At 39.4% G+C, this 139,425-nt stretch overlaps 2 protein-coding genes across 7 annotated transcripts; one reads left to right on the top strand and one right to left on the bottom strand.

Annotated features, from left to right (window-relative positions):
* Positions 1-22,435: 22,435 nt before the first annotated feature.
* INTS6 (integrator complex subunit 6) lies at positions 22,436-101,316 on the top strand. Of its 4 annotated transcripts, XM_043891588.1 has the most exons (18): positions 22,436-23,078; positions 23,500-23,577; positions 24,401-24,550; positions 43,138-43,227; positions 75,776-75,959; positions 81,191-81,316; positions 82,703-82,857; positions 86,809-86,961; positions 87,799-87,931; positions 88,822-88,916; positions 90,622-90,732; positions 91,706-91,921; positions 93,928-94,054; positions 94,854-94,996; positions 95,203-95,434; positions 97,445-97,816; positions 98,942-99,035; positions 100,693-101,316. In XM_043891588.1, the coding sequence occupies exons 1-18, from the start codon at positions 22,968-22,970 to the stop codon at positions 100,784-100,786; spliced, it is 2,664 nt and encodes an 887-aa protein (XP_043747523.1). In that variant the 5' UTR covers positions 22,436-22,967; the 3' UTR covers positions 100,787-101,316. The 4 variants fall into 4 exon arrangements, with proteins under 4 accessions (XP_043747523.1, XP_043747524.1, XP_043747522.1 ...); XM_043891587.1 differs by lacking the exons at positions 22,436-23,078; positions 23,500-23,577 and adding an exon at positions 23,906-23,928; XM_043891590.1 differs by lacking the exons at positions 22,436-23,078; positions 23,500-23,577; positions 24,401-24,550 and adding an exon at positions 51,695-51,917 and having other exon boundaries at positions 43,151-43,227.
* Positions 101,317-102,055: 739 nt separating this feature from the next.
* On the bottom strand, positions 102,056-133,555 carry SERPINE3 (serpin family E member 3). 3 transcript variants are annotated; one of them, XM_043891591.1, is made up of 9 exons: positions 133,223-133,551; positions 131,548-131,808; positions 125,011-125,244; positions 122,880-123,080; positions 119,873-120,071; positions 115,181-115,281; positions 105,370-105,456; positions 104,789-104,872; positions 102,056-102,330 (listed from the first exon to the last, which is right to left on the bottom strand). In XM_043891591.1, exons 2-9 carry the CDS (start codon positions 131,801-131,803, stop codon positions 102,287-102,289), a joined length of 1,206 nt encoding a protein of 401 aa, XP_043747526.1. In that variant the 5' UTR covers positions 131,804-131,808; positions 133,223-133,551; the 3' UTR covers positions 102,056-102,286. The 3 variants fall into 3 exon arrangements, with proteins under 3 accessions (XP_043747526.1, XP_043747527.1, XP_043747528.1); XM_043891592.1 differs by lacking the exon at positions 104,789-104,872 and having other exon boundaries at positions 102,208-102,330; positions 133,223-133,554; XM_043891593.1 differs by lacking the exons at positions 102,056-102,330; positions 104,789-104,872; positions 105,370-105,456 and adding an exon at positions 112,176-112,445 and having other exon boundaries at positions 133,223-133,555.
* Positions 133,556-139,425: the final 5,870 nt, after the last annotated feature.

Below are 139,425 nucleotides of genomic sequence, written 5' to 3'. Positions count from 1 at the left end.
CTGGCTGGGGCAGTGTTCAGCCATTGTTGGCCATAAGGTGCAGGAGTAGTGTTGAGGTCACAGTTTGGAGCCAGGGCTGGCACCTCCCAGAGACAGCATAGATTGGGTCCATAGGTTACAACTTGTCCTTTGTACCTAAGCTATTTCTGAAAAAATCTTGCTGCTAGATAATTAACAGGCAATCTTGTCATCTGCTATATATTCATTTGGCTGTTCTAACACAAAACAATATTATAATATAAATTTAGACCGTTCAAGACCAATATGGCAGCTTTAAAAGAGTCAGACATGAGCTTTGGTGATCTTATTTTCTCTACTATCTTAGAGTGTGGTCCTTATCAGGACCCAAGATGGCTAATCATATTTAGCAGCAAAATTAAGAAAAAGGGTTGGAAGACATGCTTTTTTAGTTCAGTTCAGTTCAGTTCAATCCAGTCTCTCAGTCATGCCTGACTCTTTGCGACCCCCTGGCCTTTTCACGCCAGGCCTCCCTGTCCATCACCAACTCTCATGTCCATTGAGTCAGTGATGCCATCCAGCCATCTCATCCTCTGTCGTCCCCTTCTCCTCCTGCCCCCAATCCCCTCCCAGCATCAGGGTCTTCTCCAATGAGTCAACTCTTTGCATGAGGTGGCCAAAGTGTTGGATTTTCAGCTTCAGCATCAGTCCTTCCAATGAACACCCAGGACTGATCTCCTTTAGGATGGACTGGTTGGATCTCCTTGCAGTCCAAGGGACTCTCAAGCATCTTCTCCAATACCACAGTTCAAAAGCATCAATTCTTCGGTGCTCAGCTTTCTTCACAGTCCAACTCTCACATCCATACACGACTACTGGAAAAACCATAGCCTTGACTAGATGGACCTTTGTTGGCAAAGTAATGTCTCTGCTTTTTAATATGCTGTCTAGGTTGGTCATAACTTTCCTTCCAAGGAGTAAGCGTCTTTTAATTTCATGGCTGCCGTCACCATCTGCAGTGATTTTGGAGCCCAGAAAAAAAAGTCTGACACTGTTTCCACTGTTTCCCCATCTATTTGCCATGAAGTGATGGGACCAGATGCCATGATCTTAGTTTTCTGAATGTTGAGCTTTAAGTCAACTTTTTCACTCTCCTCTTTCACTTTCATCAAGAGGCTTTTTAGTTCCTCTTCACTTTCTGCCATAAGGGTGGTGTCATCTGCATCATCTGAGGTTATTGATATTTCTCCCAGCAATCTTGATTACACTTTGTGCTTCATCCAGCCCAGCGTTTGACTTTTTTAGTTACAACCCTCAAAATTACATGCATTCCTCCTGCTCCCATCCCAAGACCAGGGAACACTCAAAGGCAAGGAAAACTAGGGGATGGGATCAATTCTGAGTGTCCATGTATTCAACTAAAATTGAAGGGAAGAAGTTGGAACTCCCAGACCTGAGCATTCTCTCTTCTTAAAATACTGGTGATCACTTGCATCTGACCATCCAAGTAGATGACCTGGATCTAGAGTATTGGGTCCTGTCAGCAGTCTTTGTCCTGGACTAATCTTCTGGTTGTGAGTTTACCTTACACTTAATTCCTCGAGGGCTCATTCTTAAGAGTCACGGAATGGTTATGCTCTGAGGTTCTCAGTTACCACCTGACCCTGTACATCCATCTTCATTCCTGAGTTTGACAAAACATCCTATGGCTCATTTCATTGCCACACAGGCTTCCCTAGAGATCAGTAGAATTAAGTACAGTTTTCACACTCTACTATGTCTGTCACAATGAACATGTATATTCCCTATACACCAATAAGAAAATCATTGTCCTCATTTTACCAGCAGGTAATAGAGTCTCAGAGATGTTAAGTAGCTTTCCTCAGGTAACCCAGGGACAGAAGTGGGATTGCATACTTTCTTGCAGGGAAATTATGTCACTGGAGGGTTTTGTGCAGAGTTGTGTTGGGATGTGACTTCTGTTTTAAAAGCGCCACTTGCCTCCTATGTTCAGGAGAGTGAAGGGCAGCAAGGGTGGAAGCATGGATGGCAGTGGTGAGGCCACTGGGAAGCGGAGGGAGGCTTGAGGTTGGTGTAGGCTGGAAGGGAGGCCAAGAGAGAGGGTCAGAGTTTGGATGTAGTTGGAAAATGAACCTGATGTGTTGATGGTTTAGGTGTGCGATGTAAGGGGAAAATATGTGAATTTTGTGGTAGAATTTTTAACATTTATTTGGCTGTGCCAGGTCTTCATTGTGGCACATGGGATCTTTTAGAGCGTATGAACTCTTAGTTACGGCAAGTGGGATCTAGTTTCCAGACCAGGGAGCGAACCCAGGCCCCCTGCATTGGGAGCTCAGAGTCTTAGCCACTGGACCACCAGGGAAGTCTCTACAGTTGAACTTTTGTGTTTCAGTGGTGATATCTCATAGCTTTCAGAAACAGTATGACTAGAGTGCAATGAAAGGATGATCAGACAGAGGTTTGAGAAACATTCACAGTAATGCCAGTAAGATGACTTTAAGGAGCCTCCAAAAAGTGTGTGTGTGTGTGTGTGTGTGTGTGATGCAAGTGTGCAGCTAGAGAACATAAAGGAGAACTATTGGACCTTCAGCAGTGTGAAGACTTACAGGGTGGGAAGAGGAATGAAGAATGATACAGCGAAAATGGGATAGTTTGTCATCAGTTCCAAATTACTAGATTTTATACTTTGTGACTCAGTCTCTGAAAGAGAATGAATCAACATAGTACTACTATCGCTATTTTGGGAAGTTTTCTATTAATGGTGCTAATACTCAATTCTATTTTTGATTAAAGCATTTGATCATTTGAATCATCACTTTAAACATCTGACAGTTGACAGAACTTCAATTTAGGAAATTAGAAGGGTGGTTGGTTTACTTTTATCTTTTTGTTTCAGGCTGCTTAATTTGTGCTTACGAAAAATGTGTTACATCCACCTGTGATGCACTATTCTGTTCTTCCCACAGGCACTAACCTCATTCTTGTTTGGATTCAGTTTTTTTTTTTTTTTTGTATGTATGTATGTATAAAACACTAAGATTAATGCTCACTTTTAGAATTATAAATAATAGAGGTAAAACTAGCTTTCAATGGCTTTTCCTTTACATGCTCGAAAGACTGAATATTGGTGCAAATGAGTATTACACAGGAAAGGCCCTTGTGTGCAAACAACAGATCCAAGATTTAGCTGCAGAGTGAGAAGTCTCCTCTTTTACTGAAAGAAGCATTTAACTATTCAGGATGTTCTCAGTCTGCATTGATAGGCTCTAGGCTTGCAGACCCCACGGGAGGGGAGTGTAATGTGTTCCACAGATACCCTCCAAGTTGACTGTGATCTGGATTTGATTTTTCCTCATGGTCCTAGGTCAGTAATAACCTCTTCTTGGTTGCCTCTCATTAGCTCTGATCACCATTGTGCAAACTCACAGTGATAATTTGATCAGGACTCCCCTGCATCTCTTCACCCTGTAAAGTGTCTGCTTACACTGTTTTACAGCCCACACAAATTTTCTTTGACCTGAGAATGCTTCCTACTCCTACTCTTAACCTTCTCCTACTGCTTCATCTGAACACATTTAGTGATTGAAAGTGTGCTTCCGTTATGACTGTCATCATCAGGAAATATCTCCTACTACATCATGGATTCCATACTGAGAATTTGTAAATTTAGGAGGTGCAGGTTTCAAAAACTGTATTTGTACATTCTCTTACCAGTTCTAATTAACATAAAGTGAAGGACCTGAGTGAACTTGTAGTAGCCGTAGCCAGCAACGAGAGCTTACCGTATGTCAAGCACTTTATATATTTTAACTTGCTTAATCCTTACAACAGAATTCTGTGAGGCAGATATTGCCACCATGTTCATCTTACAGATGAGGCAGCTGAGCCTGAGACCACTTAGTTAACATGGTCAAGATTCTATAGGCAGAAACTGGGTTCGAACTCAAGCTGTGTGGCTCCACAGCCCACACAGAGTGCCTACACTCCTGTCTGTACTTCCTCACAGTGAACGCTCCATTCCTGCAGGGTGTTTCATGTCCCTAGCTTCTGGCCCCGAACGGCAGTAGCTCACTGTCTGACACATCCTCCATCACTGAGAAAGCAGAAGTACCCTTGTCCATCTCCAAATGCTTCCCAGTTCAACATCTCCAGTTGAGAATGACCAGGGGAAAAATGTTTATAAAAATATATATATACATACTCTCTCCATCGATCATCTATCTATCTCACAGCTTGTCTAAAAGTTTCATGCATTTTTAGAAATTTATAACTTTAAAAACACACAGCAGCACAACTGATAGGTAAAGAAAAGGATCAGATGATGAATGTGAGATAATTTTGTAGGTGTGTTTGTAATGCTCCTCTTCATTATTTGTGAATAAACAATTTTGAGCTTAAAATATCTTGGATTGTTTGATAGTCATTATTAAGTAAGATAAACTCTGCTGTTTACCCATCTAACAATTTTTTTTTTTTTTTTTACAGTGCAAAGGTAAATGACTTCAGCCTGGACCAAATCTCAGAGTCATGCATCTGAAAGTCAGGATATTTTCCATGTTTATTTTTGGCTGTCAAATTCAGACCATCAGGCTCGTTGCCCTTTTACCAGCACCAAACCCTTCCTCAGGGAAACCATAACAAGTACAGATATTTAGTAGAATAAAAAGAAGCTTAGGGGTTTTGTATTTGCTATGCTAGATCCACTTCACTAGACTTTGTTCAATTGGAGCTATCTCCAAGGTCATCACACAACTTGAACACCTTAACAAGGTTGCAATGTGAACTCTGAACTCTGTTTTTCTTTTTTTTTAAATGGGAAAGCTAGTATAGTATTGCGTAATTTTTATTTATTTATTTTTAACCTTTTTATTTTGTATTGGGGGTATAGCCAATTAAAAGTGTTGAGATAGTTTCAGGTGGACAGTGAATGGACTCAGTTATACACATACATGTATCCATTCTCCCCCAAACTCCCCTCCTCCCATCCAGGCTGCCACATAACATTGAGCAGAGTTCCTTGTGCTACACACAGTAGGTCTTTGTTCGTTATCCATTTTTAAATATAGCAGTGTGTGCATGTCCATCCCTAACTCCCTAACTATCCCTTCCCTCTAACTCCCAACCACCCCCACCCCCCACCATAAGTTCCTTATCTTAAGTCTGCGTGAACTCCATTTTTAAATGACTGCTTTCACAAGAATGTTACGACAATGCTCTGAGATATGTAGGAGGAAGAATACACTTACTTAAGGAGGAAAAGGGGTCAATGATAAGATGTATTCTGAAACAGATATATCTGGAATTCCCCACCCCCACCTCAGTTTGGTTCACTTATTAAAATAGCCTACTTGTCTTAAACAAAATATATTGTATAATCTTATTCAACATCTCCGGTGCTATCAACACCAGGTAACAATGTTAGGTTTTGTTCTTACCCTCTACTGCCTATTATGTATCTGTTTTACAATATGCTGCCAGAACTTGAACAACACAGTAGATGAGATACCTTGATATCCCTGAGGACCTAAAATTTAGGCCTTTTATTATTAGAACTATTCAATGATGATATAGAGATTTAAAATAAGAATTTCCCTTTGACAGCTGTGAAGTGACAGACAAACCTACATACTCTGGTAGAGCAAAGTGTTGAAATACATATCATAATTCAGACAAAATGAAAGCAACTCACAAAAGATGTTCAAGTAGTTTCTTGAAATCTGATTCATTGAAATTGCCTTAAAATATTTTTATACCTCAGAAAATAAGGCAGAACATACTTTAAAAAGTTTATCCATAGTGTATGTATTTTTATTATTTTTAAGAAATCGACTATGCCAAACATTTTTACTTAACCTTTGCCCTTTTCTTGAGTAAGGGTTAGAGATGGTTAGAGATGGTTAAGAGGAATAGGGCATTGCTAGCACTTTCCAGGCCCCTTTTTGTGAGGGAAGATTACAGTCTTCTGCGACTGGAATTTCTGGTGGCTTCCTGCCAGGGCAGTTTGCTCAGCCCAATCTGTGGGAAGGAAAAAACTATTGGGTCTGAGTAGCTAATAGTTTTCAGAATTGTTCATGCAAGTGACAATGATACTCCTTAAAGTATAAAAGGATCTTCTTGGATGCATTAGTGAGAAAAATGAAGTGCACTTTAACTTAAATTTTTTAATGTCTGCAAAAAGATCCAGTGGCTTAAAGGGAGACTTGCGTTTTATTTCAGTTCTTTACAAAAGACATTGAAAATATCTTTTCAACATTGCTGTTGTTATGCTGTTTATTTAGATAAATTCTCTTTCACAACTGAGACTGACTTCAAGTGGTAACAGTGTTGCCAATGAAATAATACTGTTGACACAGGTACTACAGGTAAGTGCAGGATATATGCTGAATTGAAGTTGGGAAGAGGTGGAATTTAGATTAAAGAAATAATTTAAAGAAGGACAAAGACTTCCTAGAAAACAGGCTTAACTATAGATGATGGGGTAAAAGGCAAAGGGAAAAATAGCAAGAAAAATTTCAAAAGGAAAAAGCATGTACATGCTTCCTAGTGGAATATGGCAATTTAAAAAATGCAATTGGAGATATACATACATATATAAAATTAACTGGATAACTGAATCAAGTATTTTGGTAATTATAGAGGAAAAAAATCTTGCAAGCCAGGGCAAGCATGGGCTCAAATGTTACAAATTGGTTAAATTCACCATCTAATTACTCATTTCTTCATATTACATTGCTTGTATTGTCTTGGGTTGTATTTTGAAAAGCAAACTAGAACCAAAATTACATTTCACAGATCGGAAAATTAAAACCACAATACATGTATTAATATCAAAGGTTACAAAGTGAAAGTGAAAGTGGCTCAGTCATGCCTGACTCTGTGAATCCTCCAGGCCAGAGTACTGGAGTGGGAAGCCTTTCTCTTCTTCAGGGGATCTCCCAACCCAGGGATTGAACCCAGGTTTCCCACACTGCAGGCAGGATTCTTTACCAGCGGAGCCACAAGGGAAGCCCAAGAATACTGGAGTGGGCAGCCTATCCCTTCTCCAGCAGATCTTCCTGACCCAGGGATCAAACCCCGGTCTCCTGCATTGCAGGCAGATTCTTTACCAACTGAAATGTGAGGGAAGCCCAAAAGTCACAAAATTGCTATGAAAAACTGAGAGGCGAAGTCACATTCATGAGACAGTCTCGTGTTTAGGGCACGGACTAGAGGAGTCAATGTAGGCTGCAGAGGTTGCTCAGTGTTTGAAGCCCAGCTCTCAGTCCCTGTTCAGGACGCTCGGATACCTCCAGGTGATCCCCTTACTGGGGAAATAACTACTCAGGGTTGTTGTACAGATGGGGAGATAAAAGTATTTGTAAAACATGAAGCATAATGATTCCTAGATAGACTTTTAAATGGCTACATTCCCTTCTTTTTATCTCACACACACACACCCCTTTCATATTTAATTCTTGTTTTGTTTTTGACCTCACCATGCCCACTGCAGTGGAAGAACTGAATCTTAACCACTGGACTACCAAGGTAGTCCCCATATTTAACTCATTTTAGAGAAAATGTTTATACAAAGGTTTTATGTGAAGTTTGTTTTTTGCCTACTATTTCAAAGCAATGTATATCATCGAAGTTCAATATAATGCAATATTGGATTGTACTTCAGCTTTTATCATGGGATTGACTGGTACATGGAAACCATATGTATGAGGCAGATGTTAGCCCTAGATGTTTTTATATCTATGAAATTCTGCTAATATTTTTAGTTTTTGTATGTGAAAACGGTTAATTTTCATATGAAGTACGTATTTCTCTTTTTTCTTTTTGCTCCACAAAAATCAAGTACCTTATATAAAACTTCTGGTATTGCCATTCTACTGGCAATGCCTATGGCAAACTAGAAATTCTTGCAACTGAAACCAGAAACCTGATGATCTCTACAGAGACATCTTTTTAAAGTGATGATCTCTATTTAGCAATGTATGAATAATACAAATAAATAATTGTGGTAAAATTTTAATGGCCCAACAGATGTTATTCTCTCACATATCACCAATTTGAACATGCTTTACTTATGATAAAATACCTTTTTTTCTTTTGGCCATACCAGACGGCATGCTGGATCTTAGTTAACTGACCAGGGATCAAACCGATGCCCTCTGCATTGGGAGCTCGGAGTCTTAACCACTAGACTGCCAAGGAAGTCCCAAAATACATTTTTAGCAATAAAGTACAATAAACAAATACTTCCCAACTCATGAAACATAAGAGAGAAAAAGGTCATTTGTATTTAAAACTTTTGAGACTACAGTGCATATTCACAAACTATTGACAGGTGTCCAGAATGATAATCTGGTTAATCAAATGAGTTTTTAAAAGTTGCCATACCAATATTTTAGTGCCAAATGGAAATTCAGTATAAATGAGTTTTACTACTAAAAATTATGTTATTACCACATTGGATTCTTTACATGTATGAAAACATTTCTACATTTCTTCATAATTACTGTGGAAGAAATTTGGCAATGTCACCACTCATTTCATTTTTTTCTAACAAAATAAGAGCTGCCGGTTTTTCAGTATCTACTGTGAACCAAGAGGAGACAGCAATGGCACCCTACTCCAGTTCTCTTGCCTGGCAAATCCCATGGGCGGAGGAGCCTGGTAGGCTGTAGTCCCTGGGGTCGCTAAGAGTCGGACACGTGCTGGTTTGAGTCTTTGGGTTGGCACGCCCTCACGCCTGGAGGATGGATTCTCCTGCTATTTTCTAAATAAAGTAGAGCTGTAACACTGATTTGTCTAAGAGCTATATCACAGTCTGTCCAAGACCCAAGAGCTGTGACGTGCCGAGGGCTTTAATGTCTGTCACTCCAAATCTTTGTCGTGATGAGACAGAACCGAGGAGCATAAACTCGCCTGACATCTATGGGACTGAGCAACTTCACTTTCACTTTCCCTTTCATGCATTGGAGAAGGAAATGGCAACCCACTCCAGTGTTCTTGCCTGGAGAATCCCAGGGACAGAGGAGGCTGGTGGGCTGCCGTCTATGGGGTCGCACAGAATCAGACACAACTGAAGCACCTTAGCAGCAGCAGCAACTGTGAACCAAGAACATGATATAGACACCACACACACTTCCTAATCCTGGCAACAGTCCTACAAAGGTTATGGGGTGCCCTCCCATCTCTTGGTACAGTCACAGTGCAGGTGACAGTGGCCGTGTAACATAGTTGGCCATCAGATCTAAGAGGAAATTATTAGGATGGTTCCAGAAAATCTCTTTTCTAAGGGAAAGCCAGTTCAGCTGACATGCTTTCTTTTCTTCTTTCCATCACTTCTACCAAAGCAAACCTACAATGCATGAGGTGAAATAGCTCATTACCAGTTGACAAGCACACATTAAGGTTGGCTGAACAAAAACCCGAGAAAGCCTCATGTTCTTAATGACATTATAAAACTTAAGAGTGGACAAATGAGACCTGCCTGGACAGCCTACCACTGACACAGGTGATAAAAATAACCCTTGTTTTTCAGGTTTCTTATTCACGGATGAATGCAACTCTCAACTGATTCACCTGCAAAGAAAATGTTGACCTTTCAGTCAGTGGTTGAGAGGAGGCAACCCAGCTGATAGAAAATAGGACAATAATTTGATACATAGGTATCAGAATTGTTAATGACTTGATTTAAAAGTGCTTTGAGAATCCTGGGTTTTAAATGCTATGTGTTTATGGGAAGGTCCAATTGTTTGGGGTTATTGAAACGTTTCCCTTACTTTTATTACAATATATTTTTACTTGGGCAGGTATCTCTAACCCTGGACATCAGCTTACTTATCTTTGTTACAAAAGAATCACACTAGATTATCTCTAGGATTCCTTGCACTGAAAACTATTAGAATGCTCTACATGTTGGCCTATAGTGAAACAACAACATGGCCCCCAAATGCATAATTCCTTGCAATCTTATGAATACTAGTGAGCCATATATTTGTTTGCAATATTGAATTTAATGCATAGGAATCACATTATACCTGAGACTTGGAGGAATAGTCCAAACAGACATGTAGTAGTATTATGCTCTCTATTGAGATTTAACAGAAAAGTTCTGACTAGAATCACTTAGAGAACCTGGACTCAACCTTGAATTTTGCTTTTCTAGACAGATTGTGCTTTTTTAGAAAAAAGCAAACAAACGTGCTATACAAGTACAGTGCAGAGCTTAGTAAAAGCCCTCTTAGCCAACACTGGTGATTGGTGGATTGAAAAAGTAAATTAAAGCAAAGAGATTTCTTAAATGTTGCTGCATACCTTAACGTTAAAATAGCTTGAACTGCAAATGTACAGTTGACCCTCACATGGGGTTTGAACTGTGCAGGTCCACTTATATGCTAGTGTTTTCAACAGTAAGTACTACTGTATTATTTGATCCTTGGTTGATTGAATTCGTGGATTTGATGTGGACAGTGGATACCCAGGAGCTGCATAAACAGAGGACCAATTATAAATTATACTCAAATTTTCCACTGTGTGGTGGGAACGCTAACCCCTCTTTTGTGCAAGAGTTGACTGTATTTCATTTGTCAATCTTTTGAAATGCAAAATAATTGTGGATTTTTACTTTTTCCAGGTTTTTATAGTTGTCTTGCTTACACCTAATTTGGCAGCAGTTTTATTTAGTGACATTTTTTCAAATTGCATGGGTTTATATAATAATTAACATAATTACAATAACAAGTTCAGTGGGTATAAAGAGGCTTGGGCAGAAAGGCATCTGACTACACAGGCATGGAACTTGTAGTGGGTGAAGTTCACAAGGATAGTAGAGGAAATTTTACAAGTTTGGGGCATATACTGTGCTGTGGAGGGACTCCCAAGTGGCTCAGGGGTAAAGAACCTGCCTGCCAATGCAGGAGACATAAGAGATGTGGGTTCGATCTTTGGATCAGGAAGATCCCTTGGAGTAGGAAATGGCAACTCACTCCAGTATTCTTGCCTGAAAAATCCCATGGACAGAGGGCCTGGTGGGTTATAGTCCATGGGGTAGCAAAGAGCTGGACACAACTGAGCACACAGGCATTTATGTGTATATATATACATGTATTCTGTGCCATGGGCATGTTTTAATGAAGGAATGAGGAGCATCAGTTAATCTGGCAAATTAAATAGATGTCATGAGAGCTCCTATGTACCCATCATCTGTGACAGATATTGCTTAAAAAGATGTAAAGCTATTTTGCTCACTGTTTTAGAGCACCAGTCTTTGGAGACTGGTGAATTGAACATTAAAGTGTTACAGATATCTTAGAAGCTCTCACCCCATTATCCTTCCAGTTAAGTTCTGATGAGCAGATTCCTTCCTTACACTATATTTTGTTGATTGGCTCCCTTATGTTTTCCTCTGTGTCCAAGTCTCTGACTTGTTTTTGATCCAGGTATCTCAGTTCCTGGGCTTCACAGGTGGCTTAGTGGTAAAGAAAACACTTGCAATGTAGGAGATGTGGGTTGCATCTCTGGGTTGGGAAGATGCCCTGGAGAAGGAAATAGCAACCTACTCCAGTATTCTTGCCTGGAGAATCCCAGGGACAGAGGAGCCTGGTGGGCTGCCATCTATGGGGTCGCACAGAGTCGGACAGGACTGAAGTGACTTAGCAGCAGCTGCAGCCAGTATTCTTGCCTGGGAAATCCCATGGACAGAGGAGTCTGGCGGGCTACAGTCTATGGGGTCGCAAAGAGTCGGATGTGACTTAGGTAAACAACAATCCCAGTTCCTACAGTCTGCACAGGGATTGGAAGCTGGTCCCTAAGCCCCAAGTCCCATAGACCGGTCAATGACAACTGTCAGGCTTGCCCTGGATAACGCCTCCAGAATCAGATCCAGGTTCTGAGTCTATTGTATTGTGACCTTGGATTATCTTAATTAATATTACTTGGTCTTTGCTTCCTTCTCTGAAAAAGAAAGAACACTCATCTTGCAGGCATGGGAAGTGCTAGCAGAGGGCCTGCACAAGTAGGTGATGAAATGCTTGTTTTCTTCCCATTCCCTTGATTTCATATTCCTGAAATGTAGTCAGAGCTCTGACTACTTACAGGAATGCTTGTTGAATGTCCTAGAGGCTGTCCACCTGCCCGCTAGATCCTTGCCCATGAAGAGCTCCGAACATCTGCTTGCTTGTCCATATTATCCAATGAAGGGGCTTCCCTGGTAGCTCATTGGTAAAGAATCTGACTGCAATGCAGGAGACCTGGGTTCGATCCCTGGGTCGAAAGATCTCCTGGAGGAGAGCATGGCAACCCTCTCCAGGATTCTTGCCTGGAGAATCCCATGGACAGAGGTGCCTGGCAGGCTGCAGTCCATGGGGTCGCACAGAGTTGGACACGACTGAAGTGACTAAGCGGTGGCAGCAGCCAATGAAGGGATTTCCCTGGAGTGCTTACTTGGCCGTCAGTATCACTGGTTGGCTTGGGCAACCATCCATTTCCCATGGCTCCCTCAGCATTTATTCTTTCCACCTTTGAATTTCTCTATAATTGATTTTATCATTCAACACAGATGAAACATTTGCCACATACTGGCACACTGTCGTTGAGTTGCTAAGTCCTGAACTACTTTTGTGACCCCACGAACTGCAGCACGCCAGACTTCCTTGTCCTTCACTATTGCCCAGAGTTGAAGGCTGAACTGGCACATTAGGGTTCTGCAGAGGAATAACCAATGGACACAGAACACAAAATATACATATACATATATATATACACATACAGAGAGAGAGAGAGACAGAGATTGAGATTGACTGATTTTAAAGAATTGGCTCAGAGGATCATGGAGCCTGAGAAGTCCCAACATCCACAGTCAGCAAAGTGGAGACCTAGGAGAGCTGATAGTGCAGTTCCAGTCCAAAAACTGGCGGGCTTGAGACCCAAAAAGAGCGTGTTTCAGTTTGAGCCTGAAGACTGAAAGACTGAAGTCCACCTCAAGGCAGCCTGGCTCGAGGTCCTTCCTCCTCAGGGGAGAGTGTCCCTTTTGGTTCCATTCAGGTCTTTGCTTGGATGAGGTCCACCCACTTGGGAGAGGGCAATCTACTGAACTCAGGCTACCCATTCAAATATTCTCATCCAAAAACACCCTCACATACACTGGGAATATTTGACCAAATATCTGGGCAGCCTGTGGTCAGCTAACATCACACTGAGCACTGGGCTGGGCATGGTTCACAGTCTTGTCATCATTTCTGGTCTCAGAGATGCCAGTGCACCTTTTTCCGCGTCCTGTTCTTCCCACCTTTGCTCCCGGGCCTGTCCTTTCCTGTTGCTAAGACCTACCCCACCCTCAGACCTCTCTCATACTTTCGGTTTACCCCTGCTTTTTCTCTACCTAAAAACATGTTCAGGTTTTTCCTTCACTTTAAAATAAAGGTTCTCTTCTGTCCTTTAAGCTTAACATCCCATCCTCTTTTTTTAGTTCAAAAAGAGAAGTTTATATTCTCTGCCTTCAGTCATTCACTAAAATCCCTGGTGATCTAATTCATCTTATTTCTTCTGTCTTTATATTCCTTATAAAAGTCAACAGTGGCTTCCTCAAATCTAACAGCTTTTGTTCAGTCTTCACTTTAATATGTCATTAACTTTTGTAAAAAGAAATTCTCTTTGCTTTGGCTTTGGGTGTCTACCTTGTTCTCTGCTGATTTGGGGGGTTTCTCTTTCCTATCCTGTCCAATTAGGTAATGTCCTTCTTTGCATTTTGTATCTGTTTTGGCATTTATCAAATTCTACTCCATGTTTTAGTTATTTCTCTTGCACAGGTTTAAAAGGCAAGCACCTAGCCCCACTACTTACTCCTCTTCCCTGCTTGATCTTTCTCCAGAGTACTTATCAGCATCTCACAAAGCACAGAGTTTACATATTTATTGTCTCTCCTCCTTTTCCCCATGGCAGGAAGGAATTTGGCACTGTTTTTTCACTAACGTATCTCCAACATCCAGAGCAGCAACTAGTGTTCAGATAATAGCTGTTGAATTATTACAAAGATTAGGGCTGTTCAGTGCATAATTATCTGTAAAACTAAAACATCTGGAAATAAAATATCTAGTAATAAGAAAATAAATCATGATACATCCATGAGATGGAATATTGTGCATTTATTGAAAGTCATACTTTAAAACTTTAGTGGAAAATGCCCACATTAGGTGGAGAAAAAGCAGGCTAGAAAAATATATGTAAAGGATCCTAATTTTATTTAAAATATAAAGGAGGGGATATACACTAAAACGTTATCAGTGGCTGTATCTGTGTAGTGAGATTAAAAGTGACTTTTGGTTTTCTCTGTTATTTTTGCATTTTGTAAATTTTCGACCAATTCCTTTCAACAACAGCAAAAAAATTAAAGATAGAAAACTGTAAAGCTTTGAAAAAAATGCTTCCTCTTCTCTAGTCTCAATGAATTTCTCACTTCAATTAAAGATACTATTTGCACTTTTGGCACTGATTATATTCTGCTTAGTATTATGTGTCTTTATTTCTGCTAGGCCCTACACTTTCTGAAATCAGAAATCATGTCGTATTTTTCGTAACTTTCAGGGCCTACCATACCTGTCTTTACATTCTATAACTGTTTGAAAGAAAAAAAATTGTATAATATTTTAATAGCTGAAAATAATGTACAGTGTTAGTTGCTTAGGGAAACCATCAAATCATGTAATTTTCTTATGTCTCTCATGACTGCCTTGAAAATACTCAGATTTAGAACCATGTTAGGATGATAACTGTGGGCATCCTGTATTTTTATTTGCTGGTTCAAGATGGTGACATAGGAAGATCTTGATTTCACTGCCTCCTATGGACACAACCTATCTACAGCTGTTTTTAGAATAATTTCCTCTGAAAAAACCTAAAAACTGGCAAAGCAAACCCTTCACATGAGGCAAACCAGAGCGAAACCACATTGAAGCAGGTAGAAAAGGCTGAGATACAATCTCACTGTAAACCCCGCCCCTGGCACAGCGACCTCTAATCAGGAGGGAATGTTGCAGTGAAAAGGAAAAAAGAGGAATGAGTGAGCTTATTCCTGAGGAGTGAAGGGTTCGTACCCCACATGGGGCACCCCAGTTTTTAAAACCAGCACCTGAGAGAATGAGGACTACAGTACAAGCATTTTTATCTCTGTTTATTTACATTTACAAAATGTAAAAGTTTGCTTACATTTTTTATTAATTGTTGGTACATTACATGACAACTTCTGATTCTGGAGTCAATCTGACCACGATAGTCAATTTCAGGAATGGCCACTAAGGTAATTAGGGTAGGCAGTTGTTACAAAGTGACCATGGGACAAATGGATCCAAAACACATGGCTCAAGTACAGAGAAGTTTATTTCTTGCTCTCAGGGATAAATGTTTTTGGTTGGCAGGCAGGTTTCCTCCATACCTTTAGAGTCCCAGTGTCTTCCATTTTATGGCTTCCCAGGTTATACAGGATATGCACTGTATACTAATTTTATTTACTCATCTCTGCTTCCAGAAGGTCAGATTGTAGGTTCAGTGAGGTCAGATTTAGCAAATAAAAATACAGGATGCCTACTTAAATATGAATTTCAGATGAGAACACATACTTTTTTTTTTAGCATAAGTATACTCCACATAATATCAGGTCCATAATTATACTAGAAAATGATGTGTTATCTGAAATTCCAATTTAACCTTGGGTCCTGTATTTTATCTGGCAACTCTTGTGTGGGTTGGGAGTAGGTCTATCTCATTTAACACAGAATCCCTAGAATCTGAAACAGAACCTGTCAACTTTAAGATAAATCTCTCAATAATATTCAATAATATTTAATGAATAATTGATATTCTGCCTGTCAAGGAGGACCTATATGAGCAAAGAATTTTTATTATAATTAATTAGAGCAATACTACTATTAGTAAGAATATGTATTAAGTATCAGCCAAGAATAGTTATTATTAATATTATTTGTTATCAGAATACTTATTAAGTATCAGCAAAGCATACTTACCAACAGATGAGACCTTAAAATGTATCAGCATTTCAAACCATAAATGTTTTCAGTAAGGTAAATCATTAAAATCTGTCTTGGCCTAGATGTCTGCGCAGCTCTGCCTCTCGCTTCTTTCAGGTCTCTACTCAAATGTCATTTCTCAACATGTCTTCCCTGTCCTCCATATCTAACGCTGCAGCCCTACCCCTCTGTTACACTGTTAGGCTTCCTGCTGTATTTTTTCTCCTTTGCAATTAGAGTGAAGGTACTATATACTTATCTTGTTTACTGCCTCCCTCTCCCACTAGAATGTAAACTTCATAAGGGCAGGCATTTTCCTTCCTGTTTTAGCCACTGCTAAATTTCTGGCTCCTGGACATACTCAATATTGGTTGAACGAATGACTGAATAAACACCGTTGGTTCTTGTTAGAATTTATATTTACCATTCATTTGACATTCACTTTACATGACGAGAGGTGGAATAAATCTCACAGTATCATGATTCTGCCTGCATCTACTCAGTTCACCAAGTCCTGTCAATTCATGGAGTCTATCACCTCCACGTCTTTAATTCACACTCCTTACTTCACTGTCCCTGTTGTCACATCCACAGTGATTCCTATTTGTTCCCTGAATTAAGTCAGAAATTGCCTCATTGGTCTCCTTGCATACTGTATTCCCATTCCACTGCATCTTTCCAGTTGTGACTGAAGTTATTTTCCTAAAACGAGATTCTGATTATATTATTGCCTAACCTCAAAACTCTTTCTATCACTCAAAGATAAAATTCAGAATTTCTAACTTGTACACATGAAACCCTCTATGAGGTGGTCCAGGCTCAACTCCTGCCACTCTTCCACACGTGTTCCAGCCCCATGGATTTCTGTCTGCTCAAATGTCAATACTTTGTGAGATTAGCTGCTCTATTCTCAGTACCACAGAGCTCTTTGTATATTCTCATGATACTTATTTTAAGAGCTATAAGCACTAAGTAGTATTTCATCAATTTTATTTTTTAAAATATTTATTTGGCTTAGCCAGATCTTAGTTGCAGCATGCAGGATCTTTAGCTGGAAGCATTCAAACTCTTAATTGGGGCATGCGGGATCTAGTTCCCTGACCAGGGATTGAACCTGGGCCCCCTGCTTGGGGAGCTCCAAGTCTTAGACACCGGACCATCAGGGAAGTCCCTCACTGATTTAAAAATGTACATTGCTTTCTCTTGTAACATCTTGAAAGTTGGAATTCAACTTTCAATAATTGCATCTTACAGTGCTGTCACCAGAAGACAGTTGTGATGTAGCTGTCATAGCCTGCACATCCGAAAACTATGTGATTATTCTTGGTGGCAGTTGCAAACCTTAGACATTTTAGACAACTAAGCATTTAAAGATAGGATATAAATCCTATTTGTGTTCTGAAAACCTTTCACGAACACCTTCTAGTTGGATCAAGAAAGCACCAGCATCAGAACTTGTAGAATGGAAGAATTACTGAAGACAACAGTGGAGTATGCTTTTAAAGCATGTTGTATCACTAATACTTCTGGTTGGTAGAATTCAATACAGTGTGGAAAAATTCATACTGATAAGACAGCAATATATCACAGTTTATTATTAAAAACTTTTTTTTTGGTTGCACCACAAGACATGTGGGATCTTAGTTCCCCAACCAGGATGGAACCTGGCATCCTGGCAGTGGAAGCACTGAGTCCTAACCACTGGACTGCCAGGGAATTCCCATGTTGTAATTTAATTACCAGCATTTTTTTCTCTCAGTAGTCCAAAAATAATGGCATGTCTTAGAACCCATGGTGTCTCAGAATTGATAAAATATGGTGTGTTATCTTGCATTTCTAAAACAATCTTCTAAGACAGGTCTTGCTGTATCCTATCTGGGGTCTGCTGACTTATGAGTATATTTGCATTATCTATCTGTGTTTCCATAATTACTGCCATGTTTTAGGTTCCTTTGATAGAGAAACTGTTCCACTGTGATTCTAATTCTCATTCTGGATATGTTCATTTTCAATACTCATCTTGAGTTGCCTAAGACTTCAACTATTACTGTGAAATACTGCTCGTTGGAAAAGTCTAATTTCCGTTTTTAAAAAATTAATTTATTACTCATTTTGCTGTGCCAGGTCTTAGTTGTGGCATGTGGGATCTAGTTCCCTGACCAGGGACTGAACCTGGGCCCCCTCCATTGGGAGTGCGGATTCCTGGCCAGTGGACCACCCGGGACGTCCCTCTTGTTAACAGTAGTCTCTAGTAGCATTTTCCACCCCCCTGAGGATTGATATTATATAATTATATAATTGGTATTATATAACATCATAAATTAGGATGACCAAAATTAAATTTCCTTATATATGTATTATTCAAATACTTTCTGCTGCATAATTTCACATCTGATGTTTTTTGCTTATTACTTCACCGTTTGTCTGATGTTCTCAAACTCAACATCACCGACTGCTGTGGTCTCAAAGAGTAAAGCAGACAGCTGAGGAAATAAATGGTAAGAGTCAAAAGAAACTTTGTTAGGTTACATATGAGGAACACTAAGTTCATCTGATTATTCTGCTCAGATGGCACATCCAGATACCATAAGCCATGTCACTGGCACATCATTATTTTTAAACTGTGTTACCCTGCTTAATTAGTTTTAAAATAATTTAAAAGGCTCTGGTTGGCTCCTACAAATGAATATAATTCGTCAGTTCTTAATTCTGTTAGAATAGCTCCATTTCAACAATTTAGGCTATTGTTTAAGCCAGAGTCACTAATCTTTTGAGAGTTTTGTATAATTTATTCATTCCCTTTTAAATCAGGAGCCATAGTATTTGGGCAGCATTCCTTTAAAAACAGCAGCAAAGAGCATGTTTTCTCCCACATACTTCTTCCAACCAATGTCCTCCCAGAAAATTTTTTCCTAATCCTCCAGCTTGCCCCAGGACAGGGTTTAGCACATACTACTCCAACTAGTTTCCTCTCTAGCATTGCAAGAGCTCACTGTTTCTTCAGTGACTCTGATGAAATAGTTGGCTTGCATTTGATGGGTTGTTTTAGGGATATAAGCCTACATATAACCAGAATCTTTCTGGAATCACATTGTAGAATCGCAGAGATTGGGTGAAGAAGAGATTCATGTTTCCCATCTTGTGCTTCCTGCAAGGCCTAAGCTCACAGAGTGGAACAGTGGGAGTCTCTGGCATTATTTTGTTTTCTCATTTTACATTTTTGTCAAACATAGTTGAATTCAAACAATTTAAATAAACATATGATGAAATTTTCTGTTGTCTATATTGGTGCCACATTTATAGTTTTTTTTTTTCCCCTTTAGTTTGCAGATTTATTTTAGGAGTTTTAGGTAATGTAATAACTCCAAGGTTATGTGAATTTTTAGTTACTGATTACTACTAGAGGCTAGACACATGCATTATTCTTATACTTTAGGCATATAGTTCATAATCAGCAATATTTAAGATTCATCTGAACAGCTTTTTAAAAAATGAGGTGTTGAAGGCTCATCGCAGTTTTCCTGTATCACTGTCCTCTGGGCTTGGGGGTTTGGTACCTTCATTATTAAGCTCTATTGATAAAGCTGATGCACATCTTCTGGCCCAGAACCACAGGTTTAAGACATCATCAACTGACAGTTTAATTGTCAACCAGAGTCACTAAGAATAAACTTGGCCTACTTCACAGTTTTGTCTAGGGACTACTCGTCAATGCTTCCTGGTTTCAGATGGCCTTTTGATTTGCTGTCTATGTATGTCCTGATTTCTTTCCTGTTTTGCCTCGGGGCTTTGCCGCCCAATACTTCTGGGCATCTCAACCGGAATCCTGGTCTTTGATCTCAGGTGCCACTCTAAGGGTAGTTTCTGGCTATATGCCACAGGTTGGCTCCTTGGACTTGGCTCTCCTGATCTTTGTGTTTAATCCCAGGTCTATCTTATACCTCCACTTATGACCCCAGTGCAACCATCTACCAACTCCATGGAGTTGGGGAAGAAAGACCATGCTGGCTCCATTGGAAATGATTTCAAGTTACAGTAATAGCTAAGGTCAGTGTTAACGCATGCTCATCTACTTCACTGTAGTTTGATTCCTTTCAAACTACTTTGTACTAACTAAAAACTCCAATTTATGTGGAAAAAAAAATTCCTAGCCTGGCATAAAGACCCTCTGGACCTGACCCACCTTTCTGGATCTTATACTGTTCTTCCTGTATCTGGTGCTCCAGCCTAAGCTGAACTTGATTGCTCCCCAAGAAGCCACTGCCAGTGCTGTGCTAACTTCTTTTCTTTACTACATTTTTAATGTCTAGAACGGATTTTCACCAGAAGCTTCTTTTCTTTTACCCACATATTCAAATCCTATCAATCTTTTAAAGCAGTGTAAGCAGTGTTTCTCAAATCTGAGAAATGTAAAAGAAATTCTTATGATTCTAGAGAATACATTTTCTGACAGGCAGGAGTCCATAGACCACAGTTTGAAAAGCATTGACAGAGAAAACTGGGGACAAATTCTATGAAGAGTTCTTTCAGTTGCAAATTATCACTTTGAAAAAAAATTTTTGTCTTTGTAACTTATAAAACAATTTGAATATTGTCATTAAAATAAAAACAAAAATTTTAAAGTATCAAGGAACTCTTAATTCTTATGTCCAGGTCTAGGATTCCATTTTGAGAAACACTGCTTTAAGGGACCACTTAAACTTACTGACCCTAGAAAATGTTATTTCCCCAGGGAAATAACATTTTCTCTTTTCTGAATTATTTAGTATCTAATCACTTTTTGTTCTGTAGTAGCTAATAATATATGGGCAATATTTTTCTAGAAAAACCTTAAGTTCTTTGAAGGCAGGGACAATAATCATTTTTAACTCCACTTAGTAATCTCTCTACTCCACCTTATTTTGTAGTCTAAATCTCTTAAAAATACTTTACTCTTCTATGGAACCTACTCACAGAACAGCTTATTGCTGAACTAGCCCTACTATAACAAAAGTTAAGAGACTATCTTAAATGTTAGTAAAAGTCCAAGTTAAAAAATTCAAAATTTAAAAAAAATGCCACAAAACATGTTTTATGTTAACAGTAATAGGAACAATTTCTTTCAATGACCAGTAGGCAAATAATTAAGAATTTCAGAATAAACCACAGAAATGTAAGGCTAGTAGGGGAGTCTTGTCTTATATGGGTTGTATGTCCCTAAGTCAAACTGTCGATTAGTATATTTGAGGAAACTTTTCCTCGAACATTTAAGATTCATTATGTCATCCGGCTTGATGACAGGGGCTGGTTTTTAACCGATACTGTCTTCCCTCATGCAGTATTTGGATCGAGCCTGATACAGTGTATGTGAAAGAGCACTGGAAGGGTTATGGAGAACCAATCTTATGTGTCACCTGGGCAGCCAGGTCAGTTTGTTTAAATAAAGAGTAATGGATTATGATTTGCCAGGGTCCCTTTTAGCTCTGAAAATTAACATTCGATGGTTCTAAGTAAATATGGCTTGACAGAGGTTACTTCTTTGGGTAAGAAGGGTTATTTCCCTCCCAGTATAAAAAGGGCAGTAAACAGTTTATCGATATTTGAATCTTTCCCCACTGTCCTTTTAGGGCTGAATTGGGGGGGTGGGGGTGGGGGTAAGGGTTTGTATGCTTTTCAGTGGTTTCCTGCAACGAGATGGGTACTGGCCAGGTCCAGCCCTCGCCCTCGGTCGCTGCCCAGGGCCAAGCGCGGCTGCGGGCTAGGGTTGCCCCTGGTCCCCACTCCCCAGCGGGAGCGGTGTGACTCGCGGAGGAGATTAGTCCCTGGTCATAAACAACCTCTCACTTCCCATCCCCCGCCCCGGGCCCGCCCGCGCCGGGGCCGGCCCTCTTAGGGCCAAGGAACCTCCTCCGACGACCGCCGGTGCGGAGCCCTCCTCTGGGGGGCGACCGCGGGCCTGCCGCTGACTCCTACCCGGGCTTTTGATCACGCTACTCATCCCTCCTCACTGGCCCACAGGGAAGGGGTTCGCTACTGAAACCTCGGAAGAGGAGCTGAGGCCAACCTCCATTTCCCTTCCCCCGACCCCTACCACCTCCGACAGCCAAGGAAAGGCCGCCGTGCCTGACGCGCAGACTCACAGCCGCGCCGGCCCTGGGCGCGCCGACGCGGCCCCCGCCCCACGGACCTTCCGTGGCCAGTCCCCGCCCCTTCCCGGAGCCCGCCTCCGCGTCGGCCGGCCCGCCTGCTCGCCCCTCGCGCGCACCCGACGCCCCGCCTCTGCGCGTGCTCCCTAACTGTTCCCGGAGCCGGCCTCCAAGCTTCCCCCGCCCCTGAGCTGTTTGAATATGCTAATAAGAGGCCAGGGGCCAGCCAATAGACTAGCGGGGCGGTGCGTCACGTGGCCCGAGGACGTGTCAGAGGGCGGAGCCTCTGCGGCCCCTGCCCGAGTTAAAACCGGAGTGTGAGAGAGAAAAGCGCTTCAGTAGCGAGAGGGGCTGAGAAAGTGGTGACACCGCCGGGGTGCGGAGGGAGTCCCTGAAACTTCTCCCAACAGCCCCAGGGCCAATCTCCCCTCAGCCCACTCCCCTCTTCGCCAGCTCCCAGGTCCCCACTCCCTGCGCCGGGGGTGGGGTAGGGAGCCAGGCCCGTCTCCCGCTGGGACACACACAGGGGCCGGGAGCGGGGACGGGACCCCCGAGGCGGGGGGGGAACGGACCGACAGACAGACGGCCGGGCGCCCGCCCTAGCGGGCAGGCAGGCAGGAGGAGGCGGAGGAGGCGGGGGTACGACGGGGAGGACTGGGTCCGGGGAGTTTCCTCTCAACTATCGGGGGAGAAACTCCCCGCAGCCGGAGGAAAGACCCAGACGGTGTTTTCCTCCCGGGGGCCGCGCTCCCCCGCCCCGCGTTAGCGGCGGTTGCCGCCGCCGCCACCGGCGCCTCCACCTCTTCCATCTCTTTCTCCACCACCTCGGGCCCCGGTGTCCCCGGCCAGCACTATGCCCATCTTACTGTTCCTGATAGACACGTCTGCCTCTATGAACCAGCGCAGCCATCTGGGCACCACCTACCTGGACACGGCCAAAGGCGCGGTAGAGACCTTCATGAAGGTACCGACCGACCGAGCCCGGGGGGCGACCTCAGCCCGGCGGCCCGAGGGCGGCAGGGGTTGGGGGGAGGGCGGCCGGGGGCGGCGAGGCGGAGGTGTCGGGGACCTGACTGCGGGAGCTGCCGGGCTCGGGGACCCCCTCCCCCACCGCGCGGGCGGCCGGGCGCTGCGAGCCGGGCTCGGCAAGGGCCCGGGCTCCGGCCCCGGGCGGTGTGTATGTGTTTGTGGGGCCGGTGTGTATGTGTGTGTGTGTGTGTGTGTGTTTGAGTGTGTCGGGGGGGGGCGGCCGCGGCGTGTGCGGTAACTGTGGTGGGGGGGGCGGCGGGGCCGCTGGGCGCCCCTTCTCCGCCTGCTAACCTCGCCTGTGTGCTTCCCTCTCGCCCGCCCTGTTCTGCTCCCGTTTTCCACCCGTTCTCCCGCAGCTCCGTGCCCGGGACCCTGCCAGCCGAGGAGACAGGTATATGCTGGTCACTTTCGAAGAGCCGCCCTATGCTATCAAGGTAACAGCCCTCGCCCTCCCCCTCCCCGTCCCCGTCCCTTCCTCTCGCCCTCCCCGCCCCCCCCATTCACCCTTCCTTATGCTCCCCTCCCCCACCCGCTGTGCTCCAGGCGCTGAGGTCTTTTCCCCTGCGGGCTCCCACCCCCTCCCCCCGCTCCGGAGCGTCCCGGCGCGGCGCGGAGTCGCCGGGCCACCGCCGTCCCCTCCCCAGCCTGGCCCGGCGGCGGCGGCGGCGCGGCGATCAACATGGCCGACATTTCCCCTCCGCGGCGTGAGCGGCAGCAATGAACTGTGGGGGATATTTATTCAAGTTAGCCCGAGTGACAGCCGGGCCCGGCCGCGCAGAGCCCGGGTTTGCATTAAAGGGGAATCGGCCCGAGGCCCGGGCGGGCCGGCGGGCGGGGGGCTTACGGTGGGGGGTGGGGTGGGGTGGGGTGTAGCGGGGCCGGGTCTCCGGATTCTCCCCGATAGGGCCGCGGGGCCGGTGGGACAGCTCCGGGTGAACTTCGGAAGTGCTGCTCACTTCTGCTTTCCACCACTACCTCTGCATCCCCGGATTTTTGGGCATGAGGTTGGGGAGTGCATCTCCCCGGGAAGTTATGAAGTATTAAGGCTGGTAGCTACGGAAAGCTGTAGAGCCAGCAGGTTTATTCTCGGCCACCTCTGGAAGAGAGTTTCCTTAGCAGAGAGACGGCATTGACACTACCCCAAACCGTACAGTAAAGTCGAGCAGCCGCTTGGTGAACGGCAGATTGTTAACAGCCGTCCCTGTGTACCTGGCTTTAAAAGATGAAAAAAAGAAATTCTCACATTTTTCTTTTCAGGCCGGATGGAAAGAAAACCATGCAACGTTTATGAATGAACTGAAAAACCTTCAAGCTGAAGGACTTACGACTCTTGGCCAATCCCTAAGGACAGCTTTTGATTTATTAAATTTAAATAGATTAGTAACTGGCATAGACAACTATGGGCAGGTAGGTTGAATATTAAGGTGGAAACACAGTTGATTTTTCTTTCTGTGGACAAGCAGCCCAGTCCAAAAGCTATATACCGTGAAATACAAATATGAAACATTGCAGATTAAAATACAGTATGCACATAATACAAAAGTGGAATTCTGACCACACTGTATATGGTTTTATAGCCCTCAAGGTTTTTTTTGTTTCTTAAAATGTATTTGGGTTCAGAATTTGAATCTGAATGCTGTAAAGTTGACATAAATTTAGTTTTAATCCCTTAAAGTTCACTCAGGAAATAAAAGGAAAACATGCTGTTTCACCACACTGTTTCTCTGATGGCCTACCCACTGGCAACTGCAACCCTTGCAATGACTGACGGACACTAGTTAATTAAAGTGATCTTAAAATGTTAGAGGAAATTATTCTATTTGTTGTAAAAGGGCTTAGTTTAACCGTGTTGTATAACAACTCTGAAAGGTAAAAAGAATTTCAGTGTACTGGCTGAGTACATTAAGATTTCTCAGCTTGTGATGTGTGTCCAGTAAGCCACTGCAGGAAGAATTCTGAAACCATTCTTGAATTAAATGGCAGGTCCAGAATTTTTTAAACTCCCAACCCTTGGAAAAGAGGCTGTTGGAAAATTTGAAAGAACCCATTCTTTCTCCCTGAATTCCCCCAGTTCCTCTAATGCTCTTGCTCTTAGCTGTCTGAAGATGAGACAAGGTATTTAAATCACATGATGAGTCAGTATGGGATAATGCAAGGTGGTCCATTATGACACTTTTGAGGTAACTGGCCCAGGAAGTAAAGGATGACAGTTTCTATGTTGTGCAGAGCACCATTAACCACAGTGACACGTTTTGGTATACATTTTATTCTTTTCACAAATTCCATGAGCCACACTTTTCATTAGTTTCACAAGTTTCAGGGAAATTCTTCCCACAACTACAGCCTTTGGTTTCTTTTCTATACAGGAGCAGAATTGTTTTCTTGTTTTAGAAATGTTTATACTTCAGTTCTTAGGGATAACTATTCACTGCCTGAACATTTTTGGAAATGGTTGAATGTAGTCCTATTGTTTTTAAAGTATACATTTCAACTTGGAGTCAGTTTGTTTCTGTTTTTATGGAATTGTACTTCCATTGTTTAATTAGTAAATGTGTATTTTCTTTACAATAATCTTTATGTTTTCTCTTTCTATGCTGCTTTATGTTTGAGCTATTAGTAATTTAGGCAGATTTGCCATGAACTTTTCAGTTTCTTTCTTTAAAATAATGGTTTTATTTCCCTTTCAGATTCCTTTGTTATCTATAGTACTATGCAGTCTTAGTGCTTAAGGTCTTGATCTAAACTTTGAGTTCAAAGTCAGATAAGAAACTTGCCCTTACTCAGTTATCCTTATTTCCTTATTATTAGGTATATTTATTTGGTTGTTAGATTGTCAGCATATAGCGGAAGTATTAATTTTCTGTTTTTCTGCATCACATTTTGTAAGTGGGAAAGACTTTTAGACATATTTACTTCCTACCTCCTATTAAAAATATTTCTTAGATGTTTCCTTAGAAAAAACTGTCATGGAGAGACTGAGGACATTTGTAACTTAAACCTCTATTTTCTTTTTCACAATTGCCGTCTTCCACCAGGGAACACTTAAGTTCTTGTCTCTAAAGTTCACGAAAGTTTGAGGTTGAATGTGGTCCCGCTGTGCTCTTAACCACTCGCACCAAGAGAAGAGCCTGGAGATGAGGATGTTTTTGAATGTCAGGATTTATTGATTCAACAAGGTGTAGAGATTATGCCTTTTAGTTATTTTGATGAATGAGTGAAGAGGCAAGGAGTAATATCCTGAGTTGGCACATAAAAATGATACTAGCATTAAAGTAACTTTGGAAGCCATAATTTTCCAAATGAAAATGACGATTGAGTAGTCTTTTAATTAGAAGAAAATGTCTTTTCAGAAGCCATTTTTCATCATGAGGTTTTTTTTCTTGCTGATTTAAATACATATTTTCTTGTTAAAAAAGACAAATGATCAAGAATTTTGAATGTTTCATTTATTAGTGAATAGTTCATATGTTTTCTTTGTGAGATTGTCTGCCTATTTTTTGTGGAATAACTATTTTCTGTAACCTCAGTGTTTCTACATTAGTACTTCCCCTCTCATGCTCTGTTCTAGGATCTGTGGAGCCCATAGTACTAAATACTTCTGTATAATCTCAGTAGTTGAAGGAAATGAGAAAAGGTGAGCTAGATGAAAGGGCATATTGAGTTTACAAAGCGTCTAAAAACCTTTATATAAGCTTCTGAAGAAGTTTTCCTAAAACACTTAAATGGAGTTTATATATATCTGCATATTTATGCAGATACCTCCACACGTTCCTCCCACTCACATACGTGCACATACGGGTTTCCAGAATCAATTCCAAGAGTTTTTAATATCTATTTATTGCATAAGTTTCATTAACATACTTAAAACATGTTTGAGCTATTAGCTAGTATCCTAAGAACTTGCAGGGCATCAGCAAGGTTAAAGTGGCTGAGAAAAAAATGGTTCTTCGTGAATGTTTTCTCAAGCACGTTGGATATCTCACTAATAAATTCCTTGCATGTTGAAGTCCTTATAAATAATCTTGACAATTAGTATCATTTGCTGATATTTCTACACTCATGATGTGTAGTCAGTCTTACAAATTTTAGTAACTTAGTCAATTGCTTATCATTGCAGCTAAATCGGATAAATTTTTTTTTACATGTGTTCACCGGGGTTTCAAATAATGCTGAGTTTTTAAGAGCCACTAAAAATTTGATCCTGCCTTAATATCTGTTGGACATGTCTATCTGATTAAAATTTCATATGTAGATTGGTTGATTTTTCATACTTTAGCAAGTTGTTCTGTCAATATTTTCAACATTGTTAAAAGTTAGGTTCCAGTTAGGTTTAGCTGCTAAATATTACTCTGACCTCCAGTTCATCATTTTTGTCACTGGACTGAATTCCACACTCCTGCTACTCAATACACTAGTACTGATTCAATTGTTGTAGGGCTTAGAATGGTACCTTCTACTCTATATCTTTGGTGAAGACAATCTTGAGTAATAACATAAAAGGAGATATAATATGTTTAATTTTTTGAGGGATTTCTATTCCAAGTGTTTACCTCATTGAAAAATGGTGGCTTTTAGACAAGATCAAATTGAGTGAATCTTGGAGAATAATGGCAGTGAATTTTATTCTTCAGCATAAAGAGCTATTTGTGAACGAAGCAGATAATTCAGGAAGATTTCTAGTAATACTGCTTTTTTCTCTTCACCAAAGCATATGCATTTAGTTCTCGGGTAGTATGTAATAAAGGCTTCTCTTTTAACGCTGGTAGGTGAAGTAATGAAAACTTGATTCCCATTTGGGTTTTTGGTTTCCTTTAGGCTACCAAGAAATGTATAAACAGTAGTTTGGTATTGACCTATAGATAATCTTTTCAAAAGAAGGTGGATTATTACCTTTGAACATCCTGTGCTGAAGTCCCTGAACCTTTTTTTTTTCCTACTTTTTAAATTTAAACATGTAATAGCACATATACCATCCTAATTATTTTTAAATGAACAGTTCAGTAGTGTTCAGGTTATTGTGCAGCCAGTCTCCAGAACATTTCCATCTTTCAAAACTGAAACTCGTTTCAAAACAATAACTCCTTATTTCCCCCTAACCCCAGCCACTGGCAATGAAAGAATAGCACCATTTACTTTCTGTTTCTTTAAATTTGACTGCTCTAGAGATACCTCCTGTAAATGGAATCATAGAGTATTCCACATTGTAGCATGTATCAGGGTATCATTTTTTTTATTACTAAATAATATTCCATTGTATGTATATACCACATTTAAAAAGTTTTTTTCTGTGTATGCCACATTTTGCCTGTCCATTAGTGATGAACACTTTGGCTGCTTCCACCTTTTGACCATTGTGAGTAATGCTGCTGTGAACATGGTGTGCAAGTTCTCTTGAGATCCTGCTTTCAGTTCTTTACACCCTGAAGTAGAATTGCTAGATTGTTTGATAATTCTCTTTTTTTAAAAATTTAAGAAAAAGCCATATTGTTCTACATGAAGGTTGCACTGTTTACTGTTCCCACCAGTAGTGCACAAGGATTTCAGTTTCTCCACATCCTTGATAACACTATTTTCCTTTTTTCTAATATTAGCCCTTTTAATGGATTTGAGATCTTATCTCATTGGTTTATTTGCATTTACCTAATTATTTAATATTATTTATATTGTACATCTCTTTATATGCTGGGTGGACATTTGTATATTGGTTTTGGAGAAATGTCTGTTCAAGTCCTTTGCTTATTTTTTAATTGTTGCTTTTTCCTGTTTTGTGGGAGTTCTTTAAATATTCTGGATATTACCCTCTTATCAGATGTGCAATTTGCAGATATTTTCTCCCCTCCCATGAGTTGCCTTTTTACTCTGTTGATTGTCCTGTTGATGTTTATTTTTGATGTATTCCTATTTATGTTTTGCTGCCTTTGCTTTTGGTGTCATTTCCAAGAAATCATTGCCAAATCCTATGTATACATGCTTTTCCCCTGTATTATCTTTCAGGAGGTTTACTTTTACATCTTAACATTTGTGTTTTTAATCCATTTGGAATTAGTTTTTGTATACGGAATATAGGGAGTAAGGGTCCAGCTTCATTCTTTTGCATGTGGACATCCAGTATTTCCAACACCATTTATTGAAGAGACTGTCCTCCCTTTTGAAGGGTCTTGAAAAGTCCCTGAGATTATTTTCAATAATTACTGATGGATAGGGCCCTCTCTAATCAAACTGGCTTAAGTGTTTTTTTCTCCATCTTTAATTGTGTAAAGGAAGAGCAGTGGCTAGGAATGTGAAAAGGGAATTTAAAATCTGACCCTGACATTGAGTCACTCTGTCACACTGGACAGTCACTGCTACCCTGTGCCTCTGCTGCTCGTTTCCCAGACTGCCAGTCATGAAGCCGTTTTCACCCTTAGAGAGCCAGTGAGGGGCTGAAAGGGGATGATGTGGTAAAATGTACTGCAAAAGTTACAAAGTGCTCAGTAGATAGAAGACATACTTTTCTCCCCTGAATAAATTATTTACCTCTATTTTCTATTATTTTTCCCTGTTGAATTGGAAAGTACAGTGATAAAAATCTAGTGATATTTAAAGCTGATATTATATGCTTTGAAATCTGTAACGTATTAAATATATTTGTTTTTTGGGAGAGTGAGCTTTGTATTGCTTCCTAGGGGAAGCAGTGTGGAAAGTAAATATAACTTGATCAAAGTTGTCTTAATGATAGTTGATAAGCATGGGATAAAGGATAGGATTTTTTAAGTGTTAAATGAAAACTGGATGAATATAGTTCAGTAGATAAGTCAGAAAGTCATTCTTTTATAGGAATGTAAATTAGAAAAGGAACCCTCAGAAGACAAAAGCACATATTTTAGGATTATTCTTTCAAATAGGGAGCTCCCCCTAGTGCGTTTAAGATGATACTTACACACATTTGATTTGCAAGGAACTTTTGAGGAGCACATCTATTGGGTAAATCAAGGGATATTTTAATAAGGTTTCACTGAGCTCAAAGTAGTATAATATGGCTATGATTTGTTTCCTGTTGAGCAATAATTTTGAAGGTGGTAATTTACGACAGATTTCAAGACCCAGGTTTTATTTTCTTTGAAAACACTCGCTGTAATTTGTCTTCATAATTTTACACGCTAAATCTATTTTCTAAAAGATAAAAAAACCACCTTGGTGTGATGATTTTAAAAGAAAATAAAAAAGAACATCCTAAAGACATTGCATTCTTAATTAGAAATTATTGAAAATAAAAGTACAAAAGGTGAAAGTAATATGATCCATTTCTTCAAAGAGAATATTTTCCCTTTATGCAAAAGAATGTCAATAATGTAGTATTAAGCTGTGTATGAAAAATTATGTACATTAAATTATGTTTGAAAACTAAAAGACCAGGAACAAATATTTGAATGAAAGACTATCACTCAGTTATTTTCAATTGATTTAAGGTCATTTATGGTCTGAATTAACTAAAAGTATTGTTTAGCCATGTTCGTGTTACAGATTTCTGCAAGGAGACTATAATATTTTATAAGTTAATTTTCTTAAATATTTAAAGTTATTTTTAGTCATCATACTCCACTCAAATTTATATTTTTATAAATTGTTTTGGTGGGTTTTTTCCTTTGGTTGATCAACACTAACATATTATCAGCACTGTTTTTTTTTTTTTTTCATTTTATTTTTTAATTTTCTTTTTTTAGCCGTGTGGCTTGCAGGATCTTAGTTCCCTGACCAGTAATTGAACCCTAGCCCACAGCTGTTAAAGTATCAGGTTTTAACCTCTGGACTGGCATGGAATTCCCTGTTTTCTTTCATTTTAAAGAAGTAATTTCTTTATACAAACTTCATTTTTGTTTAGCCTTATTATTAATTTGCTTAATTTAAGCATGGTCACAGACCATAGAATACTGGGTTTTTTGGATTTTGTCTTTATTCCCTGATCCCTCTTCTTTCCTCCATCCTTTTTTGTTGAGATACACCTTAAATATATATAGTATGTGTGAAGCTTCGTGAATTTTTATATACACTGTTAGAAAAACAAATTGAACTTTTTGCATCTATCAACAGAACTTTTCATTAGACTTCCTGTAAATATTACTATAGTTATTGCTTTTCAGGGTTTTAGAATTGAAAGTGATGTTAGACTTCATCATCCTTATTTTATAAGTGTAGAAGACCCAGTAAAGTTAAATGCTTAATTTTGTCACATTATGAAATATTTCACATTATGAAAAAGAGAGCAATTGGTTATGAAACAGTCATGCAGATTTTATTAGTAATTTATATTTTATTTAAGAGCAAATTTTGTTTAAAGGTATAACCTATAGATGGGAATCCCTTTGGGTGGTGCGGGTTATATCTGGAGCTCTCTAGAGGACTCTCCCTTCTTTCAGGTCCTTTGAAAAGCAGGCATTTCATTTTGTCATTGTGTTGCATTAAGCTTTTCTTGTAACACCCTGTTAAAATACTGTTTGTTATATTCAGTTGGATTTCCTTCAGAGTCCCTTGTCCCTCAGCACTCCCTGGAAAATAATGTGAATGTGGGGGATAGTTGACAGGATTTTGTGTATGGGTGTATGTGTATATGTATATTTGATGGCACTTTTTGATTTTGTACTCCTAGTTTACTGAGTTTCTGGTATAGTTAATACAGGACTGTTAACCTTGTCAGTCAGTTAGTTGGTTTCTCCAGTGTCATGTGCTGGCCAGTATTACTATTGTAATTATAAGTTTTTACCAGGACAGTTTGTAATTTGTTAACTACCAGTTAGTTTCCTTTGATATAATATACTTTTGAAAATCTCTAGGCATTGTTTTTAACATTCAGAAAAATCTGTTTGGCTCTTCACCCAAGTCATGTAATCTCTGAACCTCAGTTTCCCCATTAGGAAAATAGAATGGAGGAATCTTGTAGGATTGTGGTGAAGATTGATAAACACTGTAGTTTGTTAGTATAATAACACCTATTACCATTTCTGTAAATTTTCCTTTTATTTGAATTAAAAAAAAAAACAGGGATTGTAGGTACATGGAGTATTTCATCCAGATTTTTAAGAACAAGAAATGTGATAGGGAAAGAATGAACTGCTTTATTAGAACTGGCCGTGCCAGGCCCTGCTGCTATCAGCTGGTGGTGTATTGACTGACAAGTCCCTTAACTTTGCCTCACTTTTGTCATGCGCAAAATGGTGATAATACCAATTGAAAACGTTTTTAAGGATTGAGAAGAACATTTGTTAATCATCTAGCAAAGTGCCTGCTTAGAAAAAACTTTGCTAATCTGCAGCCTTTGAGAAAAAACAGTAAATGTTTTTTTATAACCCAACATGCATACAGCACAAGAAGCTCAAATTAGCTGTCCAGCAGTTGCAGCTCAAGTGAAATTCCTTGCCTCTGGGGACATAGTGGGGTTTTGGCATTGAATTGAAGCTTTCTAGATTTCTCCAAAATACTTTTCCCTGAGTGTTATGAAAGTCTTCCCCCCCAGACCTCTAATTCTTGTTCAGAAATGTTTGGATAACTACTTCAAACAAATGTTTTTGATTTTCAAAGCAAGAAAGGTTTAAGCTTCTCTGAGGAATTTTCGATCTTAGACCATTTTTAGGGCTTTGTTAGTAGTGTATTTTAAAATTCAGGTGAGTAGTGGTTAGGATGAGATGAAGGATGTTCTTGTGCAGAAGAAAAGTCGAATGGAAAATGATCTCTTTTATTGTTTGTAATGTAGGTTTATTCGGGATGAGCCTGGGAAGGATTATTTTATGTGGTGATGTTTCTGTTAGGGCCTTGTGTGGTTTGAAATTTGATGTATTGAGAGAGAATTGCACCTAAAAAGTATTTTTTAATTTTTTTTAATTGAAGGATAATTGCTTTACAGAATTTTGTTTTCTGTCAAACCTCAACATGAATCAACCATAGGTATACATATATCCCCTCCCTTTTGAACCTCCCTCCCATCTCTCCCCATCCCACCCCTCTGGTTGCTGTATATGTCAGGAAACTCAAACAGGCTCTGTATCAACCTAAAAAGTATTTTAACTTAAAAATCTTATAATAGAATTAGTTGTAATCGGAGGACAAATTTACATTAGCTTGAGTGAGTGAAAGTTGCTCAGTCGTGTCTGACTTTTTGCGACCCCATGGACTGTCAGTTCTCTAGGACAGAATACTGGAGTGGGTAGCCTTTCCCAGCCTAGTGGTGATTTATCAAAACTTATTCTAGGTCCTACATACTTTTTAAAATCTTTTCTTAAAAGGAAATGACATTTTAATATTTTCCATTTATTAGTTTTGCTCAGATAAGCTGGGGAACATGTGAAGGTCCTTGGAGGGATTATATCTTCTAAAAAACTTTGTTCTAGAAAGGAAAACAGTTCTGAATATGTGAGAAAAAGTAATGTAGCCTTAGCTATTAGGTAATGTAATTTGAATAGTCATTGACAGGTTTTGTGCTGGCATCAGTGTTGAAGGAAAACTCTCCCTGTGTCTTAAAGCTGGTGAAGCTAGTTAGGAATCAGGAAACATCAAGAAAGTCTTCTGGTTATTCTGGAGTTTATAAACACGAGAAGCATCCAAACAACTCTTCTGAGAGGATTAAAGGCAATTATTTTTAATCGTAGAAATTGAAGATGGTTAAGTAAACTTTGTGGAAGGTTAGACTGAACCACAGTGGTGATTGTTAAAAAGTCTGGGTCCATAAGATAATGACAGATTATAGTACTTTTGGATTATAAGGAATGAGCAAAGTGATGTTTTTGTGACTCCTGATGTAATGCCTGAGTCTTGATGGTTTCTGATCATTTATGTACTGTGGAAGACATTAATGTAAAATTTTGGATTTTTATTTTACATTTTTGTCAATCTCATTTTTCAAAATAGTAAGTTAGAAGGAAAACCCAAGTAATTGCATCCAGGACATTGGGCCTAAGTCAGGTAGTAGAAAGAGAAAAGGATCTTTACATCTAAATTTTGTTAATCCACAATGGATAATGTCTAATCCCAAACAAGATTATATTGAATGTAAATCCTTGTATAGAAAAGTTATATTATGTTTTTAGAGCTTCGATTTCAGTGTGCTATAGTATCAAGCAAAAACAGGTAGCAGTCTCTGTAGGCACCCACCCGTCCATATGTGACATCTGCTTTTTCATGAGGTTAATTTCCAATGTAAAACCTTGGTGGATTCGTATGTATAGTTAGGAAGTCTTGTAAAAATTTGTTTTTAACAATAGATCCATATATTATGTGGTTGTTTTTTTTGTTTCCCAAGTATGTCATCTATTTTGAAAATTTAAATCTATAAACACTTGGGAAGGTGTTTAGTACAAGCATCTATAAATGTTTGGATCCGAATCTAGCCAGGGTGCATTTCTAGAAACTCTTACTCAAGTTCATATACCTAAATGATGAATTCAGAGAAATTTAAATATTTCCTCCTAAAAATATCTTACTGAAATTGGGTTACCACAAATTCTTTCCCAGAAAACAAAAATTCCATACTTTCTTTTTTTTAACAGAGTAGGGCCTCTTAAAACTAATCTCGCATTTTGGTTTATCCAGTTAAATTATTTTGAGGTTGACCTTAAGCCATAGCAAACGAAAAACAACAGAGTATTAGTTTTTCCAAGTGCTTATCATGAATTATTTTCCTTCATTAAGTTTGATACTTTAATGGCTAACTTTACTGATATGTACTGTTTATTAGGCGGTTCTTCATTTTCAGTTGTGGTCTTGAAGATACTTGTATAGTAGAATGCTGAGGTTGAAGTCCATCTTCTTTGTAGGACAGCTGTTATATTTGATACTTTTGACAGTATATTCATAATGTGGATATTTAGAAGGAAGTAATGATAATGGTTAAAGATATGGTTTAACCAGACTTTTGCAAATGTGATATCTGTAGGTTTGGTGGTAATCAACACCCAAGGAGATGATTATTTTTGATAGAATAGGCAGATGTGTATTTTTTTTGGAGGTCAGATTTCCAGCATTATTGCTGTATAACTTTCCCCATCTTTGAAAATGTGTTTTCATTTCATCTTGCTGTTTATTTTTTTACTTTTTCTGTTATGTTTCTGACATTTTTTTAATTTTAAATTTTATTTGTATTTTGGCTGCACCACCACATCGGCTTGTGGGATCTTGGTTCCCCAACCAGGGATCAAACTAGGCCATCAGTAGTGAGGGTGTGGAGCCCTACCCACTGGACCACCAGGGAATTCCCTAACCTGTTATTATTACATATTTTGCTGAAACTAAATTAATGCTATGCGATCCCTTTAATATTTCAGATATATTGAATTTATATTACTTTCCTTTGATACACTAGACTTAGTCTTACCATTTATTGAGTTTCTAACACTTCTTTCCACAAAGTCAAGCTTGTAATTTTTCAGTTCTGATAATGAATATTTTTTACATTACTAGTATGGTTGACCCTTAAATGACACAAGTTTGAACTGTGCAGGTTCACTTATCATGTGGAATGTCTTACATACTACAACCATTGGGGGTTGGTTGAATCTGAGCTTGTGAAATTACAGATATAAAGGGCTGACTATAAAGTTATATGTAGATTTTTGACTCTGCAGGGGTTAGCGCCCCTAAACCTTGCATTCAAGGGTCACCTGTATTTAGTTTATTATTTCAATCAAATCCTAGGGTATTGCCCCTCAGTCATTATGCTAAAATTAATATGTAAGATTCCCTCCTACTTTTGCTAAAGTCTTATTATTCCATCTCTTTCTAATTCTATTTTTTAAAAATACGGAATTAGATAGAGGAACTGTTTTAGTATACAGTTGTATAATGGAGTTACTTGAAACTAAAAGTGTACTTCTTTTTTTTTTTTAATTATTTTTTCAGTGAAAAGTGTACTTCTTTTAATGGGGAATTTTAACATGTTTTTAAAGTTTATGCTTTAGTGTATTCTAAGTACTAGATTTTTATGCATTAGCAGATTTTTTTAAGTTTTATTTTTGAATATTAAGCATATTTTAATTTTGGAGAGTACTTATTTTGAATATGTAATAAATGTGCATAGTTAAAAAGTTTAAGCATTAGAGAAAGTTATATAGTTGCTCAACTCAGTTCTTCAGAGGTTGCCATGGTAAATCAGTTTATAGTGTGTATCCTTCCGAAATCTCTTCTACGTAATCAAAAGTATTAATTTAAAAGCACTAATTTGCACTAATTTCTTAAGATGAATATCTGAATTTTTACATCAAAGACTTATTTATGCCACACCACTTGGGATCTTGACTGTAAAAGTAATAATCTTGCTGAATTCAAAAACAAACATAAAACTTGTATTTCTGGCCTTGGAGTATTGATTTTAATGTAAGCCTGTTGGGCTGTTAGTGGCTTAAATAATTATTATATTTTCTTTGGAATGTGTAATTAAGCAGTTGTGTATTCATCCCTGTAATATAATGAACCTTCTCATCCTTTAATAAACAAAAGCTAAACAGTATTACTGACAGTGAGTATTGAATAGAAAATATAATTTGCACATCAAAACTATGATTTCATAGGTCTTATTGCTAGAGTTTGAAGCTAAAAAAATGATAGTTAAAAATATTAAGTATGTAAGTATTGTAAATAGATATTGAAAAAATTCTGGTTGTGATTTTCAAATGTCTGAAGTTTGAGCAATATTGAACTAAAGAATGTTATTGATTCTGGTTGACTTGTTTTGCACAGTATGTATTAAAACCTTTTCTCAATTCTGTATAGTTGTAAAAGTGTTTATTAGTATTATGATTAATAAGACTTTGGATGTGAATTGCATTAGATGCCTTTCTTTTAGAAATATGTTTAAAGTAGAATATTTTTAATATTGTTTCTATATTTTTTATAGAATTTGATTTTTGACAGTATAAAGGGAAGTGTTAGAAAGTTTCTAAATGAACATGAAGTGGTTGGTTTATCATTTTAGGAGACCATATATTGTTACTTCTTTATTATCTGTGGTATTAGAGGAAAATAGGGTAGATAATGAATGCAGGCTTCATTTCATATTTTTATGAAAGATTTATTTATGCAGATTCCACAGAGATGTAAATAAAGGGAACTTAAAGCTTCTAGTCTTGAACTGAACTTACAAAAGTTTTAGCCGCTGTCCTGCTAGGTACTTGTCCAGTATATGCATGAGAACCTTTAGTGATGTAGTAGTTATTTCTAAAAGCTGCCCTTTCCATTACTTTACATTTTTACTTGTTGTCACTGTAATTTGCTTGAAAAGGAAGTTTTAAATAGGAAGAAAGCACAGGTTATTTCTGAAAGTTTTTTATTTTCTGCTAGGTAATATACTTTTAGCCTAGACATATAATGTTATACATCTGAACATCTTTTTTGTTGATATTGGCCATAGCTGTCTTGATATATAACAAAATAGCTCACTGGTGATAGATGTTGGTAAGCTGAAGATACTGTCACAGGATAGAGTCAGAGAGTAGATCTCTGGTGCCCACTTTCCCTGTCCTGGGAAAAGTGTAACATAGACAAGCACTTGCTGTCCTTCTGGGATTTGTTTAAAGCACCGATATCGTGGAGCATGGTGGCATGGAGGGAAAACTTGAGCCCTCTGGTCCTGCAGCAGACGTAGCCACTAAAAGGTCTGCTGAATATTAGAGCTGCCTTCCTTTCACTGTCAATTCAAAACATAATATCTAAGAGAAGCTTAAGGGTACAGTAAAACTCCTGTGCCCCGCTGCGGTCCCCACCACCCCCTCCCCCCCATTTTAAATTTCTTGGGTAAAACTAAAAATTTTGAATCTGAGAACCAGATTAGTTTTTATTTGAAGGAAAATTAGGCTTATTTTTACATTTTAAAAACTCTTTGCTGAATGCTAATAACTTGTTTTAATATTTCCAAAGCAATTTTCTGCAAAATTGCAATAGGTTTTAGTTGGATAAATCTACTTTAATTTTATTTTTTAAAATTTTCATATTAAGCTTTTACGCCTTACTTTAACATCACAATAATGTTAAATTATTGAGAGATATATGTGAAGTGAAAGTTTTTGTATTTATCTTTAGCAGAACTCTTACCTGAGACTTTTGGCTGATATTAAATTTAAATTTTCTGAATGACAAGATTTCCATCAGTAAATATCTCTAGAGGTAGAGTTATACTTTGCACCGTATTTTTTTTTTTTTTTTAGTTACATGTCTAGATTCTTTATGCCAAGAACCAGGGTTCTGAGAGGAAAACATCTGAGTTTAATTCTGCTAATGGCATAAGTAAACTTTTAGTCCCTCTACTGGCTGCCTTGGTTGTAGCAGACCTTTAATTTTTTTTTTTTCTTTTCAACTCTTAAGATAAAGACTAGCTTTATGACTGAGGTGAATTTTGAGGTAAATTCTAATATGAACTGTCTCCAAATTGAGTGACTTCATAGATATCCTTATTAAGAATAAAAATGTAAAATAGTGACTCAAGTTTTGATAATTATTAAACTTTGCTGCTGCTGCTGCTAAGTCGCTTCAGTCGTGTCCAACTCTGTGCGACCCCACAGATAGCAGCCCACCAGGCTCCCCCGTCCCTGGGATTCTCCAGGCAAGAACACTGGAGTGGGTTGCCATTTCCTTCTCCAATGTGTGAAAGTGAAAAGTGAAAGTGAAGACGCTCAGTTGTGTCCGACTTGTAGCGACCCCATGGACCGCAGCCTACCAGGCTCCTCCGTCCATGGGATTTTCCAGGCAAGAGTACTGGAGTTGGTTGCCGTTGCCTTCTCCGATTAAACTTTGCAGATTTTTGTAAAACATGAAAAAAATAATCTTGTGATACTGGCAGACAACCAAAAATGTGTTTTAGTTTGCTGGCTAAAAGATAATATCAGAGAAAGATTCCAATTGTTTACGTGCTTTTGCCAAACTAGAAAAGGCAGAGGAGGAACAGCCTAAAACTATCTTTATTGGCACAACATGGTCTGGTCATTTTCTGCAGGTTATTTAGAAATTTGTGCTTAGATAAATGTTAATACAATACTTTTTATATGGAAGTTGGGATAATTTTCCCTGGGGAAATAAACCTCTCTTTGTGTGTAAATTACATTCATTAAGTCATTATTCTGATTTTTATCATAACTAATACTGTTCCTTTTCTTAGTGTGATTCTTGACTAAACTGTCTCACCTGAGACAGGAAGGGGTCTTAGGCACAGCAGAGTTAAATGAGTAAAGAGCTGAATGAGGATGGCCAGATTTTTCTTTACTTTTTTCTGCCTTTGATCTTTACTTGTATTTTCCAAAATTTAAAAGTCATTAAAAGCTTTTAATATTATTTTATTTTTTCATTTGTATATATCGTGTCTGAAAGTTGATTGAAGTTATAGAGTTTTCAAAAGTAATATGTACAACATTTTGTTTTACTGTGTTTTTCTTGGGGGAGTGGTATATTGATTTATATATAGAAAAATTGATAAGGCATCACAGAACTGCAGGAAAGAAGACATCACAGAGCAACAGGAAACCAAATAATGGAATAGTCCTGCCGTACATAGTTAATTTTACTGCAGGTAGAGTATATTAAATGAAACCAAATTGATAGTAATTCTGTAATACTGGGGGATTCCCTGGTGACTAATTCTAATACTATAATACTGGGAGCTTCCCTGGAAAAGAACTCGCCTGTTATTGCAGGAGATGCAGGTTCCGTCCGTGGGTTGGAAAGATCTCCTGGAGAGGGAAATGACGGTCTGCTCCCGTGTTCTTGCCTGGGAAAGCCCATGGACAGAGGAGCCTGGTGAGGTCTATGGGGTTGCAAAAGAATCAGATAGGACTTGGTGACTAAACGGCAACAACTGCAATTATAATACCATTCTTTGTTGCATGAAAATGGCACAATCCAGGTTGGTGTAGAATTGTATTCAAGAGAATTTAGCTGCTGCTATTAGGACATTCAGATGCTTCAGAAAGACCACGTAATTTAGAGTTGGAATCACTTTCTGGCTTTTTCCAAAACCAGATGTGTGACTTAGGGTCATATCATTTAATCTATCTCCGTGATTAAACATTTTTATTTCACCAAGTTTTTAGGATCAGATGAGATAAATATAAGTGCTTATTGCTATTATCAAGTGCCTGGTTATTACAGTAATTTTAGGCATAGAATCTGAAGAGTATTATGTGTACAAGTCTCCAGTAAAGTATCAATTAAGAGCTTTGTTGTCAAGAAAAAGTAACTTTGATTTTAATGTTTAAATTTGGCTTAAATTTTTATAACTTAAAGACTTTTTGCTAAGTTTTAATACATTTGAACTTGATTTTTAGACATTATGGTACTTAAGTATGTGTTTGAGTCTTTGGGTAGACAACATCATCCGTGAAGTTTTTAATAACTGTACATAGTTGTTTAATTGTAAATACGTCAAATCCTTTGGCTTTTGGAGGATAATTATGAGTGTGCTTACACAGAAATAAGAGTGGATGGTTTTCAAACTTCTGAACAGAAAATCTGACTTTGATTTAGGTTAAAATATAAAGGTGAAGCAGAGATACCTGTGCAAGTATTTAGCCCATGCCCTAGCAGTATTAATAGATTTGCTGATCTGTTTCTTAAAGGAAGCAAGTCAGTCAAAGTAGTTTTAGCTTAAGGATGAAAATGAGATACAGACGAGGATGTCTTGATTTTATCTCCTTTTGCCAAATTATATTTGTAGCCAAATATATTTGTAGAGACGAGGAGAGTTATTGTATGTCCATTGGTACATACTTTTATTATGTATGAGAATAGAGATTAGGTATCATGCATCAACAGTTCTTGACATAGAGTAGTCACTCAATGAGTAGCAAACATGAACGAATAGAAGGTGGATGACTGGATGGACATAAGGAGGAAGGAGGTGGAATCCTCTTACTGCCTAATAAGTTTGGGACGCATTCATTTATATTGCAGTAAAGGTGACATCTATATTTTTTGAAGCTTGTTGAAGTTTGAGTAATTCTGATTGGCTCTGTAAACTCGTGTTAAGTTCAGTGGTGTTAAGTATATTCACATTATTGTGTGAGATGTAATATATTTATATTTAAAGTGAACGTAAGGAACAGATGCATGCTGTAGGGAAGTATATTCAAAATGTACTCCATGAAAGCACTCCAGGTCTAGTTTTATTTGGGAAAATGTTATGTTTATATTTTTATTTAAGTTTGAAAACTACTGCTATTAAAATTTGGAGAGGGAAAGAGGGGGTGAATTAGTCAAGGCCAGAGTAATCAGGGAAAGTTTTAAGGCAGGAGAGGAAGGCTTAAACTGGGCCTTAAAAAATGATGAGGAATTAGATGGGTTGTGGGCAGGATAAAGGAAAAGCATTCTTGATGAGGGAACCAGTCAAAGCTCAGAGATTGGGAATGAACATTGCCTGTTTCTAGATCGAAGAAGGAGTTGGTGTTATGAGAATTTATTGTGTATGTTGGGGGTGAATGGTGTGAGAGGCAGCATAGTAATGTTTTCCAAAATGTGTTCCATCTCCCATGACTGTTATAGAGGAAGAAGGGAGGAAAATCACATCCTTCTGCAAGGTTCTAGGAACATGTGAATGGAACTGCATTTGAAAGCCTTTAGAGGTTATTCCAACATATTTTAATTTGATCTGACCAGAGGACGTTTTCTCTACTTGGAACCATTGTTTCTTGGACACTAGTTTGAAAAATGTTTATGTCACTTACATACATTTACACTTCTTGACTTGATCAAGAAATTTAATATACCAAATACCCCCTGCTCCCTCTTTATGATTAGGTTATAATCACAATGACTGTATGTGGAGAGTGTTTGTAAACCCAGTCAACAAATGAGTATGTGCTGTAATCTGCTAATAATTGAGTTATATAAATGTAAGGGAAATGTTACAGAACTATAAAATATTACATGCTACATCCTTGCTATTCTGTGTGTGGTCAGTGGACTTTAATGTCCTCTATCTCCTAGCCTGCTATCTTGTTGGAAATGTGAAATCTTAGTCTTTGTCCCAGATCTACTGAACCAGAGCCTGCATTTTGTTAAGATCTCCTAGTGATTCATATGCATGTTAAAATGTGCATGTGTCACATGCTGTTTTATATCATGTCCAACAAAACTTCTTTCTGACCTTTCTTGAACACTGTTAGTAGCAGAGAATTTGATACTTTTGATTTCAAACATAGTGTTTACCCTCTGTAACTTCTATGTTTGGTCATGGTTTTGTCTTAAAGAGTTATACAAAATGTGCTTCAGTATTGCAAATGAGAGTCATTTATGTGTAAAAGATAAGCTTATGTTTATCTGAGTCCCTAACAAAATCTGTCACTTAGAATTAATCATAGCATTAGTGACTTGGCCAGAGATTTGAATGGAAGTTAGTGAAGTTGATTGACCTTAACTGTAGAGCATTTAAGAGCTCTGTACCATTGTTTCATTGCCTATGCTGCTGCTGTTTTTTTTTACTTCTCTGGCCAAGCAATTTCTTTAAATTGCCATCCTTCTTAATTTTGACTTTTCATGTTGGACTGTTTTGCTAAGCTCAGGGCAGGCCTAGTGTTTCTTTGGAGCCAGCTCATGGAGCCCTTCCATCTCTGTACTGGATCACTTGGCTAGATACTTTGATTATAGGCATAGATTACTTGGTAAATGTTGAGGAAGTTAAAAATTATTTTAATTTGTAATATCTAAATATGTCAAATCATTAGAATTGAACTGTAGGGTCCCTTTTAAGAAGTTAAATACTTTTAGTTACTTAAGTATAGATGCTCACTGTAAAAATTAATACAATACAAAAATGTAGAAAGAAGTGAAAAATCCATTTTTTCCTCTAATTCCAGCCCTTGAAGGTTAACCTGTTTAGTTTATGTTTCCTTCTAAACCTTTTTTGAAAGTGTACAAAAGGTATAGTTGTAAATAAAATTTAAAAACAAGAAAAGAAGATTTATATATTGTTCTGAAAATTGACTTTTTACTCAGAAAAATTAAGCTCATTTTTAGATCTTAATATGATCAATATGTTTTTTTGACTTTAGGGAAGAAACCCCTTTTTTTTGGAGCCAGCAATAATTATTACAATTACTGATGGGAGCAAGTTGACTACTACCAGTGGAGTCCAGGATGAGGTAAGTTATGTTTATATCAGCATGGATTATGCAAAAGCATTTGAAAAAAATCTTCATTTGTATATGCATTGTAGGATAGTGAAACCTTAAATAGGTTCTCTATTTGATGCAGTCTAGACTCATCTGGCTTATAGAACTCATTTACCTTCTCTGTTGTTGGTAGCACTGGCCTCTAATTTTTCTTGAATAGGAATCCCTTCTGTGAAAAATTTTGGATCTACCACCCATCTCAATTGTATGTGTATTTTTGAGTTTATGTGAGGGTCACAGTGTCAGTTACAGCATATTTAGTAAAATGAGTTCTTATTTTGAGGCTCAAAAATGGATGCAGCATTTTAATAATTGCTTCTTATTTCAGTGGATTGTCGTGTGTACTCCACTATGGAGACTCCTAGACTAGAGTACAGCAAAGCCAAGAGGTGGTTAAGTCTAGGAAAAGTGAAGGTTTTTGGACATTTTAATTCTTAGTCAAATACTATATAAATAAGTTAGAGCTAGCCTCACGTATTCTCTGCTAGCATGCATTGTGCAGAGTTGGGTGTGTGTTGTGTGATAGGTTCAGTGCAAGGGATTCATCTTGACTTCAAGATGTTTTTACTGTAATATTTGAACCACTATTGAATATTATGTTTGTTTATTAAAATTGATATAGAAAGGAGGTGATTTAGGCTATTCTCTTTACTGCTTACAGTTGATTTAGATCTTAATTTTAATTCTCACTGTATTTACAAAGGGTTTAAGTAGGAAAAGTGTAGTTTTTCAGTAATTTTTAGAAATACTTTGATTTGTGTGACATTGTGAAATGCAAATTGGATATACAGTCCAGACCCGTGGTTATCTAGTCTTTGTTCAACTACTTTCTAGCAATGAAGTTTGTACCTAGCACCCCTAAATCTCTGTACTCGTCCGTAAATAAATTCTTGCCTTACCTCATAGAGTTGTTGAAAGACTGAAATGAAATAATGTGAATGAAAGTACTTGGTGTGCTCTTCATAACACTGTAGAATTCTACCATGAAGCTTTGGAACTAGTAAAGAATCGTTATTTCCTGATCTTGACTTGGGGGGAAGAGAGCCAGATTTATTTTGTTTGAACAGTTGATGTTGAAGGGGAATTTAGGATATAATTCACAGAAAAACAGTTGAAAAATTAGGTGGATTAAAATTTGTAATTAAATAATTTATAGACATAGCTATGGGATGCTCCATAGCTGACATTAATGGATTTTGGGGCTTTCTTAAACTTAGTTGATCTGTGTAGCCAATTATATTCTGCCATTTTTCAGAAACAGATAGACATTGATTGTATACATTAAGAGTGAATAGGTTGTTTAACTTCAAATTTGAAAATTTCAAATTTTTTCCCACTTTGCCTTCCTTTTGAAAAATTTGAGAGAAAGATTGAGGTATGAGTAATGAGGTCAGAAGCACTATGATTTTGTTTTGTAGTTATGATGGCTGCAAAGGTATTTTTCTTTTTTATTTATGTTTTACATTTATATGAAGTATTTCTCCATGTGAGGTTATCTATTCAGGGTACTCTATCTTAACCACCTTTGTAGAAATTCCCTTTGGGGTTCAGTATATTTTGTTCCTGTATATCTGGATCTGCTTTGTTGGTGATAATTTGTTTTAGCTTTACAAAATATCTTGAAAAATATATATGGATATTGGAATTGCTCACCTTTTGTCCTAGGTCCTTGGGAGAGATACTGGAAAAGTAGAACTATGTGTTTATAGTAACCTAAAACTCATTCCTAGTAAGGTTGGGAAGATTTTCCTGTGGGACCAGGATATTACCTTTTAGTGCTGTTGTATCTTCTACAATATTTAGCATAGTACTGAGAACAAGGCTTACATTAAAAAAGTATTGATTATAGATACTGCTATATTGAGTCTGATAGTCACAATCAAAATTGATCACAACTTTTTATCTGAGATAGATGACTCGTTATGAGGCAAAGATTTATTTTGGATATGCTGTTGGAACATTGGTCTGTGAGTTATTTTGGGTTTCAAGTTTAGGAGTTTCTTTGGTCACCTCCATATTGAGTTCTTCATATTCCAACAAGACTCACTTTGAGGGCCAGAAAATGTATCCTGTATGTGTTTATTGTGGAAGGTTTATTTTTCGCTGAGAGGTGAAATACTTGTCTCTTCTAGTCTTAATAATTAAATAATGTGATTCATTTTGAGGACAATTATCAATTTATAAAAGGCATAAAGATGCTTTTCGATTTGCTTGTTTTTTTGTGAGTGTGTGTGTGTTATATGATCTGTATTGTAATTTTTACTAGGAAATAACAAGCAGAATATTGCTTTTGCCTCTTTTTCTTCAGTTCTGTTAACCTTTACCTTTGGCAAAACTTGATTCTTTTTAAAGATTTATTGAATGAGTGAGTGTTGATAATTTCCACATTAGATATGTGTGTATAATTCTTGAGTAGCTGTGACTGCTGTTGATGTGACCTGTTAACTATTTATAGAGTTGTGCATCCCACCCATACAGTGCCCTTTGCTCAAAGTTCTGTTATCTCACATAGTGTATATGGTCTGTTCTGCTAGTGCTATTTTCCAGTGATAAGTGTTCCTGTTGCTTTGAAATCATCCCTATGGCATATTACTTTTTATTTTACAAATGAGGAAATTGACATCTGGGGAGGCAAAGTAATTTGCTCAAGGTTATAACATTTATTATTGACAAACTCTGGATTAGAATTGATCTAAATTCCAAAGACATCCTAGCCCCTCCAGACCCAGTGCTTTTTCCCTGATGCTATCCGCTAATCTTTCTGTTTAAATCTATTACTGTATGTTCTTGAAATTTGCATTCTACTTACCTGATTTACTGTTGTTTGCTTCCCCTCTCTGTGCGTTTGTGACATGGGTATTATGTTCCTGTTCTGTAAGTGTCCCTTGAATGACCATTATGACCAGGGCATTTCTAGGTAGTGAAGATAACAAAGATGAATAGGGTGGGTTTCTGGTTCTTAAGTTCACAGTCTTATGGGGGAGGATTGTCTGTTAAATGGTTTTATGAGTGATAGAATAGAGATACATACTAGGTGTATGGAAGCACTAAAGGAGGAGAGGAGGGTTAATATTACCTATCCTGTGCATGTATCAAATCCTGTGTGATGTAAATTTTTATAGTCATTTAAATTTTGATTAAATTCAAGGATCTTGTGATTTCATATAGGATGTGGCTCATAGATTATGTCTGTGAAAGTTATAGAGAAACTTGGTACAAAGTTGTTTTGAGCCTAGAAAATAGTTTATGGAAAAACTTGGTGCCATATTGCCTCCTGACCTGGCTAAATTTGTACAGGCCAGAATGATCTAATTACTTACAACTTGTTTATCAAAATAATAACAGGGATACTATTTCCCCTATGACAGGTCATCATTTAGCAGTGTGTTAGGAGTTAGAAGAGAAACAGCATGTATTATGGACGAAACTCCTGAGCTGTGTAACGTCATTTTACCTTAATTTATGATTTTAATTATTTTTTTTGGCCTTATTTAATGAAAATCCAGGCCATTGTCTGAGTTGTTCATGAGTGTGTTTCTAGTGTAGTGTTTTTGGATAACTCTGGAAATTTTGATGATGGCCTATGGTAGAAGAATATGTGTGTTATCTTTTGACTTTTTTTCTTTTTAAATATAGCTGTTTGATAAAAAAAAATTTTTTTTTGCAGTGTTTTCATTTATGAGGTAGGAGTTAGATGGGACCTTGAATTCTGATACATGAGAAATCTGTGTATTTCTTATTGCCATAGTCATCTTTGGTGTTGATAAGCATACTTGTGGTCAAATACTTCTAGTATCATTCATCATGTCATGTTACTAATGTATCAGATGTTTTGGTAGATTCACCAAATTATAATTAGAGTTACTGAAAAAAATTTTCTGGTTTTTATTGCTTGAGAAGATCTTCTTTAATACTCTTTTGCAATGGAAAACTTCTGTGCTATGATTCCAGGAACACGTGGCTAACTATATTGCTCAATAAAGTAGCCAGAAGAAATCTTGCCAGTCCCTTCTTGGTGATGAATGACATTCCAGGATCATGTAGCAGTTATTTTTCTCTTCCTTGAAAGTGCTAATAGTAGTGTTACCTTTCAGATATTGAGATTTGCTGAAGACTCTTTGCATGTCTTTATCAATGTTGTGATTGCCCTAGAGGCTAATGTTTTAGAGAAGATATTTGCAGTCAAAAAAACCTGTTGGCTTTTGACATGAAAAGTTTTGCCTCCTTACGAGTTTTCCAGCTTTTTAAGACAAACTAGGACTGCTACTTTGATAACTTCTTGAAAGAGTACTTGTTTGTAGAAAGAGAAATGTCTGAGTAAGCTCAACTGTGTATTAAAGTGGCTGTCCTTTGTGATCTTACCTTTCAGTTTTTCAGTTCTCAAAAGCTGATGCAGAAGTCCCATCAGTCTTTGAGATGTGGACTGGTATTAGTGATTTTTTTGGATCATTCTGGGCAATATAGAATGAATTTACCTTTTACAAGGATAATCTATAGTTAGGATCTATAATTACAGTTTGCATTTAACTATTCATGTTGTGTAATGTTTAAAAGACAATCCAGAATTTTAAAATGTTTCTACTATCTGAAATCAGAAACTGCATCTCCATCCCCCCATAAAGTATTTTGTTTCACTAAAGTTACCAAAATATGTGCCAGAAGCTGTTGAAACTATTTTAATCATGCAAAGATTTTTAGACACATATTTTAAATTGTTGTTTCCCAGTACACTTAGAATTTGGGAGACTTTTGTTTTTATTTTTTCTTTTTCAAAAAGACTTCTAAGGAATCTTGAAGGATGTTATTGTAATTTGGTAGAATGTATTAAACAGATCTGTGTATAAATGCGTTTCTGAGTTTTCATTATCAAGATTAGCTTCTGTCTTACTGATTCAGATGTTCTGAACATATGTATAACATGACCATGTATGTTAGTCTCTATTAATTCAACTTTCCGGAACATTTAATAAGAATTTGTTAGAAGTAGATCATTCACATTTTCTTATGTACCCATATTTTTGGCCCTGTTCTCTCAACCCCTTACTTCTGGTATGCTATAGAAATGTATATATATAATGTATATATATATCAATAATTATTAATATTTTAAAATATGTAATTATAAAAATGCACAATTAAAAGGGTTGGTGATATATTTTAATACTGTAATGAATTTTCAGTAATTCATATTTGCAATACTCTTAAAATATATCTTTTTTCAAAGTCAGACTCTTAAGGATTTGAGTTTGAAATCAGCAAAAAAAAAAAACTCTTTAAGGATTGCCTCTAGACAAACACTATGATAGAATAATTAAAAAGAAATGCTGGCTGATCACTCTTTAGTGAAGTTGTATGGCTGCAGTTACTAATGTGTTATCTAGAATTCTGCATTAAGCTATATCAAAATAGTTTTTATTCAGCGTGTGAGACAACTTCAGCCTGCATTTATTAGCCTGTCAGAACCAATAAGCAAAAGCGATCCCACACATGTAAGGAAAATTTCATTTGCAGATGTTTCTGTTCTTCTGATTCTGACTCTTCCATATATAAATGACTGTTACTTAGAAAAGTAGTTCTCAACTGGCTGCATCAAAGCCACCTGAGTGTTTTATAAAACGTGCATGCTTCAGCTCTAGTTCTGGAACTTTTGGTTCCATTGGTCTGGGCGGTGACCTGGGAATCGGCACTTCTTTCAGTGTGGCCAAGTTGGTTCTGATGCAGTCTGGTTTGGAAACCATGGTTTCAAAACATAACTGAAACTACAAATACATACATTTTTAAACTATAAAAAAAAAAAAACTGAAAATAAACCGCTTTAACAAAGCAAGATAAAACTGTTTTTCATGTACATGTCTCGAAATACATGTGACTTCCCTTGTGACTCAGCTGATAAAGACCCACCTGCTATGCGGTAGACCTGGGTTTGATCCCTGGGTTGGGAAGGTCCCCTGGAGAAGGGAGGGGCTACCCACTCCAGTATTCTGGCCTGGAGAATTCCATGGACTGTATAGTTCATGGGGGTCGCAAAGAGTTGGACACGACTGAGCAACTTTGACTAGCAGTGTTTTGTTTAAAAATTGACTCTTGACCTTTAGAATTGTTAAACTTGGGAATTGGGTGTCTGAAGGGTATGAAATAGGTCTTCTGTGAATACATTCTTTATTGTGTTTGGTATAACTTAGAATCATTATTGGATAGCTGTGAAGTAACCTCTGTACTGACTGTAGTCAGTCTTTATAGTTGCTGCATATGGTGTGCTCTATTGAAGAGGACGCCCAGACCCTGAGACTGAGATGGGGAGGACAGTGGAAACGAGGGGAGTATTAGTTCATATTTCATACTATTGGTTATTTGGCTTAGGAGCTTTTATCTGAAGGACTATATAGTTTTCTGTTATCTTTGTTATTCCTTAATTCCTGATTTGGATGTTTGTAACTAGCATTATTTTAAAAAGTGATATGTATATAGAACTAGTGATAGTTAGACTTAATTTTTACTTACTAGAGAGTTGCTGCTAAAATACCCTTCTATAATGAATTGTTCCAATTTTGAATGCTTAAAGTATATTTTAGATTAATTAAGCAATGATTTTTCTTGCGCTGCATAGTGACTTTGGTTTGTGTACAAGAATAGTGGCATACCATACATTTATATTTAGTCTGGGTACTGAGGACACAAAGATGGAATTAAGCAAGACTTTTGCCCCTAGACAACATTATCTTTGAAGATAGGAAAGTAAATAAGCATTTTTAGTACTCTGAGATAAGTCTCATGACAGAAATAAAGAAAGAAGCTAAGTTTTGAGAAATGAGTAAGGAATTGAGCCATGACACTGCAGGAAGAGGGAACAGTGTATATAAAAGTATGAAAACAGTGTATTGGGAGGCGGTAAATTATATAATGGGAGTGTGGTCAGTGTAGGGAGGAGGAGTGTGTGCTTGAAATGCAGGTAGAGGCCAGATAACCACCTTAAGGAGGTGATTTTCTTAACATATGCTGAGGAGGTACTGAAGATATTAAGCAGGTAAGTCACATGAGCAGATGTGCATTTTAGTAAGTGTACTTTGCTGGAATGTGAAAGAAGATAGAGTTGAAAGATGGTAAACTGGGAAGAATTAGCAAACTATCAATACACACAATAACCCAGGAAAAACATGGGATGTGCTGAAACGAAGCCAGTGTCTGCGTAGGAAGGCAGAAATCTGAGTCAGGTATGCTAGGCAGGACCTAGAACAAAGCAAAGTATTTGACAGGGTTTTGAACCAAGGGTCCTTGCTTGGATTTCAGAGGGTTCTGTGTATTACCTGAAATCTTTATCCAGGTATTATTTAGATGTATATGCATATTTTTGTGGGGGACACAGGTCAAGCTTTAACCATATTTTCAGACAAGTGAAAACAAAATATAATAGTTTAGTAATATTTTGAGGTTTCCAACATGGGAATCTGTGTGGATTTGGTAGTGGTAACTGAAATGGGTATATGGGATAAGTAGTAGAAAAGAATATAAAATAATTGTTTGATAAAGTATCATTATTTTTAGGGTACAGATGTATTAAAGGAGTTATGAGCAACTTCTAACACAGTAAACATAAAGACTTTTTCTTGCCTTTCAATGTTATGTCTTAGGAAAAGTAATTTGTATTTAAAACCAGAAATAAGCAGAATTTTATCTTTGGATTCTGATAGAATTTTTGTTTTGAAGCAGATTAAATAAACATTAAGTCATTTTATTATTTATCAGATCTTTGAGTTGTTTTGTTTAAAGCCATAATGTAAGCATCTTTTAAGTGCTTATTTTAAACAAGTGTGAAGATTGATATTCTTAATGCTAGGACAAGAGCATTGTATGTGTGTGAGGGGTATTCCTTGTAGTAGTGTCAAGTCATTTATAAAGAGGATGGAAACTTAATTCCTTTTCTGTTCAACAGTATGTAATTTAAGAGTACTAGTAGATTGGCTTTGATGGCACTGACAGTTTTCTGCCAATTAAACTCAATTCAGGTCTGCCTGTTAGGTGTATTTCATGCCTCTCTAAATCAGATTACAATTTAAGAGTGTGAAAAAGCTGAAAACTTGGACTCCTGTTGGGACACATTTGCCTAAGCCTGAGGCTGTTAGTTTTTTTGTAAATACCTTCATTTCATTATTTAGGTGTGTTCCATAAATAGTTATTATTCATAACTTCCACTTTGAAGCTTTGTTTTCAGGTGTAATAGAACAGATTTACAGTTTTTTAGGCTTGTATATTAGGAATAAATGTTGTGCAGTGATTGGAACGATACTGAAACTGATCTACTTCAAGGGAAGGCTACATTTTGTCCTAGACAAGGCTGTTTTGGTATATTTTTCCCCACGTTCTGTCTTTTCAGGTTGAATTACTGATTTTTCCCCCTTTGTTTTGTTTGTTGTGGTTTTGATGTTTTTTTTCCTTTCAGCTAAAGGAGCAGTCCAGTGGTTTTCAAGAAGTGCCAAAGTGCACTGACTGTCTCACGATGACTGGTGCCTCAGGGAGGGTCGTGATTCCTGGATACAGGATCGACCTGGTCCTGGATGTCACTTCAAGCAGTCAGATCGTGGGGAAAAGCCTTGTCTAATGGCTAGCCTTCCTCAAAAGTCTGATGCTAGTCATCTCGGAAGGCCTCAGAAAGAGCCTTAAAGGTGAGCAGAGTAGAGTGTAGTTCTCTCTGGGGGCTGTGACTATTTGTCGGAGAACGTGATTCAACACAGAATGACAACCCTAACCTGACAAATTCAGGTTCAGTTGGTAAATTCAGTTTATAAATTTGTTGAGCATGGCAATCAGACCTCAACTTTTGAGTTATAAGAAACCACCTTCCTAACCTTAAGGACCTATAAAAGGAGGAATGTGGTATTTCCTGGGTCCTTCAGAATCTTAGGTTAGTATCTGTTGTCTTAAATGGAAACAGCCTACAATCACAGCTGAGGAACACTTTTTACAAAAGCACTTTATGTTAAGTACCCGTGGATTTAAAAAAGAATGTAGTGAAGTATTCTATTAGCTTATATGTTTATCATCTTTCAATTATATATCAGGCAATTTGGCTTCAGGACTTAGAAGGGCAAATTGGAATTTGATTTGTCTGTTACACTGATTTTTTAAAAACCATAGGCACTTTTGAAGCAGTTCAGATATATGTAACACATATTTTATTGCATTCAACTTGAAGAATCAGTACTATCTGCAACGTTTGAATTACATTTTTAACCTCATAGAAGGTTCCTTAGAGATGTTTTGAGCATTTGGGTTTGAAAAATATTTCATGCCTGGCCTCTTTCCCTGTGCTTTGAAGCACATACAGAACCCAATTGTTCATATAATAATTGTGATTGCTAAATTTTCAAGTAAACTCTAAAACTTGTCTGTCCTAGTGAGACTTATTAGGTTTTTTGTTTAAAAACATTTTTTTTAATTGAGTCATCTGAAATAGTTAATAATACTATGGACATGCACCATCTCTAATGTATGTGCATTTTTATATTTAGTAATTATATATCACCGATGTATTAATATTAGAAAGCATAAACAAAAATAGAAGTTTTGAAAGATGAGATGAAAAAACTTACATAAAGGCAGTTGTGATATTTTCTTTCCCTTCACCATGCATCGTGATGTAATTCTGGTTGACAAATTGTTTTTAAGGCCAGATAGTAAATATTTTAGACTTTTCAGCCCATATGGTCTCTGTTGGAACTGCTCAACTCTGCTGTTGTAGGGTAAAAGCAGCCACAGACAATACGTTAAATGAATGAATGTGGCTGTTTTCAATTAAATTTTTATTCCTGAAACAAGCTGTGGGCTGGGTTTGGCTGGAGGACCATGGTCTGCTGACCCCTGGAGTATACCCTGTTTTGTAGACCGCTGCCCTAGACCTTGCAGTTGTGTTACATTATGTCTGCTGGGTCCTTTGACCTTCAGTTTTAGAGTACAGTGGGTCTTCATTATTGCAGTGAGCAGAAGTATAGTAGCAATCAGAACATATTGTTTAGTTGAACAGATACTTACTGAATACCAGTGATGTTCAGACACGAGGTTAGGTGCTGGGATGAGTTTGGTAAGAGAGAAAGGTAAACAGTTGAAGGCATGGTGTCAGAAGAAATTTGATTATAGCACAATTTGATTATTGTGATTAGAAATAGTTTGATTATTGCTGAGAAAGTGAGGCTGGAACTGGGAAATTATGTGTTAAGTTGGACTTTGAAAACTTAATGAAAGTTTGTAAAGTAGATGAGTACAAGAAAATAAAAGGTGATAGAAGAGAGCCTTGGAGAACCACGTATACCTTAGTAACTGATTGTTGGCAGAGTGTTCAAGAAAGAAGCAGCAGGGAATGAGACTGGACAGGTCAGCATGGCCCATAGTGTGTGAGGAAGAAATGGTCAGATTTGGATTTTAGAAAGACAGTGGCAGTGGTGTGGAGTATACGAGGAGTAACTATTTTGGATAGCCTTTTTTTTAAACCTCCTTGTAAAAGAGAACACATTGTTTGTGGGTTGTTTTATAATCAGGCACAAAAATAAACTTGGAATACTATTTAGCAATGAAAATAAATGAACTGTTGACATGCTACAGGGTGGATGAACCTCCAAAACATTATCCTAGGTGTGAAAGACCACATGTGGTATGATTCTGTTTTTTATGGAATGTCCATAAAATAGGTTAGTGGTTGCCTGGGAATGGACTGGGGGTTGACTACAGATGGAAATGAGGGATCTTTTCATGGTGTTGGAAATGGTCTAAAACTGGATGGTCTAAAAATGATCTAAAAATTTACACCACTTTGTAAATTTACTAAAAATAATTGGATTGGATGCCACTTTTCCTTTCTTTAACTTGAAGTATAGTTGATTTACAGTGTTGTGCCAATCTTTGCTGTATAGCAAAGTGACTCAGTTTTATGTGTATATACATTATTTTTAAAATACTCTTCTTCATTATGATTTATCTCAAGAGATTGGATATAGTTTGGATTGGACACTTTTAAAACTGGTTGCATTTTATGGTAGGTAATTATAGCAATAATACTAAAAAATTAGACCTCACTTTTGAAATTGTTGGAGTAAAACATATTGTTGATTCCCAAGTAATTGCTCTTTCCTCTGAACAAATTATTGATCTTATACTGCTGGAACAAAAAAATAAAACGGTGTTTTTTCCTCTTTAAGAGTATACACTGCAACTGTAGAGTGTAACTGTAGAAACTACCAACTAAATAAATCAGGTTGTTACTAAATCTTATCTAATACACTTTGACTTTTATATTTAAATTTTTCCTTTCCTTATTAAATGTCATATGAGGAGAACCATCTTAAATGCAGTATTGGATAATTCTCAAAAGCTAGAAGTAGCCTAAGGGAAATTTACTTCCTTTTTTCCCCCAAGGAAATAATTGCTAAAGAAAGAACCTGATGATTTAAAATTTTAAGTTTTTTCTTCAGTCTTAACATAGGAAATAAATAGAAAGAATACAGAGCAATTGGAAAATAGTTAATTTCACTCAATAAATATTTATTGAGGGGTCGGGAAGATTCCCTGGAGAAGGAAATGGCAACCCACTCCAGTATTCTTGCCTGGAGAATCCCATGGACAGAGGAGCTTGGTGGGCTATAGTCCATGGGGTCGCAAAGAGTCGGACACAACTGAGCGACTTCACTCACTCACGCAATATGTGCTAGGTACTGTTTCTTAAGAAATAAACAGTGAAAGGTTCTTATTAAGTGCTTTTATTCTTGGCTGCCAAAATTTATGAGATTGATTGTAGTAATTAAGAAAACATGTACAAAATTAGTTATATTACCTTTTATTGTTTACAAGATAATTTCACATCTTACTAGTTCTGTAAGAGTGAAGAAAATGAGTCTTATTATAGCCGATCCCCAAGTAAGAGGCAGAGGTGGGACTTGACTGTTGGGTCTTATTTTTACTTGAAGTCCATTACTCTTCATACTGTAGTGTGGGATTGAAAGAACAAAACCACCAACAACAGTGCAGTAGTATTTAAGGATAGGCATATAGATCAACAAACAAACCCATACATTTTCGGTCAGTTGATTTTCGAAAAGGGAGATAAGACATTTTAATGGGCCAAGAGTAGTCTTTTCAAGCAGTGGTAGTGGACAGCTGAATATCCGCATGCAAGAGAGTGAAGTTGGACTCTTAAACCTGACACCATATTACAAAAATGAAGTCAAAACGAGTGGGCAGCCTAAATGTGAGAGCTAAAACCCTTGAAAAAAAAAACCTAGGCATAAATTTTCATGACCTTGGATTAATTAGACAGTGGTTTCTTAGACATAACACCAGAAACACAACCAAAAAAAAATTAGATAAATTTGACTTCATCAAAATTAAAAGCATTTGTGCTTCAAAGGATACTGTGAGGAAAAGACAGTAACAGAATAGAAGGAAATATTTGCAAATCATATATCTGATAAGGGCCTAGTATCCAGAATATAAAAGGAAGTCTTAAGACACAGAAATAAAAAGATACCCAATTTAAAAAAATGGGCCACAGATTTGAAACATTTTTCCAAAGAAGACACACAAATGGCCAATAGCATGTGAAAAGATGTTCACCATCATTATTAGCCGTTAAGGAAATGCAAACCAAAACCATAATGAGATACTACTTTATACCTACTGCAGTGGCTAAAACTTTAAAAAATGGATGAAGGAAATGTTGATGAAAATGTAGAGAAACTGGAACCCCCATTGCTAGTAGGAATATAAAGTGATATAGCTGCTGTGGAAGGTAGTTTGACTGTTCCTTAAGAAGTTTGCCACAGTACCCTGTGATCCCAGAGCACTGCTGCTTGGTGTGTACCCAAGAGAAGTGAGAAGATTTCCACATAAAATGTCTCATCAGTGTTATTTATAATAGCCAAAAAGTAGAAACAGTACAACGTTCATCAACTGTTGAATGGATAAAGAAGTGTGGTATATCCATACAATGGATATTATGTAGCCGTAAGAAGGAATGAAATTCTAACATACACTACAATGTGGATGAACCTTGAAAATATGCTAAGTGAAAGGAGTCAGACATAAAAGATTCCATTTAAATGAAATGGCTGAATAATCAGTACCATACAAACAGAAATAATGGTTGCTAGGATTTAGGGATAAGAGGAGATGCTAGTGGGTATGCGGTTTCTTTTTTGCGTGATGAATATGTTCTGAAATATATATACACTCACATGTATTTTTTGAAAAACTGAGAATTGACATAACATTGTATTAGCTTCGGGTATATAACACAGTGATTCTATATTTATGTCTTGTGAAACAATCACTAAAATAACTTAAGTGAACACTGACCACTATACATAGAACAAAATTTTTTTGGTGATAGGAACTTTTAAGATCTATTCTCTTAACAACTTTCAAGTATACAATACAGTATTGTTAACTGTAGTCACTATGCTGTATAACATCCCCGTGACTCATCTATTTTATAACTGGAAGTTTGTACTTTTTGATCACCTTTACCCATTTGCCCACCCCCACCTGCTTCCCTTGTGGCTCAGTTGGTGAAGAATTCGCCTGCAATGCAGAAGACCTGGATTTGATCCTTGGGTTGGGAAGATCCCTTGGAGAAGGGAAAGGCTACCAACTCTGGTATTCTGGCCTGGAGAATTCTATGGACTGTATACAACTGAGCGACTTTCACTTTAAAATAAGGAGCTTCCCTCATAGCTTAGTTGGTTAAGAATCTGCCTGCAATGCAGCAGACCCCAGTTCAATTCCTGTGTCAGGAAGATCCCCTGGAGAAGGGATAGGCTACCCACTCCAGTATTCTTGGACTTACCTTGTGGCTCAGCTGGTAAAGAATCTGCCTGCAGTGTGGGAGACCTGGGTTCAGTCCCTGAGTTGGAAAGATCCCTTGGAGAAGGAATGGCTACTCACTGCAGTATTCTGGCCTAGAGAATTTCATGAACTGGATAGTCCATGGGGTCTCCCAGAGTTGGACACAACTAAGCGACTTTCACTTGCCTTTATTTTTCTGATTGAGTTTTGGTGCCACTTAGGTGTTCTTCCTTTTCCCCTTATTTCCTACCTTGGAATATTTGTATTCCCTAATTGGGCATGAAAGTCCTTGATAAATTTATTCTAACTTTTTCCTTGATTTATTTGGTTTTTACTACCTGTAAGTGCTTCAACACTGAATTGACCCCATTGTTCCTTGAGTACATGACACTCTTTATTTGTCAGAGCCTGTTCCATAATTTTGAAATGTTTCCTGTTTCTTTCCACCTTTCTTTGTCCAAAACCTACTCAGTATTTGTTGAGGCACGGGTCAAATGCTCCCTCCTGTAACGCTTTCAGGCCTTTAGTTGTGCTTTCTTCTCTGCACTTTTAGGGCTTTCTTGTCGCTGTTCTCCCAGTTTATGTTCATCATTTCACTTGGTTACTTATCTTACTGCTACTAGACTTTGTGTTTAGCTCCTGGCAGGCCCCTTTAATTTAGAAACTCTTATCTTTTAAGTTTCAGAAATGTTCTTATTTCTTTAATGATTTTTTCCTTCCTTTGTCTCTGTTCTTTCTTTTTGGATGTCAGATTTGTACAGTCATCATCATCATTTATTTTTTTCTCATCATCATCGTTTATTTTTTTCTCTCCCACTTTCATCTTTGTCTTTATTCATTTTAACGAAGTTGGTAAAGGGCTTGGCTTTTTGCTAAGTTTTATATCTTTTTTTGTTGGACTGAAATACGTATAACATAATCATTCTCAAGTGAAAAATTCAGTGACATTTAGTACATCCTTTTTAATAACACTCTCATACTAGGCACACATATAAAGGTGCTGTAACAGTGTGTTGTTCTCTCTAATCCTAAGAAGCAGGTTCTAGGATAGGCAGATTTCTTTCACATACCTTTTCTCCATCAGATAATTTCATCTTGGGTATCCTTGGATTTTAAGCTGTCCTTGCATATAAACAGAAAAATAACTGAGGATTATGATTGTAGAAGGGTAAAATCTAAGGGAAAGAATGGTGAAGGACTAAATCTTCTACACATATTGGGAAGGAGGAAATGTAAATGAATCTCTAAGGGCCTGATAACTAGTTATATGGATTTTTGTTGTTGTTCGTTATGGGTAAGTGCTAAGGCTGTATTATATTTGAGGAAGTAGATTTAAGAAGTACTCATTTTATTTGAGGCTTTTTTCCTCATCTACATCGTCCAAGCAGATCTGAGTAATGGGACTAGAATCGTACTTGATCCTGGAGGAGCCAGCTTCCTGTTTATTACATCACAAAGAGACATTTAGCATTGGTTTGATTAGAATGGGTGTTTCCCTGCCTTTAATGCAGTGTCTCTTTGAATGCATATTTTCTGCCACAAAGCAAAAGAATTGACAAACATCCACTTCAACTTTCAAGGATTCAGAAAAGCTTCTGGAAAGATACTGATTTTTTTAGGATATTGCTTTAGCTGCTCTAATTGGGACAGAAGTATTAGTGGCTTAAAATAGGAAGTTTCTTTTTCTCTGGTTAGTGGCCTGGAGGTACTGTGGTTCTGCTCCAGCCTATTGTTTAGGCCCTGGGTTCCATCTCCTTTGTTGCTTTTATCTGAATGGTTGATACTGGTTTTAACACACATCCTAGTTCAATACTTAAGCAGACTTTCAGCTTGTGGGAAGGAGTGAAGGATATGGAGGGCAGGCAGCTTCCTAGTACGGAGATGACCTAAGCCTTGTATATGGCAGTTCCTGTCAGAGTCCATCAACTAGAAGCTGGCAGAGTAGAAAATGGGATCTTTACTTGGGCGGCCATGTGTCCAGCAGAACTTGAGAGGTTTTGGTAAGAAGGAAGAAAGATTAGGCTTTTGAGGGCCAGTTTTTAGTTTCTGAAATAAAAGGGGTGGTAAAGAATTAATTATGCTTTAAAAACTTTGGGAATATCCTTATCTTGTAGTTCGACAGCTTGTTCTAAGTTCATCTTGTACATTTTGCCCCAGACCTGGAATCATACCAGATTCTGTGTACTTGGAAATGATATAAGAAACCATAACCTGGGTGTTGTTTTGTTTAGTTGCTAAGTCATGTCCAGCTCATTGCGACCCCGTGGACTGTAGCCCACCAGGCTCCTCAGTCCATGGGATTTTCCAGGCAGGAATACTGGAGTGGGCTGCCACTTCCTTCTCCAGGGGGTCTCCCCGACCCAGGGATGGAACCCAAGCCTAAGTGTCACCTGCATTGGCAGGTGAATTCATTACCACTGAGCCACAACCACCTTTACTTATACATTCATTTACTGTGTACAGCTTCAGGATCTCTTATAAAAGATGTCTTAATTTCCTTCCTCCACCCTCACCTAACTTTTTAGAAATACAGGCATTCCAGTTGTCTTTCAGTTTCTCCTTCTCCTCCTTACTAAATACCAAAAAGAAAACTAACCTCTGACTCCATAAAAGGGGGGTGTTAGAGGTGATATTGGGCTTCCCTTGTGACTCAGCTGATCAATAGTCTGCCTGCAATGTGGGAGACCTGGGTTCGATCCCTGGGTTGGGAAGATCCCCTGGAGAAGGGAAAGGCTACCCACTCGAGTATTCTGGCCTGGAGAATTCCATGGACTATAGTCCCTGGGGTCGCAAAGAGTTGGATACAACTGAGTGGCTTTCACTTTCACTTCACTTTCAGAGATGATATTTACTGTTGAGTTGGTGATTGTCCTCATGCCTTTGCAGAAGACAGAGTTAGGAGATAGATACTTTTTTTTTCCCTGAAAGAAAATATGTCATCCATTCATACCAATCTTTCCAATTTAAGTAGGTTTAATCTAAAGAATACTATTAAAGAATATGTTTGTGTTATAAAGATCCAGGTTTGAGTCCTCGCTCTGCAGCTAATTAGAAATGTAATCTTAACTCTTTTTTAAGCTTCAGTTTCCTCATCTTTAAAATGGGGATAATAACTATTTCATGGTTATTGTAATGATGAAATGAGAAAATGAGTGCTCAAGAAATTCTAGCTTTACTATTCTCTGTCAACCTACAAAAAGGAGAGACTTCTAATTTTTGTAGGGGTTAGAGAAGGCTTGCCCATGAAGGTAACACTGGTGCAATCAGGAAAGATCTGGTGTTAATGGGATGTAGAGATTTTTAGAAAAATATCAGGGCAAGAGACTCGCCTGGGGAGAGTGATCTGCATTAGTTAAGACTGGAGCATAGGATTCTGTTTTGATGTTTAAAAAGAGAAAGTAAAAAGCTTTTTTCCCTTATAGCATTTAGTGTAATGTGTAATTACATAGTAATCTGTGTGCTTATTTGATTAGTGTCAGCCTGCCTCCATGCCCCACAAGGGCAAGGACTCGCCTATCTTCCTTTTATTTACGAGTAGTCACTGCACAGAGTAGTCTCTCAGTTGGTATTCATACCCTAAATGAACTTTTCCAGCATTTATAACTACCGCAAAATTTAACATTTGATTATTTACCTATATTATCATTCTGTAGTTATTTCATTAATGCTGCCTTGTCCCTAGCACAGCTATAGCTATTGACCTAATTTCTTTAAGTTCAATGATATATAATGCGTTAATACTCTGCAGATTTTTGCCATTTATTTAGCCATTATCTGACAGCATTAGTTCTTTGTAGATTTTTATTCAGAGTGAATTAATGAATGAAATTGTTGGTGACTCCCATCTGGATCTCAGCATGTTGTGGAATGTGTGCCAAGTAATTTACTGTTAAAGAGTTTAAAGTACTCCAGCTATCCCTTATAATGAAGCCACTGGGTTGCTTTCATTTTGTTATGTTGCCTTATGTGGGAGAGAGCAAGGTGTATATAGTTAAATTAGCCTCCTAAGAATTGAGTCTGCTGCTCCCATGGAGGGGAAGAGAGAGAGTGTGTATGTACACGTGTGCATGTGTACGTGTGTGCTTGCATGCACATCTTCTGTGTCCCATGGGAAAAATTGAGAATGAATATTCTGCCCTGGATATTTAGAGAGGTGTTCTTAGAGAGGAGGCAGTGTGGTAATAGTGAAAGGCACCAGACTTCAAATTAAATGGCATATGTATTCCAGGGACTTTTCTTTCTTTGCCTTTTTTGCCACTAAATATATGGTACTCAAAATTTGTATTCGCTTATATTTCTTTTGTTGTTATTGTCCCCTTTGTGTCTAACTTCAATCTATATGTAATAAAATACAGCAATTTCAAGTATAAAACTTGATGAGTTTTGACAAATATAAACACTTATTAATAGCACTGTAATGCTATAAATCCCTGGAGAAGGAGATGGCAACCTACTCCAGTACTCTTGCCTGAAAAATCCCATGGACTGAGGAGCCTGGTAGGCTACAGTCCATGGGGTCGCAAAGAGTCAGACACGACTGAGCGACTTCACTTCATTTTAATGCTATAAAATACTATAGCTATCATTCTGAAAAAGTTGTCTTAATGCCTTTGCAGTTAATTTCTATCACTGTCCCCTGGAAAACACTGATATGCTTTGTGTCACTGTGTGTGTGTGTATGTAGTTTTGCCTTTTCTAGAATTTCATATAAGTGGAATCATTTAGTATGTAGTCTGTGTCTGGCTTTCAGTTAGCATAATGCTTTTGAGGCTCATCCACATCATTTTTTGTTGTTGTTTACTTGTTTGTTTGTTTTTGCCACATAGCTTGGCATTTGGTCCCCAGCCAGGGATCGAACCCACGCCCACTGCAGTGGAAGCATGGAGTCTTAACCACTGGACTACCAGAGAAGTCCTCATTCACGTTGTTGCATCTACCACTGTTCACTCCTTCTTATTGAGTAGTGTTTCACTGTATTGCAGTATTATAATTTGTTTAGCCACTCACCAAGGTAGAATAGTTGGGTTTTTTCATCCCCCCCCCCACCCGTACTATTATAATAAAGTCATTGTGTACATTGGCATGAGAATCGTTTTGTGGGCGTATATTTTCATTTCTCTTGGGTATATACTTAGGAGTGCAATTGGTAGGTAATATTACAAAGTGTATATCTACCTTCATAAGAAACTGCCAAACAGCTAAAGTGGCTATACTGTTTTTGCATTCCTACCAGGAAGTGTATGAGAGTTCTAGATGCTCAACATCGTTATAAACTTGATTTTTTTCAGTCTTAAATTTTAGGCAGTATAGTGGGTTTGTAGTGGTATCTCATTTTGGTTAGTTTGCATTCCTTAATGACTGATGATGTTGCACATCTTTTCATGTCTTATATGTCACCTGTATATCTTTAGTGGAGTGAGTGTTCTGATTCTCTTGCCATTTTTAAAAAACTGGATTGTTTGTCTTGTTATTGAGCTATAAGAATTTTTCACATATTCTGGATACAAGTCTTTTATTGGATACATGTCTCAAATATTTTCTCCCAGTCTTGTCTGTTTAAAGAGCAAATATTTTTGTTTTTTTATTTTATGGTTTGTGCTTTCTGTGAACTATTTCAGAAATCTTTGCCAAACTCAATGTTACTAACTTTCTGCTGTCTTTTCTTTAAGGAGTTTTATAGTATGAGCTTTTACTTTTAGGGTCGTGATTCATTTAGAAATTTTATTGTATGATAGGAAGAAAGTGTTGAGGTTCACTTTTTTGACCCTGTTAACTAATTGTATCAGTGTCACTTTTTGAAAAGATTATCCTTTATGCATTGAATTGCTGTGGCATCTTTGTCAACTGGACACTTATTTTAGTGTCTGTTTTTGGATTTTCTATTCTGTTTTGTTGATCTCTGTTTCTGTCTTTTGCCAGTACAACTCTGTCTACTGCTGTAGCTTTGTAAACCTTGAAGTCAGTTTGTCTCCAGCTTTTTCTTTTTTAGACTTGTTTTGTCTGTTCTAGGTCTTTGAATTTCCATGTAAATTTAGAATCAGCTTGTTAAGTTTTACAGGAAACACTACTGCAATTTTGATTGTAATTACATTGAATATCTAAGTTAATTTGGGGAAAATGCACATTTTGCATTATTGATTATTCTGATAAATGAGCAAAGTATGTATCTCAGATTAAAATTTTTTTTATTATTATAAAAAAAATTTTATTTGGCTGTGCTGGTTCTTAGTTGTGTCACTCAAGATCTTTAGTTGTAAAATGTGAGATCTAATTCCCTCACCAGAGATGGAACCTAGGCCCACTGCATTGTGAGTGTGCAGTCAGCCACTGGGAAGTCCCTTGCTCAGATTTTTTAAGTCTTGATTTTTCTCAGGAATGTTTGTGGGTTTTCCTTTTGTAAGTTTTGCACATATATTTTGATACTTTTGTAAATTCCTAGTTTTACCTTAAAATTTTGATTATTTGTTGCTATTACATAGAAATATATTTTACTTTTATATTTTGACTGTGAATTCTGTGACCTTCCTAAAATCACTTATTATCTAGTAGTTTTATCCACATTTCTTGATTTTTTTTTTTTTTTTAATGTGAACTGTGAACATAGACTGTTTTACTTCTTCCCAGTATTTGTCCATTTTTTGTTTCTTTTTCTTGACTAAATGTACGGGTAGAAGTGGTGAGAGTAGACATATTTGCCTGTTCCCAGTCTTGGGGAATGGGGTGGGAGTGAAACCTTTCACCATGTAAGTGTGATTTTAACTGTAGTTTTTTTTTTATTCCTTGTATCAGATTGTGGAAGTTCTCCTTTGTTCCCAGTTTGCTGTTTTTTTTTTTTTTTAATTATGAGTATGCAGTTTTGTCAGTTTTTATGCACATGTTGAGGTTATATGATTTTTCTTTTTTAGTTTTGTTAATATAGTGAATTACATTGATTAGTTTTTAATGTTAAGTCAACCTTGTTTATAAGGATTTCTCTGTAGCTCATACGGTAAAGAATCTGCCTGCAATGCGGGAGACCAGGGTTTGATCCTGGGTCGGGAAGATCCTCTGGAGAAGGGAACGGCAACCCACTCCAGTATTCTCGCCTGGAAAATCCCATGGACAGAGAAGAGAACCTTGGCAGGCTGCCGTCCGTGGGATTGCAAAGAGTTGGATATGACTAGTGACTAACACTACTAGCCTTGTTTATAAATATATATAAACAGACATAGGAACTAAGAAAGCAGCAATCTGAAATTACTTCAAGTCAAAGAGGAAAACACATTTTTAGTAGTGTAACACTATTAAACACAGTATAAACGTCAGGTAAAAATCCAGATATGTAACAAGGATGTAGCAAAGTGGGAGAATGTGGGTGTAAATCTTGCTTTTTTCCAGAACCTGCAGTTACTTAGACAAGTTTTTCAATCTTTTTGTGTCAAGGTTTCCTTACCCTCCTCCTACCCCTAAAGGATAATTCTGTATTTGTTTTGTTTTAAGAAATGTTATCCACCCTTTCCCTACCTTCTCTGCATTTTGAAATCAGGAGATGTTTGTTAGCTTTCAGCTGGACTCTACAGACTTGTATCTGCGCATATTGACACCCATGTGTGGATCATTCTGCTCTCACTTGGGCTGAACTGTTTGCCTTCTTAGCATTTCATGTCGGGGTACATTTTTATATTCTATTTAAAAGAGTTAAAATGTTTCGGTTTAAGTAACATGAATATTTGACTAATGATGACATTTATACAAGAGCTAGTAGTAAAAGCAAGACTTCTCATTCCCTTTCCACAGAGGCTTTTAATTGCTTGCATTTTTAATTGTTGTGTTATTCACATATGTCCAAATTAAAAAAAAATTATTTTTGAACTTTTAAACATACACAGAAGTAGAGATTAACCTCAGGAACCCTTCCCTAGCTTCAGTCATTAGCCACATTTTGCTGGTCTTGTTTCATCTGCTCTGCCCCTGCCCCATACACATTTATACAGTTAAATACACAATATGCATTTTTTTTTTTTTTACAATATGCATTTTTTAGGGGGATTATTTTAAAGCAAATTCCAAACATTTCATTTTACCCTAAGTACTTCTTTATGCATCTTTAACATGTAAGCGCATGTGCGTATAAACACACACACACACTCTTACCTGCAGTGTTCTGTGGCTCAGCAAAAAGTTATTTTAATAGATTTTATTAAGTTTAATTTACAGTGTACTTACTTTTAATTGAATTAGTTTAAATTTAATTTCTCTTTAGATCTTAGCAAAAAATTTAAGGGGTTCAATGAATAATACAATATCCAATTTATATCCCGGTTTCGCTACTTGTCTCACAAATGTTGACAGTTGTTTTGTTTGAATCACAATCCAAACTTGCTTCCCCTGACATCTGGTTATTATGTTTTATCCAGAAGTCTCATAGTTGTTTTTTTTTTTTAATATTTATTTATTTGGTTGCGCTGGGTCTTAGTTGCAGCACATGGGATTTTTGATCTTCATTCCAGCATCAAGGATCTTTTAGTTGCAGCATGTGGGATCGTATTCCCTGCCCAGGGATCAAACCCTGGACCCTTGCATTGGGAATGTGGAGTCTTAGCCACTGGACCAGGGAGTCCCTCTCATAGAAGTTCCAAGAACATAAATTTGTGTCCCTAATTGTTCTGTAAAAAAAACTTTAAGGAAATTATTTCTTTACAGTGAATTAGCATTGAAACAAAAAATATGATACACACATATGTACCTATGGTAAAACAGGCAGTGCAATATATAGGCAGTTCAAATTGTGAAATTTCTGAGAAGAGAGGTAAAACTTTCAAAACTATGAGATGGTATTATGACTCTTACCAATTATGAATAACTATTACTGATGAATCCAACACCTGTTTAAAGCAGCTTTTTAAAAAGGAGAAGCGTTTTTGTCATCTAGTAATTTATCTTTGAAATGAAGAGAATATATTCTAAGGTTAATCAAATAGGAACTGCAAATGAAATTCTAGTAGTCTTTGATGTAGACTTGAAATGACACTCTTCAAACTAAAGGTGCCATAAAGAGGTCAAGATCATAAGCACAGGCTATAAACTATAAACTCTGGTGTTCTGCTTAACTTCTGATGGCCAGAAGGGATTCACAAGAACCTTCAGATCCAGTATGGAGAAGACTTAGATGCAAACTCTGTGATACTCAAGATGGTACGAACTTCTGTGGTATGGAAGAAGAAGAAGGGGGTTTATGCAGCTTGAGGGGCAATTATGTGCTGCTGATGGAAGAAGTTTCATTTGTTTCATGTTAAAGTTTGGGGAAGCAAGGAGATACATTAAACTGCTGATATACCTTAGACTCTATAAGTTATAGGTGACAAGTATGTTGGAGGATTGAATGTGATGATTTAAGCAGTGTGTCAAATTAAAACCCTGGCATACCCTTCAGTAAATGACAGATTGTCAGCCTGTTAACTTGCTGTGTGATTTGGGGCGATATTTGGTGTGAACAAAAGAGATCTTTAACTTTTTATCTCTCACTCCATCTTTGATTTATGAAGAAAAGGTTATTGTTATTCTTAGGGGGCACAGTGTATTTCCAGATGATAGGGATGTATATAGCATACTGAAGAAAGTTTGGTTGATAAGTGTTTATGCTTGAAGCATTAAATGCTCTCAGTTACCTAGGAAATAATGATTCTCAAACTGACTTGCCAGGCTTTTACTGTATCTTTGTGTTTTAAGTTTCTTTACCAATGTACTTTAAGTTAGCCTTCTGATCTAATACTTTATAATTTATTTCATTTTAAATGTTAGATTCCGAAGGACTTAGGATACTATTTAACAGTTATATGTGGTTATATGGTAGAGTTGGTAACATTATTGTGCATCTTTTAAGAAAAGTGCTCTTTTTCAGAGTGTGTATGTCCTTTTGGAACTTTAGTTTCTCATATTTTGAAAAGTCATGTTTTGTATGTTATAGTAATTTGTTCTCATTTGAACATGTTAAATCATTACTGTATTAGTGGAGGTGGAGAATTGTCAGAGCCTTGGGGGTCATATCATAATCTGTATTTTTTCCTCTAATTGTCTTTGGTCTTGGTCCCTTGCTTTTTGTTTTCATTAATTTGTTTCTTGCTTTCTTTCTTATTCCTTTTGCCTTGGTGTTATTCTTAAACTATTATTCAACTCCTTAACTTGTCTTGGTTTCCTTCAGTCTGTCTTTCTCTGGCTATAATTACTCTAAAGCACACAATTTAGGTGTATTATTCCACTTGTTCAAAATATTTCTTTTTATTGTCCACTAGATTTCTCAGTACCCGTCACAGTTAAGCCAGTTACCTTATTTATCTATCCATCTATCCATTTTATTCATGCAGCCATATTTATTGAGTTTCTTCTGTGAACTGGACACTGCTAGGCTCTAAGGATCAAGTGGTAAAACAAGCAGGAGCTCTGCCCCCTTGGGTTTAGTTGAGAAGACAAACATTTAATAAAAGTATCATGTGGTAACAGTAAAAGTGCAGTGATCATGTATCCTACAAAAGGGAGGAGTATGTACTGTGAGAACTTATAATAAGGGCATACTAGATCTAGTCAAGAAGGTCACTGAAAGCTGAGATTTGAAGAGGTGAGGGGCATTTACTACACATAAAGTGGGAAGGCTCATACCAGGTAGAGGCACTGTACAAAGGCTCTTTCCCAAGGGGAGTGTTTTGAGCCTGAGGGACTAGAAGAAGGCTAATGCCATTTGCAGCATAAAAGAAGAAGGATCATTGTACAAAATGGGAAAGAAGGTTGGGCTTGACCACACAAGGAGTTTTGAGACCATGCCAAGTAATGTTATTAGTATGACTGTAATAGAATGTCTTCCAAGGGTTTTATCTGGAGAGAAGGGGGTGGAGGAGTGGAAGACAAACGGACAGTTGGGAGACCAAGTTAGGCATTGTTACATTAGTTCTGACAGCAACTTGATCATGGAGGTTAGTGATAATAAAGCAGAAAGAAGCAACAGTTGCAAGAAATATTTAGAGAGTTAAATCAACCAAATTTGCTGATGTATAGTGCTTTTGGGGGTATACGGAAGAGGGAGATTCTTGCAAAACTGGATAGATTGTGGTGCCTTTCACTGAGCTAAGAGATCTTGAGAGAGTAGTTCCATTTTGGTTGGAGGAAAATCATGAGTTCAGTTTTGAGCAAACTGGGTTTGAAGTACCTTTGAGCCATTTGGAAGGGAATGGCAAGTAGATAGAAGAATATTTGGTACTCAAAAGAAAGATCTAGGCTGGACATGTACAATTTTAAAATACTGAGTGTAGGTAGTATTTGAAGCTGTGAGTAAGTGGATTGTGTGTTTAGACTATAAACTGACCAAAGCTTAATGCTGAGCCTTGAGAGACTGCAGTGTGGAATGGCTAGGTATTAGAGGTGGAGGGGAGTCGTGGGGTGGAAGACAGAGGAGCAGCAGGAGCAACAGAAGCAGCAGAGAAAACCATGAGAATATTTCACGGTGAAAGCCAATGGAGAGTGTCTTTCTAAAGAGTGGTAAATAGTTTTGAATGCTGCTGGGAAGCATAACAAATCATGCTAAATCTTAGTGACTTGAAACAGTAACAGTTTGTTTCTCAAAATATTTTGAGTTGGCTTTATTGAGCTGGGGGCTTAGCTGGGGCTGGCGGCCTTGTTTACATGTCTGGAGCTTTGGTGCTCACCGTGGCCGGGGCACTAGCTTCTTGTTTCTGTCATGTCTGTCTCTCCATAAGGTATGTCATCGTGCAAGGGTCTAATTCATGCTGCTTTTCCCAGTAGCTGGATCTCAGTGCCTTGACAGGGAAGCTTTGAGGCCTGTTAAGATGTAGACCTGGAATACTCTCATCTACCACCATGGCCAGAACATGATCACCGATGACTTAGTGTGGGAGTTGTTTTAGTAGAACGGAAAGACTAGGAAATGATTAGCAGATGAAGAAAAATTCCTTATTGTGCCCCTGTATTTTCTCTAAAGTGTGTGTTAGTCACTCAGTTGTGTCCGACTGTCCTCTCTGTCCTCTGTCCATGGAGTTCTCTAGGCAAGAATACTGGAGTGGGTTGCTTTTTCCTTCTCCAGTATTTTCTCTAAACTTGACCTGAAATAGGCTACTAATTTCCTGAATGCTTCCTGTTTCTCTCCTCATATGCTCATTTCCTCTGAATATTTTTCCTCTCTCCTCCCATTATTAAAATCCTACTATTCTTATTTTTCCCAATTTTATTTGGAGTATTGATTTATAATGTGTTTTTCCTATGCAGCAAGGTGAATCAGTTTTACATATACATGTATTCACTCCCTTTTTAGATTGTTCTCCCATGTAGTTCGTCACAGAGCTTTGAAACAAATTCCCTGAGCTATGCAGCAGGTCTTTATTAGTTATCTATTTTTAATATAGGAAAATCTTACCCATCCTTACAGTCTTCAGTTTTTCTTTGAATGTTGCTCTCCAGCAGTTCTGAATTTTAGTTTAGTTTTTTATCCAAGTATTTGTTATTTCTTGCCTTTTACGTCTTTTATTTTAACCTTCACTCTGCATATGCCCTGTAATCTGCAAAAGGTTCTAGAGTTTCAGTAAAATTTTTATTCTTCAAAATAACTCAAATGCTGTTTCCTTGGAGCGCCTTTGTTGGTTCATCCCCCAAATAGTCAATTATCTATAATCAGTTATTCCTCTGTACCTCATGCATGCTTTTACTGTTGTACATATCATAACATACTACTATTATTTATTGTTTTTGAAGGTAGGAAATTACAGTGTCTGCTGTGTTGCCTTTCATTAAATAATTTCTGAGTTACAGTTTGATTTGTGATCCCCATTCTTAATTTTTAAGGAAATGCCCTGCATGGTAACAATTAAAAATTTTTTGTTAGTAATGACCTAATTACTTCTTTGTTACTGTGCCAAGTTCATTGGTATTAGGCCAGTGCATTAAACTATAAAGATGGGTAATTGTTTGGTGTGTGAGGTAAAAAATGTTTATGAGAGAAAAATATTTGGCCACACTGTTTGTATCTCTAAATTCTAAGACTAGGATTTATGAGGTTGTATTGTGTGGCCTCAGTAGAAGTACGTCATGTGTAAATCCTCATTACGAGTACTGTACGCGGAGCTTGATGGAGGAGTTGTGATGGCTTCCCTGCACAGCGTGGTTCTCCTTGCTCTAGGTGTCAGGTCAGTGCTGCAGCTCATGTCTCCATGTGTGTGTGGGTACATACAGGGGACATAGAGATCAGCTGGTTTCATACAGTGGGGCAGAACAGTACTTTAGCTCTGGGAGACGGGCCTAGCTGGTTCTGAGACCCACCACAGGCCAGCAGTGGGCCCTGCGTGTGAGGGCAGGGGCACGGCTCTCGCTGGCGGGGCCCTGTGGTTGTGCTCGGCGGCGCTCGGCCCGCTCGGCCCGAGTGCGGGCCTCGGGCAGTGGGGGTGGGAGGGGCGCCATGTGTCTGCAGTGGGCACATGCTGGGGGGACGCACAGAACCAGACCCCTCTGCCTGCCTTCTCTTAAACTGGACAGGGGTAGGCAGCCAGGGAAATGGGTCACTAAAACTTAAGATGGGAAGTATGATTATTATTAAAGGGTTTATAGTTTGAATTACTTCAGTAGTAGAACCAGCTGGCAGAACATCCAAAAGCAAGGGGAAACTTGCTAAGAGTTAGTACAGATGACATCAGTCACCTGACTCTCACGATGGGCTCAGGTGTGATCATCATCCAGGAGTCAGTCAGGTTGTGTACCAGGAAAAAATCTCTTTGGGTCCTGAATTTAAAATGTTTTTAAAAGAAATTTATCTTCTTTTACTGTTTGCTGCCTTCAATTTATTTGTTTTTTACATTCTGCAAGTTTAAAAAATAAGTATTAGCATATGAGAATCCTGATATTGAAGTTTTTAAATTTTTTAATTGGCTATCATCAAGTGAGCTAGCTAAAACTTTCTCTAAATCTTATTTATTTGGCTTGGTATTGTCCTTATTAAATCCTAAAATAATGCCCTGCTTGTGGTAGGCAGTCAGTGAATAACTAAATAAAATTTAAGTTGTTCCATAGTCCAGCCTTAGCAAAATTATAAATAATTACCGACTGAACCATAAACAGATACAAAACAAGTTAAGAGAAAGTTGCACATTTTTAAGTACCTAAAGTTTTGAGTATGCTCAGTGATAGACTCTCTCACCATCCTAATCTGCCCTTTTGTTTTTTATACCTATGGAGAAATAAATGGTATATATATTTTTAAGAAATTCAGGAAAGACTAAAAGGTGAAAGGACAGTAAGAGATAGTTCTCCAAAGGAAAGGAGGAAATGTAGGACAGTCTTCCTTAGTTTAAATTGAAGTTACATTTCCTTTTCTGTCGGCTACTAAGGTAATGTAAGAAACCTGGAATGGTGAGATCAGTAAAATTAATCAGTTAAAATAGTAATACAGAAAACCTCAATTGTATTCAAGTAAAAATAAAACTTGAAAAAAAAAATAAAACTTGGTTAGTATAAATAGTTTTCTTTGCTTATTAGTCCATTAGACTGAAACTTTGCAAAGTACAATTTTATGAAGACCCTAGTAAAGACCAGTGATGTCATGGTTATGGGTAAGCTATTATATTATTGAATTTCACATGATTTATCCAGTTTTTAAAATCTGCAGTCCTTCTTTGATGCTCTGAACTTGATTATATAGCAGGGTTTATTTAATCCTGTGTTTTCCAAACAGGTATCTTCTGACACACAATCTTACATTGTAGCTTGTCTATAAACTGGGCATAGTAATAGTACCTACCCCACTGGTTTGTTATAAACAGGTTATAAATACGAAAAGCTCCTAGAATGATGCTTGACACATACATAGTGAGTGCTCATTATGCAAGCAGTTGTTATTATTATTTACTTTTGTTGTTCTTATTACCTGTGTACGAGTACTGGAAGTGAATAGCAAAAGGGGAAAAAAGTGCCTCTTTCCATCAAAGAGTCATGGGGGACTGTGGTTTATAAAAGAAAATCATTCTAAAATGTTTATAAGATTTATGATTTAGTGGTTCAAAATCACTAGATTGATTCAGAAATGGATGATTGAGTGTGTGTGTGTGTGTTTAGAACAATGTCTGCCATATAATAGTTACTATAGTATAATTGTTGTTAATTAATTTTTTTGCATTATCAGGTATTTGAATTTGATTACTCTCTTACTAAAGTTTCCTGCAATTAAGTCTGAGAAAACAGCTTTTATAAAACTGTTTTTCTGTCCAGTGTTCAGAAATAAAAATCCTAATAAATATTTTGGTAGCCAGTACTATGACTTTCTGTCTTCTTTTTGTCAGCTTCTCCTTAAACACATTTATAAAACTGATTTATTTAGGAGCATGATCCCTGTCCTCAGAAATCTTGGAGTAGAGGAACCATGTTTTTTATGTATCTTTAAGTTCCCCGATCCCACATGCCGAATATTTGGTAGGGGCATAAAAACCGGAGAACAAATATAATTTTCAAGAAATATTCTGTCTTATAGTATATTTTAATAGCCAGTTAAGTAGAACTCTGTGTAGAGTCCTTATGAATGACTGCGCTTTGGGGCTAGTGATTATATCTGTATGTAATAGAGGTGTATATGAAGTTTTCTTGTGTTTGATTTTGTTGTAAAATAATACTGCTATAAGAGAGGTATAGATAACTACTTGAATGGATAATTTACTGGGTTTACATATTAATTTATTCTAATACTCTGGATAAGACTATGATATAAACGTTTCTTGCCATATTTGGCTAGTTTAGATTTTTTTTTTTTTGAGGATTTTTAAAAATTTTGTGAATAAAACAGAACGTTGCAGATAACTGAGTGCTGTTTCTTTTCTTCCCCGACTCAGTTGTTATTTCCCTCCCTGTTCCCCATCTGAGAAGCAGAAATTACCATGAATTTGGTGTGTAGCCTTCCATTTCATGTTTTCTTACTTTTACTCTATGTGTATGTTATATATATGTAAAACTACTCTTTTAGTAATTGTTTAGTAGTGCATATAAATGCCATCTTGGTGTCTCATTTTGCATCTCGCCTTTAAGTTGTGTTACCTACCTGATGATCAGTGTATTTGAGTTTCTTTTATATATTTATAGGCCATATGGGTTTCCTCGGGTATTTTGGGTTTTTTTTTCTTTCTTTTTAGCCCTTTTTTAACTTTGGGAATTATTTATTCATATTTATTGCACATTTTTCTAATGGTTGATTTTATATTTTTCTACTTGATTTATGTGCTCTTTGCCTTGATTTTCCATATATTCAGAAAGACCTCCCTTTGTGATTATGAGACATTGCTAGAATTTGAACTGTAGACTTTGGGTTTGAAGTAATTCAGCCCTCTTGAGTATTCACTTTTTAAGCTAAAGCATTTTATCTTTTTCCTGTACCTGTTTGCTTGCCATCACTCCTTACTATTTTACTAGTACATTTCAGTTACGGGGAATTTTTTTCCCTCCTCTTTGGTGATGAGGGTGGTAGTGATATGAGAAGGCAGAAGTAATAAGAAATAGAAAAATGAATAAAAATTTGACACGTTTATAAAATTAATACAGCTATGTGTAAAATATACTCATGACCCTTCTTGGTTTTTTGTTTTACTTGAAATACATTCTTGATCTAGCATTATGTAGCCAATAAACAGATAATGCTCATTATTATCTGATGAGGGGTGGGAGTGTATGTACATGGTAGGGGTCTACTGTCCTATCCACCATTATACATGAGGTCTCTACAGTGCTGTTAGCCACTGGATTCTTGAGCCAGGGCCAGATACTGTTACTTTCCAGAGCTCCTGCACTAACAGTTGAAACCTTCTTCCTCCAGCGCCACTGGTGCTTTGATATTTATCTTCTGGCAGGGTGTGGCAGCTGATGGCAGCAAGGGCTTGGAGTTCCCAAGCTGTTTTGCAAGTGTCACAGAACCTTTAAGGTTAGAAAACCTTCCTCAGGGAACATCCTGGCCCAGATTTCTTTGAGCGTCTCTAACTTCTGTCTTAAGAGTAGGATCAGTGCCAGATGCAAAGCTCATAACTCTTGGCCATGGGCTTGAAGTCTTGGCTGACTTGATAGAGGAATCTTGCAGGAGGTTCTCTTGGCATGAGTCTTGTGGAGAGAGGTGCCATTTTAGTAGAGCTTCACTAGGAACTCTTCTCTTAGAACTGAATCTGATTTTTTATTTTTAATGGTTTAATATAAGTCAGTGAAGAGACTTGAGTTCTTAAGTCAGTGTAGACTGACTTCAGCCCCTAATTTATCAAGTTCAGAAATCTTTGAGGTCAGAATTAGAAAGGCTATAAGCGATACAGTCATCTTGCTTTTGACAAAAACAGTATAAACTCTGGCAATTAATTTGGAAGTGATATTTTAAAATGTATTCTGTATTTAAAGAAAACTCCAGTATTTGAATAAATCAGTCCCTGCGTACACTGATCTGGGATTTCATATCATTTAAAAAAAATTTTTTTTATAAGTGATAAGGATTTTTGTTTTCCTTAGCACTGTATCATTATCACACTTAAATGTTATTAATAATCCCAGTAATATATATTTTGAATTTTCCCAGTTGTCTCAAAAATCTTTGCTCTTGTTTTGTCTCTTATTCTCTAATGGTTCTGGCAACCCTCTCCACCCCCATTCTTTGCTCTTTCCTGCCCAATGGCAGGTTTCATTGAAGAAACCAGGTCATGTGTCCTGTAGAGTGCCCCACATTCTGAATTTGACTGACTGCTCTCTGTGGTGCTGGATAAGTCGATCCTGTATCCTCAGTAGTCCCTGAGGGACTACCAGTAAACTGGTGGTTGGAACTGAAGGCTTGGTTAAATTCAGATCCAACTTTTCCTTCCTTTATTCTTTCCTTTCAATGTTGTGTCCTTCCATCATGAGGCACATACTGTCTGGTTGTCCCCACTTACTTATGCATGAGACTAAGGTCTGGATCTCCTGGTACCTTGTGACTCTGTTAGTACAGAGGTACACATTAGAATCACGTTGAAGCTTTTTAGATTTCTTAAGAATCTTAGATTGTGATTGAGCAGGTCTTAGAGGGGTGGGGAGAGAACACATGCAAGAAACCCCAAACCCTCTACCATTACTTAGATGGATTACATTACCTTTGGTACATTTACAGTATAACTGGAGTGACACAATTTAGTTTTAGCAGATGCTTTGGGAAGATCTATGTTTCATATGAAATGAAGCCTATTTAAATCATTTAACTGTGGAAACATTTGAGGTGTGGTGTGATAGAAAAAACACTGATTTGGATTCAGGAGGCCAAATCATTTATTCTCTCTGAGACCTGTTTTTTAATTTACATCTAGAAAATAGGAATCCTAAGATATTTATCATAGGCTTGTTTTAATGATTAAATGAAACAATTAATTTGGAAGCAGTCCCAGCACCTAGTGGTGAGTTATACTGAAATCTGAAAAGCATTACAGAAATAGATTTATTTTTTTCAATTAAGGTCTTCAAAGTAAAGCTTAAGAAAATTGAAGTAATAATATCTTACATGCTATTTCATATGTATATACACACACACACACACACACATATATATGTAAAAGCTTTTGTTTTTGAGCTTATTTGAATGATAGGAGACTCATGATGTAGTTACAGTAAGTGTAATAAATGTAGCCTTTTTGGGAGACATAGTGTGTGGAAATCTTTTTTTTTTTTTTTCCCCTTTCAGCTCCATTTACCTCTTAATTCTCCTTTGCCTGGAAGTGAATTGACCAAGGAACCTTTTCGTTGGGATCAGAGACTCTTTGCATTAGTGTTGCGGTTGCCGGGGACGATGTCCGTAGAATCAGAACAGTTGACAGGTGTGCCTTTAGATGACTCTGCAATCACACCAATGTGTGAAGTGACAGGCGGTAAGTTTTTTACTGGCAATAATTCAGTGACTTAAGCAGGTTTTATCTGAATGTTTTTAAATGTGCATTTCAAAAACTCCGTGTTTGTTTTGTTTAACAAATTACTATTAGAAGTTACTAGACATAACATGGTTTTAAAACTACATTGATGAAGGTCTTTGATCTGTTGAATAAGATGCAAATACTGTTGGGTCTGATAATGCATGATAATTTTTTTCTAACCATAGCAAATACAAATATTTGAAGTTGTTAAACTTATTATCTACAAAGATTGCCAATGATTTACAAATGCCATAGAATTATTTTCTCTGACAAAACGTTTTAAGAATCACCTCATTATCCATGTAATGATTAATGCCTGGTTAAGTACAGTTTTACCCAGAGGCAAAGAGGAAGTGAGATAGGTTAGAGGAAAACAGGTAGTGAACTCTTAACCGGCTGTGCTAAGTGAACATTCGTGAAACTCTTGAAACAGAAGATGTAATAGACTCAGAACTTCTCTATGGTGGAGTTGGTTAACAGGTGGGTTAAATTCATATCGATGAGCATCGAGTGCCTACTGTGTACCAAGCACTGTCCATGCTTTAGGACTTCATAGTATGTATGACAAGCATGGTAGTCTTGCTTTCATGGTGCATTGTAGTTCTCTCTTAAGGAATTGATTAATGGTAAAATGTCTAGGTCTGGCGTACCACTATTTTCATTGGTGTCCTGGGTTGTGGCATAGTCTACATGCACTGTCAATGCTCTGTTGAGATTCCATCATAGCCAGCTATGTAAGTCAAAGGAAAATAAGGTCTAATTAATATTTTAGGTGCCTTTCTTCTAGTATTTTGTGGATTTTGGAAGCCTGCAGATTTAACAGATGAAAAAGAATACCCTACATAGATAGGTATGTGAAGTAGATAAGTTAAAAGATTCAGAAATCACCATTGAGGATATCTTTCAGTGACCCAGAAACCTTAGTTGTTGGTCAAAGAATTAGGGAGCTTTCCACAAATATATATCGTGAACCTCTTCTAACTTTGCTTCTCTTCATGCTCCTGCTAGCAGTAATGGGAAACTGCTCAAATGCCACTCGTTTTCTTATAGTATGCTCTCTCCTTTATTTTCAATGAATGCTGACTAAAAAGTGTTTTGAGGATAAAACCACCAAAAAAGTAAAAATAACCAAAAAGCTAATATCCACTGGTGGTGTACTGTCCAAATATGCAATCATTGTTAACAATTCTGTGCGTTTTTAAACAATGATAAGAGTAGTGTGTGTGCATTTTATTTTTTCCTTTATAGAGTAATTTATGTTCATTAAGGAAAAATTGGAATGAAATTTGCATGTGTTGCCAAAGTGATTGATTAATATTTTATTCTATTTTTAATGTATACCTTAAAAATTATATAATTGTCATTGTAAGCATTTTTCTTTTATTATCAGGTAATTAATGAATACTCACTCGATGCCAATTAGCTGTTTTTGATCATGGGAATACAGCAGGAGCAATAGACAGAAGGCTTACATTTTTGGGCTGTATGACAGATAAAATGATGTAAAATGAATAAATCATATTTCAGAGAGTTCTGCTTACTATCAAATAAAGAAACAGGGTGAGGAGGGTGCAGAGGGTAGTGAGGCAGAGAATGAGTATTCCTGGAAAGTCTTCTGAGGAGGTGACTTATTTTAACCATAAACCTAAAGGATATGCATACCCCAGTTTGAATCAGTTTAAAATACTGTATGTCCTTGGAAATTATTATACTCTTTGTCTAAAGAATTAAAGAAAGCAACAATTATTCTTTTATAAATTATATTTGCATATCTCTAACCTTGATGTAAAGTCACTTGTTTGAATGGGAATTAAATCAGTCCTAGTTGTGTCTTAAAAATATTAATCCCTCTAAAATGATTGTTGTAGCATCTTCATCAACCCTCTCTCCTTTGTAAAATTGAGGTATAATTGATACAACATTTTAATTCCAGGGGCACAACACAATGATTTGATATTTGTATAAATTATGAAATAATCACTGCAGTAAGACCAGTTGGCATTTGAACAGAACTCTGAATAATGGAGTAAACCATACGAAGATCTCTGTAAAAGAAATAGTAAGAGAAGGATCCCGCCCTGTATTTTGGGGAGCAACAGGAAGGCTGATATGGCTAGAAGCTTATGTAGGGAAAAGTAGAGAATAACAGGTTAGTTTCAAGAGGTGGGCAAAGGCCAAATAGTGAATAGCCTTTTAGACTGTAGTAAATATTATTTATTTTCCCAGTGTGATGAGAAGTCATTGGAGGGCTTTTTATAGGAGATGACATCTGATTTCTGTCTCTGAAAGACCACTTCAACTGCTAGATGAGAATATACTGTAAAGTGGTGGGAATGAAAGCAGGGAGACCAGGAAAGATGATAGTACTTTGATCTCAAGTGTTTATGTTCGGAGATGGTGAGAGGTGGTCTGATGGAAAGGAAAGACTGAGGTTAATGAAGGAAGAAGGAATCAAGGATGATTTCTGGGTAATTCAGTTGGTTTGAACAATTGGAGGTGAATGGCTATGCAATGTACTGAGATGGATACGCAGGAGGAGCAGCAGATTGGGGGAAGGCACAAGGATGATATCAAATTTTAAAAATACCTAATAGACATGTTGGTGGAAGTACTGAGGATAAAAAGAGCATTATATAAAAATTGTAAGACTTTTCTAGATTAAATAAATTTAACTTTCTTAACTTCTGTAAATAGGACTGTTGCCCAACTTAGAATTACTACTTTTGTGTCTTAATCCATTTTATTAGCTAAAATCCTAATGCTAATCTAGGAAGAAAGTTTTGTTTTCTTTTTTTTTTTTTTCACTTTATCGCTGTGTTTAGATTTTTTTCTTTTTTTATGGACCCTACATAAACATAAGTGAACCAGCTTCTTGGCTTGAAAGTGTGTGTTTTTCTCACAAATATGAGTGATCTTAGACACTTTATCCTTTAGTACAAACTATCAAGCATTCCAAGAGGTAAGTTTTGACATAAAGAATAAGAGAAACATGACATAGGTTGTGGGCTCACTTTGTAAAGATGTCTAAATTTGCTTTAACTTTGAAAAGAGTTAATGAATTTTTATTATTTTTCTAAGTGATTCAAGTTTATTTACTTTTTCTCTAATTTTCATGAAATATCTTTGTTAGTAATTTTATGTCATACTAAGATCATAACTTACTTACGTATATTTTCCTAATCAGTTAGTTGATGACACAGGTTAGAGAAGTGTAGAGGATTGCCACAATTTTATATTTAGGAACTTTTGTTTTTATTGACATCGTCAAAATGTGTTTAGATACTGAGATACTCCTAAATACCTTATTTATTAAGAAGATCAGCCTTTTTATGTGTGTGTTTAAATTGACTCGAAGAATTTTTAATTGGCCAATTCTTTCAGTTCCATATAAACTTTCTTATTTTAAATATTGATTTCAAATTAACATCATGGTTTTCAGGGAAGAAGGTGGTAAATCCAGATGAATGTTTCTGATGCCTTGTAAGTGTTTGAATCTTGGCTTCTCTACTGTACTAACTTAACTAATACAGATAAATTAATCCCTCTGTGCCTTAGTTTTCTCATTTGTAAAATGGAGAAAGTAACCCATATGATTGTTGCTAGGATTAGAGAAATTAATATAACAGAGTGATTAGGATAGTGCCAGGTGCACAGACACTCGGTAATTGGTGGGTATTTTTATAATTACGGCTTTCATTGTTGCATCCAGGTAAACCATTTGTTACATGATACTTGTTTTCCTAAGTAGAGCTGACTCTGAGGAGTTGAATCACACTATTGCCTAATGTTAATATCCTCTTTTCTGAGTAGCCTTTAGCAAATCACGTGTTAAGTTTAAATTGATATGAGTAATTTGATATATCAAGTATAATAATATGTTTGGTAGTAATTGGTTGAATTTGTTAAGGAATAGGATTTTTCCATGTTAAGCTTATTACAAATAACACTGTAGAATGTTTGATTAAAGATTTTTAGTTGTCATGGTTTTAAGCACTGGTCCAGATCAGAACATATAAATATGTAAGTTACATATATAATGATAAATTTTATAGTAGTCACATTGAAAAGAAACAGGTAGGGAACTCCCTGGTGATCCAGTTCTTAGGACTCTGCATTTTCACTGCCTGGGTTCAATCCCTGGTTGGGGAAACTTAAGAGACCTCAAGCCATGTAGTGTGACCAAAAAAAAAAAAGCAAGAAAAACAACAAAACCCCTAAAAACAGGTAAAATTAATTTGTATAGAATCATTTATTTAAATTAACATATATAAAATATTTCAATGTGAAATTGATGTTTTAAAATTACTGAGATATTTCATATTATCATATTATGTCTACAAAATGAAGTGTATGTTTTTTATAGTTACTGTACATCTCAATTTGGACTAGCTCTGTTTCAGGTTCTCAATAGCCATATACAGCCAGTGGCTGCAGTATGGGACAGCACAGATCTGGCTATATTTATTGAAAATCCCTGTTAAGTCTTTCCACTGGTGTTTTTTCTTAATCACTATCATTTTAATGCTTCTGAACTAAAAGTTTTATAGTAAAATATTCAAGAGGAAAATTCATTTAAGATAGGTAATTTCTAAGTATGTTAGCCAAATGAAATTCAGAAAAGCACATGCTACTGTGTATTATATTAAAATGCAAATATTTAATATATGCAGTATCTGCCAGCAGAGATCACTTAAATAATTATTGAAATCTTCTATGTCCTTAGCATTAATTTTTAGTGATATATTTTTTTTCAGCAGGAGTAAGATTTTGGGGGGTTAGTTACCAGATACTTTACCACAATATGTGTAGTAAAGATAAATTATATTGGAACTCAGTTGGAAAATAGTTCTTTATATTTAAATATATACTTTTTAAAAAATTTCATTTCATATGATAGACATTGTATATATGTAATGATTTTTTTCATTGTGGTTTGTTCAGACCATTAATATTTTTATTTTCTGTGTACCTTTAATTAGAAGAAAAAACTTACATATTCTCATAAAATGGAATTGTTGATTGGAAATAACTTTTTTTGTTTTGTTATTCTTCCATTAGATAATGAAAAGTCCAAACTTTATCATTGAATTTTTGTGAATCAGTATTGTCAAAAACCCCACTATGGTTCTTTTTTGCTTAAAGTAGGAATTTTTGCAACTAACTAGTTCACTTTATTTTTTTTGTTTCAGGCCGCTCATACTCTGTATGTTCTCCAAGAATGCTTAATCAATGTCTAGAATCCTTGGTGCAGAAAGTACAAAGTGGGGTAGTAATAAACTTTGAGAAAGCAGGACCAGATCCTTCCCCTGTAGAAGGTATTATTGTCATTTTCTTACAGACATTTTGAACTTGCTTTATCAAGTATTCAGCTAGAACCGAAAAATAACTATGATTTGGCTTTAACATTGACAAGGCCAGATTATTAAGATGACAAAAGAGCTATTGGTAAAGTGGCACAATTAAATAGGAAAGTCAAGGTTGTGTGATAGTGGTTTGGTCGTATTGCCTTTTTATGTTGGTTGTTCATAGGCTGATAATTTGTAAGAGCTAAAACCCTTTTTAAACATTAACAGAATAGTGGATTTCCTTTTTTAGTATTGTAACATTGACTCTCTCCAGTGTATGTGCCTCTCCCATGTCCCTTGATTCACAAGAGTGTTCAGCCCTAGGTGTTTATTTAATTCTTTAGCTATAGTTTTTACTAAAGATCAGACTGATCAGAACCAAATGGTTGGTGTGGTTCCAAAAATGAGAAACCAGCCTTTGCTATTCAACTTGATTCTTTTAACTCTAGCTGAGTCCTGCCTGGCTTTATTCTAATATTCTGTGATCATGAACTATTTATATTAGCCAGAGGGTATAAGAAGTTTTGCCAGAACCAATGGACGGCTTACATCTGGACCCTCTGCCTTGTACGACATAGCTTAAAACCAGAATTAGAAAGTCGTTAATGACACTTTGGCAGAGGTAAGGCAGTGGAGTGGGTAACTGGGAGAAGAGAAAGGTCATAGAGATGAGAGCCGAAGATGGAAAGATTATATAAATTGTATTGCTGTGTCTGATTTAAAAAAACAAACCTTAAAGAATTGTTAGACATGGAATATATTTATTTTTAAATTATTTTAGGACTTTGCTTAGATTAGGCACTCAGTAAATGTTTACTTTACTGTTGAAGAGAGTTAACCATTTTCTAGGATTGTTTTAGATTAAAGGTAGGTGCCTCAAATCTGGATTTATATATTAAACTTTTGTTCTAGTTTTTAGGCTTTAGGTAAAATGATTTTTAAAAAATACTTACTTAGCCATAGTTACCTAGTATTTACTAAGCTGAGCATGATGATGAAAAAATTGATTATTTGCCCTTATCATCTGGTGGGGGAAAACATGTCATTCGTTAAACGAGTATTTACCATGAGGTATGTTTTATGTATTCTCATTGGGCAAGCAAAGGATGCTGTGGGATCTCCTTTCAAATGTGGAACTCAGAGTTGAAATTTGCTGATGTTACCCTCTCGTGAATTCTGATCAAATCTAAATGTTAAAGCCTTAGTCATGATAGTATTCTACCATTTAAGAAAAACAGGAAAATCCAGAACTGAACAAATATTAAGATATTTTTACTAAGTAATATTAGACATAGTTTAACTTCTTATATTTTTTTCTTTTAATGATATTTACTTTTTAAAATTTCTTTGCTATAGATGGGCAGCCAGATATATCAAGACCTTTTGGATCTCAGCCTTGGCATAGTTGTCACAAACTCATTTATGTCAGACCAAATCCTAAAACTGGGGTTCCTATAGGTCATTGGCCTGTTCCAGAATCTTTTTGGCCAGATCAAAATTCTCCAACACTAGTAAGTACCAGAGACTGTGACTTCATAATAGTAACTGCTTTTCATACTAGCTTTAAGTACTACTGTCAGTTAAAGGTGTGGCTGTTGTATAGGAATTAGACAGATGTTCAAGTGCTATGATAAGCTGTTACTTGCTTTAGTATATTGTGTTGTTCATTATAAAATAATAGAAAAAAGGCATCGGTTTCCTTTAGAATCTAAAGTTATGCTTATGTTTTTATTATTGGCATCTTGTTACAGAATCAGAGATATATATTCTAAATATATAAATAACATAAGGATTTGTTCTCAGGGACATAATACAGAATTTAAATGAAGGGTTACAAAATAATTTTGATGGTTTCCATGCAGCCTTTTAGGACTTAGTCTTAGAAATTCATGTTGATTTGCATAGTTTCAGTTCTATTCAGTGTTCTCAGTCTGGAGGTTTAAGATAGAAAAGATTTTCTGGTCTTATTTATAGGAATTATTTTTAGTAACAGTGGCTTGTTGAGTGATCATGGTGAATTATCAGTATTCACTATATGGTTTTTATAATAATAGGGTAAATTTAGACAAATATCTATTCAGTCTTGTTAATACACATTTTCCAGATTCGTTTTTTTTGTAGTAACTCGGAGGACACTGGAATATTTTGTGGGAGAGCTTGACAGTGGTTCTTTTGATGTTATCCTTGGAAGATAAGAATTGTTATGTCAAAGATCGTTAAGTAGTCTTTAATAACGTTTGATGTGGCTATCATTTATGAATTAAGTTAAACTCCTTGAAATCTTTTATACTTTAAATCTGTATCAACTCTTCAGGATAATTTTTTGCTTTTATTCTATATAAGAGCTATGATATTGCCTTTGTTCATTAAGGATTTAATGAAGTAGTACATGAAATAAAGGTTTTATACATTTCAGTGAGAGATCGTCTTCCTTTTTTTTTTTTGATTGAACCATCATAGGTTTTTAGTCTGGCCTTAGAGAAGCTCTCGATTTCTTTGGTCATTTTAATTTCTCTTCTGGAGCCTTTCAGAATTCTTAAAGAACATTTTTGTATGAAATATTCTATTGTTTATTCAATTATATTTAATACCTACAGTAGTACATATGGTACATGTTGAGTCCGCATAGGAAGAAATCCAAAACCAGTATCACAAGCATTATCTATTAATATTACTCTAGTGGTCTATTGCAAATTATTACAAGCCATAGAGGATTTTGGAACGTGGGTAGGATTTTAGTTGGAACAGGAAACAATGTTGAAAGTATGGAAGTAGGAAAGAACAAGGTGAGTTTAGAGGAATGGAAAGTATCTGAGGATAGTTGGTTCATAATATGTCTGTAGGACATTGAGAATGTTATTAAAGAAACTAGATTGCTCATGACTTTACATGCAAGGTTAAAGAATTTGAGCTTTTCTCAGTGGGGTTCATAGAACTGAAGACATTTTTAACAGAATGTTCCTTTGGGAAAATTAATCTGGTGATTATTATATGCAGCAGAATCAGGAGATGAATTGGCAGGTAAGCTGTTCACCTAGAGGACTATTGCTATAGTTCACTTAACACAGAGCTGTTGTGCTTAGTCACTCAGTCATGTCCGACTCTTTGTGACCCCGTGGACTGTAGCCCACCAGGCTCCTCTGTCCATGGAATTCTCCAGGCAAAAATACTGGAGTGGGTTGCTATTTCCTTCTCCAGGGGATCTTCCCAACTCAGGGATTGAACCCATGTCTTTGGCATTGCAAGCAGATTCTTTACCATCTGAGCCACCAGGGAAGCCCAATACAGAGCTAGTAAGAGTTTGAATTAAGATGATGGAAGAGAGAATGTTAAAAAAGAGATACTGGAAAGAACTGGCAAATTTTAGTAACTGAAGGATATTAGAGGGGAAATGAAATTTCTATAAACAATAGGATTTCATATAAGAGGTACTGAAAAAAAAAAAAAGAGGTACTGATACCGAAATTAAATGTGATTTGTTAGAGACTGGTTCTGAATTTGAATTATGGCTCTACCAGTTATTAGCCATGTGTCTTTGGTTAATTATCTTCTTTAAGCCTCGATTTACCATCTGTTAAATAAAGATAATAACTCCTATCTCATAGGATTATTTTGGATATTAAATGGATCTTAATATTTTCATCCAAAAAAACCCCATAAATTTCATAGACTGATTCAATAAGCTGTTACATCAGTTACGTGACAGGCACAGGAGTAGAAGATGAGTTAAAACATGGTGCTTCCCGTCTGGAACTTTCCGTAGGAAGGTCAGCCGTATAAACGTCATAGAGTCCAGTGTGCCGCCTGTCAGAGTGGCGGAGCAGAGGCCAGATGAGGTGGTACCTAGCTGCCTGGTGTGGGTTTGGGGTACGTGGTAAGAGTGTGTCAGGAAAGAGGCCTCTTAGAGGTTGGTACTTGGCAGTTCAGACTTCAGAACTTTGTTTGCGTTATGCAAGGGAGAACACAGTAAAGCACCAGGGATAACCTGAAACGCAGGGGCATGAAAGACAGTGATCTGCTTGGGCCACTGCAAGTTGTTCTAAGGCTGCAGCATGGGGTGTGTATGGGGTGGTGGCTAAAAGGCAGATAGGGACCAAACGGTCAACGCTCTTTGTTTAAAAAAAAACCAAAAGAGTCTGGCCCTATTTTTAGGTGATTGGATGCTACTTTTACTCAACAATTTGAGGCAGGAAAATTATCTGATTATATTTCATGGCCATGGGATTGATTGGAGGGGGCTGACTAATTAGGGATACTAATTAAAAATATACAGTTGTACTAATCTAGTCTACGAAATGAAGGCATGAATTAGAGTGGTAAGAAATAGAAGATAAATTTTCAGAGAGATGAGGATTTAACATTGACAGAGGGTAGTATCTAAAGTAGTGAGCATCTGCACCATATTTATGTGTTTGCTAAGTGACTTAGAATTTGTGGTATCACTGAATCTAGGTCTTTGTGACAGTTAAGTATGGAGGGTAAGGGGGAGATAATTAAGGGTAACATCCAGGTTTTTAGAACGGGTTATGTGGTTTGGGGGTGAAATAATGAATTGGGTAATACTGTGTTTGAGGGACCTATAGAAAATTCAGGTTATGTCCAGTAGGTGGTTGGATACATGAAGAGAAGTGAGAGATGATCCCAAGACAGTCGTTTGGGAGCCACCAGTGTATGTATTGATAGATAGTAACTGAAGCTAAAAGGAGTCCTTTATATTTATGAAATTTCACAGTATTTCCTCATAGCTCGTATTTTCTTCACCAGTCTTCTTTTGGTGAGATTTTTAGGAAGGAGACTGTTAAGAGGGGGAATAGAGTAACATGCTTTTTTTTTTTTTTTCTTCTTTAAAAGTATTGCAGTTTTTGCAGCTCTAGAACCAGGGTCTCCAGAGTGGGGCATATTTACCATAGGGGTAACCAGTAGTTTACTGGAATATGGAAGGAAACCAGTAGAACTTCTATTTGTTTTCTTTTTTCTATTTTTTAATAGTATTTTGGTATATATTATAAACCTATAAATTAATAATTTACAAGTATATATATAAAACCTTGTACTGATCAGTGTGCATCATCAGTTTGGAAATCAGGTAGTTAAACTGCCACAACTGTGGCCTTAGGAAGGTTTCTAATTACAGTAACTGCTTGTCAGATGTAAAAATTAATGAGCACTTACTTAATTCTAAAATACTGCATTTAAGTTTTCTGATGAATTTGATTTTAAGACTTAAAAAATTTTAAACCTGTACAGATTTTGTAGTGTTTTATTTATGTTTTTTCTTGTAAATATTGATAGTTTAAGCATTACATTTTTAAGTATTATCTTTCAGCTTAGTGGTGCTTTTGATAGTAAATTAAACTCTCACTAGTGAAACTGAGAAACTGAGTAAACTTTGACAGTGAGGGATACGAAAAGTTTGTTTCTGGTACTTTGTGAAAGAGTAACAATAAGACTTTGCCTTCTAGCCACCTCGTACATCTCATCCTGTAGTGAAGTTTTCTTGTACAGACTGTGAACCGATGGTTATTGACAAATTGCCTTTTGACAAATACGAGTTGGAACCTTCACCGCTGACTCAGTTTATCCTGGAAAGAAAATCTCCTCAGACATGTTGGCAGGTAAGCTGAAAGACTGTAGTGATTTTAAAAATTTATTTATTTAATTTTTATTGAGGTATAATTGATTTACATTGTTGCATTAGTTTCAGGTGTACAGCAAAAGTTTATCTGTTACACACATATATATATAGCCTCTCTTTTCAGATTGTTTTTCCATATAGGTAGACCGTTACAGAGTAATGTTCCCTGTGCTATATAGTATACTGTAGGTCCTTATTAGTTCCATCTTTTTTTTTTTTTTTTCAGTAAGTTCCATCTATTTTATATACAGTAGTATGTATATGTTAGTTGCAATCTCCCAGTTTATCCCTCCCTGCCTCCTTAGCCCCCAGTAACCATAAATTTATTTTTCACATCTATAACTCTTTCTGTTTTGTAGATAAGTTCATTAGTAGCCTTTTTGTTTAGATTTCACATGTAAGCAATATCATGGTATTTGTCTTTCTCAGTCTGACTTAATTTCACTCAGTATTAGTTCAGTTCAGTTCAGTCGCTCAGTCGTGTCCAACTCTTTGCGACCCTGTGAACCGCAGCACGCCAGGCTTCCCTGTCCATCACCAACTCCCAGAGTCCACCCAAACCCATGTCCATTGAGTCAGTGATGCCATCCAGCCATCTCATCCTCTGTCATCCCCTTCTCCTCCTGCCCTCAATCTTTCCCAGCATCAGGGTCTTTTCAAATGAGTCAGCTCTTCACTCAGTATTAGAACCTCTAAAAATTTAATTTGATGTTTTTTTTTTTTTAATGTTTTAAAAAAAGTCAAATTGGATCCATGGTTTATATAACATTCTGCAAAGGTTATTAAATGTGAACTTTTAACTACTCCTTTTTAACAGGTATATGTGAGCAATAGTGCAAAATACAGTGAACTTGGCCATCCCTTTGGTTACTTGAAAGCCAGTACAGCACTCAACTGTGTCAACTTATTCGTGATGCCTTACAATTACCCAGTCCTCCTTCCCCTTTTAGGTGAGTCCTTCTTGTCATGTTCTCTGTGGCCTAGCGTACGTGTGAATTTTCCTAAAAGCAATCTTTGCGAACATCCCTCCCTTTCTGAGTTTTCTTGTCTTCTGGAAATTAATGAAGATTTTTATTAATATTCTAAAATATTGAAGCTGTTAAGGGTTTATAGCAACCTCTGCATGTTTCTGATATATGAAATCAGTGTCAAACACCTTTGATTCTACAAACTATTGAAGATACTACATTTTGTTTCTAAATTAAATTATTCTAAGTTTTTTGCAAATTAGATATCTTACATAGTTAGAATTAGTAATGCAGATTTTGTATGTGGTAAATAATTAAGATATTTTGTAGAAGCATATTTCTTAGAGCTGACTATTTTCTTTTTAAGAATTTTCTTTTGGCAAACTTTTTAGTGAATGAATTTGTTCTAAAATAATATTCTAAATAATAATGATAAGCCTAAAGTTGATTGGAGACCCTTTGGCTGTAATTTTTTGAGGGGTGCTATTGGAGAAGCCATCTTTTCCTTCATGGAATTGCACCAGACTTAAAGGTTAATAGACAAAATATTAGTAGGTATGTGTTCATGTATACTTTCTGTATTCCTGTCTGTTTCATATCTCGATTTTCTTTGTGTATTTTCTCATTCTACCTTTATTATTACATTTAATTTGAAACCTTAATTGGCACCCTTTCATTTTTAAAGTGGTATTACTACTCAAAAATGTCATAACCAAACATTTATCACCTTTAATTTTGTTAAAAATAGAATGGATGTTTCCTCTCTCTCTTGTAAATAAGAAAGCAAACTTTAAAAATGAAACTTACTTGACTTGGTTTTCATGTGTGAAAACACTGATGACAGTTTGTTCTCATCGTGCATTCATTTATAGATGATCTGTTTAAGGTCCATAAGGCAAAACCAACACTGAAGTGGAGACAGTCATTTGAGAGTTATTTGAAGACGATGCCTCCCTACTATCTTGGGGTAAGAATATTATTGTTAAAAATAGAACTTATTATAAGATTTTGTATTATGCTTATAGTTTACTGTAGGTATTAAAGGTTTTATTTATTGCTGTTACAGAATAAATATCATGAAAAATTTATAAATGACCCATATAAATATAATGAGAAAGAAATGTTTCAGTGATTTGCAGAATAATGATGATGGTGAGAATATATATAATGCTTATCCAGGCCTGCCTGATACTATCCTCAGCACTTTACATGTGTTAACCTCATTTAATTTATATAAACTGTACGAGGCAGAAATAACTGTTTCTATTTCGCAAATGTGGAAACTAAGGCACTAAAAAATTAAACAATTCATCTAAGGCTACACAGCTAATAAGAACAGGGTCAGGAATTCAATCCCAGGCAGCTGGCTTTAGAATTTAAACTTTTACAATTAACCTTTTTAAATTGCAGTTTTATAATTATTTCTCCTTATAGGTACAAAAAAAGGTTTGTTTGCATTGTTCTCTGAATCTCAAGAAACATTCCCTGAAACCTAGTGTATCACAATAGGACCAGTAATACATATATTATTAAATACATTATTGTTTAGTCGCTAAGTCATGTCTGACTCTTTGCAACCCCATGGATGGTAGCCTCCCAGGCTTCTCTGTCCATGGGATTCTCCAGGCAAGTAATTACTTTATTGACTTTGTGAAAAATAACTTCTAGAACATTTTATTAAAACATTACTTCTGCTTTTACTGCAGGAATATCGTAGTATTCGACTGTAATCTTTCTAAATGGTCTCTAATAACATTAATTTCTTAAGCTTTGAAATCATATATTATAGTTGTAAGAGAAAAACTGTGTGTGTCTAGCAGATAGTACCAGCTGTGTAAGAGAGGGGAAAGGAGGAAACACTGGAATATGAACTACTGCGTATGTTTGGCTCATGTTTCATAGCATCTGAGGGGATTTAGCCAACGCCACATGGATATTAAATATCAGGTCTGGGATTTGATTCCAGTTTGACACCAGTGCTTTTATACACTTTGTAATATGTCAGTGGGTGGCTGTCATCTTTTTTTTGACTCTCTCCCATTCACATATGCTAGACTGTTGTGCAGTGACATTTTTCATTGCACAAAGTATTTCTTATTCTTAGTTAGTCTATCCTTATTCAAGGTAAGAATCTTCTATTATCCTTGACTCCTCTTTTCACTTACCACCCAAGTTCTATCAAATCTACATCTGCAGTGTGTCTCCTGCCCTCTTCCAGATGATACTAAGAAGTCCAAGACTCCACCCTTTCTTACTCTGGGGGTTGTTATTATAGCCTCTAATCCTTGTTTAGTATTTCAAACTGCCTTTTATACCACTGACAAACATTTTAATGAAGTACAGATATGATTATGTGACCCTTATTGAAGAAAAGGAGAGGTTTCGCAGGGGTGAATTTTTCAAAATTGACAATACATACATGGCTCTACTGGTAAAGAATCGGCCTGCAATGCAGGAGACCTGGGTTTGATCCCTGGGTTGGGAAGATCGCCTGGAGAAGTGAATGGCTACCCACTCCAGTATTCTGGCCTGGAGAGTCCATGGACTGTATGTATAGTCCATGGGGCCACAAAGAGTCAGACATGACTGAGCGACTTTCACTTTCACTTTTCATGGCTATAAATTTATGACAAGCTTAGGATTGAGTGTGATATTTTCTTTTTTTCCTGCAGCCTTTGAAGAAAGCTGTTAGAATGATGGGAGCACCTAACCTAATAGCAGACAGTATGGAATATGGACTTAGTTACAGTGTCATTTCATACCTCAAAAAACTGAGTCAGCAGGTAATGTTAAGAAATAGAGCCATTAAGTATTTTGAATGGTATTGGCTAAGGTGGTCAATAGGCCAGATACTAGTTCTTGATGGTTCTAGTAGAATTATATTAATAGGTTACGTTTTAAAACCACATATATATTAACATAATTCTCAAGTGCATGGTATGCTATGTTTTGAAATGATAATTTCAAATAATAATTTCTAGTTTGTGAAAATTGCTGTATTAATGTGATCCTAGCTGCCTTGTATGTGAACATTCCTTATGTTTTCTTTTGGGAAATTTGTTAGAAATTTGTTTTTCTTAGTTAAATCAATTTCTTTTGCTTTATGTTATAAAACCTATAGCATTTTCTTTAAAAATGAGGGTTTCTTTTGAAATATGTATAAAAATAGTGAATTTTGTCATTTTGGTCATAAGTCACGTTAGTAGATACCAGATTAGTCCAGCAGTATACCCTTTGACTGCCAAGTTATTAAAATTGTATAAAGCATAATTTTTCCAGTACTTTTGCCATCTCTACTTCAACTGCTAATTGAAATGTAGGTTAGAAGAGTCAAAATATTGCTGTTTGCTTTATCTGTGAGCATTTAGTTATGTGCTAGTAATAATGGCTTTAAGTAGATATTGATAAGATTGTTTTCTAATTTTATATCACCTCTGAATTGGGAATTTTTATTTAGGGTGTATTAACTAACATATCATGGTTTCAGTGTAGTGGGTGTTAATAAATCAAAGTTGTGTTTGTGTGATTTTTCTCCAAAAGGTAAGAATTGCGATGATTTAAAATCATAAGACGTTATTGTTTAAGCTGTGTTCAGTTTACCAAGCAACTGACATAGACTACATAACTTAAGTAGTTTTTAATTTCTTATGTTCTTTTAAAATGTGATAAATACTTAATTTATAAAAGACTGAAACTATTTTTAGCCTTTACCAGTTCAGATCATGTCAAGACAGCTTTTATTTATTTTTGCTTTAGGCCAAAATAGAATCTGATCGAGTCATCGGTTCTGTAGGCAAAAAAGTAGTACAGGAAACTGGAATTAAAGTCCGAAGCAGATCACATGGTTTATCAATGGCTTATAGGAAAGATTTTCAACAGCTGCTCCAGGGAATTTCAGAGGATGTTCCTCACAGACTGCTGGACCTTAATATGAAAGAATACACTGGGTTCCAAGTTGCTTTGCTCAATAAGGTAATAGTTATGTGAATTTTGTACTGCTCTAGTAATAGTCTATATTGTCGAATATTTCAAGTTTTTCTCTTAACTAATACCCAGTTTGTCCAAATTTCTATACCTCTGCAGAATAATCAATTATGCTATTCATATTATTGAATCATTGAATTTTAAAACACTTCATGGTGAGTGGATGAGCAGATGGACTGATGAAGAGCAAACCATCATGTTCATCTTATAGATGGAAAACAGGCTTAGAGATTGCCTGAAGTTACATAGCTAATAGTAGAGTTCACTGTAGTTTGGCACTTATACTACTGACCTTGGGTACACAGTGCTTTGTGAATACTCATTATTAAAAAGATCCTCATCCCAGTTGCCTGTTTGTTGAAACTGACAGACTGGTTCTAAAATTTATATGGAGGTATAAAGGTCCTAGAGTAGCTGAAACAGTTTTGGGAAAGAATAAAGCTTGCACTAATTTTAAAAGTGACTGTAAAGCTGCAGTGATCAACATATGTGTTGCTGGCATGAGGAGAAATATTTTGGTCAGTGGAACAGAAGTACACCTTCATATAGAGTTAATTTTTAATGAAGATGCCAGAATAATTCAGTGGGTCAGAAGACAGTCTTTTCAACACATAGGGTAGGAACAGTTGGCTATCTATCTGCAAAATAATGAACTTGATCCTTATATTAGTTAACATGATCATAGTCATAAATGTAAGAACTGAAACTACAAACTTTTACAGGAAAAAAATCTGTAAGATGTTGGATCTTGGGTCAATGAAGATTTCTAAAATACAACACAAAACACATACATATAACAACTTCATAAACTGAACTTTAGTAAAATTATAATTTTTGTCTTCAGAAGAAACTTTGAAGTCTCTCCCAGACAAGCTACAACCTGGGAGAAAAGCATATGTTGAATAAAGCACTTGTATCAAAATACATAAAGAAATCCTAAGACTCAATAATAAAAAGATAAGCATCCAATAAAAAAATGCACAAAATATTTGAATAGACACCTTACCAGGTAGGATATACAAACCTGAAAAAGCAGATGAAAAGATGTTCAACATTATTAGTCAAGTGGGGAAATGCAAATTAAAACCACAGTGAGATCCCACTTTATGCCCACTAGAATGGCTAAAGTTTAAGACTGAAAAATATGAAGTATTGGTGAGGTTATAGAACAGCTGGAGCTCTTACACATTGTTGATGAAAATTATCAACAGTTAATTTGCAGTTTCTTAGGAAAGGTAAATGTTGCTATATACCAGCAGTTCTACTTGTAGGTATCTACTGAGATAAATGAAAATATGTGTGTATAAAGGGTTTGTATGCAAATATTCATAGCAGTGTTAGTAATTGCCCCAAACTGAAAACAGTCCAAGTGTTCATCAACTGGTGAATGGATAAAGATACAGTATATCCATGTAAAAAGGAAAAGACTACCAGTACAGGAACAACATGGGTGAATCTCAAAACATGCTTGTGGAAAGAAGCCAGATAGAAAACAGTACATATTGCAAGATTCCATTTATGAAATGGGACGTAGACAGAAAGCAGATTGGTGGTTGCGGGGATAGGAATTGAGAGTGACTGCAAGTGGGCACATGGAACCTTGTGGAGTGATGGGGATGTTCTAAAACTGATACTAGTGATGGTTTCACAACTGTACATTTATTAACACTCAAATTGTTTATGTAAAATGGGTTGTTGTATGGTGTGTAAATTACACATCAAAGCTTTTATTTACTTCTCTTAGCCAGAATACGTAATAAAATCTTGGACAGATGTGAATTTGAGATAATTCGGTTGAGCTTCACTACTGAGTTTTTATCTTTTGGTTATTAAAACAGTACATTACGATGGTATCATATCTCTTTATTCTATTTTTTTAAGCTAATTAGTTGACTTGTATATCTTATTTTCAAAGTTGTGCTGCAGGCTAGAGATTTTAGTCTCTTTTAATTCTGTTTCAAAATACATTTTGTCTTTGAATCTTTTTAAAACAGGATTTGAAGCCACAGACATTTAGAAATGCATATGACATACCAAGACGGAATCTTTTGGATCACTTAACAAGAATGAGATCTAATCTTTTGAAGAGCACCCGCAGATTTCTTAAAGGACAGGATGAAGGTTAGATCATGGTTTTAGTATTGGTATTTCTTCAGTAAACTTTTCTTTATATTGAAAATACAGAGTGTTATTGTAACTTTTAAAGAGTTGAGACTGTAATATTACATTCTCATTAAATGAAGTAGAAAGTTGAGTCATCTCTAATTCTCTACACTTCTTCCTACCATCACTGTTGCCCCAAATTCTGTTCTCCAGAGGAAACAACCTTTGGTAATAGCTTAGTTTCCTTATGGCTTTCTTCATACATTCACATACACAGGCACACACAAAATCATTTTCTTGTGATCTACTAGTATGTGATCGTTTAACTCGGAATGGCCAATATATGTCATATTCTAGTATTTCCTTAACTATACCTTTGGCACCTACAAATTATGTCAGATGAGAACTTAACCCTTTGCTAACTCTGATGTAAACATTTCAACTATAGTTTTATATGAAAAGGATCATCTATGTGATACCTCTTTTCTGTAAATTATGCTTTAACTAAATTCTGCTTTGGAGTAGAATAGAAGAGAGAGACATTTTCGTAGAAGGGTTACACATACTGTTTAGAATACTGAAACTAACTGCAATATTTTTGCTTTGTTTAGAAGATAAAATTGATTATTTAAAATTTTATTAAAACACTCAAGATTTTATGTCACAATAAACAAACTAATTTAGAATATATGGTAAGGAAAAGTTGCCTAGAATAGACCAGGTAGCATTCATACATAAGAACACATTATTTGTTAACTAAATGAAATGTAGTTTTAGCGAAGTTAACTTTTATTATTGCTTTGTTCTGTTTGAAAAGATCAAGTGCACAGTGTTCCTATAGCACAAATGGGGAATTACCAGGAATACCTCAAGCAAGTACCTTCTCCATTAAGAGAACTTGATCCTGATCAGCCTCGGAGGTTGCATACATTTGGCAACCCCTTTAAGCTGGATAAAAAGGTAAATTTGAAGTGTTCCATTACATAATTTTTTTTTGTGGGAGGCACAGTAGATTTAACAGTTCTTAATTTAACTAAAGTAAGCTGAAACCATTTTCTTGGTAGAATACTATGTCAACATCGTTAAAATGTAGTTTAATGGGAATTGGAGTTTGTCATACAACTGAAAACATTATGTAAAGTCAGGGAAATTCTTCTTTGTTACAGGGTATGATGATAGATGAGGCAGATGAATTTGTGGCTGGACCTCAAAATAAACATAAACGACCTGGAGAACCAAATATGCAAGGCATCCCTAAAAGACGACGCTGCATGTCTCCGCTGCTGAGAGGCCGACAGCAGAACCCAGTTGTGAACAATCACATTGGAGGGAAAGGACCACCGGTACCTATGACGCAAGCACAGCCAGATCTCATTAAACCCCTTCCTCTTCATAAAAGTAAGGTTTTTTTAAACATTATTTGCTGCTTTTAGTTTGGTTCTTCATGGGAGAGAGTTTTCTGATATAGAAAAAGTGGATAAAGTTCCAAGAGTGTCTAGAGAAGATATTTGTTTATTCCAAATTAGCATGTAATCATTTTTTATGTCTTTTTAATGAACATTTCATATATTCATTCATTATGTTTAATAGCTATCATGATTTGAAATATCATTTGCAAATCTTTAGCATTTAGAAATGACAGTTTTTAAAGGGGCATTATTAATACCCATAGAAAGATGGCTTTCAATTTGTTTAATTCAGCAACTAATTATTAAATGATATGCTTAATTTAGACAGGGCTAGGCATTGAGATGTAGCTGTAAACAGACAATAGTGATCTCTGCCTTCATTTATAATGAGGAGGAAAGAAAGTCATCACATATTTCCTTAGAAGTGTGATGAATATTACAAAAAGGGAAGTCAAGTATACTTGTGGAAGTATTTGGCAAGAGGATTTAACTTAGTCTGTGGGGTCAAGGCACTTTACTGAGAAGGTTCTGTTTAAGCCAACACTTGAAGGATGAATGGAAATTAGTAAACTGAAGCTGTGCATTTGCGTATGTTACAGTAATAGTCCTCTTACAGGAAGAGTACACACAGAGGCATACTGTGAGGAGCAGGGCGTTAAGGGAACTGAAGCATTCTAGTATAGCAAGGGCTGCTGGGAATGAGGTAAGGTGAGAGCCAAAAGATAGACATGCAGAGTCTAGATCATAGAGAGTCTTGGAAGCCATTGTAAAAGATTCTAGACTTTATTCTAAGGACAGTGAAAATCCACTGAAAGAGGTAGTGTGATCTGATCGGATTAGCATTTCATAAAGACCAGGCTGACATTACTATGTGGAGTCATTTTTGTTGTTCAGTCACTAAGTCGTGTGGAATATTATTGGAGAAGAATGAGAATTGGTGAAGGGAATGTTTAATGGAGTAATTAATTAGAGGTGGTGCTCATTCATGGCTAAGAGCATCTTAACTGGAGAGAAACCAAATATGATCCCTCCTGATGGGATTACACAGTACTACATTTGAAGTATATGCCACCCAAAATACTGAATGAACATCAATATGATCAAGCCTCTGTATCTACAGGGATATAATTAGCAAAATCCAGATTGTGGTAAATTACAGGACAAAGAACAAGAGTGCGTGGAAAAATGCTCTTGAAGTGGCATTAGAAAAAAAAGGGACTTGTGACTCCACCTCCTTATTTTAAGTCCATGGAGAGAGTTTGAGAGAGAGGGCTTTCTTTGCAGAAGAGTTGGATTTCAATTCAAACAGGAGTTGCTATCGAGAATATCATTGAAGTTTGCAAATCATGTAGTAAGATTTAGGATGGAGGAAGGGAGTCAGAAGTCCAGAGAATTTTTGTGGGGGGGGAGTTTAAATTTTGAATAGTAAGGTGATGAATTCAGCTGGGTCCTGGTGGTTTGGTGAGCAATCAGGAAACTGAGAATTCAGCTGCTTTCTCTGGGGAGCAAATACAGTAATCTGATATTAAGTGGCAAGCTTGCAAGCCTTTTAAGTCTTGTCTAGTGAGCTGAAGTGGGCACCAGCTACTCTTCATTGCTCAAGTAGTGAAGACCATGTGGATGGTTATAAGGAAAGGCGCTCTGGAGGTTTGGGGCCATGTTGCTGCAGAATACTGATTAGCTTAAACTTCCTGTGTTCACTTTTGCCTCTAAATAGTAACTGTATAAGGCAGAGGTTAGAAAAAAGCAGAAAACTAAAAGTTTTTTTAAACTTTAATTCCCCCGCCCCAGGCAAAAATTGTACAGATTTTGTAAATACTGTGAATGTTTCACATTGAAATACACCATATATATGGCAAAGCTTAAGAACCACATCACATTGTTAATTTCTAAGAGTCAAGGAGATCAGTTGTGATTTGCTACAGTCTTGTTTCTTTGACATTTTCTTTACTGTGTGCTTTGAAATTGGCTCTCATCTTTCTTTTTTCCTTATTTTTAGTTTCTGAAGCCACTAATGATTCGACAATGGATGATGTGGTTGAAAATCATGTTGCAGACCAACTTTCATCAGATATTACACCAAATGCTATGGAAGCTGAATTTTCAGGATCTTCTCCAGCCAACTTACTGGAACGACCAACCAATCATACAGAGGCTCTCGGTCACGACCACTTAGGAACTAATGATCTCACTGTTGGTGGATTTTTAGAAAATCACGAGGAGCCCAGAGATAAAGAACAATGTCCTGAAGAGAATACACCAGCATCTTCACTCAACAAAGGAAAGAAATTGATGCATTGCAGAAGCCATGAAGAGGTCAACACTGAACTAAAAGCACAAATAATGAAAGAGATCCGAAAGCCAGGAAGAAGTATGTATAATTAGAGACAGACATCAGATTCGATTTTTGTATGTGCTCTAAGAAAAAAGTCAAATTAACTAAAGCATAGATCCGATTTTAGATCAGTCTTGAGAACAACATATCAGCTATATAAGATCCCATTCTTTATTCAGTCAACACTTACCGAGTATCTGCTATATCCAAAGTACTGTGTCAGGTGTGGTAAGTAAGGAGGGGTAAGAGTGGAGGAGGGAAACACACAGATAAAAGTTACGCATGGAAAAAAAAAAAAAAGTTACGCATGGTTCCTCTGTGACAGGAACTGACAGTCTTGAACATTCTGCCAACCAGCAACTGGAATTTTAAGGCAACAGAAAAAACCCCCAAAAATGACTTCATATCTGTAAAGTTCTTGGCCACAGTACCTACCCACCATCTTAACTTTTAAGATTTTTAAACTATAATAGTGACAGGGAGGCGTTTAGGCCAAAAAACTAAAATTATGAAGCTGCCTGTTATATGAGTAGAGAAGAACTTTGTGAGATAAAGTTTAAATATTCTTATTGATATTCATTCATTCAGAAGATTGGACAGATCACCTGCTATGATGGTGCCCATGGGTGGTCCAGAAGTGGGTAAGACTCAGTACTGGTCATTTTAGGAGCTTATAGTCCTTGACAGAGGACTATTAAGTTTTTATGTGAAAACTTGAAATAGAGAACTGTAAGTTTTATGAAAACTTGAAGTTGAGACGGCACGCTTGTTTATTTTTTTCCTCTATTTTATTCACCCCCTATGTTAGCTGTAATTTAGAGTTTGTTATAAGGTTGGATTTTCGTAAAGGCCACTTCTTATTTTTCAGTGGCACTACCAAAAAGCTGTTTACTCGTTCTCCTAAGCTGTATGTTTGACACATACATGAGTTCCCTAATGAGAACTTTTAGCAAGAAAAGGCAGTGTCTGACAAGTTATTTTATCTTTGTTGATGTCTGATGAAATACATGTATTATAAAATCTCTAATGAACGGTGAAATTTTTAGGTAAACTATTTTTGGTTTTGTTTTAGTATATCTTGATGTGTAGTAAACTAATAGAAAACTATTGAATAAGTGTGCAAAGTAACACCACTTTTCTTTTTGCTTCTCTTATTTTAAGAATATGAAAGAATCTTCACTTTACTGAAGCATGTGCAAGGCAGTTTACAAACAAGACTAATATTTTTACAAAATGTCATTAAAGAAGCATCAAGGTAAGTAATCTGTTATACATTATCGTATGATGAAATGAGTCCCCAGTTTCTATAGTTGGTATTTTAACAGTATCTACTTTATACTTGTGTTGTTATGCATGTATATGACAGACCAATGTGTAAATAAGTAATTCTCTCTTGTTTTTGGTTTATTTAAAGTTAAGGTAACTTAAAAAATAGCCACACACAAATTGTTTAGAAATCATGAACCCTTTCTCTACACATGACAGGTACTGGCATAATTCTCATTTATCCTCCTCTGTGGCTTCTTGATGTCTTTGTATTTTACAGTCTTTCATTTTTCTCTGTATATTTGAACTACAGTTAATATTAGTGATTAAAAGTAACTGTGAAAGGCAGTATTTGAATGCAGGAGTTCACTTGTACGTGGGAAAACATGTAATTAAGGGACGAGAGCTGGACAAATGAGCCTTATTCTGATTGCTTCAGTAGCCCAAGATTATGTACTTTAGTACAAGGAATGTGGATCAAGATTATAAACGGTGACCACAAAGTGCAATTAACTGGAAAGCATAGTTGTATGAGTTTAGTGAGTAAAAAAGCGTTTTTTAAATTTCTCCTTTAAGACTTTTTAGAATTCTAGTATTATAAGAAAACTTAAGGTTTATCTCATCTGACCTTCCAAGATACCGACCCTTTAATTATGCACCCCACCAGTTTCTTCCATGCTTCGTGTAAAGGTTTTTATTTTTTTAAGTAAAGCCTTAATCCTTTTTTTTTTCCCCCCTCTATGAGTGGCTAGAACATGGGCCACTTTGAAGTTTCAAGATAAGGCCATAACTTTTCATATTACTGATTTTGAATATTTAACCTGTTCTGCTCTTTATATAACATTCTGTCAACTCAAACTTCATCATAGATTTAGCTGTATTCCTGGTGCCTGAATTCTATTTCTGTTACCTTTTAGAGAGTTGTATAATATTATGGTGGTTAGTTGTTATTAGTTTACAAGTAGAGAGGAAGTAGGCGTCGACTGGGCCATGTTTTTGGAGAGCCTAAAAAGCATCTGCATACTCCTGTACACACTTCTGTACAAAAGCAATTTTAGTCTACTACATTTGTTACTGAAAAAGTTTAAAATTTCACTTGAACTTTTAACTGTTTGCTGTATCCTATAGTGCTGATGTCTGATTGTCCTTAGCTTGTTGCTGGTTTTCAAATTGTAATAGTAGAACATCACAGTTTAAATGTGACTGCCCAAATTTCATTTCTTCCATTTTATGGGGATTATATTTGTATTTTATTAATATTCCTTTCAACAGTGAACTTTCATAGAGCATAAGAACCTACTGGAGTCATTGCTTTGGGAACCCAGATTCCTGGAATGTTTATAAATAAGCCTTGTATTTATTAGGTTCCCCCCCCCCCCCCAGTTTTCTTTTTTATTGTGGAAGAGATAACCTCTTATCCATTGTACCTAGGCCTGGATTGTTTGTTTTAGAAACACACTATAATACTGTCCTGATAAAATAATTTGCTAAGAGATTTTATATATCATAAAGTTGTTGATTTTTCATTTTCATTTCACTTTGAAAAATCTTCTCAAGGCAGTTTTTCTCTTTAAAAAAAATTATACTGATATGTAACTTTGTTAAAAAGAAATTGAGAGTGCTATTATACTTATTTCTTCATACAGGTTTAAAAAAAGAATGCTAATAGAACAACTGGAGAACTTCTTGGATGAAATTCATCGAAGAGCCAATCAGATCAACCATATTAATAGCAATTAAAAGAAAAGAGAATGTGGCCACTTATTTCACTACCTTCTCCAAATACAAAGTAAATACAAGACTGTTGTGATCTTGCATTCATTTTTTGACATGCATTGTTGGCTTTTTGAAATACTAAGAGCAAGTCTACAGATCCTTTTTCCATCATTTTACAGTGACCTTTTCTTCATTTTGGTTTATTTTTGTAATGTGAAAAGTATCACTCTAAAAAAACATTTTTATTTAACAAACTAAAAATATTCCTCCAAATCTCTTGCTTGTCATTGACTCTTGCGTGTCAATTTCCCTCAGGTTCTATTTTCTTAAACCAACCTTCAAAATTGTCACCTCTGTTAAGGTTGAACTTTGCCAAAAAAATAAAAAAGAAGTTACTTTGTAATTTTTGGGGAAAAAAAGCACATACATTAAAACTAGGCAATGTTTTGTATATACAGTTATTTTGGATATATTATTGTAAGTTGTACAAATGTATTTTGAAGAATATTTAAGAAAAGCACTTTTGTTATTCCATCAATAAATGCTCTATTTTACTCCTGTGTGGTTTAGGAAATAATCACATTTAAAGTAATCATTTAAAACCATCTTAAGATAATGGAATTTTAAAGGCATTGCTTTTTAGCATTGGAAAAATACACCACTTGAAGTTCACATTTGTTAAACCTAACTGTAATGACATGTTACATAATCTGCATTGTCTTTTTACTCTGTTCTTAGATTTTGTTGGCCACTCCGACACACTCCGTTTCTGCCTAGACAATGGAAACGTATCTGTAGATAGGCAGACTCTTTAAAGCTGTTTCAAAAGCAGACACCTTTGAACTCAATTGGTTTCCTTACTTCCTTTCCTTCAACCCCTCTCTTTTCCTTTCTCACCAGGACTGTGGCTGGCACTAAGGTGAAGCTGTCAGGGAGTTGTAACTTTGGGGGGACACCACATACTCTGAAATGTGTAGCATTTAGCAGCTTGATGCCATGCTTGCAGAAGTCCCACAACAGCCTGGGGGCTCCAGGGGATCTCTTTGTTCTGCTCTGCTGTTACACTTAAACTGTCCATTTCCTTTAGAAGGTAAATGGAAAGGAAACACATTTTAAATGACTTTGTCCATTCTGCATTCTTCCTGAGTTGTCCAGGATAAAGAAAAGTCAACGCTATTCACTGTCCACCCTCAGTCCACCGTGGCCTCACGTGTCCTTATTGAGGACTGTGAGCCTGTGGCCTGACTCGCTCACCATTCATAGGTCACTGCTGTGCCTTGTAGTGCTTTGGGGATAATGAGTAGAAAAGAAGGCTAAAATACATTTAGGTTAAGAGAGGGCAAAATAAACTTATAAAGTTATGGTAAAATGGAAGTATTTTTAGGTTCATAATATTTGAAAAACACATACCCTTATCTTTGTACACTTTAGCAGAACATTTTTAAAATTTCAGGGGTATAGGAAATTGTAATTTTTGAAGAAAAGCATAGATAAAAGTGGAGAACATGCTTGAGCTCTGTTAATTCAGTGTAGGGGGTTCAAAACTCTCCCAATACTGAAGACAAATGCTGTCAAGAAAAAAACATAATGTAGTTACATAGTATTTTCATATGCAGTTCTTTAAACATTTTTTTAACCTCTTAAAAAATACCTCTAAGCAGGATATCACTTAGTAAATGGAATTGTTAAGGTATTAATAGCTAGCTGCAGTAACATGGCTAAATTCAACATGAGATACACAAAATCCAGAATATATTGTCTGCTTTTAAATTATATATGTTTAGATTCTGAGATTAACAGAAGAGATTACAAGTCATTCAGATAAAAGTTAATATTTAACAAGAATATTTAGTAAAGCAACTCAGTCTGTTCCAATATTTGGCCACTTTTCCTTATCAGAATGTTCTTACTTGCATTTCACAGGTTGATCATGAGGTGATCCTTTAGACCCTTGATCTTTAGTATATTTCAGGGTATGAACCCTAGAGGGAGTTGGGAAGAAGCATTTGTTCTGTCTCGTCTTGTCCTTAATTTCTCTGCCACCACACGCTACACTCTTACCCCAAAATCTAGTCACAAGCTTTGAAACCCATCAAAATTGAAGCTTAATATTCCATTTCTTGCAGGGCTTTTTTATTTTTTTGTTTTTACAGATTAAGAAACTGGGGATGTTAGTTAAATTACTGAACTACTACAGCGAAGGGGAAGGGGGAGTACATTGAGGGGAATATCATGTCTTTTAGGTCCTTTAGATCACTGGATGGCTGGCTGGACAAGTGATGTTCTCCAACAGTTTAATCTTGAGGTTAAGATTATTTTCGGTAATGTTCTTACATGTGTCCCATTTGTCAACCGACTGAGTCATGTTTTGCCCTTGTCAGTAAGCTTCGTCAGTTTGGTGCACTGAAGGCTGAGGCTCATTTCTGTCCTTTGAATCACCCCGTCACTAGGAGAGCAGCCACTCTGCCTTGTGTGATGCGAGCGGGTACCTCCCAGGGGGAGAGGCAGAGAAACTCATAGGGACTGTTGCGGATCATGGAACTGGCGTTGGACTATATTTTCATTCTGTTTACTAAGGCAGTTCTGAAAACTCTTTTATCACAGAAACAGGGATGTGTCCTTTACTAGTTAGTTCAAAGATTTTACATCATTTTATGCAGTTGAATTCCAGAAGAGAAACTGTTCTCTCTTAACTGTTGTCAACCTTTATTGGCTGTGAGCTTTTGACAATGACCCTTCTGTTCAGGTTTAGTCCAATCTCTTGTTTCTTGAGGGAGTAGAACCTGTCGTTCTTCATCTTAACTGTTTTTGACCTGTATCCTTTCTAAGAGAGGACTCTCTGTTACCTATTCCAAGTGATAAGTGACATTTTCACCTAATCAGTCTGAGGTTGGGATGATCATGGTGAAATACTATGAGGGTGTATTCTGTCGATGGACTTTTCTCTCCCCTAAATACTGCGAGGATATATTCTGTTGATGGACTTTCTCTCCCCCAATAATCCCTTAATAGATAATTCCCTAGTGAATGATTATCTTCATCCTTTTTGTCACAAGTGTCTTTGCTTTCTAGCACAAATTACAGCAGTATGCAAATGATTCTCAGATAAAATGATGTTGACAGTATTTCCTTAACGATTTGTGTAAAACCTATGCATAATTTTCATTATTCTAACTTGACTTTTTTTCTCTCCATAAATAAAAATAATGCCTGATGTTTAGTTAAAGTAGATCCACTTTTGCTTGATTTTGTTAGTCCTGGTCCACCCTATTTATTTTTAACACATTGTTTAGACTTGCCAACAACTCTTTACTGAGAATCTCTCTTTTTTCCCCAGGCTGATAAGTAATTGCCAGAGAGGGTGGGGCAACATTAAGAGGAATCATTTGATTACTTTATTCACTGTTGTCGAGACTTCAAGGACTTCTGCTTGTCCATCTGAGGTGCTAAAGGCTCTGCCTGTACCATACCATCTTTGGATTAAGATGAGGTTGTATGGTAGGCCAAGGCCTAGGGCAAATATTTGATTTCTGTGTAATTTCAACAAGCTTGAGAAAGATCAACAGAAAAGCTAGAAACGCAGGTGCATTCCCTAGGATACTGGGGGTGCTGAGAGTACCAGGGGATGACTTGGACACTCGTGGCCTGAATGAACTCTTTCATCCTACAAGGCCAAGAAAGGTCAGCAACAATGGGGAAAAAAGATATATCATTTATTTTACTTTCATGATTTTTTTTAAGTCCTCCCCAGAAGTAGAAACTTAAATTTTTAAAGACCTACATCAGTCATAAATAAGCTGAGAGTAACAGAAGGCAGAAAAGCCACAGAGGATATTAGTCTCCGCAGTAGTTATGAAATATTCCCCTTTCTCAGGATATATGACATAGCAACTGGGGCGCTTTGGGAGCACTACAGAAACCAGCTAAAAGGAGTGCTTGTTTTAGGCTGGGGTGGGCAAATGAGCCCTTGTTGCTGGCGAGGTGCTGATAAATATTTACATGAATCCTATCAAAAAATAGTAATACCTGTGTTCGGTTCTCTCAGGAAAAAGATGAACGGCCGATCTGCTTTAAAAATAGGAATCCGAGACCTTTTCAGTAACAACAGAGCTGCAGAAAAGATCAACAGTAGAATCCCATTGTATTTTCTCTTCATTTGAGGAAAGTCACTATTATAATTGGATACAAAGTCACTTGATTTTTGAAGAAATAAAAGCATCCTAATGATACAGCATTGTTTTAGTGTTATGATGGGGTGCAAATGGGAAAATTAAAGAGAAAAGATAGCACTTGGCCAACACTGTGTCCTATTCTCAGAATATTTCATGGAATAAATTCCTTCCTGAAGGTAATTTTCAGAATGACTATTCCTTATTTATGGGGTCATGGTGCAGATCCTTTTCAAAATGGCTCTTTTTCTCTCATCATTTTCAAGAACTTGATTCTGTTAACTTTTTTTTTTAAATGCTCTTATCACACCTGGACATGGGGTTTTAGTGGGAAGGCTTAGAAGTGTGAAGGCTGAACTGGATGAGTCTAACAAAGGGGGAGATATAGGCCCCAGCATTCCTGAGTGTTGCTGATACCCAGTCCTCTTAGGCACATACCTGTGGCTGCAGATGCCTTAGTTCCTTCCTCTGAAACCTCGATCTTGGCTTTGTGGATCGCTTCAGAAACATAAAAGCCATCTTGGCCTAAGCAGAGGAAACAGAAAGGGGATTATTTGCATTTTGTGAGTGCACTTTTATGTGAGTACATTTTTAAAGAACAGGCTTAGTTATAGTCTTGCATGCTGCTTACTGTGGAAATAGAGATTTGGGAAATTTTAAGGTGCAATATTTTATGCAACTTTCAAAGCCTCAAATTTGGTTAAGTGTCTAATAAAGTGCTAGTTGCTCAGTCATGTCCAACTCAACTGCGGTCCCATGGACTGTAGCCTGCCAGAATTCTCTGTCCATAGAATTCTCCAGGCAAGAATACTGGAGTGGGTTGCCATTCCCCTCTCCAGGGGATCTCCCCAACCCAGGGACTGAACCTGGGTCTCCTACATTGCAGGCAGATACATTACTGTCTGAGCCCCATCTAATAAATAATCCCACTCAATATCCAGGGCTGTATCCCCATTTTTTCAAGTTAATTTTCAACCTAATTTCTAGTTACTGTTGAAATCTTTAGTATTTCTAAAATTTTGGTGTATAAGAATTGCCAGAATATGTGTTAAAATGCAAGCTCCAGAGCCCAGGAATCTGCATATTCAGCGAGCTTCTGAGATGACTTCCTTTGAATGCCTTCTTGGGCTGCATTTTAAGAGCCACTTTTAAATGACAGACAGAGGTTTGTACTATGGGCTTTAAAAGGCAATGTATTAAAAATATCTCATGCCATGTGACTGCATTCTGTATACTGAGCATATCAGTTATGCAATTACCTTGCCTCATGGGCTACAATCTGCAAAGAAAACGAGGTGAGAACTATAATAGTTGTATGCCAACAATTTCAAAGGCATTATAAGCTTAGCAAACAGGAATTTGAGTGGTAACGTTAGAGGAATGGACAGGTTTTTTATAATTTAGCCATCCATCATGTTGAAACAGTTCGCTTGGTACTTGATGATACAAAGAATGAAAGTAAGAATCTTGAGAATGCGAAGAAACTAGAAATCCTCTGAGGCCACACGCTTGACCAGAGGTCCTGTTGGGCAGATGCAGGTGTTCTGACAGCAGATACTGTGCCCATTCCCACCCCACCCTTCCACACGGATGCCACCACCTTGCAAAAGTGTATTCTAGTCAATTCTAGCATGCCCTGGAAAGGAAGCATGTGTCAGGAGTCTTAAACATCGTGATGGACATGCTGTATTCTGAGGGGGCTTCTCTGTTTTATCTTAGACTAAATTGTTTTTGATTTCTCATATACAATATGAGGGGATGGTGAATGAATGTTGTGAGAGAGGACGACCAGCAGAGTACAGGATATGGGGCATTTCATCTGTCTTGTAAATTAGGGAATTGTGAGTTGGCTATGTGTTTGCTGTAAGGAACAGGTCTTTTTCAGTGCCAGTGAAGGGGACCAGACAAGGGCCAGAGGGAGAGAAAAATCAATGCAAACATTCACTTGGCATCACTCATCCTAACACCAGTGCAGAATCTGATTGGTTTTAGCAGTTGGTCCTTTTCAGTAGCATTTTTTAGAAAATCTATGGTCAATAACTAGCCTGTCTGGCTAACTCACTGAGCAAACTGAAATGTGGGACCCAGATTAGAACTGTGTGTATAAGGAATGGTTAATGGTCATGAGAAGGTTTTACTAATCTGTGTCTTCACTACTATCTAGCGTGGCATCCAAATATTTAATGAAATGAGCAGAGGTTCTCTATCGGCTAGAATATAGTTGAATACGTTTGTGTTAGAGTCCAGGTGCCCTGGCAGACTGTGAGAAATGGTGCCAACTGGTTGGTATGAGTGAGTTTTTCAGTAGATGGACGTGGCTATTTCAGTTTCTTGAAACTGCAACTGAGGAGCTTTTTTCTCCATCCTATTAGAGGAGTGGCACAAGTGACATTTACATGTTTGCACAGACACAGGCTTAGACCCATAGCCTGGCATGCCTCGGCATCCTCGTCTCCTATACATTTAATCTCTGGTAAGAGTTAACATTTCAGAAGACCAGCATTTGTCATCAAAACAAGGATTCAGGAGTCATCTGTGGGTTATGTTTTTCTTCTTGCTTGATCTTGTATTGCAGATCCTAATTTGCTTACTTCTGTTAAGTGGCTCTGGATATGTTATGCAACTAATGAACTCAGCCTAGAGGATCCTCCTGGCTTTGGGCTTATTCTCTCTTGCAGTGTTGGCAACTATCTAATGCCATTGAGGGCCATTCAACCTGTTTCCCCAAAATTTGTTCCCAAGGTTGTTTATAGGTGCTATTCTATATAAAGGGTTCCATGAGTAATAACATGGGAAATGCAAATTGAACAGGCTTGTGCTTTTAACAGTAGACTTCTTAGAGTTGCTCATCTGTTAATGTTCATGGTGTTCATGGCTCTACAGGAGCATTGTCATATGTAGTGTTTAACCATGGAACGACTCACATGATCTCCTGTCCCCAAATTTACCAGATTAGCATTCTACAGAACCTACTTTGGGACGCTAGCTGCCTTCCCCTCAATAAACCCACTCATATTACATTTCAATTATCCAAAGCAAATGAATAAACTCTTCTTCCATAACATCTTCTGTGTTTCCATCTGAACCTTCCTTTTTAGATTGTGAGCTCCTAGAAAACAGAAGCTGTATTATTCATTCTAAATATTTGTTACCTCACTCAACTAGCATAATAGTGCTTGGTACACATAGGTGTGTAGTAAATGTTGGACGAATGAATGAATACTGGGGGCTCACTCCACACACTGTACATTTGTTTCATTTCCCCCGTAAAAACAGCTAATGTTAATGTCCTTTAATCTGATTTTCACTCGTAAGGAAATGGTTGGTGTCTGTGGCCTCAGGGGCATAGTGCAGGAGTCCTTCGCAAGTGTCATCCGAATGACAAGGCGCCCCCTTCCCCTTTGTTAGTGGAGCCCATGGTCCTTTGTATGTGGTTGGCCATACTCTAAGAAGGTTTGAGGGTTTTCATAATGTGACACTGTATAAATGTAAGATTTGCAAAATGTAAGCCAATAATCTGACATTCCATCCTCAGCTTCTCAAAAAGTCGGACAAACATTATCGTTGGCTGTGTCTTTTGTCTCCCCAGATATTATTACTTAATATTGGCAGTATTAATGCTTTGAAAAAGTTATTGCCAGAATCTGTTTCTAGTTTATCTTTCTCCTCTTTCTCCTCTTCTTGTCACTTAGTTGTAGATGGAGAGTGTATGTCACATAGCACCCAGCCCAGAATATACAGAGTGCTGGAAAGAACCTGAAATGGCCTCTGCAAGTATGTGGTCAGTTCCTCTCCATCCTTCCCCTCTAGCCCACTCCACATCTTGCTTTCTTGCCACTCTCCCAGCCAGCTTTGTTGAGGTGTAATTGACATGTACAATGTAAATTTCAGGTGTATAATATGATGGTTTTATGTATGTGTATATTGCAAATAAGATATACTTTATATCTGTACCCTTTGACCACCTTCAGCCATTCTCCCCACCCTGGCCACCACCATTGTGTACTCTGAATTCTGTGAGTTTAGCTTTTTTTTAGATTATACTTAGATTTTAGATTATATATAGTATATGTGAGATCATATAGTATCTGTCTTTCTCTGACTTAATTCACTTATCATATTGCACTCAGGGTTTTTCTATAATGTTGCAAATGGCAGGATTTTCTTCTTTTTATGGCCAAATAATATTCCATTGTATATGTTGACACTTAACTTTTCTCCATGACTGTTATAAACAATGCTACCATGAACATGAGGGTGCAGATATCTCTGTGACACAATGATCTCATTTTCTTTGGATACATACCCAGATATGGAATTGCTGGATTATATGGGAGTTCTGTTTTACTTTTTTGAGGAAACATGATACTGTTTTCCATAGTGGCTATATCAATTTACATTCCTACCAACAGTGTACAAGGGATCCCTTTTATCCACATCCTTACCAACACTTGCTATTTCTTTCCTTGTTTTTCTTTTTGGCTGTGCCGCACGCACGGCTTCCAGGATCTTAGTTCCCTAACCAGGGATCTAACCTGCGCCCTCAGCAGTGAGAGTGTAGCGTCCTAACCACTGAACCACCAGGGAATTCCAAACTTGCTATTTCTTAGCGCTTTGATAACAGCCATTTTCAGAGTTTCTGTTGAGAAATCACTGGTTGTCTTACAGTGGTTCCTTGTCTTGTGTTTCTTGGTTTCTTCTAAATATTTGGTTTCTTCTGTCTTGTGTGCATGCTTAGTTGCTCAGTCATGTCCAACTCTTTGCAGCCCCATGGACTGCAGCCCACCAGGCTCCTCTGTCCGTGGGTATTCTCCAGGCAAGAATACTCGAATGGGTTGCCACTTCCTTCTCCAGGGGATCTTCCTAACCCAGAGACTGAACCTGGATCTCCTGCATTACAGGCGAATTTTTTACCATCTGAGCCACCATCAAAGTCCTCCTCTCTTGCTGCTTTCCAAATTCTTTGTCTTTAGACTATAATGTCTTTCAGGGTAGCCCTTCTCAAGGTCAACCTATTTGGGGTCATGGCCCTCATAAATCTGGATGCCCATTTTTGTACAATTTTGGGAAGTTTTCAGCCAATATTTCTTTAAACAGACTTTCTGTCCCTCTCTCTTCTCTTTCTGGGATTCCCATAGTGTATATGTTGTTCCTTCCCTTAGTGTATATATTGCTGGCTTTGAAGAAAGCCAACTACCGTAGGTTTTCTTCACTCTTTATTCTTTTTGCTCCTCTTACTAGATAATTTCAAATGTAATTCACTGAGGTTTTCTGTTTTTTCCTTTGCTTGATCAATTCTGCTGTTGAAGCTCTCTTAATCTTCAGGGCAGTCATTGTATTATTAAGCTTTAGGATTTCTGTTTTGTTTTGGTTTTTTGATAGTTTGTTTCTTTCTTGGACTTACTTATTTGTGTACTGTCTTCCCAATTTTGTCTGTCTGTGCATTCTTGTAGTTTACCGAACTTCTTTAAGAGGATTACTCAGAATTCTTTGTTAGACAGTTCATAGATCTCCATTTATCTATGTAGTTGAGTGAGTGAGTGTTAATTGCTCATTCATGTCTGACTCTTTGCGACCCCATGGACTATAGCCTGCCAGGCTTCTCTGTCCATGGGATTCTCCAGGCAAAGCATACTGGAGTTAGTTACTGGGGTTTTACTTGTTTCTTTGGCTTGTATCATGTTTTTTTAATCCTTCATGCTCCTTCATTCCTTGCATTAACATGTATGTATTTAAAGTAAGCAGTCCGCTCTCCCAGACTTTACAGATTTGCTGTGGCAGGAAAAAGACCTTCACCAGTCAGCTCCTAGCAGCTATGGATGGGTGAGGCCTTCTATCAGGGTCTCCATTTGAAAAAGTCTATTGCATATGCTCTGAGGCTGCAGGGGTTGCTGCTGGCTGGGCTCTTTGGTTGGGTGGGACTGCTGGCTGGACTGTGTATTCAAGTGGAGCCACTGGGTGGGCTTCCTCTTCAGGTGGAGCTTCTGGCTATGTTTCATGGTCGGGTTGAGCTGTTAGTTCTGTAATCACCTCTGGTTGAGTGAGGTTGCAGGCTGTGTTCCCTGGCAGGATGGTACTACTGACTGGATACCATGATTGGGCAGTTGTGGGCTGCACTCTGCAACCATTCCTGGTCAGATGGGGACTCAGGATGTGTTTCTTGACTGGGTGGTGCTATTGGCTGGGCTGTGTGTCAGGTGGGGCCACAGGCTGGGCTTCGGCTTAGTGGTACCATGGGGTTGAGCTCCAGGGTCATCCACAGTCCCTGACCAGGCTTCCTGGTTATGTGGTGTCAGGGACTGTGCTCAACAGTTGGGCAGGGCGTCTGACTTAGCTCTTTGCCCAAGCAGGGCCGTAGGACCGGCTTCTTGGCAATCTGGGTTCTCTGGCCAGGCTTCCTACATGAGCGGGACATGAGACTATGCTTGGTGGCTGGGGTAGGCTGTGAACTTGCTTTTCTGCCTGGGTGAGTTGGGAGTGTGGTGGCCCTTTCACCAGAGACCCAAATCCCAGAAGTGCCAACTGAGCCCTCTGGCCAGATGGGGCCACTGGCTTGGCTCTGCCCATGGGCATTGCTCCTGGTTGGGGGTTTTGCTCAGGTGCCACTGCAGTATGCTCTTTTAAGGTGTAGGTGCTGAATGCTGTAGGCTTTACCCCCTTTCTCCATCTCTCTGATCCATGAGGCAAGACCTGAGCGGGTCTGCCAGGATGTGTCCTGAAGCACTCAATGCGCTGGATGAGCCAGATGTCCACCTTGGGCCTCTTCTCTCACTGGAGAAACCAAGGACCGACCAGGGGGCACTCTGAGTGCAGAGTTGTGTCAGCCTGGAGTGGGTGGTGATGTGGTCAGAAAAGAGCCATTCCTCTTACTTTCTTTTTATGCCTCTTTAAAAAAGTATAACTTTATTTACTTTCGGCCACACTGGGTCTTCATTGCTGCACGGGCTTTTCTCTAGTTACAGCAAGCCGGGGCTACTCTCTAGCTGTGGTGTGCGGGCGTCTCACGTTGTGGAGCATGGGCTGTGGGGCATGTGGACCTCGGTAGTCACAGCGCGCGGACTCAGTAGCTGTGGCTCTTGGGCACCAGAGCACAGGCTCAATAGCTGTGGTGCACATGGGCTTAGTCGCTCTGTGGGATCTTCCTAGCCCAGGGGCTGAATGCATGTCTCCTACACAGGCAGGTGGATTCTTTGCCCCTGAGCCACCAGGGAAGCCCTTTCTTCTTACTTTCTAATGTGGTCCTTCTCAGTCTCTGTGTTTCAGAGGGGTGCTTCAGCCTCACCCCCCAGGTGAGGGCATTTCTACAATGTTGACATATGTATGGAGACTTGCTAGTTGGTCTTCTTGGGAAAGAGACTGAAGTCCGGAATGACGTATGTTGCCATCTTGATGACCTACTGCAGCTCTGCCCAGTAACTGGTATGGCATAAGTTAACTTCAGTTCACAACCAAACAACTCTGGCTGGTTTGTTCATTCACATCATAGAAACAGGGAGCTTGTACATCTTCCCGAGCTGAGGTTGGAAACCAGTTACAAAAGTTAATAAGACAGTTTCTTCAAAGTTTCAAGTTTGTGCACAAGGACTATTTCTTAGATTAGGAAGCTTGGGTTGGTATCAAAGCCTGCTCATCCTACAGGAAGTGGGACTGCTCAGAAAGCGGATCTCTAGCTGGTGACTTTAGTGTAAGTGAAACTGGCATTATTCTTAAAAGCTTCATAACATGTAGTGCTAAGGCATTTTTCTCTAGGGAGAAAAACAGCCTAGGCCCAGCTGGGCCTTGAAATGATTTCCATCAAGTTCTTCATGCAGCAAAAATAGGATTTGAGGCCATAAAAGAAGAAATGAGTGCCTTTCAAATGGAGAAGGGGAACTTGATTCTGGGCTTTGGTACCAAATAGAAAGAAAAAAACAAATGTTCCCAGTGGTTGTTGAGTGTCCATCAGTAGTACAAAACTGTTGCAGCCCCTTGTTAATTGTACGATGGGAGACCAGCGTTTTCTGATCACTTACTCTCTGTCAAGCTCTCTGCTGATGCTTTGCTATATGATAATTTCATCTCTGCAAATAAGATGTGAGATGGGTGGCAGCTATCCCATTTTAGGTGATGACACAACAATTGTTAGATTTAGTGGCTGTGTCTCCAGAATTAAGTCAACAGCCTACTTAGGCACAGAAGTGACTAGTCAGTCTATTGATCATATTTAAAGAAGGACACTGGAAAGCAATGTTTTAGACGGCTAACTCTATCTGTAAAAAGCCAGATATGAAATATTTTAGCCATTGCAGAGCATATGGCATCTGTTGCAAAGTCTCAGTTCTGCCATTATAGCAGGAAAGCAGCCATGGGTGAGTTTAAATGAATGGGAGTGGCTGTGTTTCAATAAAACTTTATTTATAAAAACAGGTGGTAGGCCCTCATTTGGTGATCCGTGTGTTAGAGGAATAAAACTTTATGGGAGAAGATTGTAAGGTCGATATATTTTATCTGAAGGAAATAGGCATGCAAGCTTCCCACTTGGCGTGTGGTAACTGCTTGATACTTGTTTAACAAGCCAGTTCCATAAGCCTATATTTCTGCTGATTTGAGTAAAAATAAGTAGACTTTAATTGCATTGTAAAACAAGAGGTTAGGTATTTTAAAAGGTTCTTTTTAATATTCAGCTGCTTGTTAGATCTTGTCAAAGGAGCTCTGAGCCTCAGAGGTCTTTACTGATAGGAGAACTGCATCATGTGGGTTGAGCTCAATTCTTTTTGAGGACACAGGGTTGACTGCCTTTTAGGATGTATTTCTGAGAATGATGAAGGAACAAGCAGTGAGTCACAGTGACTACTGGAATGTAGCAGTGTGGAAGAGAAGGTCAGAATGGCTCCCAAATTTTGAATTAGGCTGGTCAAAACAGGAATGCCATAGCTGAGCTCCAGAGCCACAAAAAAAGATTGTGATGGGATTGTGTTATTAAAGATAGACTGCACACAAATCCTTCATCCCTTGCTCTTTCCTTGCCTCTCAGTCTTTAGCTCTAGTCTTCTTTTCCTTGCAGTGCCAGATTATGTCTGTGTCACCAGGGGAAATTTCTGGTAGCGTCATTCATCAAGTCAACAGTATTTACTGGCTCCCCACTGTGTGCCAAGCATTGCTGGGGGACACTGGGCCCAAACTTGACTATTGCTTTGCTTACTATCTCTTTGCATGTTTAGGCAATGAGTTCAGAGCTGGTGGTTTATAAATAACCTAGAATAGAGCCTGCCTCCTGTGTTTTCTGATAAGTAACTCTGTTGTGGAGTCTAACTGGTCACATCTAATACCCAAGCTGAGACTCTGTTGTGGACTAAACTCCCTTTTTTTTCCTGCGATGGCTGAAGAAAAAAATCTGAGCAAGGCTTTAGAAAACGTGTCTGAGCTATGAGGTTCTAGCATTCCAAACAGAGGTTTCATAAGCTCCTCAGGCAAGGAAAGCCTCAAAACCAAGGCAATGCCTGCCCCAGGGTCATCTTCATACAGATAATTCATTACTATCCAGAGCAGCAACGAACTTGAGGAGTCTTTGGAGGTGGCAGTAGCTTCACCAGTGGTCTCCTGGGAGGATTCTGAAACATTAGGTTCTGGCCTTCCCCTCTCTTTTAACATTAGATGTCAGTTCTGTCAGACCACAGGTGAATACAGAGCCTGTAGATTAGTAGTAGCTTGTCTACTATGAGCCATGAAATCTAATACAGACTCTGGGAGGGAGAACATTTTAAGGCCAGGTTATAGATAATTTGTGGAAGTAATTTGAAGAAAGGAAGTTGGATGGATGAGGGTAAGATCATTTGAAGAAGACAGAGAGGTCCAGGGAGGGAGGGAAGGGAGAGATAGAAACGAAGAGTGATGGTGGGAGGTCAGAACGATGGGCTCTGCTGTACCAGAATCTCTGGTATCTCCTATCATGACGGGCAGAGGGAGGGGAGCTGTATAGTGACCCCTCATCACTGACTTCACTCTGAAGGTGTGGTGCTTAGAGGTCATCTCAAGAAACACCCCCGCCCCCACAAAGTCCAACCCAAATCTAGCATCTGAAGCAGCATGTTCTTATATACAGTAAAGCACTTTCTTTATTCTTTTAAGCCACATCAACTCTGGCTGTTTACCTCTAAAGGCTTCATAGGTGTGAACCCCTTCATCAGTGCATGCTTACTGATTAAAAACATCACCTCCTCCCCCGCCACACACACAATGCCAATAAGCTTGGAAAAAGAACTGTTGTTACCTGAAATTCCTTTCAAGTTAGCTCTGAGTGGATCAAAAAGATCGATGACTCCCCAGGAATATAAAATGTTTTTCAAGTCGAAATGATTTTGGATCCTAAACCTAAAACAACAAAAGATATACACTTTCACTTAGGATTTTCACTCAGTGGACTTTGATATTCATCACATGACACCCCAACCCCCTCCCTTCAAAGTCAGGGAGCTCCAGACTCATTTCCAACTTCATCTGTCACTGCTCCTTCCCACACCCCGACCCCTTGACTAATCTGATCCCACAGCCCCCTCTCCCACCTCTGAACCTTTGCTTCTGCTGTTCTTTCCAGGTCTGCCTTGAATTTGAATTGTACTATCCTCTCCTCTAAGCTCAGTTCAGCGATCACTCCTCTTCTTCCCCGGCTGTTCTGTGACCTTCGGTTCTTTAAGCCCCATTAAGCACTTTGTTCCACTCTTTTGATGTATAGAATGGTCTGTTTCCTATTAGTGTTATTTATGATACTGTAAACTATTTGAGAGAAGAGGCTCATTATTTCTTCATAATAATTAATATTTAATGAGTGCTTACCATGTGTAGGAAATGGCAACCCACTCCAGTAGTCTTGCCTGGAGAATCCCATGGACAGAGAAGCCTGGTGGGCTACAGTCCATGGGGTCACAAAGAGTTGGACACGACTGAGCATGCACGCATGCATACCATGTGCCAGGCACTACAACGAGTATTTTATGTGGATGATCTCATCTCTTCATCATGTAACCGCGTTATTATTCTCATTTTACAGATAGAACACTGAGGCTTAAAGTGTTTAAGGAGCGTGCCCAAGAGGACGTCCTGAGTCTGCGATGGAGCGCGTCTGGACAAGGCTGATGGAGCGCAGAGCCTGTGCTCTTGGTGTCTAGACTCTGCCACCTGCCACCTGCCCCCTGGGTGGCCTCTCACACACAGTAGGTGCAGAAAAGCAGTTGCTGACTAACTGCCAACTAACAGTGTCTCGTTGAACATTTTTCTGTTTAATACAACATATTTTCACGTTTGCTGTGTGCAGCGTGGGTCTTCAGTTTTCCCAGTTAAGTCCCGAGAGCAGGAAAAACCAGCCCACCAACTTTATCATGTTTCTTCCAGGGCAAGGCATTTAAAACTTTACCGTTGAAGGAGGCTTTAAAAGGACGAATGATGTAATTTTCCTTTGAGAACAAAAAACCTCCAATTTGGAATTTAGATGGTCTTTTCTATAAATCATGCAGAACTCTTATAGGAGAATAAAAATACTGTCCCAGACTGTTAAATATCCAAGTTCTTCACTGCCATACAAGACAATGTGCCCAATATTTTAAACAAAGGTATCAGATTTTCCCGTAAATGTGTGTTCTGAATCTTGGCCATAGTTTCCAAAAAAGATACCACTTTTCTCTAAGTATGCTGATATTTCACAAAAATTAAAAAAAAAATTTTTTTGGAGGGGTTACATCTCTCAGCATGTGGAATCTTAGTTCCCTGACCAGGGGTTGAACCCACACCCCTTGCACTGGAAGTGTAGAGTCTTAATCCCTGGACCACCAGAGAAGTTCCTCAAAAAAATTTTTTAGACTGCCTTCTCTGAAATTTTCTTAAATCCTTAAACTGCAGTTTTCTGAGAACTCTCAGCACTGAAACATAGTGGTTAAGAACATGAGCTTGGGAACTAGTGCCTAGGCTTGAATGCTGGCTCAGCCTCTTACTAGCAGAGGGAACCTGGGCAAGCAACTTTGCCTCTCTTTGCCTCGGTTTCTTTACTTAGGAAATGGGCCCAATACTAGCGCTCAATTCTTAGTTTTGTGAATAGTAAGTGAAATAATCCTGGTGAAGTGCTCAGAACAATGCCCAGTACAGCTCATGCAGCGCTTTATTGTTACCACTGTGGTTTTATTGTTTCTCATTGATATTGAGAAAGAGCTAAGGTATGTTTGAAGCCACGTATTGTGGTCATGGTAGGAGATAAAGCTAGGTAATACCATTTTTAGTAACTAAAGACAATAGTAAAAACGAGGTATGACTATGAAAGAGGACAGTGATTTGTTTCTTGTGTGGCTATGAAGGCCAGGCCAGGAGAGATGCTATAAAGATATCTTGAGTTAGAAAAAACACCCTTTACCAAAACTAGACAAGGATATCACAAGAAAATGACAGACCAGTGTCCCTTATGAATACAGATGTAAAAATCTTCAACAAAATATTAAAAAATTGAATCCAGCAACACATAAATACCTCTATAACCAAGTGGGATTTCTCCCAGGAATGCAAGGTGGGTTTGACATATGAAAATCAACCCATGTAAAAAACCATATTAATGAAATAAAGGACAAGGGTGGCGTGATCATTTCAAGAGATGCAGAAAAAGTACCTGTCCAAGCACTCTGACATTCTTTTATAAAAACAAAAACCACTTAACAATCTTGCGATAGAAGGAGATTTCTTCAGCCTCAAAATGGGCATTTACAACCCCCTATAGCTAGCATCATCCTTAATGATGAAAGATTGAATGCTTTCCCCCTAGATCAGGAACAAGATAAAGATGATCACCCTTCTATTTAACACTTTACTGAAGGGTGTACAGGGCAATTACACAAGAAAAAGAAAGCAAATGTGTCCAGAATCAAAAGAAGGAACTAAATCTCTTTCTATTCACAGATGACCTGGTCTTATATATAGAAAATCCTAAGGAATACACACACACACACTCATACACACAGAGAAAAAACTATTAGAGCCAATACATGCGTTCATCAAGGTGGCAGGATACAAGATCAAGATACAAAAATTAACTGTTTCTTTACACTAGCAATGAACAATCTGAAAATGAAATCCCATTTACAACAGCATTGAAAGGAATAAAATACTTAGAAGTAAATTTAACAAAACCTGTACACTGAAAACTACAAACACCATTGATAAAAACTTAAAGAAAACCTGAAGAAAATCAAAGACATCTTGTGTTCATGGACTGGAATACTTAATATTGTTATAAAGCAATATTCCCCAAGTTAATCTACAGAGTCAGCAAAGTCCATATCAAGAACCTGGCTATTTATTTGGCAGAAACTGATAAGCTGATCCTAAAACTCACACAGAAAGATGTGGAACCCAGAATAGCCAAAACAATCTTAAAAAAGAAAACCAAAGTTGAAGGACTCATACTTGCTGATTTCTAAATGCATTAAAAAACTACAGTAAGCAGTCAAGAGTGTGCAGTACTGGCAAAAGTACAGACATTTGTACCTATAGAATAAAACTGGAAGTCTAGAAATAAACCTATATTTATGGCCAACTGATTTTGACAAGAGTGTCAAGAAAATTCAATGGAAGTCAGAACAGTCTTTTCAATAAACTTGGTTAGTTTTGCCTGTGAAACACCCCTAAAGGGTAAGGGAAGTTTTATTTCCCTAAAAACTTCTATTCTTCTCAGATAGCAGGCTGAATAGTCTTAGAGAGATTAAAAAAAAAATTTTTTTTAATCCAGATAAGGTCAAGTGTGAATGAATACTTGGGTTACTATGACCTCTGCCTTCTTGTCCCTTCCCCATCCTCCAAAGTTTTTTTGGGATCTTTTCTCAAGGGATGGCAAGTTCTAAAGGCAGTATCAGCACCAGTGAATAGTTCTCAGTGGCGCTGGGCATCTCCCTGGGGCCTCTTCCTTATATCAGCTGCTCCAGGATGAGGCCAGCCATCTGTCTCCTACACTCAAAGAGACTGTAGCAAAGTCCTACTCCCAGCTGCATTTTCTCTCTATTGTTAGCCTTGAAAGCTCTTCTTCTTTTGCTGAGCTTCTCGTAAACATAAAAGAAACATCAGGCTTGCTTCTGCTCCATGCTAGAAAGATCTGCTGAAATAGCCAGTCTTTGGGCTTTGATTTGGGGTCCAAATATTTGGTTTGGAGAGACAGGCGTTATCTCTGAGTTTAATTCACCTTCTGCCCTCGCTAGGCTGATCCCACTTTAGACCTTGGCCCTTCACTCACTGGTCTCTCTCTCTCTCTCTTTCTCTGTTTTTTGTTCCAGGGCCTGGACTTATTTTTAACTCCTCGAGGGAGCCCTGCCAAGGCCTCTGGCTCAGCAATGCAGAGAGCCTGGTCAGTGGAGGAGGCCGAGGTGGCCAGTGGGAGGAGCATGAAGAATCCACATGCTGCAAATGAACCCTCGGATAATTTTTTTGTTTAACTGCTGGTCTCCAAATTAATTATGTATTTACTCTGATTTCAAATGAAGCTTATCATTTAGAGATGCTCCTTGAGGAACCCTTTGTAAAGTAATGAGTTTTGCAAATTGGTTTTGCTTTGGAGAAGCAAAATCCAGCACCATCATTTAACTTTTTGACCTCTTGGGGTTTTGTATTTGTACCTATTGGGTTTTCTTAAAGAAAGGCTCGCCTTTCTTTAGAAAGAATGAAACCTTCAGTGCAAGGATGTAAAGCCTTCAACTTTTATGCCTCAATTTGCCTTCTGATGGGAATTATATCTATATATGCTCAACTGCATAAGCGATCTTGCCTGTTTGGTTTTGAAAAATGATGGCTGTATACTCTTAGAATGTGATAAGATTTAGGGGGCACTCTCCAAGGTAACTGCACAGACCCTAGAGTCAGCCGCCCGGGTTCTGTAATCCAGGTCTGGCCAACTGGAGCAGTCTGAGGAGCCCGCCGCCAGGACGATGCAGCTGCTCACCTGGGCAGGAGCACCTCCATCCGGGCTCTCTTCAGGCTGGCGGTCCAGGCGTGGAGGAGACTGGCTGTGAGGTGGGGCTCAATGTGGCTCAGCGGTGTGTCTCTGTCCCGAGGCAGGACCAGGAGTAGGCTGGCCGCAGTTCCCAGGTATGGCAGCTCCAGCAGCCCCACCTGATGGCCCGCAGGGTCCTGAAACTGGCCTGGGGGATTCAGTGGATGGGGGAATCAGTTCTGTCCCGGGAGCCCAAGGAAACAGACAGTGCCGGACACTGGGAGGGGCCAGCTCCCAGAACTGGAAACAATGAATTTCATTAACAATCAGGTATCCACCTCACCTTCAGGGAGCTGTTTGAGGACCAAGACCATTGGGAGCTTGTGGGCCACCTTGGCTGATCCTAAGACCTAGAACGTCTCTAAGACATTCTCATGCGGCTTGAGTCCCCGGGCCTGCAGTAGCTGGGCAGGGTGGGGGTGCTGGCACAGGAGAGAGCCAAACCCCTTCTTAAAGGGACAGCCACTATAATCCTGGCCTGTTGTTACCATATCAGGACCCAGGCTCTTGGTGTCAGATTTTCCTATCTTTCAACCAAAATCTTCCCAGGTGGCGCTAGTGGTAACCAGTGAACCAGTGAAGTTGCTCAGTCATGTCTGACTCTTTGGGACCACATGGACTGTAGCCCTCCAGGCTCCGCTGTCCATGGGATTCTCCAGGCAAGAATACTGGAGTCGGTTGCCATGCCTTCCTCCAGGGGATTGTCCCTGACCTAGGAATTGAACCCGTGTCTCCTGCATTGAAGCATCTGCCTGTAATGCAGAACACCTGGGTTTAATCCCTGGGTTGGGAAGATCCCCTGGAGAAGGAAATGGCAACCCACTCCAGTACTCTTGCCTGAAGAATCCCATGGATGGAGGAGCCTGGTGGGCTACAGTCCATGGGGTTGCAAAGAGTCTGACTGAAGTGATTTAGCACACACTCATGCAACCAGAGCTCTAAGCCTAGATGTCACATGAAATTTCCCAATGTCTAAAGCACTGCACATGCATGCGTGGAGCATGCTCAGCTGCTAAGTCACATCTAATTCTTTGTAACCCCATGGACTGCAGCTCACCAGGGTCCTCTGTCCATGGGATTTTCCAGGCAAGAATACTGGAGTGGGTTGCCATTTCCTCCTCTAGGGCATCTTCCTGACCCAGGGATTGAACCCGTGTCTCCTGTGTCTCCTGCACTGGCAGGTGAATTCTTTACTACTGAGCCACCTGGGAAGCACAAAGCATTGCAAAGACCTAAGGAAACAGGAGTTCAGGATGGATTTGAACTGATAATTTGTACCCTGTGACATAAACAAGTGGGCTTCAGGATGGACAGCTGGGAGCTTGTGGGTGATGGCCATGACTGGCCAAGGACAAGTCCAGGCCACTGGGCACAGCCTAATTTCAGAAGTGTGTGATGGGACAGGTGGCAGGTGGCAGCAGACACAGTGGCCAGAGATCAGGAGACCCAGAGAGGGTTTCTGGTGAATGCAGATGTAGTGGCTAGACCCAGTGATGGACCAAGACGGGCAAACAATTGGGAGCAATCTAGGTGAGCTGGGTTGACCTGGCAGCCTGTGGCTGCCCCAGTCCCGGGCAGAACTCCAGGCTCGATCCCTTCCCTGGGAGGACAGGGAGGCCTGGGCCTTAGGGTGGACAGACAGCAGAGCCGAGTGGCCACTGCAGCAAAATCTTACAGTCAGTAGGGAAAGACAGGGACATGGTTCATACTCCTTTTTGTATCTGCTCAGTAAATACTTGCTCAGCCTCCACTGTGTGCCAGCCACCCTGCACTGTGTGCTGGGGAGAACAGGAACATCTCAGAATCCGCCTGCCAGCATCACCCAGCAGACAGATCAACCAGCATGGGTCACAGCAGCGACAGGAAAGTGTTAGGAGCAAGAATTATTGGGTTGTCCAAAAAGTTTGTTTGAGTTTTTCCATAATAGCTTATGGAAAAATCTGAACAAACTTTTTGGTCAGCTCAATGGCTCATTTGGTAAAGAATCCACCTGTAATGCGGGAGACCTGGGTTCGATCTGTGGGTTGGAAAGATCCTCTGGAAATGGGAAAGGCTACCCACTCCAGTATTCTGGTCTGGAGAATTCGATGGACTGTACAGTCCATGGGGTCACAAAGAGCTGGACAGGACTTAGCAACTTTCACTTTCACTTTCAATACAATCCTTTGTAAATGTATGTTTACTTATTCAACAGACATTCTTTCATTCCCATCTTACTTGACCTCAGTGAATAATTATTGGTTGAATAAGCTAATGAATAAATGCACTGGGAACTCACAAGGGTCCTGTATGGAATCAAAGCAGGATGATAGCAAGTGTTCCCAACACCAAAGCTCCTAAAACACTGTTTTAAGTCTCACTGACTTCTTCTGGAATAGGAACATAATTAGTCCCACAAGCTGGAGGGGGCTGAGCATGCAAACCAGGGTTTGGAGGGGTGACCAGGAGAGGAGATGTGAGGCAGGCAAGGCGGCAAGGCCCTTCCTCCCTGGTCTTGCTGGGCCCCTCACCCTGGAGCATCCACAGCACACACAACAGTCTGCTGGGAAGGGGGGCTGCAGGTGCACCCCACCACGAGGGGGATGAGTGACTTCCAGCAGGATGGGCAGGCAAAGTGATGAGCACTTCCGGGTGGACATGCTCCAGGGAATCTTCTAGACTGGACTCTCCACCACCCGGCATTTCTCAGCACCAAACACTGAGGCAGGTGTTCATCTTGAGGGGGTGATTGCCAGGGGAAGGGGTTTGCCCAAACAGTAATATGACTCCCCGCTTTGCTCCATGCAGAGGGAAAGGCCAGGCATGAAATCGGGGTTCTCTTCCCCATCTGCTCCCTCACTGTCCTGAGTCCCGCCTCCCTGGTCTTCCCTTACTCCACGACGCGCCTGGCACCCCACTCAGCCGCATCATTTTAGAGCAGAGCCCAGTCCTCCCTTCCCGGGCTCCTCCCGCTCACCGTAGTTGACCTCGGCCATTTGGTACATCATGGGAACCTCGAGGGCCAGGCCCTGGGCGCAGGTGAAAGGCAGGAGCTGAGTGTCCGAGAAGGAGAACTGATGCCGCCAGGCGCTCTGGAAGGACACGGTGCTCACCAGCACCAGCTGCGCAGACTCCGCGCCGCCGCCGCGCTCCCACGTGGAGCCCACCGGCCCGTCCCCTGCGAGCAGAGAGCAGGGGGCCGCTGAGACGCTGTCGCCCGCGTGAGGCATCCTCAGATGTGGGTTGTGGCTTGCTTGTTCGTACTCTTAACTGTGGAACTGTGTGTTTGTAAAGAGCTGCCGTTGGAGACCAGGCTTTAATTTTTTTTTTTTTTTTTTTTTTTAATGTATAGCTTGTGGGTGCTACGGGCTGGTTCCAGTTAGTTCTGGCTAGTTCTGGCTGGGATTGTTTCCCAGAAGCAGAAGGCCTGCCCTGCTCAGGCAGACCCCTGGGGCGGGGGCGGGGGTGAGACTCAAAAGTGAGACTGGGTGCTGTGCCCCCAAGATGCTTCACAGTGCCACCCCCAGCCCCCACTTCCATTGCCCCAAGTGCTCTCGGGCCTCATCCCTGGCGGAGCCTTTGTTTACATGATGACCTCCAGGGCACGGACTTTTAAGTCTCTTGCCTTACCGAAGAGGGGAGCTGGCTGGCCGCCTGTCAAGGGACGGTGTTCCTCCAGCTCTTTATCCCCTTAATAAACACAAACTTTGTGCTAGGCTCTGTCTTCAATGCTTTAGCAAACCCTCCTCGACTCCTCCTACCAGTTCTGTTGTTATTCCCAGTTTTAAAAATGGGGCACCAAGCTTGTCCAAGGTCACATACTTGTGAGCAACAAAGCCACCATCTGCCCACTTGCCCAAGATGGAGACCTTGGACTTGAACCCAAGCAGCCTGGCCCCGGTCTTCTCAGCGGTACCATCTCCTTCTTAGAGGGCCGTTCACCCCTGGGGTTGATAGCAACTAACCGTGGCCTTGGGCCTCTTGGCAGCTCCACGAGCTGCAGCAGGGAGTTAAGCATTTTGAAGTAAATTGAAAGACATTGTGAAATGTTGGAGCAAACTGCAAGAGGAAGCCTCCTTATCAGTAAAGATCTTAATGCTCACAGTTCACCTCTGCACCCTGCCCACATATTGTTTCTTAATTCATCAACTGCATGTTCCCTGTTCTGCCTTTTTAAACATCGGGTCTTCAGTGTTCTCCCTAGTTCTCTGTAACCTTTGTAATCATCAAGGACGCTGGAGCCAGACTGCCTGGGTTAGAATCCCCTGCTCTGTGGATACAGGGCTAGAGGCCCGATTCTTTGTGCCTCTGTTTCTCTGTTTCTAAAATGGGGACAATGATGGCACGTAGCTCTCAGGATTGTTGTGAGGGAAAACTGATCTTGTCACCACAGAATACTTAGAAGAGTGCTGAAGAAATAAACTGAGCACTCAGTAAGTGTTCGTGACGTTCATCATCTTTGATGGTCATTACAACTGCATGATATGTGTGTGTGCTCAGTCCTATCTGACTTTTTGCTACACTATGGACTGTAGCCCGCCAAAGTGCACGTGCTGATTTTCATCTGCAAAGTGCGCGTGCTGATTTTCATTAAACCATCCCTACTTGCTGAACAGGTAGGTTGTTTACCAGTCTTTTCCTTTGATAACCCTGGGCTAAACATTTTATACTGTTATTACATACAGTTATTTCCTTCAGCGAAATTCCTAAGAAACCACTTTTTGGGCTCCTACTGCATTTTGCATTGAAGAGGGTTAGTGGTTGATGAGAATAGAGCTCAGTGGAAACACACCTGGGGATGTTGCATGGCACAAAGCCTGCTGGGCCCCCTCTGCTGGGATTCTGAAGAGCACCCTTTTGCGTGGGGGGTGTGTGCGGGGGTGGTGTGTGTCTGTCCCTGGGGGTGGGGTGGGGGTGGGGAAGAGACCAAACAGAACCAAAAGTGAGCCCTGCTTCACTCGAGGGTCAGGTTTCCCAAGAGGACAAGCCTCTGCTGAAGGTGAGGGCGGCCCGTGTACCCATTGCATGACTTCTGATGGTAACAGCTGGGACCTGTCTCCCCAGCCCTCCTCCATTAACCTCATCAAGGTGGATGGTTTTTCCTTTACCTGCGGTCTGCCTGGGGCCCCATCCGTTGGCCAGCATGGCAGTGCTGTTGGGCTCCCTGAGATTAGCCAGCTCCAGGCTGCTGTTTGCCCATCGGGAGACCTGATCCACGAAGCAGGGGGTGAGTGGTGTCCCCGTCTGCACGTAGAGGGTGCAGGCCAGCTCCAGCTTGGCACCCGGGCTGGTGCTGGGCAGCACGGCATAGACAGCCCGCAGCCATTCTCTGACCTTGGGGTCTGCAAAGAAGATCAGTCAAAATGGTGAGTGTAAGACAGGAGTTACCCCTGGTTCTGCTTGCTGGGTACATGGGAATGGGACCCCTGCCTCTCTACTCTTAGTCCTGAGGTTCATCTACCGTAGACAGTCAGTATGGAAAAGTCATAGCTCAGTTGCTCAGGAGTTAACCTGGATCCACAGATGAAAAGTCGAGGGGGAAGAAACCACGCTAGATTTGAAAGAAATCAGGCTGTTATTGTTTAGTCGCTATGTTGTGTCTGCCTCTTTGTGACCCCATGGACTGTAGCCCACCAGGCTCCTCTGTCCATGGGATTTCCCAGGCAAGAATACTGGAGTGGGTTGTCATTTCCTTCTCCAGGGGATCTTCCCGACCCAGGGATCAAACCCTCATCTCCTGCATTGGCAGGTGGATTTTTTACCACTAAACCACCTGGGAAGCCCAAATCTAGCTGAGATTAAGTCAGATAGAAAAACACTACCAATCTCCCAAAGACTGTGCTTGCTAAACTTCTTGAGCCAGATATCTGCTGCTGCTGCTAAGTTGCTTCAGTCGTGTCCAACTCTGTGCGACCCCATAGACGGCAGCCCACCATGTCCTCTGTCCCTAGGATTCTCCAGGCAAGAACACTGGAGTGGTTGCCATTTCCTTCTCCGAGTCAGATATATGGAGCAGTGCCAAAGCAGAGAGGCCTGGGCTGGTGGGCAAGGGGCTTCAAGTATGTACAAGGCCAGTGGATTTATGGGGAACGTCACGAGTAGCAGTGCAGGGCAGTGACCAGGGTGTTGAATTGCCGATATCTCTGGTACAGGGTCTCATGTTCATCCCCACGCCTGCATGTCTGAGTAGCGTTTGGATGCAGTCTTTTGTGGAACTCTGCTTTCAACCTGGAAAATCTAGGGGAAAGGTAAGGACTCCTCCCATCCCCCCATCTCTCTGAGCCCCAGCAGACAGCCCATTATTCATGTCAGCGGGAACCTGTGAGAGTGTTGAAATACTAGGCATTTGAAAGAGTCCATAGCTTCTACCTTCCTGATGGTGGACTTCTAGTCATTTACAGCTCACGCAGGAGGCCGCTTCCTTCTCTGCATATTCACGGTGGAATTCTTTTTCACGCTTTTGTTCACAACTGTGGCTTCTCTTCTCCCCTGGGCATGTGGATCTACTGCTGAGTCACGACACAGTGGCGTACCCTCCTGACCCGTGCACACAGAGCTTTTCCAGCCAGCAGGACCCCTTCGAGGCAGGCTGCCTGTAGAACACGGCCCTTCCTTTTCCTTTTTGCCTCCCCTTCATCTAAGGGACGGCCCCCTGGCTGCCCACAAGTCTCCCCCGTGACTCCCAGGCTCTTTGCACCCTCTATCTGCCCACCCCACCTCCACCGGCTCTCCCAGGGCACCAGGTGGAATGACCTCCTACCTGGCTTGGGTGCCTGTCCATTCCATGTCCCCTCACAGAGGCCAGGCCAGGAGATAGCAGCAGACGCAGCCCCCCACCGCCCCCAACTTGCCTGGCTAAAGTCCTTCTGGGGGCAACGGCACCCAGAACACACCCCGGGCCAGGGTCCCCAGCCACCAGGCTGTAGGATGTGGTTGTGGGCAGGTTTACTCCACAGAACTTTCACCACCAAAGCCACGTCTTAGAATCTACCGCTGTAAAAACTGAACTCAAGGCATATATAAATACATAGCCTAGGGAATTACAGCCTAACTGAAGTGCTTGTTTTTGTTTTAATGAGAAAAACTGTGAATGAAAAAATAGCACTCATCAGATTGTCCTTTCCTAAGGAAGGGTCATAAATACTCATCGAATCACATCCCTGTAGGATGTAGACTGTCTGCAGGGGTGAACGGAGATGTGTCTGTGGGCCTCAGTGTCACGTGACCTTAGGAGGTGTCACAGAGCTCTCCGTTCTGTCCTCTCACCCTCTCCGGCCCAGGGGACCCGCCATCCTTCCAGATACACATGTCCAAGGTGCAGAGTCAGTGGGCTTGAGAAATCTTATCTCAGCTGGAGCCTGGTTTGTCCCTACCATTAGCACATTGGAAGTGGTTTTCTAAATGCTGCTGGAATGAATCTATATCATCAGAATAAAAAATGCTGAAGGTTGACAGATTCCGCTAAACCCTCTGCAAGCAGGATCACTTTAAATCCTCTCAACAACCCTGCGAATTAAGAGCAATGATGATCGCATTTATAGATGAGGGAGCGGGGGTTCAGACAGATTAATAAAGTTGCTCAGTGTCATCTGGTTGTTGGGGTGGTACCTCACCGCCCCCCGCCCCCTGCTCCCTGCTAGGTGAAGGACAGGTGGGCTGGGAACAGTCTGCCCCTCTGCTGGGGAGAACCTCACAGAGCCTCCTGTTTGGCTGAGTTGCCTGCGTTTCCTAGTCTTGTCTCTGCTGTGCTTAGTCGCCCAGTTGTGTCCCACTTTTTGCAACCCCATGGACTGTAGCCCGCCAGGCTCCTCTGTCCGTGGGGATTCTCCAGACAAGAATACTGGAGTGGGTTGCCATGTCCTGCAATGGGGCAAAAAGGACTGACTTGCATGGTGACAAACTTCTCTTTCCCTGCAGCCCTTGCAACTGCTGCCTCGATTCCTCTCCCCTCCCGTTCCCCCTCCTACAAAGCCGTCTTTCCTGCTGGAGGGCCTGGGTGGCTGTAACAGCAGGGGAGGGGAGGACTGCAGCAGATCAGGGATGTACTGGGGAGGTGTGGAGAGTTTGAAGGAAGGGTCCTTGGAATGGCACAGGGTGGCAGGAAAATGCTAGAAGAAATGGTATTTTTCTGAGTCCTGCTGCAGACCAGCCTTTTAACTCATTTGAGAGACCAGCGTGGAAAGAGCATTCCTTGTCAATATATTAGCTGAACTGAACTTCTTGAATGTGACACTGAATCTAGAGGGGGGCAGTTCTGGATTTTAAAGTTAATGTATATCAAATTCTCAGCTGGCCAGAACCATCTTTGTGGTGCTGATCAAAGAGAGTTAAATTTAGGACAATGTGCAGAGCATTTGGTTGGGCTGAGAGAGTAGTGAGGATATGTGTGTGCGTGCTAAGTCACTTCAGTCATGTCCGACTCTTGCAACCCCATAGGCTGTAGTTCGCCAGGCTCCTCTGTCCATGGGATTCTCCAGGCAAGGATGCTGGAGTGGGTTGCCATGCCCTCCTCCAGGGGATCTTCCCAACCCAGGGATTGAACCCCACATCTCTTTTTCCCCTGCATTGGCAGGTGGGTTCTTTACCACCTGTGCCACCTGGGAAGCCATGTCTGGTGGAAAATAATGAAGGCAGGGGGCTTAGATAAATTTGTATGACTGCTTGGTGGCTGAGAGGGAGGCTAAGGAGTTGAGGAAAGAACACAGGATTTGGAGTCAGAAAATCTGGAACTGGAATCCTGGCTCTATCACTCACCTTTTGGGTGAGCTGAGTCTTAGCAAATCATTAACCTCTTGTCACATTGGTAAAACAGGGACTTTAGGAGGCTTGGCAATTGCATATGATTTCTATAAGGATCGAGTGATATAACAACTGTAAAAGTGAGTCCACGTGTGTCATCAAACAATTCTTCCCCACCCCCATCTCTGAGGCCTCTGTTCCCGGCATTGTTCTTGTGTGTAACAGAAAGCTGAGATGTGTTATTAATTGATTTGGAAAAGCATTGGAAATCCCTAGAACTTGGACCATTGGGAAATCATATTTTCTTTTTTTTTTTTTTTGGGAAATCATATTTTCATGTGGTGAAAACAAAGATATTTTGGGGATATCACTGGTGCCTGCTCTGAAACTCATGCCCAGCTTTAGGACCAGCTGGTGGGGATACTGGCAAAGCTGCTGGTGGTTGGGCACTTCCCTGGTGGTCCAGTGGCTAAGCCTCCTTGCTCCCAGTGCAGGAGGCCTGGGTTCAATCCCTGGTCCGGGAACTAGATCTCACACACCTAGCTGAAAAAGAAGATCCTGCATGCCAAAACAAAGATCAAAGATCTCATGTGCCACAACTAAGATCCAATACAGCCAAATAAATATTAAAAAAAAAAAACAAAAAAAAACCAAGCTGTTGGTGGTCACCTATTGGCCGGATGTCGGTGAGAAGACAAGCGCCCATTGTCTCCTTGCAAACGTAGATAGAGCTCTGTTGATCAGATGGGACCAATGCCCCAAGCCCCTGGGCTGTGGGTTCACCTTCCTGGTCTGTGCTCCTTTGTAAAAGAAAGACTGGGACAGGGCAGGTGGTGGGCAGGAGCAGGTTGACTTAATCAGCACCCATGTGATTCTCTGAGCCATGTGGGGGCAAACAAATGCAGGGGTATTCCATTAACTAGAACTCTGCAAGCAGCACATTCCTGTTTGTAATAATTAACCGTGGATCCATGAGATAATGAAGCCATTTATAAGTAAGAAAAAAAAAGTGGGATTATGTTCCCCAGAGTTTGACCATTAAGCATTCTGGACGTTTGGTAGTTCTTGAATGGGCTCTATGGGAACCCTGTTAATCGCCATACTTTGCTTAAGCAGGTACCCTGACTTTACCTGAGAGCAAGGCACCGTCATCAGTTCCCTGTCTCTGCAGGGTAACTCCATTTGCATTTCTCACTTTCCCCCTAATCCTGACTTCTGTGAGAAAATGTTTCAAGGCCGAAATGCCCGCCCCTCTTTCATATTCCTATTTGTTCTTCATAACCCAGCTCAGGTGTCTTGTTATCTGGGGAGCCTTCCTGATCTGCTAGTGGAATAAATCATTCCCTCCCCGGTACGAATGTATTTCACAAAAGTACACTTTCTGCCCCTTATTAAAAATGTGTTTCTGTGAGCATTGTTCCTACGAGACTGAGAGTCTTGTGTCCAAAGGGTTCCTCATATACCTGGCTGCTCAATTCCTGGCGTGGCACCAGCCCACAAAGCAGGAGCTCAGAAATCCTTGATGGATGGCTTTGCCCTGAATCTAATGTGGCTGGAGAGTAACTCCATGGATACGTGCATTTCCATAATATACTTGCCGGGCAAAATTCAACTTGATAACTTATGTTTGTCTTCACTTATCCTAAGAGAGAAAACCTTTGCAGGTCGGCCAGTGGTCTCACAAGAATTATTTTGGCAGAGGACAGGGTATGGATGGGGGTGGGGTGGGGACAGGACACACAGGTAGTGCCTTGTGGCCTGCTGTCTGGAGTGTTCACCTTGCCAACTCAAGATGCCAACTCCAAGGGAGCTCTTGCTGTGACTGTCTCGGTATTAGTTCCTGGGTGCTCTAAAAAAGGATTAATTTATATAATTTTAACTCTCCTCCTTTTTCACTGGCATCTTATTCTTAGACAAAAAAGGTGTGTGTAAAGTGTTTGTGTTCGGATGGAGTTGGGAGGTTGGGACCAGGGCCAGGCCATGCCAGAGGCCCCAAGTGGGGCCAGGTGTGGCTGGCCTGGCATCACAAGACTCTTGCCCCCACTGGCAGAGGTGTTCTGAATTATGTTGGTAAATATGACTGCTTAGAAGTCACACATTTATGAAAGCGGGGTGGGCTCTGGAACCAGACAGCCTGGGCTTGAATTCCAGCTTAAACTCATAAATGTCGAATTATGTTGGTAATTATGACTCTGCCTAGAAGCCACACATTTGTGACAGTGGGATGGGCTCTGGAACCAGACAGCCTGGGCTTGAGTTCCAGCTTGATCACTTGCTAGCTGTGTGACCTTGGACAACTTGCTTACACGCTGTGTGCCTAAATTGACTTATCTCTAGAATAGGGATGATGAGATAACTACCTACCTCAATAGGGTTGTTGCTACAGTGAATTAGATTGTATTGGTAAGGTGCTTCTAGCAGTTTCTGGCATCTAGTAAGCATTCTAAAAGGGCTTGTAAAATGCAATTGAGAAATTGCCGCCAAACCCAAGGGTAGAAGGGAACCTTAGAAATTTTATCAAGAGTAACCACGATGTGGGCTTCCCTGGTGGCTCAGTGGTGGGGAGTTTGCCTTGCAATGTAGGGGACGTGGGTTCGATCCCTGGGTGGAGTAGATCCTCTGGAGAAGGAAATGACGACCCACTCTAGTATTCCAGCCTGGAGAATCCCACGGACAGAGGAGTCTGGTGGGCTACTGTCCATGCACAAGACTGAGGGACTAAACAACCACCACCACGACGTAGAGTGTCAACGCCTTCTGTTGCACACTTGCCAGTGGGCAGCCTTCTCTGCTTGCCACCCGAGGCAGCCTGAGTGTGAGGTCAGGTGTGAGTGTCAGCAGGGCCGTGAGTGTGAGCAGGGCAGTGGGCGTGAGCAGCAGAGTAGGAGGAGCAGCGGCCCACTTACCGTGGACGGTGTAGCCCAGGGCCTGGGCCAGCTGCCGGCCGGTGTTCCCCCGGGCTCCGAACTGCAGGAGCTCCAGCGGGATGAAGGCGCCGGCGGGGGAGAGGACCAGGTTGGTTTGGTTGCCGGCTGTGGCCACGCTCCGGTACAGGCGAAGCGCCAGGTCCGTCCTCAGCAGCGTCAGGTCCTCATGGAGGTTGCTGGCTCCTCCGGAGGGGCAGGCGTGAAGGAGGAAGAGGGCCAGCAGGAGAGACTTCATGGCTCCTGCAGGGGAGGGAAGAGATGCAAGTGAGGCAGGAGCCACTCCATCCTGCAGAGAAGCGGGCCTGGGGCTGGCCGAGGATCGCTTCGCAGGCTTGTTACCCATCACCCTTCTGCCCGCAGCGGAATGCGTCTCTGTATCGGCCATAGAAACACTCGCTGGAAATCAAACTGTGAGTTGGAAAACCTGGATTTTAGGCCTGGTCTGTCTTTGGAAAAGACCCTGATACTGGGAAAGATTGAAGGCAGGAGGAGAAGGGGACAACAGAGGATGAGATGGTTGGATGGCATCACTGACTCAATGGACATGAGTTTGAGCAAAGTCCAGGAGATGGTGAAGGACAGGGAAGCCTGGTGGTCCGTGGGGTCGCAAAGAGTTGGACATGACTGGGTGACTGAGCAACTGTCACTTACTACATGCATGACCTTGGGTGCAGCTCTGGTCAGACCAGAAGCATTATGTTGGCTCAGAAACATGAAAAGTACGTCTCATCATTTTTCTCAGTACTTAGTTAGCTCAGAGCTGGGCCAAGTCTATCAGTAATAATAATAGTAATAACAAATAATATACTCTGTTAAAAAGGACTTTGTATTTTCTCAGTTAATCATTACAACAATCTTATAAGGTAGCTGTTATTATATTGCAAATATAGAGATGATGAGGTTTAGAGACTTCAGTGGGTCATTTAAGAAAACATGGGGATGGAAACAGGTCTGGGACTCTAGTCCTGGTCTCCTCTGGGTGATCCATGAAAGATTGGGCATATAAATGCACATTAAAATATTGATCCATGAGCTAACTGTGCCTAGGATATCAGAATGCTTGTGATGTGAATTATTTTCATAAAAAGGACACTTTCACAGAGAGTAGAATGCTACAGATAGAACTCCCGCTACAGAGATGTACCCCTTCAAGGAAGAGAGTGCGTTTGCTGGAAATTAATGCAAAGAAGAGGAAAGCGAGGCACAAGGTGGTCTCAGTGACTGTGCCACACGGACAGCCTGTGGCAACTTCTGTTCAGTTGTCTGACTTTGATATCAGGCAGGATTGGTGAGAGAGGGTCCCAGCCCAAAGAAGTCATCTGAGGATGAGAAGTTCGCATGTAAAGCCACTGGGCTCAACGGTGTTTATTTCAGATAAAGGCCCCGCATGGAAAAGTATCCTCTTTTTCTCAGCTCTTTCCTTCTGCACCTGAGCACAAAGGCATCATGGGGTGGGGGTGTGCACAGGTGTGGGGGTCTTTCTCTGTGTGTGTTTGGAAGCCCCAGTCCAGGGTCTTTTCTAAATGACCAAGTCCCAGTGGTCTTGATGCTCCTATCATTTCCCCCAGGGATGCAGGAATCAACCCTTCATGCCCTTAGGCTCCCCGTGACCACGTCCCTGCCATGATTCACTGCAGACGAGCTGTTCACTCACCTTCTCTTGGATGGGACTGTCCGAGTTTCCTTGCTGACTCCTGTTCTTGTGGGTCTCCGGTGTTAACGTGCTCCCCCTTTTAAAAAAGTTGAGCAGAATCTGCTTTGAATCACAAGACAGCATAGGGAGGAAGCTGGCAGTTGCCGTCTCTGTCGGCGATGTCTCTACCACTCGGTCCAAATTCCTGGAGCCTGAGGTCCCACAGAGAGCCAGGGGCAGGAGCCTAGCCTGGCCAGCAAAGCCCAGATCGGAAACAGAGCGGGCCCTGGGGAGGGAGCCAGCCACACCCGTCAAGCCTTCTTAGGCTTGTGACCTGGTTGTACCAGCGAGGAACCCCTCTTGTAGCCCTTTGTCACTTGGAGGAATTTCACTGATAACTCTGCCGTTAGGGCTTTTGCTGGGTACCAGGTACCTCATGCTTCTCCCCCCCTCCTGGGAAGAGAACAATACATTAGTCATTGGGCATGACTTGAAACTTTTAGCAAATGACATTCTGCAAAAAAAGGGGGGAAAAGAAGCAAAATATAGCACAATCAGTTTGGAACAAGGTGCCTTGCCTTATTTATTATTAATAAAAGTGAATGCATTTATTTATTTATATGTAATACAATAAATATTATAAGTACTCTAAGCAATCTTGTTCTGGAGATATAGCAGTTAATAAATCTGGTGACTCAATATAAGAAAGAGACTGTGTTGTCAGTTAAGTGAAGGCACATTTTGGGGAAGAATAAACAGATTCTGTCCAAAGTCTGTCCTTGTGACCTAATTCAGAGTTGCAGACATTTCTATGAGGTTCGCAGGTGTTGTATTAAGTACAAAATACATGGTAGGTTACATGTCGTTAGAGATTAAAGAAAAGAAGAAGACAGTTGGAAATGAATGCAGTTCTCAGTAATTTTCTCTCAGGCATCTGTTAGAGTTAATATTTGAAAAAGAATGAGACTCTTTTTCATCTGACCACCTCTCACACCCCTATAATCAGCAGGTGTTTCACTTTCAAGTGGAGTTAATTGCTGACACTCAAGCCTGGAGTAGTTTGTAGCTCTTAGGAGAGTTACAACTCTAGAATTATTTCACATGAAATTTCCCCAGATCTTCAATGTGGAGACTGTGCATTTTTTGCGTGCCTTGAACTCTAAATTGTAGTATGATGGGGGAATAAATATGTATAACTTATTCTATAGCATCCAGAGTAGGCATCCCATCCATCCATCCACCCACCCATCCACCCACCCATCCACCCACCCACCCACCCACCCATCCATCCACCCACCCACCCATCCACCCATCCACCCACCCACCCATCCACTCACCCACCCATCCACTCATCCATCCGTCCATCCACCCACCCATCCATCCACCCACCCATCCACCCATCTATCCACCCACCCATCTATCCACCCTCCCACCCATCTATCCATCCATCCTCCCACCCACCCGTCCATCCATCCACCCACCCACCCATCTATCCACCCACCCATCCACCCACCCATCTATCCACCCACCCACCCATCCACCCATCTACCCACCCACCCATCCATCCACCCATCTATCCACCCACCCATCCATCCACCCATCTATCCACCCACCCATCCATCCACCCATCCTCCCACCCTCCCACCCTCCCACCCGTCCATCCAGCAGCTCTTGCTCGCGCCGGGTCCTGAGGTGCTGTGCCAGATCCGGTGGAGGTGGCCGTGGACCAGCCACCCGGGCTCAGCCAGCTCTCAGGGGCCTCGAGTCTTGTTCCCTGAGTGCAGACTTTTGATGTTGATGCTGATGTGGTTAAGAAAAAGAGCCCTCCACGAGGAGGACCATGGTAGCTTACAAGGGCTGTCTCCCAATGCTGAGTTCCCCGTGGTTGCAATTATTTGAGCAGAAGCGCATTCACTCTCTGCCCATGGTGGAGCTGGGAAGATGCTTATAAAAAGGTTTCCCAAATTTGAGAAGGTTGGCAGAAGTGTGACTTCTGCAAGCATTTCTTCCTACCTGACTCTAAGAATGTATCATTTTAGAGTGCTTTTATATCCTCTAGAAAAAATGACTGAGTGGGAAGCCCTATATGTAGGCTACCATGTGTGAAATAACTAGTGGGAATTTGCCGTGTAACACAGCGAGCCCAGCCCGGTGCTCTGTGATGACCTAGAGGGTCAGGATTGGGAGTCAGGTGGGAGGGAGCCTCAGGAGGGAGGTGGTATGATTCTCGATGTTGTAGAGCAGAAACCAACACAGCATTGTAAAGCAATTATCTTCCAGTTAAAAACAAACTAAAAGAAAATACTTGGGAGCTGAACATACAGAAAATATTTCCTGTGTAGGTTAAATACTTCAAGGTGTGAATGAATGAAAGATGGGCAGCAGTTTTTCTTTTGTGTGCTCAGAGGTGAACCTGTATAAGCCTCTGTGTTCTCCAACCATTTAAGCAAAGATAATCAAGCTTGTTTTGACCTTGCTGGCATATTGGTTTACCCTGCTCGGGGAGCCTCCATTTGTGAGGATATTTACTGTAATTATAGCAACAAAAACAGTGACCATTATTGAGCACTTACTATGTTCCAGATACGGTGTTACATCCTTTCCATTCACTATTGCAGTGAATCCTCCCAACAGTCATATGAGGAATGTATTATTATCCCTGTTTTGGAGATGATGAAACAGACTTGAAGAGCTCTAGGTACTTGCCCAGGTTCGTGCAGTTAGAGGTCAAGCTGGGTGCAGGGTGGGTCGTGGGCTTATTCACACTGATGAGCTCTGGTGCTCAGCCCCGCTGCTCTGCAGTCTGGAACCACCGTGAAGAGCAACTCGGCCTCAGAGCTGGCTACAAATAATCTGGAAACAGAGAAAATTAGGCAGAGAGGAACTAAGGTTGGAAACAGAAAAAATGCATTGAACTGTGTTTGGATATTCTGGTTCTGAAGAGCTTGTTTTCGGTGTTACTTTCTCATACATTTCAGTGTGATTAGCATTTTGGCCGTTTTTATCAGTTGGATTTTAAAAGTGATAATAAAACAAGAAGACTTGAGACCATGCCATGTTATACTCTCTAGCCTTCAGTCAGGGTTAACTAGACAGGAAAGGCCAATCCTCACTAAGCCAGTGTCAGGGATTGGCAGGAAAAAATCAGTGTGAAAAATCTACCCAAGGGCTGCAACCCAGGACATGGGCCTCTTCTCTCTCACTGCAGAACTGTGGGCATCAGTGATCTATTACAACAGTATTTCCTGAGAACCTGGCCTTGACCTCCAAGGCTTCTCTGAGTGGGGTTTGTAGGAGCCACATTTGGTGGGGGGCATGCTGTGTGGCTTAGGGGATCTTAGTTCCCCAACCAGGGATTGAACCTAGACCCTTGGGAGTGAGAACATGGAGTCCTAACCACTGGACCACCAGGGAATTCTCAAGGGAACCACTTCTGATTTATCGTAGTTGGTTCATGTCCTGGCCAACTCAGCCTGGTATGACAGAATAACCCAGACTGGGTGGCTCAAACAACAGAGATTTATTTTCACAATTCTGCCTGGGAAGTCCAAGATCAAGCAGATTCTGTGTCTGATGGAGGCCTGCTCCCTGGTCAGCAGACAGCCAGCTGCCTTCTCCTTGTATTCTCACGTGGCAGACAGAGAGAGAGGTCAGCTCTCTAATGTCTTTTCTCATAAGGGCACCATTCCATTCATGAGGGCCCCACCCTTGTAACCTAGTTACCTCCCAAAGGCCCCACCTCCTATTACCATCACAGTGAGGATTTGGAATTCAAAATATGAATTTGTGGCAGGGAGGGATAAACATTCAGTCCCCCATCGACCATGCAAAGAAATGTATTTGTCGTCCCTGAACTGCCTCAAGAGGCACCTCTGGCTAGACTCAGCTCTGAAAACACCAGTGACCTCCTGTGAACCCAACGAGTCAGGACCCTGCTTTTGCAGGACGACATGGCTGGACAGGCATGTGGGCAAAGCTGCTGAAATACAGCGAATACACAAGAAGAGACTTGGACAGATCACAAGCCCACTTAGGAGGCCCTTAAACCCGAGGCAGGAGAGGGAGCTCCTTGTGGGCTGGGCTGGCTCCTGCGGTCGCTGTGAGGGCTGTACAGATGTTCACTTCCGACACACTGTCCCTGTGCCCCGAGCCAGCCACTTCAGAAACGTCTGCTGCTGGCCACATGGAAGCCACAGTCTGGGGAAAAAAATCATGAGCCGCTAGGCACCTGTGCAGGGGGCTATGAATGGGAGCACAGTCGGCAAGGCTGGGGAATCCGGTGAGTGTTTAAGTTGTGGCTTTAAACACATTCTGCCCGAGGGAGGAGTTAGGATGGAAGGAAGGGCCTTGTGGTCCCTGGGCAGACCCTGAAGACTCCAGGGAAGAGCCTGGGAGTAGGAAGGCATGTGGATACATCCACACAATCAGTTCTTCTATGTTCACACTGCACATTAAAGCAAATGATCTCGTTTGGAGGCGGGGGTGGAGAGAGCAACTAGTAAACCGTTAAAGGCATTTTGGGAACGGTCTAACTTTGCAAGTGTTCCTGGGCACAGTGCTTCGCGGGGTTCGTGTGCTGCCCTTGGGGGCCCGAGCTGTCAGAGCAGCCCCGGAAAGCTGTGCCCCCGCCATCTGATCTGCTGCTGAGACATTGCAGTGAGGGAAGTCACAGTGTGAGGAGGTGATTTTAAAAACATAGGCAGAACTTCCCTGAAGGGCCAGTGCTTGAGAATCCACACTTCCATTGTAGCAGAGCACGGGTTCAATCCCTGGTCTGGGAACTAAGATCCCACGTGCTCTGAAGAGTGGCCAAAAATTAAACAACAGCTGAAGCAGCATTCCCAGCACACACATTTTGTTATCACGCCCGTACTGGAGATGAGGAGGTGGAGGGTGGGTGGGAGCGAGGTTTAAAAAACATCATTTCTCTTTTCAACATACTAGTGATAGTGGTTAAGAGTGATGTGGTTTGATTGGCGGTGGGGTCAGTGATGCTGGGAAAGGGGGCCCAGCAAAGAAACCTCAGATGTCGGCACAGTTCTGGAATGTTCCTGGATGCATAAGCCAGAGACACAATATCCCGTAGGAATAGCAGTGACAAGCACAGATCCGGCCCTCAATGCGCTGACCCCAACCAGCCAAGTGGGAAAGAGAGTGTGGGTGCTGGGTGGCAGACACAAGGCTGAGCCCAGGGAGGCCCCTGATGGAGCCAGGTGGGCTGATTTTTGGGTGATGAAGGCCCATCAGTACTGCCGGCTCTTTAGCCGAGGCTGTGAGGGGTGGAGGTCTCCATGGACAAGGCAGGGTCTGTCACGAGGTTGTGCCCCTTGAGAGTAATGCTGCGCCTTAAAATTACTGTTTTTTAAAAAATGTGTTTTTGGCTGCACTGGGTCTTTGTTGCTGGGCACAGGCTTTCTCTAGTTGCAGCAAGTGTGGGGCTACCCTCTAGCTGCGGTGTGTGGGCTTCTTGTGGCGGTGGCTTCTCTTGTTGCAGAGCGCTGGCTCTAGGGCGCGTGGGCTTCAGTGGTTCCAACGCATGGGCTTAGTTGCCCCTTGGCAGGTGGTGTCTTCCCAGACCAGGGATCGAACCCATGTCCCCTGCTTTGGCAGGTGGATTCTTAACCACTGGACCACCAGGGAAGTCCAGTGCTGCGCTTTAAAGGCCCCCTGCCTCATCCCCAGGAGCATCCTCACACCAGTAGCACCCCAACCTGATTGTTGAAGAAGAAATGGGGACTCTCACATGTGGTGGCTCCCCGCAATTGCTTTTTTGGGCTTGGCACTGCCTGTAATGATGTGATGGGAATTTGTCCTGAGGAATTACACCTCAAGTCAAAACAGAGACTCTGGTATAGGATGTCAAGGAGTCGGGACCATCAGGCACAAACACCACTCACCCTAAATGAGGTTCAGGCCTTTATTTCCTTCACTGAACTCGGGGGTCCCTTTGGGCCAGCACAGAGGTGGGGGTGGAAGGCACGCCCACCTGTCTGGGACCAGCTCTCCCTCACTGCTGTGGCCGCCACTCAAGTCTCAGCCAGCGTGTCCAGTGGTATCCATTGGCAGAGATCTCCTTTTCCACCTTCCTCAAAGGCGGGAGCCCCTTATGGTCAGACACGGCAGACTGTATCCTGCTGAGGCCACATCGGGGAGATGTTGTCAGCACTCATGTGGTCTGGCAGTTGGGACTGGATGCCAACTGGGGAGCCTGGGCAACCTGGCCT

The sequence above is a fragment of the Cervus elaphus genome, chromosome 30, assembly GCF_910594005.1.
Source record: "Cervus elaphus chromosome 30, mCerEla1.1, whole genome shotgun sequence".
NCBI lineage: Eukaryota > Metazoa > Chordata > Mammalia > Artiodactyla > Cervidae > Cervus > Cervus elaphus.
This window is presented reverse-complemented; position numbering and strand designations above follow the sequence as displayed.

Coding starts and splice junctions, on each gene's coding strand:
- INTS6 (XM_043891588.1), top strand. CDS start 22,968: ATGCCCATCTTACTGTTCCTGATAGACACGTCTGCCTCTATGAACCAG. Junction 23,079..23,499: donor CGGTAGAGACCTTCATGAAG/GTACCGACCGAC, acceptor GTTCTCCCGCAG/CTCCGTGCCCGGGACCCTGC. Junction 43,228..75,775: donor CCAGTGGAGTCCAGGATGAG/GTAAGTTATGTT, acceptor TTCCCCTTTCAG/CTCCATTTACCTCTTAATTC.
- SERPINE3 (XM_043891591.1), bottom strand. CDS start 131,803: ATGAAGTCTCTCCTGCTGGCCCTCTTCCTCCTTCACGCCTGCCCCTCC. Junction 125,245..131,547: donor CCTGGGCTACACCGTCCACG/GTAAGTGGGCCG, acceptor TCTTCTTTGCAG/ACCCCAAGGTCAGAGAATGG. Junction 120,072..122,879: donor AATGGCCGAGGTCAACTACG/GTGAGCGGGAGG, acceptor TGAATCCCCCAG/GCCAGTTTCAGGACCCTGCG.